The 101,683-nt window shown below is 32.2% G+C and overlaps 8 protein-coding genes and 2 long non-coding RNA genes across 14 annotated transcripts; 3 read left to right on the top strand and 7 right to left on the bottom strand.

Annotated features, from left to right (window-relative positions):
* Positions 1 to 15,387: 15,387 nt before the first annotated feature.
* Positions 15,388 to 18,113, top strand: LOC132757045 (uncharacterized). Its single transcript, XR_009629398.1, has 4 exons — positions 15,388 to 15,709; positions 16,326 to 16,458; positions 17,151 to 17,263; positions 17,984 to 18,113. It is a non-coding gene; the product is annotated as an uncharacterized LOC132757045 (long non-coding RNA).
* Positions 15,609 to 18,224, bottom strand: LOC132757043 (E3 SUMO-protein ligase ZBED1-like). The gene is made up of 2 exons (XM_060748225.1): positions 16,843 to 18,224; positions 15,609 to 16,545 (listed from the first exon to the last, which is right to left on the bottom strand). Exons 1-2 carry the CDS (start codon positions 18,222 to 18,224, stop codon positions 15,969 to 15,971), a joined length of 1,959 nt encoding a protein of 652 aa, XP_060604208.1. The 3' UTR covers positions 15,609 to 15,968.
* A 3,261-nt stretch (positions 18,225 to 21,485) lies between these two features.
* On the bottom strand, positions 21,486 to 22,846 carry LOC132757044 (uncharacterized). The gene is made up of 2 exons (XR_009629397.1): positions 22,349 to 22,846; positions 21,486 to 21,806 (listed from the first exon to the last, which is right to left on the bottom strand). It is a non-coding gene; the product is annotated as an uncharacterized LOC132757044 (long non-coding RNA).
* Positions 22,847 to 23,487: 641 nt separating this feature from the next.
* On the top strand, positions 23,488 to 29,514 carry LOC132757042 (protein 4.1-like). Its single transcript, XM_060748224.1, has 4 exons — positions 23,488 to 23,796; positions 25,809 to 25,901; positions 26,522 to 26,636; positions 27,445 to 29,514. Exons 1-3 carry the CDS (start codon positions 23,527 to 23,529, stop codon positions 26,621 to 26,623), a joined length of 465 nt encoding a protein of 154 aa, XP_060604207.1. The 5' UTR covers positions 23,488 to 23,526; the 3' UTR covers positions 26,624 to 26,636; positions 27,445 to 29,514.
* Positions 29,515 to 33,034: 3,520 nt separating this feature from the next.
* LOC132757039 (uncharacterized) lies at positions 33,035 to 43,430 on the bottom strand. Its single transcript, XM_060748218.1, has 5 exons — positions 41,743 to 43,430; positions 41,315 to 41,473; positions 39,519 to 39,770; positions 38,688 to 38,841; positions 33,035 to 38,158 (listed from the first exon to the last, which is right to left on the bottom strand). The coding sequence occupies exons 1-5, from the start codon at positions 42,283 to 42,285 to the stop codon at positions 35,361 to 35,363; spliced, it is 3,906 nt and encodes a 1,301-aa protein (XP_060604201.1). The 5' UTR covers positions 42,286 to 43,430; the 3' UTR covers positions 33,035 to 35,360.
* Positions 43,431 to 44,086: 656 nt separating this feature from the next.
* On the bottom strand, positions 44,087 to 66,542 carry LOC132757041 (uncharacterized). 4 transcript variants are annotated; one of them, XM_060748222.1, is made up of 3 exons: positions 66,518 to 66,540; positions 46,731 to 46,873; positions 44,087 to 45,858 (listed from the first exon to the last, which is right to left on the bottom strand). In XM_060748222.1, the coding sequence occupies exons 2-3, from the start codon at positions 46,836 to 46,838 to the stop codon at positions 45,004 to 45,006; spliced, it is 963 nt and encodes a 320-aa protein (XP_060604205.1). In that variant the 5' UTR covers positions 46,839 to 46,873; positions 66,518 to 66,540; the 3' UTR covers positions 44,087 to 45,003. The 4 variants fall into 4 exon arrangements, with proteins under 4 accessions (XP_060604205.1, XP_060604204.1, XP_060604203.1 ...); XM_060748221.1 differs by lacking the exon at positions 66,518 to 66,540 and adding an exon at positions 56,190 to 56,359; XM_060748220.1 differs by lacking the exons at positions 44,087 to 45,858; positions 46,731 to 46,873 and adding exons at positions 50,194 to 51,833; positions 52,613 to 52,763 and having other exon boundaries at positions 66,518 to 66,542.
* A 1,543-nt stretch (positions 66,543 to 68,085) lies between these two features.
* On the bottom strand, positions 68,086 to 72,447 carry LOC132757049 (uncharacterized). 2 transcript variants are annotated; one of them, XM_060748228.1, is made up of 3 exons: positions 72,383 to 72,447; positions 71,312 to 71,456; positions 68,086 to 69,700 (listed from the first exon to the last, which is right to left on the bottom strand). In XM_060748228.1, exons 2-3 carry the CDS (start codon positions 71,426 to 71,428, stop codon positions 68,690 to 68,692), a joined length of 1,128 nt encoding a protein of 375 aa, XP_060604211.1. In that variant the 5' UTR covers positions 71,429 to 71,456; positions 72,383 to 72,447; the 3' UTR covers positions 68,086 to 68,689. The 2 variants fall into 2 exon arrangements, with proteins under 2 accessions (XP_060604211.1, XP_060604212.1); XM_060748229.1 differs by having other exon boundaries at positions 72,317 to 72,415.
* Positions 72,448 to 75,346: 2,899 nt separating this feature from the next.
* On the bottom strand, positions 75,347 to 87,195 carry LOC132757038 (uncharacterized). The gene is made up of 3 exons (XM_060748217.1): positions 87,066 to 87,195; positions 80,447 to 80,749; positions 75,347 to 79,932 (listed from the first exon to the last, which is right to left on the bottom strand). The coding sequence occupies exons 2-3, from the start codon at positions 80,459 to 80,461 to the stop codon at positions 77,521 to 77,523; spliced, it is 2,427 nt and encodes an 808-aa protein (XP_060604200.1). The 5' UTR covers positions 80,462 to 80,749; positions 87,066 to 87,195; the 3' UTR covers positions 75,347 to 77,520.
* Positions 81,714 to 85,703, bottom strand: LOC132757046 (uncharacterized). Its single transcript, XM_060748226.1, has 3 exons — positions 85,206 to 85,703; positions 84,910 to 85,117; positions 81,714 to 82,591 (listed from the first exon to the last, which is right to left on the bottom strand). The coding sequence occupies exons 1-3, from the start codon at positions 85,701 to 85,703 to the stop codon at positions 81,714 to 81,716; spliced, it is 1,584 nt and encodes a 527-aa protein (XP_060604209.1).
* A 3,950-nt stretch (positions 87,196 to 91,145) lies between the features above and the next one.
* On the top strand, positions 91,146 to 97,580 carry LOC132757048 (CD5 antigen-like). The gene is made up of 2 exons (XM_060748227.1): positions 91,146 to 91,280; positions 95,355 to 97,580. Exon 2 carries the CDS (start codon positions 95,634 to 95,636, stop codon positions 96,405 to 96,407), a length of 774 nt encoding a protein of 257 aa, XP_060604210.1. The 5' UTR covers positions 91,146 to 91,280; positions 95,355 to 95,633; the 3' UTR covers positions 96,408 to 97,580.
* Positions 97,581 to 101,683: the final 4,103 nt, after the last annotated feature.

Raw genomic sequence — 101,683 nt, 5'->3', positions numbered from 1 at the left:
GTTAATGGATCGTGGAATATAAAATGAATTAACAGATGAAAAGTTTAAAGGCGAAAGAACGACGGATGGTGTTCGTCTAGGTGTACTGTGATTTCCAATCTGTAAAGAATTAGTAGACGTAGAATGTACCCGAAGAGGTGAAAGAAGTGTGTATTGTTTCTATTCAAGTTTATTCATAATTATATGTAGTAATAAAATGATTCCGTGTCCAGTGGGGCACCAATATTAAAGTAACGAGACTAGAGTATTAGTGCCACAGTGTACACAGAACCTGCAAAAGGGTAAGATTAAAGAAAAATTTGGGGTATAAAAATATAATAAAGTGGAAATAAATATAAACCATTAGTCTATGAAGGCTGGACATGGAGGGGGACACCGACACTGAACGCCGAACAATCCCTTGAGGATGAAAATATAACAACATTGATTGCATGTACGGGGAGACTTTTTACAGCCGCCACACGGCACAAACAACACGGTTGTGATGCATAGGTCACGTTCGAATTTTGTCATGTTTCAATGAATTTTGGAAAGTTATTGCCACTTTAAATTAAAAAAATAAAAAAAACTTTTAGTTTCCGTTCATTATATACCAACCAGTTGTACACATCCAACTCCAATTGAATAAATGTATATGTCATTGGTATTTGCAAATAAAAGTTGAATTTTGTCATGGTTCATTTTTTTTTATGCCTTTTAGTTTTGAAAAAAAAAATATTTTTTGAGTTTCTTTTCATTATCTCACAGGGAGTTGTACACAATCAACTAAAATTTGACATATGGATATATTCATAAGAATGCGCAGGTCATGTTTGAATTTGGGCGTGGTTCAATGATATTTTGCTTTTCTGAGTTATGCCTTTTTGACTTGGATGCTTACATAAGAAACAATTTTAGTTTCCGTTCATTATCTCCCAATAGTTGTATACATTCAACTCAAATTTAACTTTTCGGTTCGTCAAAAAAAATTGGCCATGCTTCAATAATTTAAAGCAGAATTATGTCCCTTAAACTTTGAAATAACGAGGAAATTTTTCCGCTTGCATTCATTTTTCTCCAAACAGTTGTACACATTCAACTTTTTTTTTAATATGTTAACGTCATAGGAATATGTAGTTCAAATTCAAATTTAGTCAAGGTTTGATAAATTTTGCAGAGGTATGTCCCTTTAATTTTGAAAGAGATAAGAAATTTCCGGTTTTCGTTTATTATCTCCCCGCCCCCCCCCCCCCAACAGTCGTTCACATTCAACTATGGAGTCAACATATAGATACGATTATGGATTGCGCAGCTCAAGTTTGAATATGATAATGATTAAAAAATATGCACAGTTATACCTTTTTAACTTTAAACTAAAAAAGACAACTGTTCAGTCCACATCCAATTTCTTCCCCACAATTGTACATATTCAACCCTTATTTAATATATTTTTAAATTACTTATTCCTCTTTTACTTTGATTTTTTTTGGGGGGGGGGGGAGTTCTGTTCATTTTCTCCTAAACATTGTACACATTCAACTAAAATGTGACATATACGTAGATACATCAAAGGTAAAAGCAGGCCAAGTTAAAATTTGCTCATGGTTCGATGCTTTATTCAGTTCCCGAACACTCATTTTTAATTAATTAAAATATATGTATAAGGTTGGAATCGCCTGTGCAGGTATTCATCTATAAAATCTATGTCAAGTACGATATTGGTTTCAGTGCGATGCTTTTTGACAATGTAATCCGTCTTGATCATAGAAAAAAAGTAGAAATTTTCAGTTTCTGCTCTAACATTTGTAGGAATTAATTGCATGTGCATGTATTTTACAAAGAAATACATGTTCTAATTTGCTTTTGACTATATGTTTTTTTAACAGTTTTCACCCTTAACTTTAAAATATTTAAAAGTTCAGGATATCTAATCATTATCCCGGCTTCAAATATGCAAAATGCAATTTGAAAAAGGTTTATTCATTTTTCGTGCCGAGTGTCGACTTAACTTATAATGTCATACATTATTGGTATTTTATTTATCATGTTTCAATTTTTAATATGTTGTTCTTTCTTTAAATTCAAAATATAACAATTATCTGTCAAAAGCCTGACCAGGGTATTATTTATAAGAAAAAGTCCTAAATGTTTTAATAAAATGTAAAATTAAAAATATCTTTTCTATTCAAAGTTTTATCAGTTTAATACTTTAAAACAAGTAAGAGGTAACAATTATCATTGTCAACATTTTATTAATATATTTAGTAATAGATGACTTAAAAAGCTTAGGAGGTTCAAATAAAGTAGAAAAATATCAGACATGCACTTTTGTAACAAGGTATAAAAATTAAAACAATCGAAACTAAAATAAGACCCAAACATACATATCTCATCAAACATAGGAATGCACAGTAACGTAAATAGTGTACATAAATTTGTGAAAATGTTTGCCGCTAAAATAAATATAAGGCCAAATCTGTCAAAGTGTTTTCCGCTAAAATAAATCTAAGGCCGATGCCTCATTACCCAATAGATGAGTGATGTTCTCAAACCAGAAGGTGTCCTTGTGTTGAAAAAATATTGGAAGTCGCTTAACGTAAGTGTGCTAACAATTTAAACCTATGTTTAACGAACTGTTGTTTGATTTAAGTGTGTGATATGCATTTTAAAATTAAATGCTTCAGAAAACCAAAAAATATGTAAAAAAAATGAATATAAATAAAATTGTGTAGCAATCATTAGGAATAAAAAATACAGAAAAAGTTTTTTCTTTCTGAGCTGTTAACTAGGAAAAAGGTAGCATTCTTTTCAACTTATTCATTTGAAACAAATGCACCCATATCAACACGTATCGGTGTCAGTTTTACGGGAAAAAGTCACCAAAGTCTGAACAGAAGTACCACAACAAGATAATCCGAAGATGAACATGAATGTAGATTTATCATCAGATAAAAGAAATCAAAATATTTACAACTAAAAACAGACTAGGAATTGGAAGTGTATTAAAACATTGTTAAAGTTATGGCTGTTGTATTAGCTGAGGTTAATAGTTAACTAATTTCCAAAAGGTTGTTTTTTTTTTTCTTATCTTTCCTTCACTTTAAAAAGTTTAATGTATTGCATGTAACATGATTTGTTTATTAGTTCGTTAAACCAAAACAAAACAAACATGCAAGCATAAACAATCCTGATACTTGCAAACATTAAATAATAATTGATAGTATTGGAAGCAACTAACTACTCATGTAACCGAAAACTTCAATAGTTTATCAATGGGAAGAAAAACACCACAACCTGACCTAAATGTGTCATACAACGTCACTTACAATAAAGTTCAAAAGGTATGTTATGGTGTACAAAAGAATTTTCTATTATCTGCCCTTTAAAGAATGATCACATCACCGTAGTGAAGAGCTGATTCAAGTTCGAAGTATGAGCGTCACGACAACTGCAGTCTACATGTAGACAAGCAACTGATTCTTATTTCAATTTGAGATGAAGGTTATATCTAATTCAATCTTATCCCAATATAAGATTTTTTTATTTATCCTCGACTATACTTGATAGTAGGAAGAGTAGAAAAATGGGTTATCAAAGAAAAAACTAGGGCAAATAAGAAAAGAAGGAACTGTTTGACCTACTCTGAAACATGTATTTATATTTAAAAGCAACAACTAAATAGTTTGTTTTAAGTTTATTTCAATCAACACGACAATAACCGAGGTCTTTAAATCATATTTTGTTTTGTTGTTGTTATTTTTCTTTTCTTTGTTGTTTGCACTCATTCCGCTTTCTATCTCTTCTATCTTTTATCCATCGGGAAGTCATAAAATATCGATAACATTAAAGGAGTGATCAATTGACACATCACTTGTCAGGACAGGAGGCGTTCCAATAATACATACGTTTATCAATATATATGCTAGAGCATGTCATAAGTTTCAGAATTTGAACTATAAAAAATATATATTTATATATATAACAATATTAGAATTTAATTGTTTCACTTTTCCGACTTTCTTTATAACGTATACCATGTCCTATGTGCATGAAAGATGTTTTAATAACCTATATAGTTTCAAATGTCTAGATAAAAAACGAAGTGATCTTCTAAGTTTTAAATATACAGAAAAGAGTGTCTAGGTGACCCCCAATCTATAGCAACGTTCTGTCGTTAGTGTCCATAGTTAGGTGCGCCAAACAGTATCTACTATATAAAATGTCTGTATTATCGACTCTCTGTCTAGTCCGTACAACGATTATGATTTGGTGTCTCTTATAACGGTATATAGGCAGTGCGAAGCGACTTTTTCAAGGGGAGTAACTCGAATTAACCAATTGTATTGTATTGATTGAGTTATTTGTCCTTTGCGGATTGCATTGTGGTTTAAAATAGTGGCGAAAATAAAATTTCGTTCGTTAGAAATGAAATATAATGGCATAAAATTACTAGAAAATGGCATGCCGGCATATAAAATAGAGAAATACAGAAACCCTTAAGAAAGCCCAACACGGTAAAATTAAAATGTTACAGGCTCGGTTTGATTGAGCATGTTCATGGGCGGTATAGGAAAGTCCAAGTTATCGCCCACGCCGCCTAGCACCGGCTTAAGCAGAAATCAAAATTTAAACACGAGAATGGTGAAAGTTTGAATTTAGAAACTTCCGCAGATGTGTTCCTAAGGCGGCTATAATGAAACAGAAGTGCCATTCCATGAAAAGCGGCGTTTGTTCCCCAAATAACAAAAATGCATGTGCCCTAAACGAGAAAACAATTGGTGTAACTAAATAAAACAGACCTTTAAAAGGGGATCTGAGGTTATGAAGCCTGCATATCACAGATAAGACGTCAAAAGACAATTTGAAAAGCAGGCAACATATCCTAAGGGTGATTATATCATATTCGAATAGGCATACTGGAACCACCCAAGTTGAAAAGGGCCAAATAGAAGAAACTAAAAATACCACATAACATGTATAAACAACAATTATGTCGTGCTGAACGATCTTCTAGGATCGAAAATATAACCTCTTTAGTTAAATGTACGGGTAGACTTTCTATGGCCGCCGCACGACTCAAATAACACTGACGTGACCATGAAATAGGGAAATACAGAATCCCTTAAGAAAGCTTAACACGGAAAAATTGAAAATGTTGCAGGCTCTGTTTGATTGAGCTAAATAAATAATATTTGTTAAAGACCCCCTTTGCGAAATATTACATTTCAAGGATCGCATAACTGTAGCCCTGTTCAAGCATACTTCTGGAAAAACTGAAAGCATAAGTGATTTGTAAAGTTCGGAGCCAAAGATGTTTCGGAAGGATTGATCCTAAAATGTTGCCTGTTCTATACTACAACAACGAAAAAGCATGGATGAGGAGCTATATCTATAAAGATTTCCTTAAAACAATCAATAGAAAAAGGAAAAATGAAAATAAAGAACATTCTGTTGTTTGTGGACAATGCCTCTAGCCACCCAAATTTATCATTAATGATCCTGTAACAGATTTTTTGATGGTTTTTTATTAAAAAATATCATGCTCAAATTAAGATTTAACAATATTGTAAGTTCAAAAAGATATTGCCGAATTTAATATTTTATGTAAATAGAAGGAGGTAATAAGAAATTTGTTTTCTGTAAATTCTAAGTCAAATTTTCCAATAACAAAATTTTAATGAGTTCATATGATTTAATGATTACATTTAATATGTACAAATATTTGCAGTACATATTTTACATATTTTTCGATGATTGAAAATTGCTCTTTTAGCATATTGATGTACATATATAATTTCACTTCGGTTTGGTATACATCCTCAATTACAAAACATTCAGATCAACATAAAATTTGGGTTTTTTTTCACCTAATACAACCTCCCGAACCCAGTCGATGGATCGAGGAATCATCCAAACTACAAAACTTAAATTCAGATAACGTCAGGTAAAGTAAAGAAAAATCAAAATTTATTTTAAATAACTAGAAAGTACAAGTCATAAATCTGTATGTGATTTTAAAGGTGGATATAAGAATGTTTGTTAAAAATCATTACATACAGTGTGGCTAGTCGCTAACAATTAATTTACATTCATGACTGTGATTTGCTATTTTTGTTTTGCCAAAGATTTTCACACATCTGCTATTGTTATCGTTACAGCTATTTTCCCTTACCAAAGAAATGGACAGGTTTACAACAGCAGCACATACAGATCTCCTTAAACAGATTACCATCTTGGATGCCATTTATTGGTTAATAAATTCATGGAATTAAGTTGAGGGCTCCACAATTAAAAAAATGTTTTGAAAAGTGTGGCTTTGGGACAGCTGCTACACAGCTACTGGATGCAGGAGCTACCTACCTCATCAGACAGGACTGATCAAGAACCATCTGTTGATGATCAAGCCGGTGATTACAATGACGATGATGATGTGCCACAAGCATTATTAAAACTAGCATATGAGCTGTTCGACTGTTCTTACAAAGAACTGTCACCAATTGACAAGTGTGTTCACATATTTGATACCAATGCAATGGAATTGAGTTTGAATCCAAATGACATTCTCATAAATCTAAGAAATCATCCATCTCGAGTGATGAGGTAGAGACTCCTGATCTGCTACTTGCAATTTCAGGCATTTCACTCAGTGATGCTCATGATATGGTCACCAGACTAATTTTTTTTACTGACAAGTATGGAAATGCATCTCTTATGAACATAATTGGAGAGTTGAATGAACAATTGACAAACATGTATGTGATGAAATTAAAACAAAAAAATTGTGGTGTTTTTTTAAATAAGCAAAGAACAAATTGAACATCATTTTTTCCTAACAATTTTTAGTACATGTAAATCAAAAGAATTCTTAACCTTTATTTATTATTTATTCTTCTGTATGTGTTTTATTTTAGATAGTGTGTTTTATCAGTTAAATTAATTTTCAATAGTGTATTGTTTACAAACAGATTTATCAATATAAATTACATTTTCAATCTATATGTTACTTTTAAATACTAATGTTATTGTGTAATTCATATTCTTAACAAATTGTGCAAGTAATTTTAATATTGTCTTGTTTTTTTTATAAATGATATGTGGTATGATTAATATATTTTAATATCAATAAAAATATAAACAAACCCTATGTATGGTTCTATCCTGCTTTTCAACAAAATATTGTCAAAATACGTTCAAAAAACGTGTGTCAAATAAACTAAGACATAGTACGAAAGTCACCTTTTAAATAAGACACATCACACTGTCTTGACAGAAAGATAAGCTTAGACATATTGATATTTTTACTGTGTCATAATATTCATTAATAACATGATATCACTCAATTTAATATATTAATCATATTCATAAAGTTTGTGTATGTCAATTTTGAACTGCCTACGTTAGCCAAATTTACCGACGTAACTCATGATTGCAACAATATAGGGCTTAACATGTATTTACTTGTCTTTTGAGTGATTTTTACTCACACGAATATATGTGCGCACAAGAATCGCAACAAACAAACTCACCATTTGCTCTTACATTTATGCAATAATGGTGGTATATTCAACTATCACAGTCCGTTGCTGCCGAAACGCAAATGTTTCTTTCCGCTTTTTTATTCACACCGAGACTCATCACGTGGCCGTTTCTTTCAGACTGAACGTACAGAATTGCAAATTGAAAAGCGTTTCAATGTTTTTTCCCGCGAAATTGGAGAACACTTTTCAAACAAATTACCTGCCGAAGAACATATACCACTGGTACTGTTTAAATGTCCCTAACACGTATGCAACAAAAATATCAGTTCGTAAAAAAAATTTTTTTGTGACATTCGGTCTTACCTATGTGGATAACCTTCAATGACTACGATCGATTGTTTGTCGATATTAAAAACAACAATGATAAGGGCTATAACCAGTAAATTACTACGATCTGTAAATTGCTGATGTCTACGACGATAATGATAACAGCAACAGCTATTACGTCCCTTAGATTGAATAGGTATTGATGTTTACGAAGATGATTATAACGGCGACTGAAAGTTAATCACTGCGATTGACAACGTTTTGATAATCGGCAAACATATCTACAGTGAGAGCCAATTAATAACTTTGATTAATTAGTAATTTATGACGATAATGATAACGGCAACAGCAAGCTGATACCTAATATTGATTCTTTTATAAATTACGACGATACTTATAACACCGTCAGCCATTTAGTCCGAACAATTGATCAGGTGTTGATTATAACGGCGATAATGTTAACGGCGAAAGACAGTTTGTCTTTATGATTGATAAGATGTTGCTGTTTAAGACGGCGACAACCAGTTGTTTACTATGACAACTACCATTGATAAGGCGTTGATGATTACAACAATTATGATATCGGCGACAGGCAACTGCCATTGATTAAATGTTGATCACTACTCGGATTATGATATCGGCGGCAGACAACTACCATTGATTAAATGTTGATCACTACGACGATAATGATATCGGCGGCAAACAACCATCATTGAATAGATGTTGATCATTATGACGATACTGATATCGGCGGCAGACAACCATCATTGAATAGATGTTGATCATTATGACGATAATGATATCGGCGGCAGACAACCATCATTGAATAGATGTTGATCATTATGATGATAATGATATCGGCGGCAGACAACCATCATTGAATATATGTTGATCATTATGACGATAATGATATCGGCGGCAGACAACCATCATTGAATAGATGTTGATCATTATGAGATAATGATATCGGCGGCAGACAACCATCATTGAATAGATGTTGATCATTATGACGATAATGATATCGGCGGCAGACAACCATCATTGAATAGATGTTGATCATTATGACGATAATAATATCGGCGGCAGACAACCATCATTGAATAGATGTTGATCATTATGACGATAATAATATTGGCGGCATCATTGAATAGATGTTGATCATTATGACGATAATAATATCTGCGGTAGACAACCATCATTGAATAGATGTTGATCATTATGACGATAATGATATCGGCGGCAGACAACTATCATTGATAAGGTGTTGATCATTATGACGATAATGATATCGGCGGCAGACAACCAACATTGAATAGATGTTGATCATTATGACGATAATGATATCGGCGGCAACCATTGAATAGATGTTGATCATTATGAAGATAATGATATCGGCGGCAGACAACTATCATTGATAAGGTGTTGATCATTATGACGATAATGATATCGGCGGCAGACAACCATCATTGAATAGATGTTGATCATTATGACGATAATGATATCGGCGGCAGACAACCAACATTGAATAGATGTTGATCATTATGACGATAATGATATCGGCGGCAGACAACCATCATTGAATAGATGTTGATCATTATGACGATAATGATATCGGCGGCAGACAACCATCATTGAATAGATGTTGATCATTATGAGGATAATGATATCGGCGGCAGACAACCATCATTGAATAGATGTTGATCATTATGACGATAATGATATCGGCGGCAGACAACCATCATTGAATAGATGTTGATCATTATGAGGATAATGATATCGGCGGCAGACAACCATCATTGAATAGATGTTGATCATAATGACGATAATAATATCGGTGGCAGACAACCATCATCGAATAGATGTTGATCATTATGACGATAATGATATCGGCGGCAGAAAACCATCATTGAATTGATGTTGATCAATATGAGGATAATGATATCGACGGCAGACACCCATCATTGAATAGATGTTGATCATTATGACGATAATGATATCAGCGGCAGGAAACCATCATTGAATAGATGTTGATCATTATGACGATAATGATATCGGCGGCAGACAACCAATATTGAATAGATGTTGATCATTATGACGATAATGATATCGGCGGCAGACAACCACCATTGATAAGGTATTGATCATTATGACGATAATGATATCGGCGGCAGATAACTACACTTTATTGTGTGTTGATGATCACAACGATACTGATATCAGCTAGTTAAAAACTATCATTGATAAGGTGTTGATGATCACGACGATAATGTAACGGCCACAGCCATTTTATAACTACCGTAAAATAACTGTTGTGGATCACGTCGTCAGGGTTTCGACAGGCCCTTTTTTTATTCAACGTAAATTATAAACGTGCGTTTTATTATTATATAATGTTCAAAATTAACATCAAGACTGTAGACTGTTTCTTTTTGCGATAAACGCTGTCGTTAAAAGGGTGTCAATATAATGACTGTATTTATTATGTGTTAAGATAAACTGCCAATTATTTTGAAGTTTCAACGACAATGAAGTGTTCGCATCTCTTATTTAGCTTATGGCATTTTAAATGACTGTTACTTGAAAATAAAGTATCGCCTGAGTGGCCCCAAAAAGCAAAATCACTTTTGTTCTGATCTCCCATTTCTGCGTCGTGACAGTTTTATTATGGTGATATATTATCCCGTGTTTTATTTTGTGAAATTTTTAAAGAAAAATCTGAATTTTGCGTGAATATTTAAAAAAAAGAAAATTTTCGCTTTTATTTAATTGCATAATATTGCTTGGTTGATATATCTCGCCTGCGTTTTTGGGTTAAGTGTTTAATGGATATTTAACTAATCTTTTTAAAAAAATTTTTATAAAGTTTGTGCACCGGTTTGTTTTGCAGTACTCAATTTCGACACTTAAAAATGCTAATGACTGATGTGTGGCGATTCGTGTTCTGAATGATCCCGAAAAGAAAATAAACATACTGGAGTGAACTACAGGGCAGCTTCATTTTCGACTGCCACAGTGCTTACCAAAACACACTTCTGAGATTGTATAAATATCAGGAAAATGTTGACCCTCGAAAAGGCAAAAAAAACGCTTTATATTGGGCAACCAATTGTTATTAGAACTTTGTCTTAAATGATGAAGGTGTATGGTAATAAATGCTAAGTGTTCAATTTAATAAATAAATGTTATTCGTGATAAAAATAATACGAAACAGCCCTACAATATCCTCATTTAAAAACTGTCTTAAACAAGGACAAAAAAATATACACCAACATACTTTTTATACAGGTAGTCGTAAACTGCAGGTCCTTTTACACTCGCAGCGCATTAAATCACCACCTGTTTTTTTTTCTTTTTTTTTTTTTTACCCCTTTGTGTAATTGTGGGCAAATTGAAACTACCCAACATTTCTTTTTTCGAGTGCTGTGTATACGATGCCGTCCACAGAACATTCCTCATTAACTTGCAATACTCTAGCATAAACGTTCATAAACTCCTCTATGGTGAACAATCTCTTACATACAAGGACAACGTTACTATATTTACAAATGTACAAATTATATAGAAAAAAACGAAAAGATTTACTTTGATCCATTCTTATTGAGACTGTAATCCTCTCTCGCCCTCTTTCTTCCTTTCCCCACTATTTTGTGTTTCGTCTTTTATATATATTCATACATTTTAGACATCAGCTTGTGGTTAATCTATTATATATAAGTTTATATATAAAAATATAATTATATCTGTGTATAACTAATACTTGTTCCCTTGCCTAGTATATACATGTATTAACTAATGACTTATTAAAGACAAACCATATAGTTCCCCAAAGGAGAAAAAGTCTATAAGACTGGTCTTTCATTCTCATCCTTTTCCATTGTGTAAAAATATTTTGTTATGTATTTGTATGTACATTTTCGGACAATTTGATCTAGTTTTCCCAAAAATTGGCCATATTCAATTTCAGTCCAGGTATAAATGAAACAATTTATGAACAAGAAACACCTTACCCCTTTCCCTCCTTGACAAATTAAAAAAGATATATATTTACAAAATTTTAATTCTTTTAGAACCTAGCAGGTTCTTTCTAAATGTCTTACAAAAGATGCAAAATTATGCGAGTTTGTTCAACTTTACGCATATATTCTCAATAAAGTAAATATTGTCAAAATATTCAAATAATCGTAAACAGAAATAATAATTGTACGTTTATGATATTTACTAACTTTCAAAGCGCCTTATTTGTTAAGTATCAGGCAATTTTTGAAGAAAAAATGTCTAAAAAATAGAGCTGATGTTATTATTGACAGTAAAATTTGCATTTATATATGTAAGGTTTGCTTTCATCAAACTGTTCTAGTTTCTACGTATTCACGGCTATCATAAATATAGTGGTGTTAACAGCATAATAATCGGTATGTCAAAGTTATCTCGTGGAAACTATAAATTTTACTTTATTGCCTTTTTATTGACTGTAAACAAATATGTTAATTTTTAGACCTGTTTTTGTGTGATAATAGATTGAATAAACATTGAAATATCCAAAAAGGTGGGACAGACTAGAATGAAAATAAGTGTTTTTTTTTTTAAACTTCTGCGCCGTACTTTATGTGCACAAAAACGTTTATGTCATACCGCATAGCATTCCTAAGGCATTCAAGTGTGTTAAATCATTTTTATCGACGTTTTAGGTTTCTTTTGTGTTTAAAATTAATATATTTTAATAATTCGGTTTTGCATGCTCTAATAATTTGCTATTTGTCTCAGTTGTTGCATAATTTTAGTGATATTATGAGTTATTTTATATATTATTATCATCGACGGAACCCAAAATACACGTTCGATATTGGAACCATTGGGTCCTTCTCATGAATGATCTTGAACAGTAAACACTATCCTAGAAATGAGCTGTGTCAAAACTACAAAACAAACATAGTGCGTTTGCGATCAACATGGATCCAGAACAGCCTGCGCATCCGCACAGTCTTATCAGGATCCATGCTGTTTGCTTTCAAACTCTATAACAAGTAGAGAAACTGATAATCAGTATGGATCCTGATCAGACTGTGCGGATGCGCATGCTGGTCTGGATCCATGCTGGTCGCAAACGCACTATGTTGGTTTTGTCGTGACCCAGCTCATTTTTTTTTTTCAAATGAGAGTGCTGATATATTTAAAGATCTTTGCCATATATGTTGATATGGTATAAAGTAATTTTATATAATAAATGATACTGCAAATAGTCCTAGCGGTCTGTACCTTGTCTATATTACGTAATTTGAGGAAAATCCTGTTTATTGCATATCTTTCAAAGTAAAGAGTAAATTAAAGAGGCGACAACAACTGTCAGTTATATTTAAATGTGTTTGTTTAAGTACCATTGAGGTCATTTCCTTTTTGTGTGTGTGTTTACAATATTATTTGATTGAAATGTAGCTCTCATTGCTTAGAAAAGAATTGTTATTGTTTATCAAAATGTTATCATACACGTACTTACATACTGAAAAACAATGATAAATTAAATAAGGTAAGGAGCGTTATCAAGATCTTATTAAAATACTTCACGCTGAAAAAAATCACATGCAACACGATTATCTTATATAAGAGGGAATGTGGCGTGTTTTTGTATGGCGGGTGAAATATCTAATTTATCAGTTTCTGCGTGGCGGCTTTTATCTTGTTCATCCCGCCACGCGAAAAAGGTAGATTTAAGTGTCAGCCACCATACAAGGGACATTTAAAAGTGTAAATTGTTGTAATGTTCGTTTATTAATGAACAATAAGTAATAGAAATTAAATCAAGTGCATTGATACAATGAAGTGAAGTAAAACACGACGAGTGTTCAGCACAAGATATAAATTTATTCTGTAAACCCTTAACATGTGATCTTAGATGTGATCTTAGATTTACTAGAAATACGGAGCATGCGCAAACAAGCATTTTACATAGGTCAGCTCAAGTTCATTATGTACGATGATACTACATCTCCCTGTTTTTAAAATAAAAAATAAGCAACACATGTTAATAAAATTGTATATGATAATAAACAATTATGATGATTAAAAATGCATATACATACTGAAGAGAACAATTTAAATAGTGTTAAAGTCACAAAGTTTTGTTTTTTTATTATCATTACTATTATTTTATTTCTGTTCTCTCTCTCTCTCTCTTTCTCCCTCCCTCTCTCTCTCCTTTCTCTCTCTTTTTTTTCATTATAATGTCTATCAATTCCGGATGATTAATTAACAGTGCTCCATTCATCGGTATTGTAACGTTTATTTGGTTTTACTACTCGACCACTGCGCGTCTGATAACCTGTGCCTGACCTTGTTTCATGGCTAATATTCTGGGAAATACCTGTTTCATTTAAAGGTGCTTTGTTTGAGATTATATCATGAGGATCTTGACCTTGGTGAGAATATTAGGGAAGGACTCTGTATTGATAGGGAACTTTTCCCGCGTTTTGTTTATGAAGCGGCCATTACGACGGTAAATAGCGCCATCTTCAGTTTGCACTTTGTATGATCTCTCCCCTTCTTTTTTTAGAACTATGGCTGGTTTCCAAGTTTTCCTAAATTGCACCCTGCAAGAGTCATCTTTGTTTAGCGGGGGAGGTGACCTAGAAATTTTATCGTAATAGTTCTTTTGCGTAACCTTGTTTTCTTGCAGAGATTTTCTTACAGATTTGTGGTTAATGAAAGATGGTTTCAATTGCTCATTAGTTGAAGGCAAAATGGATTTTAACCGTCTGTCCATTAACAGTTGTGTGGGAGAATATCCGCAGTTTAAAGGTGTGTTACGATATTCCAAAAATGCTAAATATGGGTCTGTTTTAGTCTCCTGGCATTTTTTCATTTTTTTGGCTATTGAGACCATTTTTTCTATGAAACCATTGGATTAATTATACATCCAGGTGAAGATGTTACATGCTTAAAATTCCAGTCAGAAGCAAATTTTTGAAATTCTTCTGAGCTAAACTGCGGCCCGTTACCGCTTTTCAATGTCTCTATTTGACCATAGCGAGCCATATGCATTGTTAATTTTCTAATAACAGTTTTACTTTTTGTTTCTGGCAATGCATCGACTTCAAAGTAAATACTGTAGACGTCGGCAGTTATAAGGTAATCACGTCCGTCAAGCGTAAATAAGTCAGCGGCAATATCTTGCCAGGGTCTTTGGGGCACAATGTGGGGATTCAATGATTCCTTCACATTTGATGCTCTGTGTGTTAGACATAGGGCATGCTAACACGTGGTCTGTGACCTGTTTGACCATGCCTGGCCAGAACATAATATCCTTAGCCCTGTTCAGCGTTTAAGTCACTCCCATATGACCTACATGAACAGTGTTAATCATTTCAGTTCGTAATGAACTTTGAATGACCAATGTTTGACCGCGGAAAATTATGTCATTTACAGTCGAGAGTTCATCCCGATGATTCCAAAATTCTAATATGGAATTCGGGCACTCATGCCTAGATTCAGGCCAGCCGTCAATAATTGTTTGTTTCAGTGACTGAAACTAGGGTTGGATATCGTTACACACGAAACGGTCAGATACCGATATTGACGAAACGATACGGGTATTTTAACGATACTGATACTTTCAGTTTACCTCAATAAGCCATATCAAGATAAATTTCGTTCTTATAGGACTCTCATACATTAAACCTTTCTGCAATTCTAATCTGTTCAAGTATACCTTTAATTGTTATTACTTAATTAGTTATTATACTTAATAGTAATGTAGTATAGTTTTATTGTTTTGCTGTGTTAAATATTAGTATACATGCCCTTAATCACGTAAGTCTATATACATTTTTTAAAATTTTATTCAAGAAACATATCAACATTTTAACAGCTACTAAAAGCAAATAGGTACACCGTACATGTACAAGAAAGAATTCAACATTAACGGATAAACAGTAAGTAAAAACTGATAATTAACAAATGATAATTATGACTAGTTAATGATTTTTGACTAGAAATAACTGTTTAACACATCTTGTAAACACCTTTGACAAACAAGTGATTTCACTGGATTTGAAACAGTATAAAGTTTAGCTGATAATTGAACAGCTACCTTTTATATAGAATATTGGGAATGAAATGTTTAAAAAGAACCTTAACTACAGGAACTATAACTACAGGAACTATAATCTCTTCATCATTATAAATGTTCAACTAGTCAGCATTCTTGTGCAAAAAGATCAACATATCAGCTTTATCAGGATCAATTCGAACACGTTCCTGACTAATAGTATTCCCTGCAAGTGAAAACACTCTTTCTGAAGGTACACTACTTCCAGATATACAGAAATATCTGCAAGCTAAGTCTGCAATAATAGGAAACTTGTCTAAGTGGGCTTTGTAGAAATCCAATGGATTTTCATTTACTTTGATTTTAGGCATACTTCTATATTGTTGTATCTGAGAATGTGCAAGCATTTGTGGTGTTGGTATATCATCAACTCTGGTAACTGTTACATCATCCTCATCATCTGTAAATAACTCTTCAATTGCTGTTTTTTTACATTTCAGGACCGGTTTGACATCTTGACAAAGTTCAACTTGTGACTCTGACTGAGACTGTACAGGCTTATCACAAGGAGATTCTGATGTAACTGATGTACCACTTGCACTATCTAAATCACACTCCTGCTTGATTGTAACAGTAGGCTTTGTAGCTGTCTGTATCATATCTGCAACTTTTAACTCCAAGCGCGCCCATACTTCATTGCCCTGAAGTTTACTTTTAAACCTGTAAATGATAATTTATTTGTAAATGTCAACTTGTCAAGTTTAGTTCATATAGGACAGCATCGTTCAAAGTACAAAGTCCTGTTATATTCATCAGTGAATCTCAATTGTTTATAAAAAATATGTAAGTGGCTAAGTGCCTTTAAGACTTCAAAGAGGTAAGATCATTATAATATTAGAAATCTACTTCGATTGTTTACTTATTTATTATTTAATAACTTTTTTCTTAATATGTCAGCATGAATTTATTACAATTTAATAAACAGCATACTTTCATAAAAAAAATATATATATAAACCTTGGGTCAAGTGCAGCAGCCTCCTCAAGAAAATCAGCAACAGTTGGTTCCTGATAGCGTTTCTGCATGTCACGCCATACTGTTCTTTTGATCAGTTGTTTGAATTCGCTGTCACTCTCTTGGATATTAAATCCCTCTTTCAGTTTATTCCATGTTGGAAACACTTGCCCGACTGTTGGAAGCTTATCTGTTGAGATTGCTTTAGTGCTAGTGTAAAGAATTTTCATTGTCTGTATGAATTCCTCTCCTTTTTGTAGATCTGCATCTGTTATTTTTTCAACTTTCTCTTTTTCTGCTCGTGTTTTCAGTCTCGGATCTCTACATGCAGAACTTAAGCCAGGGTATATCTCTGCAAACCGCTCTACCATAAGGTACATGGAGTTCCATCTGGTTTTGACATCTAGAACAACATTATGGTTAGGTAACTCTAAATTTTGTAATTTTTCTTTCAAAACTACACCAGCCAGATGAACTCTTTTGAACCATAAAACTATTGACCTAATTCTTGCAAGCCATCTTGTAAACGTTGTTTCATTGTAGAGCTTACTTGCAGAAATGTTCATGCTATGGGCAAAACATGGGAGGTGTATGATATTGAGTTTTCTGGCACAAACCGCCATGTTAGCTGCATTGTCTACTGTGATACCTACTACTTTGTCTGCTATTCCAAACTTTATAAGAATATCTTTTATTTCACTTTCAATAGCCTCACCTGTTTGTGACTCATAAACTGCCTTAGTTTGCAACACTTTTGAGTAAAGTGACCAGTTCTTCACAAATTGAGCCGTCACTGTTAGGTAATGATCTCCATTGAGTGATGTCCAATGGTCTGCCGTTATTCCTATGTAAGATACTCCAGACAGCTCTTGTGTCAATTTCTGCACTTCCACGTCATACCAGGCTGGTATATATATTGATGATAAAGTTTCCTTGTTAGGAGGAATGAACTGTGGGTTAAGAGAAGCAAGTAATTGACGAAAAGGTTCACTAGCAATAGTACTAAATGGCAACATGTCTTTTACAATATACCTAGTAATTGCCCTTCCTATGGCTGTCTTTTCATTTTCTGAAAGTTTTTGTTTTTTTGGTTTATTCATTTCTAATAATGTAGCTTGAGCAATTCGCTTTTTTCCTTTTTCAGGATTTGGTGTTGGCAAGGGTGACTCACTTTTACGGTTAAGGTAAGGAACTGATGATTCACTGGGCAGCTCATGTGTACTGGTTTCTGTATCAAGTTGGGGCAGTGGTGGTTCCTCAGGCTGATTCACAGACGTGGATGTGGAGGCAGGGGTTTGCTGCTTGGAATGATGCATACTTTTGCCGGTTGCTGCCCCACTAGCTTCATCTGGAAAAAAAACAACAAAAGCAATTATATTTGACATGAAAATAAATAAAATTAGAATGTATCATTTTTATTTATACACCTTAAAAGAATGCTGACAGCTGACATATTATCACTTTGAAATAATATGATTTATATTCTGTTATAGAATTATAATTCAATAAACAGATTGAATAAAATAGTTAGTTTATTTTATATTTTGCCAGTTCTTAAACGAAAGCAAATTTTTTTCCTAACCAAAAACAAGCTTATATAATTTGGATGACGTAGTTTGAATATTATCCCATTATAGAATATGTATACATTTAGTTTCACTTTCAGTTTCAAACAGTTGAATCAGTTTACAAAAGATAAATCAACAAACAATAATGTGTCTGTACAAATTATGGTTCTGTAAAATATTTTTTGGTAAATCAGTTTCAAAACAAAAGTTAAAAAACAACATATGTATGCCTACCCTTTTGGTTCGCTGCATTTTGTGTTGGTTCAAAGTCAAAAAGTGTGCACCGATTTAAGTTGATATTGTGCTTTAGCCTGAGATGTTTGTTTAGGTTACTTGTGTTTCCACCCTTTCCTTTCACAGTTAGATGACAAATATTGCATGTACCCCCGTCGTCTTGCTTCGAAAAGTAAGCCCACACTTTAGAATTTTTTTGCTCTATTTCCTACTCCCACCATTTTGGTTGCGAAAATATATGACTTGTTTACAATGGTTACACAATAGTTTCGAATCAATTTATTAATGTGTAAATTATTAATCCATTTGTATCAGAAGTCAGTATTAAAGTATTCATAAATGTTGAATGTCAACATTTTTGTCAACCCTTTATTGGTAGGTATTTAACTTTTTTTTTAGAAATAGAATTCGCACTTTTCTGTGTCTAGCTCTGTATACCAAACGGTGCTACTATAACATGCTACCCTGGTATTTAGTTCACATGTTTATTTTCATTGTTTTTTGGCCTCTTTTAAACGAATTTGCTTATTTCTTCTTATTTCTTTCATTTGAATCATTTCTTTTTATTGATTTATTGAAAAAAAGTATCAAAAACAGCACCGGTATTTCACGAAACGGTATATACCGGTAATTTACGAAATTACTATTCGGTACTGGACCGATACCGGATACCGGTGTCCAACCCTAATTACCTCCTTTGAACTTAGATTTTTTAGGGGAAAAATGTTGTCTTTTTTAAATAACTTCTTTATTTCCTAAGGTATCTACTTCAAACTTCATATATGTTTCTTATTATCACTCGACATTTTTGAGAAGGTTAAATACTCTAGCAAGACTATTTCCAGAATTATGTCCCCCTTGAACTTAGATTTTTTTCGAGAAACTGGTATTTTCACTCCAACTTCTTCATTCCTTATAGGATTTACTTTAAAATCCCACATCGTAATAATATGACAAGGTTGTATAAACATAATTTCCTTACTAAGCATGGAAACTTAACACATTACTGTGATATAGACAAACTTAGAACTCAAAAGATTTAAGTTTATTCATGTCATTCATTCACTGGTAAAATTGAATGGCAAATGGCCCATCAGAATGTTGCTGGGGTTCTAACCGGTAGGGGACTTATGGATTGCTTGCAATACTATGATAATTGCTTGTTGTTTACATGATTTAACCTATTTGATATTTACATTATGTTCTACCAAATTCATATTTTTGATATAAAAAAGAATGTTTTATTTTGTCTTGCTTTCAATTCCAAATAATTTTGAAATTATTTTTTTGTATTTCTTCAATCTTGTTAATGTAAGGGTTTATGAGAACAGTAAGTTGTTAACACAGCGCATGTACAATTGAAGAAGAGGATGTCGTAATGAATTTGTGACCTTTCATGACAAAGTTCTTTGCCTGGAGCACAGTGTTTTCAATATAAGATTTAATTGCTTCAAATCTGGTTTGCTATTGCTAAAAACTGTAAAACAAAAAAAGTATTTACATAAATTGGGTTGGTTAAAATATTTCATCAGGCGACTTATCCGACTCTCAGAGTTTTAGTTGTTCTTAATCAGTGCATGCAGGAAGAATTGAACACAGGTACAAAAATGTCATTAACCACGCTGCCTTCTGTATAAACAAGAGATTACTATTGAACTGTTCACATATTTCTAAATTGATTGACTTAAATCCTTGTAGACGAGATGAACTGTATACAGAGAACACAGATATATGCAGATATTCATGAAATGTGTTTGGAAATGGTGGAAACATCCTTGTAGAACCCACTTTCACAAGTTTCATATTACAACGCCTAGCCAAAGCCTTTCATACATATATAGTTACAAATGGCAATTGACATTTAAAACGCTCAACACCAGAACGATTTTACCGCGTTTTCGACTTCAACTTTATATATATGCTCGATAGCAATGGAATAATTTGTGAATAACAATGCCATTAAAACTCTTATACGATCGTCAACATTTTCATGAACCTATCTACAATGGGCCCCATGTTTTTTAAATCAAAACATTGATATATTATCCTGGATTCCGTTTATATTTTTAAAATAGTAGAAATAAGATGTAAATCTGTGTTTAATGAACTGTCATTAAGTAATACATATAATGTTCTACGTTTGCGGAAATGGTCTCTAAATTGCTTATATTTGAATTAAATGAAGTTTTTTTTTTACTTCTACCTAGCTGCAAATCAGTGCCCCCATTACAAAACGCTACCTTAAGTCAGTCAGCTTTGGGAAATCGTACTGTTTGGTTCGATATATTTTTTTAAGTAAATAGATAGATTATGAAATGATATTACATAAAAAGCCATGTTGAGTGTTATATTAACGCTACAGGTTTTAATGCATCATTATTTGTACAACAATTAAATTGCGCTTTTATGCTCTCCGAAAAATTTCGGAGGAGCATATAGTCGTTGGGTTGTCCGTCCATATGTACGTACGTCCCGAATTCGTGTCCGGTCCATAACTTTGTTATTTGAAGTCGGATTTTATAACTATTTCACAGAAATGATCACCATATTGAGACGATGTGTCGCGCATAACATTTGACTCGCTACCTTTAAGGTCAAGGTCACAGCATGACCTTGCAGCAAAATCGTGTCCAGCCCATAACTTAGTTATTTGAAGTTGAATTGAAAAATATTTCACAGAAATGATCACCATATTGAGAAGATGTGTCGCGTGCAACATTTGGGTTGCTACCTTAAAGGTCAAGGTCACGGCATGACCTTGCAGCAAATTAGTGTCCGGCCCATAACTTTGTTATTTGAAGTCGGATTTTAAAACTATTTCACAGAAATGATCACCATATTGAGCTGACATCTCGCGCCAACATTTGGGTTATTTCCTTGAAGGTCAAGGTCACAGCATGACCTTGCAGCAAAATCGCGTCCAGCCCATAACTTTGTTATTTGAAGTCAGATTTAAAAATATTTCACAGAAATTATCAACATATTGAGATAATGTGTCGGCGCAACATTGGGTCGCTTACTTGAAGGTCACGGTCACAGCATGATCTTGCAGCAGAATCGTGTCCGGCCCATTACTTCGTTATTTGAAGTTGGATTTTAAAAATATTTCACAAAAATGATTTCCATATTGAGACGACGTGTCAAGCGCGTTATTTGGGTTGCTTTCTTGAACGTCAAGGTCACGGCATCACCTTGCAGCAAAATCGTGTCTGGCCCATAACTTCGTTATTTGAAATCAGATTTTAAAATATTTCACAGAAATGATCATCATATTGAGATGACGTGTTGCGAGCAACATTTGACTCGCTTCCTTGAAGGTCACGGTCATAGCATGACCATGCAGCAAAATCGTGCCCGGTCCATAACTTCGTTATTTGAAGTCAGATTTTAAAACTATTTCACAGAAATGATCACCATATTGAGATGACGTGTCACTTGCAACATTTGGGTTGCTACCTTGAAGGTCAAGGTCACAGCATACTCGTGCAGCAAAAATGGTGTCCAGCACATAACTTCATTATTTGAAGTCAAATTTTACAACTATTTCACAGATATGAGCACCATAATGAGACAATGTGTCGCGCGCAATATTTGGGTCGCTACCTTGAAGGTCAAGGTCACGGCATAATCTTGCAGCGAAATCGTGTCCAGCCCATAACTTTGTTACTTTAAGTCGGATTTAACAACTATTTCACAGAGATGATCACCATATTAAATTGACGTGCCGCATGCAGCATTTTGGTTGCTACCTTGAAGGTCAAGGTCACAGCATTACCTTGCAGCAAAATCATGTTCCGCCCATAATTTCGTTATTTTAAGTTGGATTTTACAACTATTTCACAAAAATGATCACCATATTGAGACAATGTGTGGTACACAACATTTGGGTTATTTTTACACTTTGAATATTCTCTGTGACATAACTCTGACACTACAAGAGGTATACCTTCCTGTGTCCAAAACCTATTTGGGGAGCATCACCCGGTTTGACCGGCTATTGTTTATATAGTATAGTTATGGTATTGTAGATGTATTGGATGTTATAATGTATTGGATGGAATAATGTATTGGATGTTATTATTATTGACTTGTTCCCCCAAGTTCTTTCTTACGGATTACCAAAATAGAAATATTGAATTTATATTTTTGTTCGTTATTCTTAAGGGTTTCGTAATAGCTAATAGGGAAATTTTGATATAAACACGTTTCCCATAGTGATGACTTAGTACTTGTGTACAGTGGTTCTCGTAACTATTGTTAAACACTTAAATAAATACACTAGTCACCTGAAGGAATAGAAAGTGCTTATTACTCAGATATTTTTTATGAAAGACATTGGCAATATATCAAAGGGTGCTCGAGAAGTTTTCAGTAGTATATAATTACCTGTCCTCTTATGGAGGGGTCGGAACTCATATATTTATATATAAACTGGTGTCCTTAAGGATTGGTATGACCTTACATATATATACTGGTCCCCTTAAGGATTGGTCTGAACTTACATATATATACTGGTCCCCTTAAGGATTGGTCTAAACTTATATATATATATTGGTCTCCTTAAGGATTGGTCTGTACTTACAAAACATTAAGGGGACCAATTTTTAAGTATATTTTTACTGGATGTTTAAATGAAAAAAATAAACGTCATACAGACTTTCATTATTCTGTAAATATTCAAATCATATTTTCTTCTTTGAAAAAAGTTAAATTTACAATATATACAAATTGTCCACTTTATGCCTAGATTAAAGGATGGTCCACCTAATGTGGAAAATAGTTTTATATATATATATATATATATATATATATATATATATATATATATATATATATATATATATATATATAATATAAAAGCATCATTTTTACCGAAATTGATTTCATGAGAAAAAAAAAGAAAGTTTTTTTGAGACACATATCAGAAAAAGCGTCACTAATTTATTCCCAGCCTGTAACTGTGAGGACGGAATCTTACAAGTACAGTCCAGACGTGAACGATGTGCCTCGATCCACGTCAAATATCCCTATTGTTGAAACAAAGACGCATAAGGTAACATACGAAAAAGACGGCATACCGTATGAAACAGAAGATAGTATATTAATCAGCGCTCATTCAGTGACCACTAAATCACAGACCATCGATACCACTACAGTAAGGGGTGTGGCTTGTTAAGACTGCAACAGTAACTCCCTCTAAGCCAATCAAAATCGAGTATGAGCAGAAAAAGAAATGTAGTAACGCTCTTTTTTGAGAGAATTGTTTTGATATTAAGTATTAAAGACAGTTTGTTTGCTAACATTTGATAGAAATATTGATAATGTTGGTATTAATAGGAATAGACTTAAATTTTCAATTAAATTACCATTTTGGACATTGCCTTTGAGATGATCAAATTTAAATATTAAAATTCAGAATATTTGTTTGCTTGATATTACTTAAAATTCAAACTACCTAAAAAATTTCTGTAGTTCACTATAAGCAATATTATGTTATTGAGTGACCAGTTTAATATTTATTTTTTTATGTGTAAGGTGGCATTCATTTTGAATGGATTAGCTTAAATGCGTGTGTGTCAAAGATTGTGTATTGTAAGTTATTAAGAATATTCAAAACAGTTGTACACATTTCAATTAGCAAATTTTTTTTGTAATTGTTGATAACTGAAAGCTAAGATGGGCAGTTAAACATTGTTGTTAATTTGATTGCGTTTAGAGGGATATTGTTGTGAAAGTTAGCATGGCGCTGGAAATGTCACTTTTTTGTTGTGCATGTTATTTCAAACGCTAGATTTAGTGTTGTCCCACAGTGGAACAGTATAACCAACATTTCGCATGTGTTCTGTCTTATAATGCACATTTTTGCTTATTTTTCTAGAATGAAAAAGAAAAAAAATACTGATTAAAATAACCCTTTTCCTTTCATTTACCACAAATAAGTAGATGTCTTTTTTTGTGTCAATATATGCACCCAGTGAAAACTAACATACCAAGTAGTTGCATAAAAAAAGCTGTATGATTTTGTTTTTAGCGTTAATTTTACAGTTAGGTAGAATTATATTTTGATTATTTGTTCTGCAATTTTGCTTTTGTTTTGAATAGTATACATTGTTATTTTCTGGGGGGTATTTTTTTCTTTGCTTTTGTTTATGTTATATAGGTATATGTATCAGTTTAAATGAATGGTAGGGTGGGAATATTTACATGCAAGTCCAGGGCTTAATGCAAAAAGGTAGTAACTCATATGACATAATAAAGATAGAGCTACAACCCTTTCGCATGAAGCAGTCGAAGTACAAGTTTTTGTATTTGCTTCATCCAAACAGTTATTTAAGAGGGGAAAAACAATTTCATTGTATCTAAAGCTTAACATTATTTAGCCTCAGTGTTAATTCAGTTCTGTCAAGGATTTGCTTGTTGTATTTTCTTTAAAAATGGTTATCCCTCTGTCTTTTTGCATCAGTAAAAATTTGCTATGAAAATCTGTAACGATATATATTTACCTCTGTCAAATGATTGTAACATTTCATTGCAAATTAATAGCACATGCTTTGTATGTTTTTACTTGTCTATAAAATGCCCTAATCTTGCCTGTAAAAAGTCTTCTTGTTTGAATGCAGTTATTATATTATTTGTGTTATTTTCGACCAAGTCAAGTCTGGTTTCTTTCTTAAAAATTGCTTTGTGAAAGACATTGTTATTGAATGGCAAGTTAGAATTTTAAGATGTAGACTTTTTGTTCAGAAAGTTTGATATGATACTAAAGTTGACTAGCAACTTCTTGTACAATAAATTGAAATTTAGATGAGAATGAATAATTATATATTTACTCTTACAGAAGAAAAGAAATACATGTATTTTAATTCATTCGACAATGATGTCTTTCTAAATTTAAATTTGAGATGCAAAAGGTCAAATCTATGAAAAATTTATATTATATCAAGTTTACAAGATTAGATTTCATTCTCTGAAATTTCCATAGAAAAAAATCTTTGTATATAACAGCAACATTGGTATTTCTAGTCATTAATACTGGCTAATTGTAATGATGAATACAAGAGCTCATTTATTTTTGAAGGCATTCTTACATTATAAAAGTGAACATGTGTGAACATACTGGTTTATATATCAAAGGTAAATAATTGTATAACATTAAACTATTTACAGTATAAAACAGAGAGGGACGGAGTTGTAGAAACACGTGTTGAGAGAAAGATTACAGTCACCAGTGATGGGGATGATGATTTGGACCATGATGCTGTAAGTTATTTACCCGAATCATTTTGTTATAAATTTAAATAACTATGCTAGCACTGTGAATGAAATGCCATAAGCCAAAATATAGTTTAACTTAAACATTTAAGCTCAAGGGGCTTTCGTGGCCGATTCGTTTATAAAGGCCTTTTATTTTAAACCACTTACTCCTCACTGCACTGGGTTCAAGTCCTGACAGGGTCTTTGGATTATTTCATATGAGGAAGCTATCCAGCTAGCTTAAGGAATGTCAGTGGTTCTACTCAGGTGCCCATTTGTAACTGAAATAATGCACGGAAGGGCACCTTAGGCTTTCCTCCAGCAATAAAGCTGGAAAAACGCCATATGTGTTGATGCTATGTTAAAAACTGCCTATATGAAAACATGTTCTTGAGGACTTAAGCTCTTTTATCGTTTTTTTTTGAATTCGGTTTTTCTCTTATTTTAAACAAATCAGAAGTTAGTCTGCTTCATGTGATTAATAAGCAGCACTTGTGTCATATCAGAAATCATAATTATTGTTCTGGATTTAACATGGCAATATGGTCTTAATGAAATCCCTGATTATATTAATTTTTTTGGTATGTTTCTTAAAATATAAAATGTAATCATGTATATTTTGACAGTTGTTGCGGGCAGCCATCGAGCAAGTGACAAACATGAATCCAGATTTGTCAGTAGAGAAGATAGAATGTATGAGACAAATAGAAGAAGTAAATGGCATATGAAAGGTTTAAATATGTAAGTATTGTGTTCAATGTGTGGGAATATTATGTCTCATTTTACATTTTAAGTGTTTAATGGCGACGTCAGTGGCCGAGTGGTAAAGGTCATTGACTGCCAACCACTTGCCCCTCACCACTGTAGGTTTGAATCCAGACAGGAACTTTGGATTCTTTCATGTGAGGTAACAATCAGGCTAGCTTACGGAATTTCAGTGGTTCTACTCGGGTGCCTGTTCATGCCTGATATACTGCATAAGGGCACCTGAGGTCTTCCTTCATCAGTAAAGCTAGAAAGCTGCCAAAGTTGACCTATACTGTGTTGTTGTGACATAAAACCCGAACAAAAAAAACTGTTAAAAATTGGACACTGCTTAAGCTGCTAAGACTGGTATTTAAGTGATATTGCATATTCTATTATCTTGTGAACAGACTCAAACTATAGATTGATTAAGATATTTGCTACGTAATCTGTCAGTCACTTTTACTCAGCAATACTTCTGTCACCTATGAGATGCCAAGGTCATGTTCTCTTAGCTTAAAAGTAGATTATCTTCACTTTTTCTCATGGTCTCCATTGAAATGTAACTTTAAGTTATTCTGTTACTTCTTAAATTAGTCCGTAGCACAATTGTATTGAAATTTACCATTTGTAGTGGATGGAATTAAATTCAGTGTATTTGAGGCGATAAATTATTTTTTTCTCCTGTTCTCATATTTTCAAAATATTTTTACTGAGATAATCCATTGTTGTTGTCATTACTCTTGTATTAATATTGTAAATATTTCTGGACATTATCATTGTTTAATATTTCTCTCTTTTTCAGACTGCAGCAAACCTTTGGTGATTCAGATGCAATAATTCAAGCTTTCATGTGCTTTCGAACAGTGACTAAAATAGCCACCAATGAGTGCCTATACATTTTTTCATATAAATATAGACAGCCAATCATAGTAATGCTTCACAATATTGTCATAAGTGATGTCAGAGGTGACATCAGTTGTGATGTCATGATATCATCCAATGATGTCATGTGTGATGTCATCCAATCGGTACATGATGTCATCCACACCATAGACAACTTGTAAATAGTGAAAAGGCAGTGTAGTGTTTGTGCATAATGAAATAAAATAAAAATCAAGGGTGTTACAGACAACAGAACTTTGAAATGTATATTGAGAGTAATGTTTGAAATGAAAATAACTGTGTAGATTTATTATATGTCTAATGTTCATGAAATGGATGGAATTGTATTTATATAGTGAATTTTGAAAAGGGTTATCATTATACCATGAAATTGAAAAGATTACTGTTAAATTAATGCCATTGTACAGGTTTTAAAAATAGGGAAAATACGATGGATAAATCAAACTGGTGTTGTTGTTTGTCATTTTGTTTTATTTTAAGATCAGATGTTGCTTCAGTCATTTGTTAATTTGTTTCGAGTTTTGATGTCAACTGGATTTCATTAGTCAGCTTTATGAAATGACTGTAATTGGGTTTGTGTGTATTTATCTACATTGCATGATTATTATCAAGATGTGCTGTTTTAATTGAGACAATGCAGAGAGGTCTCAGAAATTCTTCTTTTTGTAAAGATGTCTGAAAACTTTCGTTGAAGCAACATTTAATTATTTTTTTGGCACTACATCAAGTAAATTGTTGATTTTGAAGTTGTTACATTAGTTTGAATTTAACCATTTTATTTGTGTTGGAAAAACAAGGGTTTTTTTCAGGAAAGAAGTGTTTCACAGACTGTCTCAGTCCATTTGAATATAATTTTTACATCAACATATATTTATGTAGAAACATTCACATATGTGTGGTTTTCTAATATCTTATTCACAGTGATAGGTAATAATAAGTAAATGACTGTGAAAATGTAATGATTATTAAAAGGGCCCTTTAGTTTCAATGCTTTGATGTTCAATTCACAGACTAGTTTTTATGTTGATTATTTGTAAAAGAATGCAGGAAAATCACACAGATTATTCTTCAAATTTCCATTCATTGCCATTTTACATAACTATATTAAATTATGTTTTATTTTATACTATATTCCTAGGTTGTGAGAGATTTTCCTTCTATATTTGTTAACAGAAAATGCTTAAATTGCTATTTTATTCCATAGATAAGTTTACATAAGGCTTGATTTGGCATAGTATTGTATGTTTTAGACCTTCTTTCCCTGTTTTAGAAAATGGAATATCCCAGTTCCTTTGTTGGAAGAATCCATACAGTGTGGATTATTCCATTTCCTGTGTAAGAATAATCCATAAACAATAGAATATTCCATTTTTGGTGTGGAGGAATCCATGGAATCTGGAATATTTCATTTATTAGTGTTGGAAGAATCCATAAGTAAGAAGATTGTGGGGGTGTAACATTAGTAAAATGCAGAAAAAAGTGTGACTGAAAATCATATGGTGACCTTGAATGTGACCTTTTGTATGTTTTACTATGTTTATTTTTAGAATTTTAATTTTGTTATATTATTATTTACTTTTTATGCTGCTTTTATTTTTAATCATAAATATTATGTCCATTTTCCTGTTTTTTGCTTTTAACACCGTGTAAAACGAGTTGTATTTTTACAGACTAACTCCTTGAAGCACTAATATTGCGTAGCTAGAATGGACAGACAAATGCTGACTATTATTTCAAAGTTTTGACTCAGTAACTGGTCAAAAGACAATATTATACATTCATATAATGATTATTAAAATGGTTATTATAATTAATTATACAAGACTTTAAAATTGTAACAAGCAAAGTTTATTCAATTGTAAACAATACCTATAAGAACCTGTATGCCTTTTTATCTTACTGGATGTAGTATATTGAAATAAATTAATTAAAATTTTATGAAGAAATAGATTTGTACTTGTTTAAACTATCTTGTTCTGTTGTCAGTTTATGCATCCGTATTGTTTTTTCTCTCACAGTATAACTGTATCACTGTATAAAAAAACTATTATTTAAGAAAACAAATCAATTGTGTATTTTATATCATTTTTTAATTTTAAAAGTTACTTATACTTATTATATAGGTGATTTAGTTTATTTTCAACTGTATTATACAATATCGGGCTGAATAAAACATTTGAAAATGTACAAGGTATTGGTTAAGACTTGACATTTGTAATAAAAAAAAAATATTATACATCATGTGATTTAAAATTGACCAGTAACATTACACTTGTTATTGGTTAATTCAACTTGCTTCCAAAATTTTACACAATATTCAGACATAATTTAATTTAACCAGTAAAAATCGTACGCTGGTTATTGGTAAACGTTGCTAAAAGTATCAATAAGATCTTAGATCAAGAGTGGAAATCGACCATGAAAAATACATTTTTGTCATTGGTATCGACATAGCTTGCTAAAAATAACTTTATATAAATGTTGAACTTATTTGAAAAATGAGACTGTGTTGGCTAGTGCTTAGAAATGAATATTATCTGTATTTGCTTTCAATAAAGATGACACAAATTGTTATCTTTCATTGTACAAACAATCCTTCAAATAGGTTTCAAGTTGGCTGTACAGTGAAGTACTTAATAAAATCTCCTGTAAGATTCTTACTTTTGTTGATGCATTGAATACACTTCATTTCAACAGATTATTTAACCAATTTCCCCTGTTTTGTCATTTCTTCATATTCACATCTATTACGACTTTGGCCAGATTATATAATCTATATCAGCACAATATCTATTGTGACTATAATTTATATCTATACAACATAAGTGCGTTCCATTTGGGTAAATATTGTCTAAACTGACACGTGAGACAATGAAAACACATTAAAAACAAAATCTGACATTACGATTTGCCAGTGAGAATATTTTTCAAAGGTTGTCAACGTAAGCTGTTGACAGTTGTTCATACAGTTAATTAAAAGATGATTTATTTCCAATGCTTAGATATCACATAGCTATAAATTTAAATAAAACACTGAAAGAATGAATGATACTGTTCTCTTTATTAACAATATGCTAGTTTACAGAACGTGGCTGGTTTTATTCAGGTTCCAGTTCGTGCCTGAAATAAAAGTCACCTTTCTCTGTTGGTGCGACAGAAAATCCAACAAAAATCGATATGTATCAAGACTGCTTATTTTGTATATATGTAAGTAATAGCGTTCAACAATCTGAAAATCAACTTGATTATATTTAGGTTATACGAATTTATTTTTTTAGTTCTATTGTGTGTTGGAAGCTCTATGCGTATTGAAAAATTGAACTGGAACCAGCCAATACTAAGCATTGAGTGTTAAGTTTTTTGCTAACGGTAAAAACGTCTTGCTACTACCCAGGCGACCAGCAATATTTAGATTACATGTCTGGCGCGTTAATTACACAGCCATATCGCCTCTAACTTGATTTTTATTGACAGAGGAAACAAAGTGATCCCTCGGAAACATTAACAACAAAATTACATGAAAATTGCAGACTCGGTTTGATTGAGTCTGTAGCAACATCCCTCACGCACCTAGCACCGGCTTGAGCGGTACTCAACCATCAACATTTATTAGTGCTGGCATCAATGACCCCGAAGGACCAGAAAAATATAATAACACTGAAGTGAAGGACGGGGCGATGTCTCATTAATAATCTTATTACGCACATTCAATATGTTCGATGAGTTCAAGACCCAATAAAACAATAATTATAATTCGGGCATCTACGGTACACGTACGCTTGTGTGTGCGTGAGTGTGCGTTTGTGTATAATTGTGTTTGGTTTAGTTGCCTTTGTCACCAGCAAAAAGCATGAAATCACTTCCATTTTAATTTTGCAGACCTTATTTAGGATTTCATACTGAATAACGCAATAGAATATAACCTAAAACTCCGTGACCGTCTACATTTTTGCCCATGCTTGAACTCCAGCTATATACCTTTTAACCGAATGGCTTAAAATGATATTAATGTCAATCATTACAGATATTTGTGATTTATGGACTTTCTTTAATATGAAATATTTGATGAAGATTTGCTACATAACATACACTAGTTTATCTACGCCTGGCATAGATAAGTGACCTATCATTTTACCTACCACGCGACAAATTCAGGCCATACCAAAGTCTAGATATACCTTACTTAAATTCAGGCGATGCCTTGAGCTTTTTTGTCTAAAACACATTCAATCTTTAAGACTACTTATCGGCAAAGTCTTGCATTTATTTCAACGGCATCAAACTATCATAAATGGGATACATGATATAACTAGATGAGATTTTCTATCTACTTTAGAACCTTTTAGAACAAGTTTTTTGCATTGAATTGCTACTGGTATCCGTGCTAAAACCACCGAAAATGCGATGGAATTTGGTTGTGTTGACTGGTGAACGCGCAACAATTTCCAATTACATCGTTTGTTGCCATTTAAAACAAAGTAAGTAAAATCAAATAATATTATTTTTAACATGTAAGTGTCATCTTGTATTATCATCAGCCCGTCATGTTAGACTTCTGCCGTCCTCCTTCGCTTTTTTAGATGATTTTCAGATTTTGATGGAGACGTTCAAAAGCATTAAGTGGTCATGAGTATACTTTTTTACTGGCAATGAAAAAAGAAAGAAAGAAGAAATAAGCGAAAAAGTAATCAGGTTTGTTTGCATCAATGAAATTTATAAAACTAATTCAGTTGTGACATTATGATAATACCTAGATAGAATTATACCTATCAATCCTTTAAAACATGCTTGTTGATGAAAGGCCGACACGCAGTATAAAAATACTGATCTAAAATTAGATTTTAATTGAATATGTCTGGGACAATCCTCTAGCTTGAACCTGCAACATCTTGGCTGCTAAATGAAAAAAAATATAAATGCGTTTCATCACCTTTGGCATAAATAATGGTCGTCAATCGTTATTTATAATACCGACAAATATTACTTTATTTTCAACCCAGTATTTTAGACGTCGCAGTAAATCCTTTTCTATCTGAGACACAGCTGGTTCCAAGTTCATCTACATAATTAACTTAAATATTGACATAATACTAGTTTTTGTACTTGAATTTAGATATTGCGACATTTAACAGCGGTGTTGCAACACTTAACTGTAAGGAAAATCGTGCGACATTAAGCGTTACAACTGCGATATTTAACGGTAGAAGATTTTGCGACATTTAGCGGTGGTTGCGACATTTAGCGGCGTTGCGACATATAACGGCGCCACAACCTTAATTATCTACGTTATTATGTACCAGCTGTGGATTCGAGTCTCCCCCATGCATGGGACTTAGATTCTTTCTAATGAGGAAGCTGGCTTGCGGATGGTAAGTGGTTCTACTCAGGTGCCAAGTTGTGCCCGTTATATGCCATAAACAACAATGTCGATGTTACTTAACTCCGATCCCCCACCCCAAAAAATAAATAAATAAAAAACCAACAAAAAGTACATAATATCGTTGTATTGCTAAAAATTATCAGTTTCAATAAAAATAATCAGAAAGTTAAAAAATAACTTTATGCGACATAATCTTTACAAAAATGTAAAATTCAATACGTAGCACAACATAATGTAAACAAATGACAAAATATAACCTCCGACATAAAAATAGAATCAGTCGCACAAACTTAGGATAAGCATGAAAACAGAACGAATTCTAACCAAAAAATCTAAATATGTCAACATATTGTCAACCATGTAAATAACGGGACTTGTTGCGTTAGTTCATTATATCGTGTACAAGTCTACTTAAAATATATACATGTAAGAAAGTAAATTATTTACATACTAACTTTTAAGTTTTAAGAAACCGGAATACAAACTGTAACCCTTTTGGTGATTTATCGGATTTGATTATAATCGGTTGACAATGGTCATTCTTTAATTGATACTGATTGTCAAAAATATTTTTCAATCCAAATTTTACTGAAATTGTCTTTATTTTCCATCCGATGTGAAATAAATACATCTGTTAATCATTATATAAAGATAACATCTTCTGTTGTTGTTTACATCTGAAGTCACGCGGTAGAACTACTTCCAATACGTAATTAACTCCAAAATTATTATATGCATAATGATCGACGTGTTCCGATATCAGTTTAATATGAAATAATAAAGCCAACGTTTTTTTGTAAATGACAACAATAATCTGGTACGGAAATCGAAAAGTAAGCACGCAAAAAATAACAATAATAATAAAAATTAAACCATAACAAAAACCATATCCGTAGACCTTGCAAAGTAAAACTGTTTTTCAGAAATATAACACGTGACTGCATCGTTAATTACAGAATTTAGAATAATGTTTTCAGTTAAATTTCATTTGTATATATGACCTACACGATTGATATATTATAGGGTATGCAGTTTGTACTTCCGAAATCTAACAACAAAACAGTTACATTATACGGGACTTTTATGTTTTAATCAATACAAAATATGTCGTACATTAATATTGTGAATATGATATACAAAACAACTATACACAAAGAATATTTTAGAAACACATTGTGCCTAAAAGGTATAATTTGCAAAAAGAATAAAACAACATAAAACCCTAACAAACAAATAATTTAAACAAGTTCAACGTTGATGAAATGTTATGTATTCAAGCATTCCTTGAGTCCAATTTAAACACATACCGAACTTTATGATTTAAATATGCTGCGAATATATAGATGTTGAGGTTATTTTCTTTAAGTCTTATATTATGCATTCGTAAATAAATATCATCTGATAAATTTTGTGACCCTGAGTAAGAGTTGAGCTTTTTTGCTTGAACAAATATACATTATATAACGCTTTTGATAATTACTGAAGAAAAAAAACACCAAAAACAAAGAACAAAACATTTACACTAAAAACACAAACTCTCAACATTTAAATGATTAAATACAGTGTTTAAAGCGTTTAATATAAACACGTTATTGACGTTATTTACATCATAATAGATAATTATCTTAAGATTTTGTATCAAGATAAATCGTTTGAGAGATGATTACTTACAGTCCAGTAAACATAAAGAAATCTTACGTGAATCAGCAGTTTAACTCATTTTAAAGCCCTTAATGACGAAATATGTGAAATTCTAATCGAAAGAGATATCTGAAGAGTAAAAACAGAAACGACATAAAGAAAAATAATAAACAAGGAAAGAACAACAACAAAATAACAACAAACACAAAAATAAATCCAATTCTAAAAAGTGAACACAATTGAATAAATTGCATTTAGGCTTTGTTCGTTGATGCCATTTAAAACACCAAAAATGAAATGCAAAAGTAGTACGTTTACTTAGTAAAAGCAATGTAAAGCATTTAATGTATTCTGATATATATAATAATGACCAAAATAAACATCAAATGGGATTTATCGCAGGTCTTGAGAGAAGCAATGTATTCTTCAAAGATATGTCAAGCCAATATATGTGACAGATATTTGCAACAAAAGGCACATATGTGACGAACAGACAACGCAATGATTGGTTCATTCAATAGATCGTTTTCGTTTATTCCTCCAGAACTATATTCAAATAATGTGGACATAAGCCACAAAAACAAAGTCTTTGTCTAATGTCTTTGACCTTTACTGATCAGTATAAGTAAATTAAGGGTTTTATTTTTCAAACAAAAGGTCAAAAAACCAGTTTAATCTTTAAAAAAAATGGAGCTGCCGTCATTTTGAACGTGACACATAGTTCTCATGTGTGTAGGGTTAAATACAATACACTGATGTCTAGAACATTTCAACCAATAAAGAGCGTTTTTATCTTAGCTCCGTATATGCAACTCGTTTGACAATGTGTTCACTCCGGATACTTTTTTATGAAGTACTTGTTTGATTTTATTTAAGACACACGTGTCTTCATACTCGTCTTGGCATTGACATTTCACATCTTTCATGTGTACCTCTGTAAACTTTACAGCGCGTGTCAAAATTGAAAGTATCATCTCCATATGGATATGCGTCAGTTTGACGTCAATTAACTCAAATACCTTTACCTCGGGCAGTGGAGATACTGGCATTACGAGTTCAAAATCCAGTACGTCATCGTCTTTTAAGTCGGACAACAGACCGTCTACTTTACAAATGGACAACTTTTTCAGACTTGACGAGACTGCAATGTGTGACAATATCTCTTCCATTTGGGATGTAGACATTGCCAATGAATGAAGCTCCACTACCTCTGAAAATGAAAGGATTGAACACATGTCCCTGAGAGGCCCTCTGCCAATTTCCAAATTTCTGAAACATATTTGTTTTGATGCTGTACAAACTAAAGTTTCGAAATTTACCGCCTTGTACAAATGCAACGACATGCAGGAACAAACCAAATTACTTTTGATATTTTGTAATTGGATGTTTTTGAGTTGCTTTGAATACATCAATAGCACAGCAAAAAAATCAAGTATATCTCTCGGAAACTCATTGTCTTCTAGCTTTAACTGAGTTAACATCGGCATTTCCTGAACCGCTACACGATCTTTTGTCGTCTGCCATTGCCTTACACATGGCGATATACACCGTATACAGTGAAGGTCCAACATTCTAAGATCTGATGCTTTGAACACTACTGATAGGAGTTTAGTTAGCCAGACGCAACTCAGTTGAACGTTTGATATTACCAGTTCTCTGACTTTGGTATGTACTTTGTCAAACTGATAGTCTTCTAAGCTGTCATCATGACCTTTAACGTCATAAAAGTTGACATGATCGAGTTTCAAGGTCACAGTTTTCAGCATGACCTTTTCAAATTGACTTAATGTCAAAGAAATGTTCTTCAAAACAACGCAGCGTAGATTCGCGCATTGTTGCCGCAGAAACTTATTTAGAAAATTGTTTTCTATAGCTGATAGGTCATCATGAATACGAAGCGTGACTAAAGATGACATGTCCAGATCATCCAAGACAGTTCTAATCTTTGTATTAATGTTAATATCAAGATCGGACACGTGAAAGTTTAACTTGTTTTTACCACAAGCCTTTCCTTCTCTAATGCAATCATAAAGAACATCTTGATATTCAGTGACGGAAGGATCACATTGTGCAACGTAGTGCTCATTAAATTGAGGCTGGTCTTGCATGTGTTTGCGGTAGTAGCTAATATTCTGATCACCACCCATCGATTCTGCTATATACCTTGAAACCTTTACTGCTTTTTCAAGATTTATTCCACATAGAAACTTCAAAACAATGGCATTATGAATCAGCATGATTCTGGAACCAAAACCTTTCTTAATCTGTTCGTTTAGAGGATCAGTTTCTGATATGATATCAGATAGATGAACCGCTGACAGATATTCTTGTATACTTTTATGCGGAAAAGTAAAACACTGGAATCGATGTATGACCGAACGGCCAGGTACTTGTGACACCGAAAGTAACCCAATTTGCTTGCTAAACTCTATATCTTCATGTTGTAATCCTTCCTTGATTATTTCATCTTGTTTGAAAACAAGGGACGATGCACGATTTTCTGTAAAAAGTGCATTAAAAGCAAGTTTGCTTAACGAAGCAATAAGAGACGACATTTCAAGACAGGCTTCCTTGCCGTCAAAACATAGGGGCAAATGCTTTGCATGCGAAACTAAACTTGACTTGATTCTCTGAAACTTTTCATCGTGCATTGAACGTTCATTTGCATGCTTGATCATGACATTGATAACAGAGCTATAAATACCACAGTATGAATTACCTAATGACTGTTCATCAAACCAGATACAGACAAGAAGTTTTAAGAGAATTGGAGTTTTACACAACCCATTCAAATTCATTTTGTTAACCTCATCTTGAAATTTCCAAAAGAACATGCGTGACTGAAATTTTTTATTCAGTTCAGACACAGTAGACTTCGTTAATTGATCTACAGATTTTTTACCAATGCCTTCAAGGAGAATTCGCAAATCTGCTTGAGAATCTTGCTTGTATGGCCTACTGGTAGTAATTTTCACGTAATTGAACCTTGCCTTTGGAAAATCATTTCGTAGTGTAGGTCGAACACTACTTTTGCGCGGGTTCCATTCATCTAGGCCGTCAAGTATTACAATACATTTATTTGATTCGGTTACAAAGATTTCAGAGAGAAAATCTTTTTGATCAGTTTTAAGAAGCTGATTGTAAATCATATCCTCAATATATCGTTCGTCACATGTGTGCCTAAGAGAGACATAAAACAAAAACTCGAACCCCCTCATTGTTTCAGATTCATGAGACGCTTTTGACCCTTCACCCTTGATAATGGAAGGAAGAACTAAGCGTTGGTCATAATTGCCCTCAGAGTTTGCCTCACACCATTTACAAATCAAGGCCTTACAAAAAGTTGTCTTACCAGTACCTGCATCCCCTAAAACGAACACATTATGCATAAGCTTATCGTCTTTATAGATAACACTGTCAAATGAATCAATAGCTGTATATGTTGTCTTTCCATGGAATTTTGCATCATTTGCTCGCTTCATTTTAACAGGAACGAACACTTTACTCAGATGAACATCTTCTTCGGGTATAAACGGAGAAATGTCCGATGTCAAATAATCTTCATACTGTTCAATAAGATACCTTTTCAAATCTATAATTCAAAGATAAGATGACATTAATTTTTGGTTTCAATGTTTGTATAAATTTGTCGACAAAAACTTTAGATATCAGCTCTCAATATCGATATAGTTGAGGTGATAGTAATGCGCATTGATTTGATAATGAACTATTACGAAGACAATTTGTTTCTAAACACAATATACTGTATCAGATTATGCAGACATATATTAGGTACATATTTTTTTAGATGTATCATTGTTAAGTCAAGTTCAATAGCTATGACTTCAAACCAAACTTCAAAAGATTCAGATAAAAACAGGTGCATATTAAACTTTTAAGCATATAAATGACAGCACAATAACATTTGCCCATATAACAATTGCACTTCACTTGTTTAACATGTAGGATATCATTTTGGACACTTTGTTTTAAAAATAATTGGACCAAACACATTAATGAAAATCCTGTATATAACTTTGTCCCAAGATTGTTATAATTATTAATTTTTACATTATCAAAGTAAAATTAAATTAATAAGATTAATTGACTCAGTCTAGTACCTTGTTTTTTCTGAAGATATGCAAGTCGTTTTTCTTGTTTTGTTTTTCTGTTGTCTAGCTCAGTAACACATGTTCTTAGCTTTGTTATGTCTAATTTCAAATCAGCAGCATAGTTTCTTAATGTGTCAATGGCGTTTTCTGTCTTAGTCACCCGCTATATCGTATTTAAATATTAAATATGTCAATTTAGTTATACATTTTACACATGCTCCATAACATAACTTTTAACAATTTTTTGTATTCGTTCAAATCTTTAACTCGTACTCCTGCTGAGTTTCTCTAAAGACTTTAAAAGTTTATCTATTTAGTGGATATAGTGAACAAAAATTAAAGTAAGTCAACCAACTGTATAGCGCCTGGTGAGACTTTATGGCTTTTTGTCACAACAGGGTAAAGATAAGAATTCCTTTTATTAGATTTTCTTTAATATGAACACATGTAACGACCCAGCAAGCTCAGCATGTTATACACATGTCGTCCATAAGTATCACTTTTAGATATGTTATAGGGAAAGTAAATTATTAAATGTCGTAATTCATATTACTTTTGTTATAAAACAATTAAAAAGTCATTGTCATATACCTTAATATAAAGACATTTTCTTTAAAACATGTACTGCTGAATAAAATCGATCAATTCATTTTAACGTAAACGGGCAAAATACAAAGTATCTTGTTTTAATTTCAATGTCTGTTCCACTGAATATTAACTGTTTATATATCAACTTAATCCTACAGTTAAAAAACCAACAACAAGCAAACAAATATTTATTCGATACATAAATGATGAACGATAAATGATTTGAAGTAAAGATAATTAATACAAACTTACATCTTTAATGTTATGAATGCCGGTATTCAACTTTGCCATGTCTTGATGGATTTGGTCAATTTCTGGTTGCAATGTGTTATTTATATCGGCAACCGCAATATCTTTTTCGGACTGAATGGCTACCAGTGATTCTTCTTCTTTTTGTTTAAGCTCTTGCATGCATTCTGTTTTCTTTAATTCTATCGCTGACAATGCCACTTCTATAGCTTTAGTTTCACTCTCAGTGGTAATAATCAGCTTGTCGTTCTGGATCTTTGAAAAAACATATTGCATTTACTCATACAGACGTTCCATTTTAAGTTCTGCGCAAAATAATATGCGAATCATGGAGAGTTGTTTATTATATAGCATTCGTTCTGTGTGTTTTAATACCGCTTAAATATAAAAGTAATGTCTAATTATATACACAATATAATTTGTTTAGGAAGTTGGTGTCAGGAGAAATGTCTGCCTTGTTGTTATTTAATCTACGGAAAGATTTAGTTATAAATACTAGAACCAATTTCCAAGATATGGGGGCTGGGCAGCCTGACATAAAATTGAAATATTCTCAGTTGGTAATTGTTTAGTTAACACTATTTGTTTCAGGTTTTTAGGTATTTTATCTTTTTTCTATCTCAAATCCATATATATATTTAAACAACAAACTCTGATCATTATTTACACCCAAAACAAGTACACGTCATTTATCAACCACTTATATTTTATACGAAATATCTTTTCACGTATACGTCTGTTAAACGAAACAAAACAAGACACCTGGCGAGCCAAATCTCTAAACAACTTTTGACCAAACAACACAATAAAACACAATCTAATCAGCATCAGAAAACAATTTAAACTAAAGCACCCAATATTTACATATATCCTCAAAACAAAACATCAACTAATAAAATCTTGACCAGACCAACATTCAACCAATATCAACCAATTATATCTTCACAAACAGATAGAACTCAACAACCAAAACAACTAATTACAACCATTTAACCCTGATCAATTAAGATCACCACAATAACATTCAACCAACTTCAACAAATCAACAAAACTCCCTTCAAAACATCTCAGCAAAAAAAATAAACGCTACACACTATCAGCGTGTCTAAATCTCTCAAAACCTCACATATTCACATATTTGCTAGCTTAAACGATTTGACCTTTACATGTAGATATATTTTATACTCTATAAATGAAACTGTACATTGAAATCTGATACACTTCAGTGTATCGCTGACTCGTTGTAAAAAATAAACTATCTACAGTGAAACTGTATGATTATTCTTACAGTTGGTTTAGATTAAAGTTTGAAGAATCTTTTTGTACATAAATATTTAGTGAGAGATTTATGTAAATATCGACTTTTTTCGGAGTAACCACTAACTTCTACAACAATGGAAGATACTAAACCAGTTGTCCTATATATTCTATTTTGGTGTGTTATTATTTTTAAATCACCACACATCCAGTTCATCTAAAAACAGGAATCGTAAATTACAATTGATATTTGCCCAAAATGCTAGAACACTTTCGACTACTATTTGAAGAAGTTTCACATTTAAGAAATGATACATTTATAAAAATGATAAATTTTGTGGTGTTTCATTTAAGTTTATATAAATTTGAATATTTAACATATTAAAAAGGCAAAATGTCGTAAATAACAGTTACTGTCATTACCTTAAAGTATCTATTTCATTAACCCGATTCATTTTATGAATCACGATTCATGTAATGAATATTGTAAATACTTTTTTATTTTCATAAAAGATCACCATACAGAAAGGTAATTTGCTCACGTTCTTTATTTTCTCGACTGCAGCTTTCGCAGCGGGATCATGCGCCAATGTTTTTGCATCTTCAAGAACTGTGATCATTTTTTGCAGGTGATTTGCCACCTCTATATCAGTCAGTCGTAGATTTGAGCTGTGAAGAATCTCATTTCTTGAAAGACGTGCCTGTGACCATTAAAACATCTATTGATAATATGTGGACCATGGGTATTTCATGACACATAACTAAAGAATCTACTGATAATACATGTATATGCTTTATGGGAATTTCATGAAATATATATTTGTTTTAGAAAGTAATGCGTGTATATATTATATGAGCAAAATGCATAGCACGCAATTCACCTTTAGCATGTCAATATATAATTGCGACATTTAATGACTGATTCTTAAACAGATTTTAAAATCATATTAAGAAGCGTAAAACAGCCTACCTCACAAAAGTCGTCATAAGGTGCATTAATAACGCAGGCTATTTCATTTTGAACAAATTTAGTGTTGATGATGATACTAAGTAGCCCTGCGGCATCGGTCAGAAGTGCAGAATTTTCTCCATTTTTGCTTGTTGTGTTAAGGAAACATTTTGCAAATTGCCAATGATCTGTGGACCACAAGCTTGCCTCTGTTTCCCAATTAGGAGAGGCAAAACGATGTTGCTGAATTATTTCATCATACATGTAACTACAAAATGAGCAGTGTCTGTTAGCTCTACGCCTACAGTTGCAATGTCTGCCATTTTTCTGTATACACGTTCCGCTTGTTGCATGTGCAGGTAAAATATTGCTTACACAACACCCTGAACATTGAGCGGCTGGGTTATCAACTAGTTGGCGAACACTTTGCAACGCATTTGAATGATGCTTTTTAACAATTCTGTCAACAAAGTCTCGCAATCCTTCTTGAAGAAAGAATAATCCCAAGACGCCCCTTACCCAATTTCGATAATAACCGTCTTGTATCTTTTCGGCAGTCGGCATTTTGTCTCTGATGGGTTTCCATTAATCAATTAACGTTCTTACACGATGTAATTTCATATCTGTAGGAATACATTTTAGTTCAATTGCAAATAATACAATTTCCTTCTTTTGTTTAGTGAAAAAGAACAGCTTTCGTTTTTCTTTCACGTTTAATGAAAAAGAACAACTTTCGTTTTTCACTATCAGTTATGTAGATTGACTGGGCAATGTCAATTATTCCGATTATATACGTGTGTTTAATTGATACACTATATACATGTATAAACAACTCATAAGCCTATATGTTTTCAAATGCCATACCCTACAGCGTTTAATAGATCACATTATCTCCACAAATGTTCTTTAAAACAGAAAGATGTTTTCCTCCAAAAGAAAGCAAATTTAGCTGGTTTTTCCGATACTAAATAAAGTATCATTTTTAGTATTTTCCATTTCTATTTTTATACCTGTTTATCAAGTTATCGTACCGACAAGTTCATATGTTTGTAATCTGTAATCCAGATTCACGTGTGGTTGATATGCTGTCTATATACAAATGGACTTTAATAATTCCTTTTAAATTAAAGCTAGCAATAATGCGGGACATTAAGCATGCTATACATGCTATATACTGGTTTATATAAAAGTTTGTATGCTTTATTGTGTCAATATATATATTACCCTCGCTTATCAACTCGGGTTTATTAAGGTTACAATTTTGTGCCTAGTGATATGCTATGTGCATATTTTGTAGCGCTTACGAAGTTATCATGACTGCAAACTTTACTCATATTTCCTAGCTATATTATATTTAATGAATATTTGTTTAATTTCACGCGAGGCGAGGAACAAAGATGAATTAAAGGAACAGTGGCTGTTATTAAAAGTGGTCTTACAACGGCCACCCGGTCAATGGTATTACTAATGAAATTCAAGGACAAGAAGCGCCGTTACTAAATAAGTTCATATTTCTTGTTGTCGCGGAGAAAACTAGATGTTATGTATCACATTTTCCCATATACTGTACATTAATAAACATTGAAAAAAGGGTCAAAACCAAAAATGAATAACTAGAAGAGTACACCACGAGTTACAGTTCTTTCTCAACCGAAATCTTCAGAAATTTCGTCGCGCATTTTTATATACGTATCTTTATTTGAAATAATTCTTATGGCTCCTAAAATAATAACTACAATATATCAATTTAACTCGTTATAGAAATGACATTTTAATTTCTATTTGTGCTTTATAATTAAGCTGTTGTTTATTGTACAGATACTTTTTCTCGTTTTTTATTATAATAAACGTCATTGTAATCGTCGGCATTGTCGTTGATATCATCATCATGTCATCATCATCACCACCACCATCATCATTATCATAACCATCAACTTTATCATCATCATCATCATCATCATCATTTTAATCATCATCAACTTTATCATAATCATCATCATGATTTTCGATATCATGTCTTTGATATCATACATTTGTTCATGTATTTTTCAATGCTTTAAACATGTTAAAACTAACTTCACTTCTTGTGTTACTGAACGTAGTTAAGTGCAAAAACCTGTATATCTATTTCCTGAAGTTTTTTAACTGATATAAAAGTTCCAAAAATACACATATGAAATAAATATGTTTGTATATTTCTTAAGGGGAGAATGCCGCATCATTTCTAAACGGTCTAAACACAACGGTGAGGACAGCAGCAAAATATTTTGGTCCGTCATATTTAATTTTTCATATTGTGTAAATTAGTTTATAATATAAACATCGTGAAAACAATAGCATAAGGAATAATTGAAAACCACAAACACTTAGTTAAATACTTTATTTACAAAAATAACAAAATAAGTGTTATTAGCATTGCAAGTTTTCTATACTCTACCTCGAATCCATTACAGCTACCGGCTTTTAAATATGGTACTGAACTTTTAACTTGTTACAAAAGAAATGATCCTGTTATAAAATGTGATGTTTGCATCAATTGTCCTGACTTTAATGTGTCTATTTCACAATGTATTTGCGTAGATTTTCCTGTGATATATCTTGTACAACGTACGTATCATAAACATCTTGCAACATGAATAACAGTTACGGCATTGTTGTTTGAAAAAAAAATCAGGCGATTACATGATTTATGTACAATGGTTTTTATAAGCATCATCGATATTTAAAAGTAACAAAATGAGATTAATTGTATATTGTATCATAGTTTTAGGACATTTCTGTTGAAAATGTGTCGTATACATAAACATGCACAGTGCGTTAACTGGAGTGTAGGTATTAGTTACCCCATTGATTGGCTCATTTTTGCCGGGATTTACTAATTGTGACGGCAGAGAAAGGGAAAGCGATACAAATATCATATTTAGATGCTCGTTCATTGGTTACTTTTTTCTGGGGTTTCATATTGTGACAACAGGGAACGTGCTTTTATGTTTGACTATAATACTAAAGAGAAAGAACATCAAAACACTTGGCAACCTGATTTACCATTCGGGGGCTATGCCCCCTCGCACAAATCATATGTGCCTCATGTTTCGATGCTATTACTATTTACATAGTAGGAGTCAATCTACAAGGACTCAAATGATTTGCATATACGTATTCTCGAAGAGTTACTCGCAGAAATTCAACTCATTTTCAATAAAAAAAGACTACGCTTGCTTGAAGAATAGATTTTCTGTCACGAGACCATTGAAATATGTTCATAGTTCGGATCTTCATCATTTAAGGCAACCAAAAACATCTAACAACTGCGTCCAGGGAATGGGGGCAACTATTGCCACCAATAGGAAATTCTCTGTCACAAACAAATAAGTCTGATTCGGTTCCTTTGCAATATAGATTTGACAACCAGATTTGACCAGATCCTGGAAGTTGTTCGTCTGCATATACACCACTTGCAAATCCTGCCGCTTTACATGCTACGTTCCCATCCTCATGACTGAACGAGTATCTGCATACTGTACCCCAGATATTGTTATACCTAACTTCAATGCGACCAACGACATCGATATCCGAAACTACCGCGTCCACAATACGGCTATTTTTATTGTCGCAATGGACACTTACCCTACTGTGTTTGATGGCACTGATATTGAAACATTTATTGTCATTATCATCATCTTCATCCGGTTTGTTTGTATTAACTAAGGTGAAACAGCCAGCTTTGACCTTCTTTTCAAAATCTGATTGAGGTAATGCTGACAGTCGTTCGGTTATATTGGATTGATGTTTTAGAACTTCCGTCAAATCTGATTCAACCTTCATTAAAGTATCCCTATACTCAGTTGATGATATTCCCGCCGTTGCACCGTTTTGGTCATTTTCTGCGCATGAAGATAGTTTTTCCATTTTAAGTTTCAAATCATCACTAAGCTCACATTTCACTTGAGACATATCTCCGCTGGTACCATGTTTAGGTTTTGTCGTAGAATCATTGGCATGCTTTACAGTCGATAACGTTTTGTGAATAAGGTCAGACATACTTTTGAACTGTTCTTTTATATTCTGGATGCCTCCGTTAACAGCTCTAATACCTTCGGCATTATCCCTTATGCCTTCTTTCATCATAAGCATATCCTGAAAAACATGAACACAAAATGCCTCTGTCCTGAATTTGCTATATATATTTTGACATTAGATAAATGATCCACCATACATCATTACACAACAAATTTATAAGCCTTAATTATTGGATTTTCAGAGAGGTAGAATTTCCTATGGGTTTCCTATGTCAAACAATGTCAAATCAATCACCCTGGGCGGGATCAATTTTGATTCAGGGGTTATAATTTGAACAAACTTTGTAAAGTAGCGAAAGGAGATAATACACACTAAATTCTAAAGTCTAAGGTCATGAGCTGTTGGAGACGATTTTAATAGATTGCAATTCTAAATTCATTGTTTTTCATTTGAACAAAGTTTGTGGATCTTCACGCAAGAAATATTTCTATCATGATTCATCAAGATTGAATTTTTTTGTTTCAATGGAAATGTCATTTGAGTGAACTGTGGACGGAGAGACAGAGATGACGAACAAACAAATAACATAAAAAGCTCACGTTACCACTCCGTGACAAGTGAGCTTAATGAGCAATAAACGCAACAGATACCCAGCTGCAAGTCTTGCACAAATTCTTTTGCACAATCAGAAAATGAGGTTTAACCAGCACATCACAATATACTTTTGATAATTAAGTTTGAGATAATTTCTGTTTAGATACAAGTATTTCTTCTTGCTTCTTCTGTAAAGCTTTGTATCCACAGTTTCGATATAATGCTCCTTTTATGATTAAAATATACGTGAATATTTAAAATAACTAAAAAAGACATTTAATATGCAATATGTTATTACACATTTAAACCGCATAGATTTAAAATAAACAATCAGCATTTCCTTGAATATTTATAATAGGGGTCTAAGACATAAGAGCTAAGCTAAAATGTTTTACCTGTACTGTCATTGCTTGTTGCTGCTGTTTAAGATCCCCAGGACTTATCTTGGAACATGAAACAAATACAAAGCACAGCTTCAAGATGAGAATGTTTGAAAATTCCATTGTTGAGAACTCCTGTTAATTCTTGTGTACTTCAACTGTAACATAACATGAAGATTTAAATACGTTTTAATACTCACATTGTCATTGATAAATGATATTCTCTCTGGCGGTGCAAAGGCTTACTCACATGTCAATATGTAATGACATAATTATTCAACTTATGTAAAAATGTAAGTCAACACAAACCTATATAACTACATGTATACTAATTTGTTCTCGACCATAATTAGTTAAGAAGATAGAAATGTCTACAGACTGGCGATGTCAAATAATGGACAACATACATGCCCTTCCGTGATGGTTAGACTGTCGACAGTGTTTATTCACATTTATCATTTGCCTGCCTTCGTTTAACTTGAATAATATTGGAAAATGTTATGTTAAGTTTTACTCATTGCATGCTGAGATTAATGCTGATATTAATCTACTAAAATGTTTAAAATTCCATGGAAATTGGATTAAATTTAAAATGCCTAGTAGCTGACATAACGTTAATTCTTTCGCCGTCTTGTGAAGTACCAAGCTATTTGGAACTACTCTCAGCAGACTAAAGGTTTTAAACGATTAATCATGTAATAATTAGTACATAAATCAGGATCACTGCTAAGTGGGATATGGGCATACTTCTGGGAAAACAACTGGTGTCTAACCGCAATCATAAAGCATTCAATTTTCAATCTGTGCTCTTACTAGATAGAATTCATGTTTTAAGGGCAATGGATTTGAATCAAATGCCTTATTCAGTCTGCGACACCATCTAGTCTTACAATATAAGGTTGAATTGTAATTAAAGAAAGCAAAAACTACTTTTAATACATTCCAAAAATACTGTTGATTTTGAGTGTTTTCGTCAAACAGATGTTGTAGTACATTATTTAGTGCATTACTGGACTTGTTTGGGGTCAGTACATAGCTTACCTGTGTATTGTACTCAACAATGTAAATTTACCTGATGATAATGGATAACGTACACAATTTAAATAACTTTTAACACATTTTAATGGGGACTTTTCTACCCCATATTTAGTTGTTTTCGTACGACGAAGTAATAATACTATGAAAATAAGTTTAAAATAAAAAGGTTTTTATGTAGTTCATTCTATCCATTCTATTCATTGGAATTATCGTTCAATAAAATTCTTTTTGTAAAATTATTTTCTTTCAAAAACGACCTTCAAATGTCTTTGGATTGTAGGTTGTTATGATCATATATAGTATCAAGTTATAATCTAAAACGACGGCGCAATATATTTTATTATGCTTACAAATTGTGTGCAGATCTGACAGATCATCCATTAAGATCCTAGTTATTTTGAATAGAGTCTGTATGGCGTAATCTAAAATGATTCAGCGGGTATCAATTTTGAATAAGTTGATCTCATTTCAGAATTTGTTTTGCAAACATGCATCAAATATTGGGTAACAATTTGTATGTGTTTATCGACCGACATATTGATTGAAATTATTCACAGAACGAGGTTAATATTCTGATTTAACGTAACACTAATAAATGCCAAGTTTATGTCGATCAAAACAATTAATTGAACCTCTTATGAACCTTTAATTAGAAACCGTTTATTTTGATTAAGTACAAACAACATTTGACCCCTCACCTCCACCACAAAACACCGAACGAATTTTTAAATACGGCAAAATAAGCATAAATTCAAATGACAATTTATAAAAATGATGATTATCATTGCAAATCGTTCCGAAAAAAATACATAATTACTTGATCAAAAATTACAAAAAGAATTTTTTTTCAAAACCGATCATCAACATTACATAGTCTATTGATTCAATGTGGCAAAACGTTTTCCACACCAATTACAACACTATAACCTTCCATTAGAAAAGAGAAAATAGTGTTCCCTGGAGAAAATCCGAAACGGAAACATTGAAAATGTTGCAGGATTAGTTTGATTAAGGCTGTTTATGGACGGTACTGTCAAGTGCAAATTGCCACGTCCCCTAGCACCGGCTTATAAGCAGAATTCAACATTGAAACATGAAAATGGTTAAATTTTGAATTTAGAAATCCGCAAAAATAATCATCTGGCGGTTATCATATATCACTTAACCGGTAACTATTCATTCTAGAACAAACAAAACAAGTTGTCCATGTCATTAAGTTGTTTACTGATATTTTTGTTTTCAAACCACAAATCGTATCAGATATTTTTTTATCCAAAAAAAATGTTTGAAAGCCTTCAGTGGACAGTAATTTCTTAGATTATTCGTGACAGAAGTTATACATAGGTGTGCCAATCTTATCTCGTTAACAATTTTGTCATTAATATTTGTATATATCAAAAAGAGTTTTATCTACTTTCCTTTTAATCTGATATTTTATTATTCTCTTTAATCTTTGGTATAAAAGATACACTTGTTGATACGTGAAATACATTGTCTTTTAACCGAAAAAATATTTCGTAATTACGAATTAATATTTCGTAAAAATGAATTAGTAATTCGTAATTACGAATTAATATTTTGTAATTACGAATTAAGTTCGAGAAAAAGTGTGGAAAATGTCACCTTAGGGGCTCCGTAGAAAAGAAATAATATTGCACTTTGTACAGCATATGGTTATTGAAATTAGAATGTAAACCTAACTGTTGCAGTACATGGTTTGAGCTGCTTTTGTCAAGTTTGGTGAGTTAATATTGTTTTGAACAACATGATATAGATGCACATTGATGAACAGTTGCAATACTCATGCATTCAATATTGAAGTAAACAAAGAGGGAAGTCTTTCTACCTGTCTATCTTAACTCTCATCTTAATATCTCTTTCAAAGCCTTGCAGACAGGACAGTAAAGACGTTACATTTATATTGTGTTGAAACTTGTTTATGTGTGCATTTTTCGTTGTTGAATTGTATTGCAGTGAACAATTGTTTGAATTATAGCACGATGTAATTAATTTGAAAGTTTACATAGCTTCTCTATAGCATGGCTAGAACAGGAAATTGTGAAATGTGGTAATTTAAAGAATGCTATTGTACTTTTCATCCCACAACCCAAGTCATGCCTCACTGTTTTTATAAAGGCGATTCTGAATGATCTAGAGTGGAAATGCCCTCGACTAAAACATATTATATTGACGATGATAATGACGATATAAGAGAATAGTAAATATGGAAAATAACGTTATACAAAACGAACTCAAAAGCAAACAACTGAAATGCACCGCCATCCTGCCACTCTTTCATATATAGCTGACATGAACTTTAAATTTTAAAATTAATGATACTAATACTAGCTGGATAGGAAAAAGTGAAAAATCTTAAACTTGCAGAAAAGGGAAACTTTTCTTTAAATTAAGGAAAGGGAAAATACTCAAAACAAGTATATAACACGGTAATAACACGGTAATTTATTGTAAAATATCACAAATTGTTATTTTGGAAACATACATAAAACTAAATATTTTAAATGTATACACATAGGTTAATATTTTATATAGAGTACCAAGTAATTCTATGATTATTCTTTTCTTTTCACAAACATTTTCCTGAAATTTCCATGTCTCAACATAAGTTTTCCAATTGTTCATATTAAAATCGACTTTCTACTACATCTTTAACATTGAATAAAATTTTGTCTTAGTAATTTTCAAGTATGATAAAACTGAATGGAGTTATGTTTTTATTTATTTACAACAGACAATACATGATAATAACATATGTCAACATATCATAGGAGATAGACACTGCACTCTACTTGACTCCAATACAACTAACGGCTTCTTAAAAGGATATTTAACATTGAATAGTCTGCAAAAGAAACAAACATTTCATATCAAAGGAGATTCAACCTGCAACAATTGTTCTTCCAGTTGCTAAGTTTGTTTATCTGTGCATTTGTACGGGTTGTCCTGTTTTGTTCATACGCTGCACTATTTACATCTAGCAGGAAATATTTACTTACAAAACATACAATGTGTGAGCTAAAATCGTTAGCATCAAGCATTTAATAAAAACATTTATGTGTGAAACGTCTACGGGCAGACATGTTTTTAATTCACTTTTAAAATAAACAACTACATTTGTTTCAAGAAAAGCTTCCTTAATTAAAAGTCTTTTGCAATCATTTCACTGTTCATTTCAGATTTTCACGACACATTCATTCCATTGTCTTAAATTATTTAAGGCAACCAAAAACATGTAACAACAGAGTCCATTGAATGGGTGCAACTATGACCGCCAATAGGGAACTCCCTTTCACAATCAAATAAATCTGATTCGGTACCCTTGCAATGAAGATTTGACAGCCAAATCTGACCAGATCCAGGAAGAGTTATGTATGCTCGTACACCTCTAGCAAATCCAGCTGATCTGCATGCTACGTTTCCGTCCTCATGGGAAAATGTCATGTAACATACAGTTCCCCAGAAGTTGTTATATCTAACTTCGATGCGACCAGTGACACCGATTTCCGAAACTACTGCGTCTGCTATACGGCTATTTCTATTGCCGCAATGGAAAGTAACTCTCTTGTCTGGGCGGGCGCTGATATTAAAGCATTTATTGTCATTATCATCTTCTACGTCCGGTTCATTGGTATCCACCAGCTTGAAACAGCCACCCCCGACTTTGTTTTCAGGATCCTTTTGAGGTTTGGGAAATGCTAACAGTTTTTCTGATATTATGGATTGGCCTTTCAGAACTTCATTTAAAACTGATTCAGTCTTCGTTAGAATATCCATATCCCCTACTGACGGTATTTTGTTTGTATCATTTTGGTTATTTTCTGCACAAGAGGCAAGTTTTTCTATGTTTGATTTCAAATCTTCACTTAGCTCACATTTCTTGTGTGGCTCATCTGAACTTGTAACCTCTTTAGATATTGTAGTAGACTCACTGGCTGATAATGTTTCATGAATAAGGTCAGACAGACTTTTGAACTGTTCTTCAATATTCTGAATGCCCTTGGTTATAACTTTGATACCTTCAGCATTATTTCTTATACCTTCTTTCATCATTTCGATATCCTGAAAAACAGATATCGAACACATAATGGCTTTGTCTCAAATTTGTAAGTAAACATCAAAGATAAAATATTTGTGAATTTGCCTATGTTTTTCCAAATTGGACCTCAAATTTTGTTTAAAGTTCAACGTCAATTGTCCATCTGTCTGGGTGAAAGCTAGGCATTTAGGCAATGTTGTGCATTAAGGCTTTAGATTATAGAATGAAGGCATAATTTACAAATTAAAACACAATCCACTCCCTTATTATACTCCGCAGTATCATTCAATATTTCCAACAAACAAAAACAAATAAAAACAACAAAGCATTAAAAAAAATGATAACGATCAGTTATATTATTTTTTTCGACAAGGGAAACCAAAACAAGGAAACTTTTAACTTACAATTATTATTGTAATTATTTATTATTATATTATGATCCTCAATCTCTTAAAGCTATAATTTGTTGTAGAGCAAATGGAAGAATCACCCGGAGCTAAACCAGATTCTTAGCTTTCAGTTAGAAATAAGTCTTGCACAATGACGAAGATTTAACCATTAAATCAATGTCTACTTGGCCTTTGTGTTATGCATCGTTAAAGGTTTAGGTTATTGTTCTTAGTTCGTTACCACGATTCAATTAGAACTTCGACATATTATAAATGTAAAGCGTAAATTAAATATATTAGAAATGTACAAGGTTTAAGAACAAATACGTAACCATTTTGGAATACTGGGATAATAACTTTTTATCTTTAAAAGATTAAATCAGTGATCTAAATTTACATAAGCTTCTTTTTACCTGCTCTGTCACTGTTGGCATTTCCTGTAACTGCTGTTTTAGCTCCAATGGACTAAGCCTGTCACATGACACAAATACAATGCACAGCTGCAGGATGACGATGTTTGCAATGTTCATGGTTGAAACACCTTACAGTTTGTTTGTACTTCAACTGTAACGATGACGTAGATTCTTAAACAATATTCAAAATCATTTACACTCTGCTTACACTATTCAGGATTTTTTGTCAACATAGCAGTGTACGAGGGCTGTCCTAAAAGGCATTTTATTAGTAACAGTGTCTGGCTTAACGAATGGATTCAGAGAAAACATAAATGTTTTGCAATTGGTGGCAATCATTTGAAGAAGATGAATCCTTCACATACACCATGAGCGGGTAAAGAGTTGTTTGACGTCAAGGAACTAAATCCAATTCCGCGAACTTCAAGGAAAACTATAATTTCTTTTCTCGGTCACGATTAGCTTAGACGAGAGGCAATAAATTTTATTAACATAAATCGCATGATTACAAGTGCTTTCAAGTACACATGCCTTTTTGTTATAGCTTAGATGATAAAACTATATGCTTTATGCTATTCGACACCCGCAGCTGTTTCATTTTAATAATGTGAAAAAAACAACAACAAACGTTGGCTTATGTTTATCATTAAGAGTTTTATAGAATATTTGATTTATTAAAATGTGTTCTGCCTATTTCTTTTACTTTATCATTTTTGTTTTTCAGAATTTAATGAAACAACTTCCAGACGGCGTAAAACCCGATATAACGCTCAGACTTTCGGCGTCATTTGTATTACCAAACTGTTTGCAAAAGAGGTGATCGATCTGTTCAAAATAATTAGCCTGGTGGCAAGGATACTGAATGCAGGGACACTGGCATCTGAAATATGATGATACAAATAATACTTTGTAACATCTGGAGTTTAACCGGAAATCATAAATCATTCAAACTTATTGTTTGTACTTATCATATTACTTGGATAATATTTTCCAAGCTCTCAAGTTGGAATTTAAGTAAGTAAATAAAAGTTAGATAATAATGTATTTTACGGATACTGTTGTAAATGTGATAAAGGTGAACATACTCGTATGATAAGCAGGAGGAGAATACAAGGAATCATGCGTCTAAAAATGTCACGTAACCAGCACCACTCGAGGAGTTTGTGGAAATATATCGAATATTGATTATATAGATTAAAATCAAATGAATAGATTATATTTATAACAACTATGATCCATGTCAGTATTTATATATCATATTGTTTGAAATTGTTGATTGACCAAAATATTTTCAGTGCTGTATATGAAATATAATCACCTTCAAAATTTAAAGATATTCTATGCTCAAATTTGATATTATGAAATATTAGTAATTACTACACAGTCTCTTTGTAATTATAAAATAAACATGTTTTACTTCGCACAAAGTAGATATGTTATGTTTAAAATTCTACACAATATAGGTGGTCACAATATGAATATTGGTGTCATTAAAAAACTGGCAATAATGTGTCAATAGCATGTGAACATAAAAGGGTTAATTTACCTAATAAAAGTATGATTAATCAACCTTGATTAATTAAAATGCCACCAAGTACATCAACAAAACAAGTTAAACTTGCTGTGTGTCATCAAGAACACCGAGAAATAGATAATAGTTTGCTAACCCGAACGGTTATAAGTTTTAGATATACATACCTATATTTAGGTATATTTTACACGTTATTAAATGCAACCAAAGAACATCCAGCATTTGCGCGATGAGACATTGCATTTCTTACAAGCTATAAAGTTCGTATCAAAATGATGTAAATGCATCAGAAAAATCTGCTGCTGCTGCGATTTGATTTCTCGTGACTACCCGTTTACAAACCAAGTAACAATGAATAGGCAAGTAATAAGGTAGGTGCTCACTTAACCGTAACACACACCGTCTTCAGGAAATCCTCCTTTATGATGACCGTATGACCTATTTTCACATCGAAAACCTATCGGTAATAAATCAGAAACCATTTAGGCCTAAATCAGAAACTATTTCGGTTTTAAGCGCTAATTATCTCGACCGAGCTCCGATCTCGCAATTCATAAAAAAGATGCATGTGTTAACAATGCCTGTTTCGGATAAGTTCTTATGAACTTACTTGTTCCATGTTTATATCTATTTATCTATTTCAATTGTGCTGATAATTCAACATTCCCTTCTGTCGTTGCCAACTTATACAGAGTATAAGCGCAAATAAATGATAAATTGAGAACGGACTATTTTTGTACAAGTTAAATAATAAAACAATAACCTGCCAGACGAAACTACACCGATAAATATTAATTACAGTAGAACCCCTCACCTTGTATAATAAAAAGTGAGTAGCCTTTTGCCAACAGAATAGAGACTGGTTAGCCTATTCATCTGTACATCTAACTTTAAACTCTTATCTTAATATCCTTAAGTTGATATCACAAATTTCTAGAATTAAAGCTGGACATTGAAGACAGTCAGCAAGTTAAAGTGAAATAACACGACAAAGTCACAGCAAATCGCACGGACTTGTAAACAGATAGGATAAACTACCCCGAGCCTAGCTCTCCTTTGTCTGAAGTCAACTTGCCCTTCAAATTGTCTATAGAGAAAAATAATATGAAAGATATGCTCAATCCTTACATAACACAAAATGTGTGTTCCTTTGTCATGAAAAACGTCTTTGACCCTAAACAGTGAGATAAAATTTCGAGCACAATTTAGTGATGCATTTAAATCTTTGACACATAGAAAGAATAGTCCCCAGGGAATATTCTTACTATAATGTAGAAGGAAACTGGCATTAACGACAAAATTACGTAAGAACGCCTGATTTTTGCATGTTTTTGTTGTTTTTTCCCCCAAATATGCATGACTGTGGGCGTCATGTCAAATATTTAACAATAAAGACAATTTGATCCATCTTTACATCGTTATCATAAGGATCAACACAATATACATATTTTTTCTGATTTCTGATAAATGGCATGTGCTTTTACAATGTGCTTTACTTTTTATAATACATATACATGTTAATGTTTACAGCTGTTCAAGCCCTCCCACCAAACTTCTATTAAGGTTGAAAAAATATGTTTTGCAATGGTTATACATATAGAATAAACTTTCTTTTCCCCAGCTTTTCAACAAAAAATTACATAGAGATATTGAGCAAAATGTAAGCTTTTATAGAGATCAAATGGTCTCTAATTTTCATTACAGAAACATAATTGATAAACAAAGAATTCGAACCAGCAAATAAAGACATATGACACAATTTTCTCCTTATTGAAATAAGTCTACAAATAAATAAATAAATAAATAGAAAAAAAAAGAATCAGATAATGTAACTCGGAATAACTCGTCCTGTACACATGGGATTTAAGTGCGTCTTTATGCTTTTGCAGGAAAAAAGCTGCACTAACCCTCAATTAAAAGAACCATTAAATACGATTGAAAATGAATTCTTTTTTAAACAAAAGTATCTCTATAACGTACTATTTACCTGGTAAATATTAATTTTAATATAAGGTAAAAAATATATTCCATTATATAAATAAATACCTGTTTAATATATATCTGCAAAATACAAATTGTTTACTCCTAAACGTTCCGTAACGCTATTACCTGCTTCAGAAAATAAATTGTTCTCCTTAAATGCGCATGCGTCAATCAGTTTAAGAGATGTTTTTCACAACAAACCTTGAACTAAAGCATTCAAGTTTGAAATAGTCGATGTGTTATTTTGGTCTAATAATTTTAGCGAACACTTCCGTTCTTGCAAAGAATAGCAAAAGCAACTAAATCGTATCATGTGGTCGATATTATTTAATTTTACCTGGCCATTGGTTTTATATTTTATGCTTTTGAAATATCTTATTGTGCATATTAATTATATGAAAAAAATCTGGAAGGGTAATAAATATCGTCATTCGAACGTTTCAAAAACATGTACTGACATAGTTACACGAACTTTTATAAGCTTTAGGAATTAATGATAAATGCGTAATGTAAGCGTGAAATATCAAGGTAACCACGCTAAACGTACATTATTTATGCAAATCATGCTAAGTGCGCAACATTTCAGTATACTTGTACAATTCTTCATACACAACGATAGTACTTAATCTATAGGCAAACTCACTAGATATTTATTTTTTAAATTTACATGCTAAGCGTTTAATATGAGGCTATACATGCAAAGCAAACACTATTTAGGTACATCATGCAAAGTGTACACTTTTCAGATTTCAAGCAACTGCACTCGCTTATATACATGCTAAGTGCGCAATATCAAGCTATACATGTCAAGTGTACACTATTTAGGTTCACCATACTAAGCGTTCATTATTTAGGTAATTTTGCTAAATGTACACTATTTAGATATACATGATAAGCGTGCAATATTTAGCTATACAGGCTAAGCGTACAATATTTAGGTACATCATTCAAAGCGTATGATATTTAGCTATACATACGAAGCGTACACTATTAAGGTATACCATGCTTAGCGTTCATTTCTTTCGTATACTTGCCTGGTGAACACTATTAAGATATATGCTTAATGTATAATTCATTTATCCACAAGAAATTATGACTGCCCAAATTATAAAGAACCGGGATGGTAATCTCGTGACAATTGTTTACGTCATCACTTGTATCTTTTAATATTTGAATAATAAACAATTAGCTAGCTCCCGGTGCTATTTACTGAATTCAGTGGTATATGATCTTGGCCTTGTCCCGATAATCTTGCAGAAACTTTCCAATGCGGCAATATTTTGATGAAAATATGTTTCACAATTTCTGCAGGCATATCGGGAAAACTACAAGAGCTAATATGGAAAATATTTTCCATTGGAATAGGAATGCATTTTTTCTGAACACGGATTATGTATAAAATATTAAAAGATACGACGCAGTAATTAACAAAAGCCATTCGCGGGACCCAAATGTTGCTCTAAACAAAGGTAATATGATCACCCTACCTGAAAGAAGTAGATCATATTTTGAACTACCTTCAGCGGATATCAAGGGGGGTTTCCCGAATAATTTACAAGTACGCATTGCTTATTCAGCGGGTATGGAAGGGGGTTTCCTGGATCATTAACAATTAGGTCGTGTTTCAAAACTTGCATTCGTAAGCAGTCACTTTCATGAATAGCTTTACTCGGATGTTTTGATAAAGTATGAGAAACATTTGTTAAATCGTTCTTCTAGATATATATTTGTTTACATGTATTTACATACGCTTCGTTTGCAGCAATAGAAACACATGACATTTTATTATGAATTAAGCAAAAACAAATTGCTAGTTTTGATAGAAAAGAAAATATAGAACATGTTTGCACTATTTACTTTGCAGAAACATAGGACTGTTTGCCACAAAATCAAGAAAACAAAGTTTCAAAACAACGTTTAATGTGCAACAGAACGGTTTAAATGCAATATGGTGACAATGCAAAACGATGACAATTTAAGTTGAAGGTAACGTTACATGAATGCAATTCAACATGATGTAGGCAATACGCGAAGCATAAACTGAAGGAAACGCAGACGAAGTTAATGCAAGATGAAGGGAATACTTTCGCAATGCAACATGAAACTAAATTACCATATTGGTCAGTCAAGTAACATGATGATTATGTTAGATAGCCGTAACGACAGACAATGGTCATTTAACAAGGAGATAAATGCAATATCATTATAATGCTAAGAGGATCAGATGAAAACGGTGCCCTTAAATATTATAAATGTAAAGCAACAATATCATAATTATATTCTCCCGGCACAAATTAGTATAAAAAAACAACATATGATCATTTAATATCCCAATACTTAGTACGGGTACATGAACGATGATTTTAAGCTATTATCAAAACTTTACAATATGTAAAACACATGTATACAATGTACAATAATATTATCTGGTGCTGAATTTTATCAAACTGAGCAATGCACATTAGCTGGGGAAGGATTTGTCATGAAAATCATACAAGAAAAAATATTTCTTAAAAAATATCAACTCACATTGTGAACATGTGCTTGCAAAAAATCTTAAATTCCTTGCAAATGCTTAATAAATGTCTATTAAGACATAAACGTTTCATTTATTAGCATAAAAATTTATTTTTACTAGAAATCTGTCAAAGAGAATTAAAGTATACATGGTATCATGAGGATTCAATTTGTAGGCATATGTAAAATGTGATTAAAGTACGAAAACTGTGATTTGTGGTAAATTATCTTCATGAAAGTGTTAAGCCAAAGGTAAATTTGTTTAACGTTCAGAAGTATAGCTGTTTTGTTTAAGTATATATGTGTAATGTACATTGTAAATATCATACTTTGTATGCTTGACTAGGATATTTCATCCCTTAACAAGCCGACGTATAAGTGACCCAGGGTAAGATCAAAAGTGTATAATTTTTCGGTTGTCTTGTTTATTGTTACATGTCAATTGTGATGACACTGTTTGTGTCCCTGCTTTTTATTTGTAGTTAACGGAAAGTATCCTCTTTCCAATCGTTTTTCTAGTTTTGCCTTCTCTTTTTCATCCTTTCCCTTGTTCTTCAAATTTTGCCTACCTTCCTGCATTTTTATGTCGCAAGGAGATCCATATTGTTTTTCAATTTATGTACGTTCACCTGAATTCAGCAGTTCTTAGCACAACTATCTACAAAATTTCTTTATTCATCATCATCACCATCACCACCACCACCATCACCATCAGAATTATTAATCTTATTATGTAATCATTAATGACCTTGATTGTACTATATTTTTGAAGGCCATCTAAAATGATCTCAGAGGCTCATCTTTTACAAACATCATTGTAACTATTCAAATATGCATGTTTATTGACTCTAACCAACACTTGCAAGACAGAAACCATAGAGTGCCATATTCAAGAATTCCATCAGTCCATTGTATGGTCCATTAAGAGCTTTTCAATTCATAAACAAATGTTTCCTCAAGAAGAATAAAAGAAATTGATTTCTGAGGCGTATACGCATATATACTAATTTAAAGCTTTATTGTTAAACACGTTAGATCATTTTAGTCACTTGAGGGTCTGCTCGTTAGAAATAAGAAGTACTTATGTACAAGGTAGTACGAGGAATCATTACTTTGACACGGCTATGCTTCTTATGTGTCTATTTTACCAGCATTCGTTTTTCCAAGGGGAAAAATAAGCTTAAAAACAATTATCAATTACTATACTAATATAGGTCGGAATTGAATAAAAACATAAATTATTCCTAAACAATACTTGTTTCATGTGAAAAAAAACTCAACTAGATATGTCATGGTTATTCAAATTTGGCAAACATGCAAAGAGTGTGCGCAACATTAAATGTTAAATTTTAAAGTATATACGAGGAGTGTTCAAATATGAATGCAACTGGGTCAATTTTCAGAAGTGCTTAACAAATAGTGCCAAAATATTTACGTCAATCCTTCAAAATATTCACCACCATGTGATATACAAAGCTTTTGTCTTTTAATCCATTTTTAAATGCGTTTTTATAATCTTTTCGATGTATACTGTTCAGACACTGGAAAATAGCCAAACCGAGATTTTTTTCGCGTTTGATGTTTTCTTCCAGCAAGGTGTTTTTGGAGCCTAGGCAATAGGAAAAAGTCACAAGGGACACTTTCTGGCTAATAAGGACGGTGAGGAAGCTTTAAAAGCTTTTCCTGTTTCAGATATTCTCGTACAATGACCGCTTTGTGTGACGAAGCATTGTCATGCAAAAACCCGACACTAAGGAGACCAGGTGCTGGTCGACGGTTTTTGAAATATTTCTTTAATTTATGAAGGACCTTGCCTTTGTAAAACTTGGCATTTACAGATTAACCCCTATTGTACGGTAATTTGAATAGCAGGACCCTGACTGTTAAAGACAATTACATACATGCCATTTTTGACGCTCATTGTGCGTTTTGATATGCAAGGTCTTGACTTTCTTTGGTTGCCCATATTTTGTGATGTATCTTTCGCTTTGGCTCATAGAAGGGAACCCACGTCTCATCGCCAGTGATTATGTTTGCGACAGATCGAATGTCGTGTTTAGGGAACTGTTTAATCAATTGTTCGAGTAAGCTTTTGCTCTTTTGTAAGGAGATGGGATATCCATCTGGCACTTATCCTTCTGATATTCTATTACACGTCTGAAAATTGCAAGAGCGGCTCCTACAGATATACCAACGCATTTAGCTTCATATCTAATTGTAAATCTTGCATCAGTAGCAATATAAAATCGTTCACTCTTCCAAACATTTTTGGCGAATATGCATTTTTCAGAATGCATGCATTAGATGCATCCTTTTACTGAATCCACACCACTTTTAGATTTCTTACACCATCGTATGACAGATAAAAAAGAGCTCATTGTTCCCATAAACACGACATATTTTATTAAATATGTATTTCGCCTGTATACCAAGAATACAGCGGTTCTTGATATAGGACTATATTTGGTTAGTGAAAGGAGACCTTTTCCAAACCATTTTAGCTTTACTTTTTACGAGTAGAAAACGTTTATCGAGCTACTGTTAAAGCTAGACTGAACTGAATTACACTTATATCAATCGAGAGCTTACACAACCATTTACAAAAACAAGTTTTTAAGTTTTTGACAGTTTAAGTCAGTTCTCAAATGTTTACCATTTTTATTTTTGACAAACAAATCTGTTACTGTCTCTGAAATTGAATTGAATTAGTTTGCCAGTTTGGTAAATTTTTATTCATATCCAGGTTAGAGAAAACAATCACACATATAAAACTAAAGATAAAATGGATGAAATAGCAGTATACATTTGACATTGCAGTCTAATTAAGAAGGGTCACATTTTACGCTACAGTATCATATTATTTACAGGTTGGTAAAAAACAGACTCATTCAGGCATTTAATGTACGAGTATAAATGTTTTATGTTATCAAAAAAAATAATAAAAAAATAAAAAATGAATCAATAAAATAATTTTTTTTTAAAAAAAATTGGGAAACCTGAAACTCATGGCAATTTTGCTTTCATATATACAATTTAAAAACAATACGCCAAAACTTCACAATATTTAAAATAAACGGTTGACACATATCAGAAAGACCATGTGCACTTAACTATTTACGGACAAACACTGATTGCAATTGAAAACTCTATTGTCTGGGTGGGCGCCTTTTGTAAGCATTTATTTCATAATCACACTCCATATCAGTGTCATTAGTGTTAAAGGGTATTAAGTCGTAGAGTTATATAGCACATTTTCCCATACAATTAAGAAACGGTACAATTCTGTTGTTTCAAAACTAGTATGTCAAATTTTGAAAGTATTGTAATGGCTTTGTTATTAAGCACATGTAAATAATGCATGTAAACAGAATAAACTATTAAGTAACAAAATTTTGTGCCACTATTTATGTAGTGTTTCAACAGACAATCAATGGTTTTGTGTATGTACCATTCTCTCTGAAGGAAATGCATAAACCTGTTTTATTCAAACAAATTTTGTGAAATTGTTATTTACCGGAATTCAAACAATAATTTGTAAAATATTGGCAACAGATATATAACTTTAACTATGGTGAAACAGCCAGCTGCGGACTTGACGGACTCGCTTTCTTGTTGGGTCAATGCTGATATTCTTCCAGATATCATGGATTGGTCTTTGACAACATTTTTCAAAAGCAATTGAATCTTATTAAGCATATGCCTGTATTCAACTGACGGTATTCCCGTCGTATCACCTTCGCGACCATCTGCACAGGAAATTATTTTGTCTATGTTTACTTTTAACTCTTCACTAAGCTGATATTCCACAGGATGTTCATTTGGGATGGTATCAGCTCCAGGTATTTGATTAGGCCTATAGGCATTTTTGAAAGTTAATAATGTTTTGTGCACAAGGTCAGACATACTTTGTAACTCTTCCTCAATAGTCTTAACGTCTTCGATAATGTTTTTCATGCTTTCAGCATTATTCCTTATATCTTCTTTCATAGTTTTCATATCCTAAAAAATTATATTAAAACAAACGCCGTTGTTAGTAAACAAAAAAGTTGCAATAATTGAGAAATTACCAAATTTTCAAAATTCAACATTGACACTAAGAAGGTACATTTAAATAACATTGTGCAATTAGTCAATTTTAGTACCCGGCTTTGATTTACGTTTTTTTCTAAGTATTAAATTTCTATGTTATTTGTAGAACGAAGATATAATGTCGTAGTTTCAATACATTTGCCATTGCTCTTATGCAATTATTAAATGTACGGAATATAAAAGACAGTCTTTAAAGCTGCCATACATCAATATTTACCAGTTGAAACAGTTGTAGTCTTATTTTCTCGAGATAAAGCGAAACAGAGCAAGTGATATGAATTAATTGCTTCTCATCATCACCAACGTCATCATCATCATCATCATCATTTATTATACTCGTATAATGATTATTTTTTTTTAATCATTGTTTTTTGTTTATTATTATTATTATTATCATTGTTATCATTATTACTGCTATTATTATTATTATTAATATCATTATATTATCATTATTATTATTGTTATTATTATAATAATAATAATTATTATTATCATAATTACTATTATTACTACTATTATTATTATTATTATTATTGTTATTATTTACTGATCTAAGGCTTCTTTAGTTAAAATGTTTACCTCAACTGTCAATGTCGCATTTCCTCCTGTTTTGTAAACTCTATCTGAGAGACCTTGACACATGACACAAATAAAAAGCAAAGCTGCAGGATGAGAATATGTGTAGAGTTCATCGCTGAATACACCTTTCAATTGTTTAGTTGTTTTCTACTAAAAAGATGAAGATTCTTATACTACATGTATTTAAAACCATTTACACTCTATCTCGGTCGGTACATTAACTTTATAACTTCATTAGTAAAGCCAAAGACTTAATAGTGCAATAACTTATAACTTCATGAGTAAAGCCTTTTTCAAATTATATATAATTCAAGTTGTTTTTTTTGTCAACAAGGGACTCTATAAATGTTTTATTTCTTTTTTGTCGACCGCAATTAGCAATGCTGAGAGTGAAAAAATAATTATCAATCTGAGATTCATGCTGTTGAGTCTTGTAAAACAAACATGCCATTTTGTGATGTTTTGATTGACAAAAGTATTTATTTTTATGCCATTCATCCTCCATCTTCCTTTTAAATGATTAATGTAAGTTTCCCCAAGATAGCTCTTCTAAATTCATAAATTCCGTCAACTTGTTTAGAAATAAGAAAGAAAATTGCTAAGGCACAATATCTGACATAAAGCTTAGGCATACGGAGTTTGGTGTAGTGTTCGATTGTTTGCAAAATCTATCGTGAACTGATAAATTTTGTTGTAATAAATACAGAAAAGAGGGTCACCTCCAACTGTGATATGAGCATACTTGTAAAACTTATCACTTATTGTACAAAATAGGTGGCATTGTCCAAGCTTTATGATGAAATTGGGATAAATGAATAAATATATAGTAAATATAAAAAAGGTAAACAAAATTATAAAAATACTCATTCCTTTTTAAGGTAATAACTAAGTAAATTATAACCAAAATATATTTTCAAGGTGCAAATTCTGATAGTACCCAATAAAAAAACCAATAAAAAAACACAAAAAAACCCATGACTCTACCCAGTAAAGAGGTCTAAATTCACTTCAAAATAATATTGTACAACAATTCGTCCATATATTTATTTTCAATTATTTTCTTATAGAACCCCGCAAAGACATATGATACAATGCAGCACTGCATGTTTTTGAGGAAATTGACGTCAATGGTATAACATAAAGGTTTATTTATTTTGATCTGCTTAGCGATTGATTTTGAATAGTTGACTTGATTTGAATAGTATTTACATTGCGTGATTTAAATAATTCAGCTGAAATGGAAGGGAATTTTCCAAAATATAAACAAGTAGATCCTATTTCAGAGCTCGTTTTGCAAACATATTATTGCGGCTGGGATAAAGCTTTTATGTCAGCCTGTTATGAATAAATAAATCTGTTCGTCGCGGTCTACTGTGCTTATATAATTATGCAGCGCAAGTATAAGTTGATATAACTGAAAAGTGTATCATATTAAGTTGTCATTGAACAAATCAATTAAATCTAGCAAATGTTTTTGAAAAACTGAAAGATCGCACTGGAAAAATATATAAGTTAAATCACAAATGGCACTTTTTTAAATTTCAGATGTCGTCCTATTTAACGTAGTTTAAAAAGCAATATTTCGAAAAGAACAACCGGTTCTTCCTTTCCTAAATATTTTTTCCATATACGACAAATGAAAAATAAGATAAAAAATGACATTTTATTTTAAAAAAAATAGTAAAAATTTCACTAAAAGGAATATAAAGAACGTTTTGTTGTTAATTGTTTTGCAAAAGCATTGCCTTTCCCGTCGGTCTGTTAAATTTGTTGCTGCCTGACTGCGCTATGATTTCTGAAATAATGTGCGCTATTATATTTTTCATAAGACCGCACTTTACTAAAATATAATGGTAAAAAATTCAACAAGGAATTAAATCATTGTTTGAATACTTAGTAACTAAAATACCCAGTAAAATGCTCTCAAAAGACGGCCTGTATAATGAGCATTTAATAAAAATGTCAATTACATTCACACGCAGAAACACTGTAGTGTCCAACAAAAACTTATTATAAGTGTGCTTTAATATTTGTTAGACCGGTGACGTCATTGAAAACAGCATATGAGCCGCGCCACGACAAAACCAAAGTAATGCGTTTGCGACCAGCATGGATCCAGACCAGTCTGTGTATCCGCGCAGTCTGATCAGGATCCATGCTGTTCGTTTACAAGTAGAGAAACTGATAGCGAACAGCATGGATCCTGATCAGACTGCGCGGATTAAGTTGGTTTTCTCGTGACGCGGCTCATATTATTTAAATGCACTTGACACTTACATTAATGAAGAAGGAACACATTTATTAAAGGTATAAATAAAATTAATTTATCTTACGTTGATTAATACGAAGCAGAATAATTCAACTCATATTCGGAGAGGAATGTTTCAAAATGCAATGTATATGTCCGAAACTGGTTACACAACACTTGTTTTCTTACGTTTTATCCCCTATCATTTAGTCGTAGCAACCATTTAGTCCGAAACCTCAGCTTGGTATATATTCAAATAAACTCAGATAAGCCCTTGCCCAAGATGTACATCAAGTACTGTAACGTAACTTTCAAGCAAAAATTCATTTAATGTAAGGTCATCGATACCTTAAACGGGAGGCAAAATGTCTCATTGTATTTAGCAATGAAAATTATTGCACATATATTTTTACATTAAATGACAAGTCACGTTACGAGGTATACATTAATAGAAAAGAAACAGTAACATTAACTGAAAGATTCTGAGTTGTTGCTGTGGTTGTTGCACGTTTTTGAAAATGCGTGACCCAGGGCGCGACATTATATTTGCAAAAGCGGTTCCAGGGAGTTATGTAACATGTATTATCAACAAGTTATGACAAACGACGTCTAACTCGAACTAGTCAATAGTAACTTTCTACACAATACAGATAACGGAATGCGGCGGAATAGCCGGTTTAGATGTATTATTTGATGAAAGGATAGCAACCGTGCAACTTACTTTCTTGCCTTTACATCACCAGATGCCCTCGAACTTATTAGATTATTCGGACGTGCTTAAATGCGTTGAAATGCATCCTTAAATCATGTAAATAGTGCATTAACCCTCTTTTTATCGGAGTTACAAAATATGGTTGAACACAAGTACGTTAAATCAATAAATTACCTTCTATTATATGCATGAACGTATTCAATATAAAATAAAATAATGAATAAAGTTGTTTTATGAGATAAATACCTGTTAAAATATATATCGACATCGTATAAACTGTTTACTCCTTAACTTCTCGTAATAATATGACAGCGACGGTAAATAAACTGCTACCATAAAATGCGCATGCGTCAATCTATTTTTAGAGATAAAAGCTCATATTCTAGTCAAGTGTCTCTGGGTGGCGGAAGGTTCCCTTTTTGGCGGGTTTTACCTCCAAGTTTGGTTATTTCGATACAAGTGTGTTCATGCCATGTTTGTTATTATGTAACATTTGTCATTTATGGCATTTATTAAATGCCCTATTTCATTCAACCTAAGTGTTGTGTTTTATCTCATACCAAACAAGTAAGTCTTGCAAGTTATATTTGCTTGACCTGGACAATACAAAAAATGGTATTCCACAACCACTTTGAAATTATATGACAGCTTAGCTATGTTTCTTTTTTAATAATGGAAGTAAATCTTTTATTATTAAATAACATTAACATATTTTATTATGATAAGGATGTTATAGATGTTGAATTAAACAGGGAAGTTATTTTCATATGAACAATTTACAAAAGAGTGTTTAGAAATTGATAAGGTCATATGCAGTTACGATTACATGTTTATAAACAGATTGTTTTTCTAAACTTCTTGGGCGATTGATCAGGCAGCCATCTATCCAGAGTGATCAATGTGCATACAATTTAGCTAATTAGTGCTCACCGATTTTTTTAAGCCAATCGCCGACGAGGTTTTTTCAAATTTTCAGGTTTCAAATCTTAATAGAACAGATTTTAATATATAAACTGGACGTTTTTTATTATAAAACGCAAGTGGGTGGAGCACTAAGCCGGTTAGAGTGCATATTGGATGTTCTTCGTAAATAAGAAAGCTACAGTCGCTTCGCAAGCTCCGCTCCTTTTTAGCTTTCTTATTTACGAAGAACACCCAATATGCACTCTAACCTATACATAAATTTGAAATAATCCAGATTTGAATAGTGAGAAATATGGTGATCTGAAAATAGTGTACTCTTTTACTAACCAACTCTTACAGTAAAGAGAAAGAATGTCATTGGTTGAAATATTTGAGCCGCGTCATGACAAAACAAACATAATGCATTTGCGACCAGCATGATTCGCTATCAGTTTTTCTACTTGTTATAGCTAGGGTTTGTAAGCGAACAGCATGGATGCGCAGGCTGGTCTGGATCCATCCTTGTCGCAAACGCATTACGTTGGTTTTGTCGTGACGGGGCTCATATATCATTGTAGAGTATACTACTAAGATATATTCAGATGGCAAATAACACGACAAAGTGTTTGGTAATAAAAAAAACCGCACCAAAAGCACTGTCATTCAGCTACCGGTTACTTTATGGCTGTCATTATTGAATTTGAATAAAGTGATAAAATGATTTGGCATTAAATATCGACGAGGTACTCTTTCAATTTACTCACTGCAAAGGTGATTTATAATAAACCTGCACGACACTCTCAGTTCATAAAAGGGAGAATACTCTAGAAATTAAACTACTTAACACTGTATTTTATTTACAGAGTAATAACCTTCTATTTGTCAAGAATAAATGTCAGTATTTTGCCAAATAGGTAAACCGTTTTTTATTGTAAAAAGAAATATTAATAAATTTGCTCACATAGGTTATTAAACAATTCAATAGTAGGTATTTGCTTTACAAATATTTCACGGATATCTCAGCATGAATTTACAAAACTTTATTTTTAATAATGTGATTTCTTTTTTAAAAACACTTTATAACACATAAATTACCTTTAAGTCACTTTCAATTAACCGGAAAAAAATTATTTTTGGGAGAATACATTTTGACAGATCCTTGCAATACTCCATTACAAATTCTAGTTTGACTCAAATTAAACAAATCTTCATACGAAATCATTGAAGAATGCATAGAGCTCCACAGAAATGTTGAGTAGTCTATAAATGTAAAAAATGTGGATAATGGTGTTTCTCGGAAGCATTAAGGACAACACAATTACTTGACAATTGCATACTCAGTTTGATTAAGTCTGTACATGGTGATTTGTAGTAACAAACATTGAACAAGAATATATACATTTCTGAAGGGTTTCATAAATGGATTACACGACTACGCTTGATTGCAGAAGAACATCCTATCACAAAGGTCACTTATTTATAGTCAAGTTTGTTACAGCCGCATTCTTAAATCACTTAAGGCAACCAAAAACATCTAACACCAGCGTCTTCGGAATGAGAACATTGATGATGTCCAATACCATGGTTTCTGCTACAATCAAATATATCGAACTCCTCACCATTGCAACCAAGATACGAAAGCCAAATTTGTCCAGACCCTGCAGGGACTCTATTTTCGACTACACCTCTTGCAAATCCGGCCGACCTACATGCGGTTATAGCATCTTGCTCATCAAAACCATCATCACATACAGTGCCCCAATGATTATTATATCTGACTTCAATACGTCCCTCAACGGCAACGTCCGTAATTATTGCATCACCTAGTCGAATATTTTTATTGTTGCAATGAAAAGTCACTTTCTTCCTTGGCTGTGCACTAATATTATAGCATTTATGGTCATGTACACCTTCAAAATCAGGTTTCTGTGCATAAACTACGTTGAAACAGCTAGCTGCGATCTTGTTCTCTGAATTCGTTTGATGGGTATTCAATGACGAGAGACGATCTGATATCATTGATTGTCCTTTAATCACTTCTTCCAAAACTGATTCAACCTTCTTTATAATTTGACTGTATGCAGCCAATGGTGGTTCTGTTATACCTCCTTGAACTTTTTCGGTACAGGAAGCAAATTTTTGTAAATTGGATATCAAAGTTTCACTCAGTTCAGTGTTCGATTTGGACACCATATTTGCAAGATATATAGAAATATTTTTCATAAACAGTTCTTGTTTTTCAATGAGTGCAATTTCCAACTGATTAAATGTGTTAACCTGCAATGCCAATGAATGCATTTTGAGTTCTTTAAATGCTTGCTGCAATCTTTTGATATCTGACTGGTTGATTTGTGGCTTAGGGTCGTATTGTAATTCTCCGATTGGTCGTTTCGCATTAGGTGTCTTAGTATTCCTAGGAATTGATAAGGTCTCTTGAAGGGAATCAAAATGTTTCTTCATGCTATCAGCTAACGTTTTGATACCTTCAGCATTGTTACGGATCCCTTCTTTCATGATTTGCGCATCCTGAAAAAACATATGCAGAAAGATTTATTTATCTAAGCGCTAAAATGTGTTGAAAAAATAACTTTTAAAAAAACATGTTGTTACCAAATACAACATGAAACACAAACAGAATGACTGAATCATAAAATAAACTGATCGATACAGGGACATTTAGCATCATGAATAACGCACGTTGCAGTACTATGCAGTAAATTATCAAAACACATATGTACACGTTTAAATAAAAAACGAAACCATTTACCATAAAATACCTTAAGATATCTAGTTCTGTAATACATTAATTCGCTTGATAACACACTTGATACAAAACACGCAGATAATGAAAATTGCAGATTCCGTTTGACTGCTTCTTTTTACTGCATAAAACATTCAAATTCAAGAAAATATCAACTATTAATTCATTATTTTAAAAGTAAAAAATCATAATGATGAAAAAGTGTTCATCATTCATAACCAACCTATATTCATATATATCCATTTTACTTTCATAAAGTAAACATTGATCCAATTTTTGAAGAAGACACTTATTTCAAACGTCAATTAAATGCATCAATTTTGAATTTGGGAGACATTTAAAAACATGAGCAAAAACATTCAGTTTTAGTTTGAAATAACTTGTGCAAGAGATGAACCAATCTGTATATCGAGGTCCACATCGACTTCTTTATCCTGAACAGTATTCATTGTTTAAAAAATAGATTTAGAATATCAACTCAAAGATGAATAAAGAGTTTATAGTCACCACAAATCAATCTTTATCTTTCATATTGTCACTGTAATGTTTTCTTGAGAGCAATATAAATAAAATAATGACTGAATCGTTTATCATTAAAAGATGTTTTCCGTTTGTAGAATTACAATATTCTGCTTGGCAGTTGGGGATTCTTGCGAATAACCATCTGAGTCCCCTAGTCGATTTATTGCGAAGGGGGTATAACCATATAATAGAAAAGACATATCTCGTTATAAAACCGTAATATTTGTTTCAGAAAAATACTTTCTGTTTTCAGAGGAATATAATGCAATATCCGAATTACCAACTGTCTTCTAGTAGGTAGTTGGTATTCAAGCAAATAACCAACTGAGTCCCCAGGTCGACATACATGACATATTTAGTACATATCCATATAACAGTACATTTTATTTTGAAGGGAAACATGTTAAGCTTAAATTATGAACTACCTGCTGGTAAATTAGCTGGGGATTCGCGCGAATAATCAATTAGGTTCCAATCTATGATGTGTCCGAACATCGAGATCTAGAAATAGTGAATTGAATAATTACTACCAGCTGTAAAATAGTTGAGAATAACGAATAACCTACCACAAGATAGTAGGTAGTTGGTTATTCGAATATCCAACTAGCTACCAACTTCCTACTAAATTGACGCTAATTATTAAAACGGAACATTTGAAAAAGAGGCTTAAACTAAGTATTAAGCTTGTTATTGTTTTTGTAAAATCTTAAAGATAACGCAAAATACATGTTATGGTAAAACCACAACTTTTATTTCTAAAAATGTGAAGTTGTATGCATCATAAGACAAAGTAATTAAACATAATATATTAGTTTGAAATTTTATTTCATAAGTTATAGCAGGAAAGTTTTTACCTGAAATATCAGTGTCTGCATTGCCTGTAGTCGTTGTTCTAGCTGCTTACGAGACAGTTTGGCACATAGTACAAAAATAAAACATAATTGTAGGATAATTATATGTCTACATTTCATTGTTGAAACACCTTCTAAATCGTTTTACCTGTAAAAAATATGTACACTCATTATTTGCTAGTATTTATAATAATATTTCCTCGGTTTATAAATGTAAATATAAATATAAATGCTGAGCCAAACAAGGTACTAAAAATTGACCATAGCTTGAGACAGCAACTAAAGCTATCAACAGACAGTAGGATTTAGTTGTTCAACTATAATTAAATATAGGATGTACACTTTTCAATGCAATACAACACTTGCATTCAAACCGTAATTCTATATGTAATGAATCATCAGGTTTCCCTACAAAACAATTCAATCCGAATGGTTTATTTAGGAAAGATTTAGGAAATAACTATGTTCTGGGATGAATAAAATAACTAAGCGCCAAAAGACTGTTCTGTATTTTGGTCTCACGATGACAAAATATATTTCCTTCAGGAGTGATGATGAAAATAACTCCATTGTTTTTTTTAAATACCATTTAAGTCAGTTATCACTTTTTGTGTAATTTGAGATTCGAACATCCCTCAATTTGAGAGTTCCCCAAGATTTTGTCAACATCCTTACTCCATCTTTCTAATATGCTTATATTTTAGCCCTAATTGTCCTGCATTTTCATTCATTAAACACATTAAGAGGGGATAATTGGGAAATCTTTCACATGTCATCGTAAGAGGTCTATAAAACAAAAATTAAGAGATAGTCTAAGAACATGTCCTATTCTGTCAATCTAGTATTCAGCTGTAGCATTCACACATCTTAGTTTTAATTGGTGCTGTGCTTCAAAATCCTACTGTCTGTTTTCATTACAAATTCCAAATAATGGAATGTTTGTTGTCAGATGACTACATACATGTATAATATGTAAATAAATATATTACTGTTCAGTATAACACTTACAATTAACTAAACATAGCATAACTATCCAAATGTCCATTTACTGCAAACATTCACATAATAACTTACATTAAAAGATTCCTTCAATGTATAAATCTATCATTGCATAGCCTTGTACAGATGTAAATATAAGAAAATAATACAAAGACGTTTAAGTCGACAAAATTTCATGTCAAGAGCACCACTTGAGAAAAAAGGCAAAACATTTTATATTATGTTATATAATGTTTCCGAGTTTAAATTTCCTACCAACGTTTTATATGTCAATCTACAACTTCATGTATGCCCTTGACAAACTTACAACATTGTTTTGTACCTTTTATTTCATTTTACTAACTAGTTCTGATCATCACGTGTCCTTTGCGGGAGTTAAACGGAACCAGTTATCGCTGTTAACATGTTTATAAATCACAGACGTAAAAAGTCTTTTACAGTATATCATTTCAAAGTCTTGAACAAGGCCTTCAAATAATCAAAGAATGTTCTGAATTATACACTTTTGACATTTTAATTATTTGTCAATTAGTAGGGTTCTTGTTAATTTCACATTTTGACATATTTAACGTAATGAGTTGTTACCTAAATGGTGTAAAGGTATACTTTTTGAACAATTTTTTATAAGATTTATAGTAAAATTATATTTGTTCCTTTATCATATGGTCGATTCTAGAAAGAGTTGTAAAATAGAATGCCATTTAAAAGAACCAAGCACTCGCAGATTTAATTAAACAGAGGATTTAAGACTAAATTAATATTTACCTGAACTGGCACTGACGACATTACATGTGACTGCTATTTTAGTTCTTTAGTTCCACAGGATTCATCATGGTACAGGACAGAAATATTATTAAGGGAAAATGTGTGCAGATTTCATTGTTGTATACATCTATTAATTCGTTGTACAAAAATCTATGACATTCATGGTTTAAGATGTTTAAGCAAACCAGGAAAAAAATTTGTATTTATACTTTTTCTCATCCCTCTTTTAGGCCTTACATTTGTGATGTCGAGTCATGGGCAATAGACATGCTTTTTCTTCTGATTTGCCTGACGACAGGACAGAAGGACTGTAACATGAATCATTCAAAATTTCAAGATTGTGTCCATTTTATATTTATGAATGAATATGCAAATTATGTTTTGATCAACACTTTTTCACATGAACTACAATGCAAAATTAGAAGTTTAATTTACATGTTTAATGAAATAAAAAATACCCGATTTTGTTATAACAATGCAGATAAGGAAACGTGTCATTTAATATAACGTACAATGTATTCATACGCCCTATCAACAAAATAAAACAAAATTAACAAATATGAGGGCAACGTGTCTTTCTCTTCGGATATATAGTACGACATATCATCAGTGAAAACACTCAAGTTGAGCTTTCCTTTCTACTCAAATCAGGATAAATGAATTCCAGAAAATATCTCAATAGCGGATCACCCTTTTGTTTGTCTTGTCGATATTGCCATGTAAATATAAATCATAATAATATTTTCAACAGTAGATTTACATGTACATTATGCATTGCTTCAGTGATGATGTCACTAAATGTTATTTTATATTATAAAAATCGGGTAACTGTTCGCGGCATTAACAAGACTTTGTCAATTTTCAGCTGAACAGTTATCCGAAGGCTTGTCACGGCAGCCGGTGTTTGATTCTTCTTTTTGCAAATAGCATAAAAATTATAAATCGGAAAATAATTGCAAAAAGTAATATTTTTATTTAATACTTTGTTCTTATGGTAGCGTATGAAATTGTAACTTCATTCATAACCATTACGGTAAAATGAGCATACTAAGCACGAAATTCCTTGCATAAAAGACACAAGGGAATGACGCTATTTAAATCATGTGACTTATCTTCCTAAAAGGATGTATAAAAATTTTCTAGCATCGGTGTTAACACTAAACAGTTGAAAAAAACTGTCTGATATGCAAGAAAAGTGTACATATAATATTGTCAACTGATATATCAGTCATTATATGGTAATATTTTGAGAAATATAGATTTAAGTCCAAGAACAAATAAATAAACAAGAAATCAAAAAGCTTAAATACATCAAGTTGCACTATTTTGTGTGCTTACTTGTTTTAAGTAACAGTTATTCACTGTGAAAGTGGACACGAAAGTGGACATGCCACTTTTTGAAAGTTTTATATCAAACCACCTCCATTTGAATAAGGTATTAGGGATCTCATAGGCAGATAAAAAACATATAATTACTTCCAAAAAATATTACAAACTAAACGTACCGAACAAGCACACGAAGAAGATTATTTAGTGCATGTTTTTAAAATGCTTTTGATGGTTTTTGTGGCACAATATTTAAGCGGTCCCATAATAAAACATTGTGTCAATATACATTTTGTTGAACCGCTTACGTTAACCTGAATATTAAACTATATAGAGGACTATTGAAACTTACATAACTTACATGTTTGCAATGTATAAATATACATCATACTTTATTGTTGAAAAAACAAATTATAAATAAAATTTCAATTGAATGACATAAAGTTATATTTTGAATTCATTTTTGTCAATAAATATGTGTCTTATGCATGTGTTATAATGCATTAATTTATAATGAAAATGTTTTAAACATTGTAGATAAGTATTAAAGATTTCTTCAGTGATCTCTATCAATGTTAATACAGCGGATGCATTAATTAATCTCTATTAGCACTGATAAAAATTATTAAAATTTGTCCAGGAAGTTTAATTTGTAGACTTCGTTTTTTATGAACAGTTTAAGATGTGTAAACCAAGTTAACATGAATTGAATAAAAATTGTTGATAGTTTTAATTTACTTAATGGTTTTATTTTTTGTTCATGTGAAATAAAATACATATTTAAGAGGAAAACACAAATGGCCAGTAAATCATAATCAAATGCATTTCATAACTGAAAGTAATTGTTTCACTATCATATTTGCTTTGTAAGGGTATATTTTCGACATTGAGGTTAATTAAAAAGGAAAACTATTTATTCTCAGCAACGATTTATTACTGCTATTCCATGTCACTGGGTCAACTAATCGTCGTTTACCCATCACTGTAGAGCCATTACATTAATTCCAACTATAACGTCATAGAGTTATGCAATACCAACAAGCAAATTCGTTGAATTTATATTCCCCACCGAGTACTGGTTATTACTAACACAACAACTGAAGACATAAGGCTTTATTTATTTATTTATAATGGCATAAACAGTAATATTCTTTGTACTTGATAAATATTCATGGCAATAACAGAGCCATAACTTTGTGTTAAATAGTAATATCTGGACATGTCAATGAGATGTAAATTGCCTTTGTGTATCCATGGTTGCCATAAAGTTATGTTGAAATCAATACATCAGTTGCAAAGAAATAACAATATTGCTCTATATGCATAATACATAAGTAATCAAGGGCAATAATTCTGTAATGAAGGGTCTGGTCTGAACAACTTCAACAAGGCATCAATATGCACATCTCCTCTTGGTATTAATGGTTCCCATAAAGTTTAATTGAATTCCAGCCAGTAGTTGCAGACAAGTCGCGCGGAAACAATTATTACTCTATATGCATACTACATAACTAATGAAGGGCCATGACTATGAGTTAAAGTGTCTGACAGGAACACGGCGATGATATGCGCATCTCCTCTTTGTATTGCAGGTCGCCATAAAGTTCGCTCTATATGCACACTGCATAACTAATCAAGGGCCATAACTCTTAGTTAAAGTGTCTGACTCTGACCAGAACAAGCCAACTATATGCGCATCTCCTCTTGATATTAATTTTTCCCATAAACTTTTGTTGAATTCCAGCCAGTAGTTGCAGAGAAGTAGCGCAGGAACGAATTTCGTTCTATATGCATACTGCATAACTAATCTAGGGTCATCACTCTGAGTTTAAGTGTCTGACCGGAACAAGGCGACGATATGCGCATTCTCTCTAGGTATTGAATGTTCCCATAAAGTTTCATCGAATTCAAGCCAGTAGTTGCAGAGAAGTAGCGTGGAAACGAATATTGTTCTATATCCATACTTCGCAATTAATCAAGGACCAAAACTCTGAGTTAAAGTGTCTGACCGGAACAAGGCGACGATATGCACATCTCCTCTTTGAATTGAAGGTTCTCATAAAAATTAGTTGAATTCCAGCCAGTAGTTACAGAGAAGTAGCACGTAAACAATTATTGCTCTGGTTGCATACTGCAAAACACATCAAGGGCCATAACTCTAAGTTTAAGTGTCTACTGGGACAAGGCGACGATATGCGCATCTCCTTTTGGTATTGAAGGTTCCCATAAAGTTTTGTTGAATTCCAGCCTGTAGTTGCAGAGAAGTAGAGCGGAAACGAATATTGTTCTATATGCATACTGCATAACTAATCAAGGGCCATAACTCTGAGTTAAATTATCTGACCGGAACAAACTGACGATATGCGCATCTCCTCTTGGTATTGAAGGTTCCCATAAAGTTTTGTTGAATTCCAGCCAGTAGTTGAAGAGAAGTAGCGCGGAAATGAATATTGTTCTATATTTATACTGAATAACATATCAAGGGCAATAACTCTGAGTTAAAGTGTCTGACCTGAACAAGGCGATGATATGCGCATCTCCTCTTAGTATTGAAGGTTCCAATTAAGTTTCGTTGAATTCCAGCCAGTAGTAGCAGAGAAATAGCGCGAAAACGATCTGTACCCTATATGCATACTGCATAACAAATCAAGGGCCATAACACTGAGTAGAAGGGTCTGACCGAAACAAGCTGACGATATGATATTGATGATTCCCATAAAGTTTCGTTGAATTCCAGCCAGTAGTTGCAAAGAACAAGTCCGGAAACGAAATTCGGACGGACGGATGGACGGAAGGACGGACGGACAACGCCAAAACAATATCCCGCTCCCGATTTCATCGACGGGGGATAACAATCACCGATAAGGGTGTATATATGTCTAAATAAGTTGATAAGATGATCATATACTATCCGATATTCCAAAACTTAATACAATAATACAGTCATACTAAATTTACAAACAGTTTTCATAATTGTCACAAGAGTGACAAAACGATATTTTTATAAGAGGTTGAATTAAAATTGTTATCTTACACAACAAGCAGTGACAATGCTTACATAATAAATAATTCTCCCGAATAAGCACGTTTTCATGTAAGTATAAAATATACCATCATCGTTGTCATTGTCTTTCAATATTCCCTGGTTGCAAATCTAAGCCAATCATTCGTAAGATAGGACACAGAACCCAAGAATTTAAAAACATTTTAAATTTTCCAGGTTTTCTTAAACGTTGAACCAACCATTCGTGCAGTTTCTCCTTCTTTTCTGACTCCGTTCGTAAGTTATTTACCGTGTCAGTCCAATCAAGCACGTGGAATTGAGTCAACGGTCTAGCGTCTCGTGGACAAGTATCCATTTTAAGTATTAAAACGTTGTCTCTAGATATTTTCGATGCTCCAATAAGAGATAACAAAGTATATTCATATTCCAGCTGCATACATATCTCGTTTTTTAAATATTCGGCAGAAAGAAGTATAACCAGCAATTTACTTTTGGTTATGTTTTCCTCAAATGCTATACGTCTGTGTTGGCCGGGCTTTACATTTTCACAATCACAAACTTTGTACCCTTTGGATTTTATTAGGTAATGTTTAATTGTATCTTCGGCGAAGCTTTTATCATTTGGAAATTCATCACTGTAGGATAGATAAATGTCAAATTCAAACGGCTTAGTTGACAACAAATGCATATTACTTATAAGATTTCTAACTTGTGTATGAAATATATGAAATAATAATTTATCTAGAATGCAATGACAAATCATAAACCACAAACAGTGGACCATTAGAAGACAGAAGAGGACTGAAGATTCCTTTAGTTGCATTATATCGTATTGTTTTAAAATTACATTCCGAAAATGTTTTTTGTGAAAATGAAATGTATCAATGCATTTGTAAAATGTCTTTAAGCTGTAGTTCATACGTTCACACCATATATAATCGTCAAGAAATTCTTGATAAAAAAGATCAGTCAGTAGCGGTTCAAAAGAAATTTTATGATGCATGGGAATTTCATTCAGCCAGTACAAAAATATATCATTTTTGTTCCTGTATATGATAGGACAGGCGCAAAATGACATGTGCAGTTTTATTACAAGCCATTGCTCCGTAATATCACTTAATTGCATTGACTGACCTGTTTTGAATATTGAATTTGCCAAAGCACCGCATTGGCATTTTTCAATCCGTTGCCAAAAGGAATCACTTAGAAATTCATAGAAGCCATCTTTATTTTCCATAACTACGGTTATATTATCCAGTTTTATAAATTCTCCTAAAGAAGCATGGATGATTAAATTACTATCCTGTTCAAAGAGATGAGTACATGCTATGGCTCTTATCGATATAATCTCACTTTGTACGAGATGTTTGTACGGCCTGTAAAAAGGCGTATTTTCACAATTTCTTAGATTGATACGCCTTTGTTTTACAAGTGTATATGTTCCAAAGTCATAAGTATTCACTTTTCTTATAATCAAATAAAAATCTGGTGGTTTTTTCACTTGAACATATTTAAATTCACTGATTTTAGAAACGGGTATATCGTTAAAAGTCCAAACATACAAACTACTCCTATCCCAATTGATATCCTTAACGGATAATAATACATGTTCGTTTAATATGGCTTTCTTCATGTCACATATTCTTAAATAGCTTTCTTCTGTTTTGTAAGATATTGCTGTTGTGCAGGTGTTTTGGATGCACTTTTCAAATCTATAAAGCAATGGATGGGAATAGTTGTTCATGCTAGTGGATCTATAATCAAACAAACTTTCATTTGAAAAATCTATCGTCTGTTGCCAACCGTATTCTCTGAACATAACGGAAATCTGTTGGTTCATTTTGATTATTCCTATTGGAAACATCAACATAGAACATATTTTCAGTACAAAAATTAGAAAATAACAGCAGACTTTCCTTCTGCCATACTTTTTCAAAAATCTTTGCCGTAGAACAATATACGATTGTAAACTCAAATATGCCTCCTTAATAGCATGTTCTAATTGCTTACAGACAGGTAATACAAAGCTCAAGTGACAATATTGGTGGAAAACAGTGAATATAAACGCAATTAAACTATAATAGCCAAACATGTACTTGCTTGTAAGATAAGCTATGATGGTGCATATATCATGATAATTGTTAAAAATATGGCTTTGATTTGATCCATTAATGAAAGGATAAGCACAACTGTCTCCAAAACATTCAACGCAGCTGAGAATTATATATAAGGAAATGGATGTTAAATTAGGACCCTCGTAACCAAAGCACAAAGGCCAGTATACTGCTATTAGTACGATGTAAACTATTTGTCTAAATATATCAATCCAGCTCGTTGTATTAAACGTTCCATAATACGGCATTTCATGTACTTTAAATGATATGATGAACAGACATACAATTATATCCGAATTAAGGTCTAAAACAATATGAAACAATACAACAAAGTGGCAAACAAACTTTCCAAATTCTAGTATACATTTCCCTGCTAAATTCTTCAATTGCAGCCCAACTGCGAAGTGTAATATACTCTGAAATATAACAGAAATTTATTTAGCGTTGAAATTACGTTGAAAAGTATGCCATCAATTTTCTTAAACAGTTATTATTATTATTTTGTTCAAAGGTACAATATTTAAAAAAAGAAACTCACACAAAACCTGTCATAGGAAAAATAGATGTTCGTATTCTTATTTTACTTGAAGGAAAGCATGTCTCAAATATTTTGTAGAAATATGTCAATGATTTTATTCTTGAAATACATGTAGATTTTAAGAAAAGAGTTTACACCGAATTTTTCAACAATCTGATTTGGTTTAGTAGTTTAAACACCAAGTTATGTTTCCAGCAATGTAGTATTAAATAGGAATACAGTTTCAATTTTATTCTTGAAATACATGTAGATTTTAAGAAAAGATTTATCACCGAATTTTTCAACAATCTGGTTGGTTTAGTAGTTTAAACACCAGGTTATGTTTCCAGCAATGTAGTATTAAATAGGAATACAGTTTCAGACAAACGTATTTTATAGTAAAATATATTTACCAGAAAGTGATGCATCCTTATCTTATAGCGTTGTCAGGTAAAAATCAATGCTTCATTACACAACACAACATCAGGTGTCAAGTTTTGTGTGACAGCCGTAAAAAGTTGACTCGTATTTCAATTCAGTGTTGTTATATTTTTTGGTCCTTTGGGATCATAAAATCCAGCATTTTTAAGTGTTGAGAATTGAGTACCGCTAAAGCCGGTGCTAGGGTGCGTGAGGGATGTTGCACTTGTTATTTTGCTGTTTTAATTCTTCCGAGGGATCACTCTTTTCCCAGATATTTCAACACATTTTATGACCTAAAATTAAAAGTTTAATGAACAATGATATTTTACTACTACAGAAAATCACATTCCAAACTTTCGAATGTTTCATTTCGGACAGTCGTTAAGAAAGTTGGTAAAAATTTTATTTTATATTTTCATTACATTTGTAGACATAGCTAAAATGGTCTTTAAACATGTTCTAATGTGTTAGTCACTTCATTCGTTTATTTGTCGTCGAATTTCTGTTTTGTCTTAGATTTAACATTTTACAAATGACGACTCTTCTGTGTATTAACCAAGTATGATATCATGACCGACATTTTATTTGTGTTTCAATAGTTTACTTGAATGATATTAATTGTTTTAAATCCCTAAAAAATGTCAACGAAAAAATCGAATCGTCGTACATGATGTAAAACAGAATACATGAACATGTGTATATTGAATATGAAATGTAAAATGTAGATCTGCTACTCGACACCCGTGAACCTTGTAATGTAAATAAAAAAGTAGATTGTTTAATTGAAATGTTTAGGTTACGAATTAAGTTTTACATCTGTGGGATAATTTTTGCAACATAAAGCGTGACTCTACTTTGCTAACATTTTATTTTAATAATTTATCAAGCGACTTTACTTGTTTTAATTTATTGAAATTAATTTTTAATTTCACTCATAAAAACGGTTTCACATTTTATGTTATAAACAACCAATATCATATAAGTGAATTAGTAAAAAGAATGAAAAAAAAATCAGTTGCCGAGCACTGACAGATCTTGTAGCATACATCTGGTCTAGCGAATCTGTTGGACCATACATTCAGGTAAACCACAACAAAACTTTTCAAGGATGCTAGAAATATGTCAAATGCAAGTATAATATTTCCTTTATACCATTCCTTCCCTTACATAAGAGTATGACTATACCTCAAACTGTTTTAATATAAAACAACAACTAGTTGCAATACAAATTCTGTATTTGAGTAAGCGTCTAGACAGTCAGATGACACTCGCTGCTCCTGAACGTAGTGAATGCAAACAATAATTACTAACATTATCAACATGAGGTTTTAACACTTCAATAAAAATATCTCGTAGATTAGAATACGACATTGGCTTATTTATTTTCCTTCTTCTGTATCCAGTTTTTGTTGCACTTATATTACAGAATAGAAAATAATCATCCAGAAATTCTCCCCACAATATTAATTTCTGAACATTTGCAACTGGGCATAACTTTGTACCCGTTTTTGCGATCAATACCCAAGCCCCATCTCTGTATTTATCTGTCTTGCTACTTTCAATGAAAACAGACATATAAGTAGAATTAAACACTATGTCTCTAACACGAATTTTTAAAAGTTCAGAACTTCTTAAAAAACCTGCGTATGCAATCAAAATAGCGCAGATAATTCGTTGACTTTTTATATTATACTCTACATACAATCTGTCATAAATACTATTAATAATTTCTACATTAATAGGTTCTTTCCTTTTAACTGGCTTTGACAGAAGTCGTTTACTAGCTTCAAGAACATTTAAAACCAATTTTGATTCTGTAGGCGAAATTAATCCATACATATCGTGAAACCATTTAATAGAATAAAAAGCTGAAACGATGGGGCTTGGCGAATTTACAGTCTGAACAAGAGATGCTAGATAAATTGCAACTGTCAGTATTTTAGCAGGCAAAGTATCCCTACTCCCCAACCCATTACACAGAGCCCATTTTTGAAAACGTAAAAATGCACCAGTATACTTTTTGTCCGTTCCTCGTGCTCTTGAATTACGCAACAGGTCCGGGAGCAAGTCCACTTTTCCCGCCAAAACATCCGGCAGTTCTTCAATATCTTCAGCGTATATCTGCAGAAATAAATGTAAAAAAGAAAAATGACAATAATATAAATCAGCGCAAACTCAAATTTATGCATTGTTATTATTATCTCTTGTTATTGTTGTAATTTTATATAACAAAAAATGCTATACAGCATTATGTTCTTGTAACAAGCAATACAAAAGGCGATCCCGCCGTATAAAGCAATACTGCTATGTGCGATACCGCAATTTTTCTTTTGCAAGGGAGACCATCCGGTTATTACTTAATAGAAATACAAACTTAATTATTTCCCTTATACTGCTATGTGCGATACCGCAATTTTTCTTTTGCAAGGGAGACCATCCGGTTATTACTTAATAGAAATACAAACTTAATTATTTCCCTTGAGTAAACTGTAATTTTAAAGCTAACATTCTAAATTTTAAATCGGTATTTCCAAAGATACCTTTTCCATTTTTACACTTAATATAAAAATGTCTTTCCGTAGGTAAATCAAACCAATCTACAACTTCTTTTATGAAACACCCATTCGGGCATATAAACGGCCAAAATAAGGCGGACTTCCAACAAGGAATAACTAATACTCCATGTGCATGATCACAAGCCAATTTCATAATTACTCTATGAATAACAGATATAGGAGGTACAAATAACCCAAACTGCCCTTCCCAGCTTTCCGAAAAAGCGTCGATCCCAAAACAATCTGGGTTCCAAAATCTTGAATAAAACTTAGTCAGTTTAGCATTGTAATATGACGCAAACCAATCAACATCTAATTGACCGAAACGATCAGTTATCATTTGTAATATATCAAACGAAATTCCCCAGTCATCAAAATCAGACAACCTCGATAAAAAATCTGCCTTTTCATTTTGTGTTCTGGGGACCCACTCTACTTCTAAGGAAATAGCATTCTTCATGCAATACTGAAAAATTGCATAAGCAATTTCTTGCAGTTCTTGCTTCATAGAACCCTTTAAAACAATAGCCTTAACCCCTTGATTATCAGTAAACCACTTAACACATTGACTTTTAAGGAAATGTCCTAGAGCCAACAATACTCTGTAGACAGCAACCAATTCCCTCCAAGTGGAAGATTTGGTGCGTTCTGTTTCTGACCAGACGCCATGGGATACCCCCATTTAAGGTATTAACCTAATACCCAGCGTAAACTGTGTCACTTGCATCAGAATACACTACTTTAGTACAGATATGAGATCGTTCAAGATCTTTCTTGTCTATACACGACAAGTAACCTTTCCAGAATAAAAGCTGTTCATAACTTTCTGCACTGAGTGAAATGCGCTCATCCCAATACCGTGCATTTAATACATCTAAAGTTAAATATCTAGTCATAATTTGAGATATATGGCCAATGACTGTCGCCATAGAAATAAACTGACCAACTGCACTAGCAACTTTTCTTACTTGAACTTAAACCTTCTTGTTAATGAGGCCAATCAAAAAATCAATAGTTTCTTGTGCTTTTAACAATCTACGATCGGGAATGGAAATAGTACCATTGATTGTATTCAAATCACACACAAGATACTCTAATATCTGTACAGGTTCCCATATACATTTGGTAGCATTAGGTACGAAACCCGAATTAAGTAAATCTGTTTTTATAATATGACTTAACCTCACAGTATTATCAAATGAATACGCGCACCCTAATCCATCATCTAAAAACATTGTAACAAGCAATCCTTCTCCACGCCACTTATTTATCAGAGGCCTACACAATTTCGTGAACAAATAACAGGCAGACGATAAACCAAAAGGAAGTACTAAAAACTTATAATATATGACATTGTCATCTTGGTCTTTCCAACTAAAACCCAAATACTCTGTATGCGGTTCAAATATTTGAACAAAATGATATGCACTTGTTAAATCAAATTTTATCATAAAACACCCTTTTTTAATTAAGGAAAGAGCAATTTTTATATCTTCATATTTAACACTTTGCTTCCACAGGTGCTTGTTAACCTCTCTCAGGTCAAGTATAAGACGTTTTTTACCTGAATTTTGAACTGATACGGTAAGAGGGTTAACTACATAGGGAATTTTCGAACATTTTTTTTATCAAATGTCTATCAAGTAAATCATTTATCGCCTCAGAGACAAAATCTTGCTCTAATAATGCTGATTTATTATTTTTGCAAATAACATTAACTGGTTGAGAATACAATGGAATCTTATATCCTTTGTCAATAATATCTAATATGAAATCATTACAACCAATTTTCTTCCAAAAATCAATATGACTTTTTAATCTGCCCTTAACAATAATATTCTTTTGACCTTGTTCATATTCATGATATTTATGTGTAAACCGTGAACAATCATACTCATCTTTCATAGAAATGTCTGTATCTTGACAACTACTTCCTTGCTGTGGCTTGTCCGAAACCGGAAGTTGCTGATGACTGCGCTCGTGGACAATCTCTTCGGAAGTGGGTGTTCTCTCCGCAATGAAAACATGGCCCTGGGGTGACAGGGCCGCCGTGGAAGCCGCTTCCGGTACCATAAGCGAAGTTGGAGCCGTATCCGTATGGCAAGACTGGAGCAAATGAGGGACGAAAATTACGTCCCCGGCCCGACATCCCGCTTTGTACTGAAGAATATGGCTGCTGAAAACTAGGACCAACAGGACGCACAATGTCACGTGCGCCACGCCCTTTAGTGGAAGAACGTTTACGTTTAAGTGCACGATTTTCCGCTTTATTGATCTTGGCTTCATCGTCGCTATCGCTAGCTACAGGATTGCACTTATACTGACGCACCGTATCCCACCCAGCAGGGGAACTATCTGCTATCCTTATGTCTTTATTTCTAACGTGCAACTTCTCAGCCAACTCTTTCAGCTGGTCACCACAATATTCAAATTTGCCGTGTTCAATAGCCCACGAGGCCTGCTTAACAATGTCCGCAAGTTCACTGTTGAAACAATACTGCTGCTTATTACCTTCGAACTTCCACTTTATCTCCTGTTCAGCTTTTAAATGTTTTACTTCTGAAGAAACAGAAACGTTGTTATTGTGTACTTCTTTCTTCAAACTGGAAAGCTCCGACAATATCACATTTAATTGTTCATGTATACCTGTATTATTCATACTGGAACTGTTAGTTTCATCGCCCGAAGCCATAACACGTTGTAAACAAAACCGGTTTTAAAATAAGTGTACAGGTCAGTCTGACTGTCCAAAGCTGAATAATTTATCAAGCGACTTTACTTGTTTTAATTTATTGAAATTAATTTTTAATTTCACTCATAAAAACGGTTTCACATTTTATGTTATAAACAACCAATATCATATAAGTGAATTAGTAAAAAGAATGAAAAAAAATCAGTTGCCGAGCACTGACAGATCTTGTAGCATACATCTGGTCTAGCGAATCTGTTGGACCATACATTCAGGTAAACCACAACAAAACTTTTCAAGGATGCTAGAAATATGTCAAATGCAAGTATAATATTTCTCACTACATGTCTTCTTCTTGGAAAGGAAAGGAAATACTTACTGTATACTTATAAGTTATCGAATCATTGACTAGGCATATTGATTTTGTCCGAAAAGTCATGATGATAGAGAATAGAATCAACTACATAGAGTTCAAACTATTCTTGAAAACCTAAACATAGTGAATATACTAACGTTACAAAAGAAGGTACGCGATAGTGAAACATTCGTCATTTTACTATAGTTATTGGTATGTTATCATGATATGCTACCTATGATGATGTCATTTAAAAGGCAGATATAGTCATGTAGTAGTGATATTTAAATAAGGGAGATAAATCTCTGGCGCATGCACTCTATGGTAATATGTACTGCGGAGTAACCCTTCTAGTAAAATCTAGTAATTGTATAAACAATGGCCAAACGATGCTTGTTTTATGGTCTTTTAATCTTTGTTTTATATGTATTTAAGACCAAAACAATGTTGTGTTAAAAATATTTAGATAATTTTGATTTAAAAGCATTATTTAGAAGATTCCTAATTTTAAAGCGGTTCTGTAATTAAGCTTTTAAAACAGTACTTTTATGCATTAATTTGCAAATAGGTATTCATTCTACTAAGTACTCAGGACGAGAGTAAACTGTGTTAACTTACGACATGTTAAATGAGTACTTCGATAACTTTTTTAAAATATGTAGAATAGTTTTGATTATGTCAAGCCGAAACTGTTAATAAAGTTATATAGTCAAAGAGTAATTATTGAATAGTCAATTGATGTTTACATTCAGTATGCATTATCTTTGAAATTTAGCATTCCTTAAGGTTTATGATGAAACATTTACCCCATGGTAAGTTTGTTATATTTAATTTAACAGAGTGTAATTTCAGTACATTTCGCAAACGTAGGTAGGCGCCATTTCAATTGCCGGTAGTGTATTTGCTATAGAGATAATTGCGATACAAACAAACATTAGTCGATTCAATAAAAGCAAACAAATACATAAGAAACGTGATAATAAGAGAGAGAGCACAGAGCAATATCTTACCTGAAATTGTCAAAACCATTTTCGTTGCTCCAATATATTTATTTCTATTATCTAAAACTCCGAAAAGATGAAAACACAGGTTTAAAAATCTATTTTTGTGTTATGCTACAAGCTACCGTATGCCAGTATACTGCTCAACATAAACTACGATGTAACACTGGTAACATGACAGCCGTGTGTAAAATAATTATTTACTGCTTGCAAGCATAGTAAAACAAAACATAAATGATAAAACATCGGACAGAAAAAAAAAATATATAAAATACCCGCAGATGTAACTAGTAGGGTTGATGCGTAGGTGATTACAATAACTGGGTACCTTAAAGAACATTAATAAATGTATTCGTAAAAACATTGTTATGAGACTTTAAAAAATAATTCGTTGTATTTACAAGTATAACTAAGTTCCATATTGAGAGGCAAACATGATATTAAACTTTCCAAAATTTTGAATTTATACATTATTTTAAGCTTTTGAAAGAGAAATGCTGATTTTCGGATATAGGTTGTTTCTTTTCACCGTATCTTCGTGTAAGTTTTCGGGCATTATCAGCATCTCTTACCTGGTGTTTGTTGGACTTGATATCTGTGTGATGCTTCACTTAAAATCAATAATTTACAATTTTTTTTTACATCTTTATGTGTTAAACCAATTACTTATTTCGTAACACTCATTGTATCTTTATTTTTTTTCATTCTTTATTCTGTTAATGTCCTCAAAATAAATACAGCAGGTAGTCACAGGAACAAAACTTTTCTCCTTATAAGAAATAAACTGGTGGTTTCCGATTTTTTAGAGCGTTTCGATTACACAATAGGTGTCACAGTGTTCTCTGGAAACGTAAAAGAATATCTGAAATGAATGACCTAGACTTCTTGTTTCGATCATACAATATAAACAATATCTGTAATTGTATATTGCAGGGTTTGTTCAAATCACATGATTTCTTTTAAACATACCTAGTAATTTTGACGGCGTATAAATTTCGTTCAATATAATATAGATGTATTTCCGCTACAAACCAAAAATATATAGAATGTATAAAGAAATTCATTCATACTGGGACTTATCGTGTACAAAATATCATTATAATATTTTTGACATTAATTTGCCAAAATATCTCTTTAAAGCGCCTAACAACATAAATAATAAATAATAATTGCTCTGACACATACGCACGCACGCACGCGCGCACGTACACACGTCACACACAAAATGAAACGGATGCCAAACACCCATATATAAAAAGAAAACAAAGTTTAACGCGACGTATGCGCAATTAGAAAGAAAATCTAAATTGGCTTTGTCATCTTTAAGTGTTGGGTACTTAACCACGGATGGTTATATATTTCAAAGAAACTTTGTTGAGGTTCAGGAGAATGGAAATGGACCATCATGAGAAAATATTTTATCGATGGCACACTGTCGGTAACAATATTTAATGAACACGTATTAACTTCCGGTACATCGTTTTGAACAACAGCAACAATTTTCAAGCATTAAACACCGCGAGTATTAACAAACATATACTGATTAATGTGCTATTATTTTGAATAGGATAAGATAATATAGAATAACACACATTTAGATTTAAACTATTTACTGAGTTTGGGATGTTGCACTTATTCATTATCCCTTATGTACAGACTCGATCAAACCGTGTATGCAATTTACACGTAATTTTGTTGTGATTAAAGCTTCCGAGGGATCACTTTGTTTCCAGATTTTTAGATTTCTTTTGGCAGTATTTTGTCCAATGGCTGAATAAAACATTTAATACAATGTATTCCGGATAATCCTAAATAATATACATTTACTATAAGATTTCAAAATGTCTAAAGCCCATAAGGCTGATTACATTCCGAGCAGTCGAAAGAGTATTTCTTTTATCAAAAATCGTGACTTAAGCTCGGAAGTAAAGTATGTTTCATAAGATATAATCAATGAAAATTATATTTTGAAAAAGAGACAAAATGCAGATCAGTTAACATATCTTTTAATTTAATAACTGATTGATACATAAACATCTGGCAACAAAGTGATTCCCCGAAGCATTAAAAACAGAAAAAATACATGAAAATTGCAGACTCATGTATGTGATAGATAATGAAAAGTGCAACATCCCTCATGGCACCCTAGCACCGGATTGAACGGTTCTCAAATATCATTCATCACATGGTTGAATTCTCTCCGGACAATCAGAAGAGAAATCAACTAACAGGAACTTATTGACATTACTGAATAACAATTACTATAAGCACTTGTCTCTGAAACAAAGTAAACAGTCACAAATGTGAATCCAGCGAAGATGTCTTGTTTCCATGATGCAATTTGTTCTTAGATACAGCTGAAAATAAAAATTAAGAAAGCACAACAGAAGCAGAAAATCATTTCAGGAGGGAAAGGGAGTGTTTTAAGCGTTTATTTTGTAATGTACGAGTACATTACGATGTAGACTTGACACACGTGGCTTCTAAGGGAGAAAACGAGGAGAACTTATGACATTACAAGATGACATGATTATCTCTCATCTAATATAAAAACATGAATACATTTTAATGTCAATGTTAAACAAAAATACTTTATACGTTAATGTGCAACATAAATATTGTGACGATAAATTGCCCACTTATCATATGAATATGTTACATGTTGATAAGCTGATTTTGGTTCAGCCCTTACTTTGTTCAATGAGCCAATGTCGGATGTAAAAAATAAGATCATCTTTAAAGTTATTAACGTACTCACATATTTGGGATGATAGATTTAAGTGTTTTAGGCCTAAACAGAAAATATTAAATTTCTTTGTTTTAACAAAATAATATTTATATTCAGTCGCATATAGTATTGGTAATAAAAGAGTTGTTTTGAAGCCTTTGTTATATGTAGTTCAAGGTTGCAGAAATTCCACTTGCTAGAAAATTGAAATAATCGAAGACTCTAATGACGTCAATATGTTCACATAAACTTCGTTGTTTTAAATTATTTATTTTGAAACGAGCATTTTATATCTATGTTGGAAAGAGCTTTTTTTACTATTTGAAAAACGTATTGTGTGACAAAATATAATTGAGTCGAACAATGATTTAAATAAACTGCTTTCAATTTATTTTTATTATAATTATTTCAATAATTATCGTGGCAAGTAATGATGATGACTATCATAATGAAGATGATGAAGATGATAATGATGATGATAATTATGATGAATATGACGCAGATAATTAAAACATCAATTCATCTACACACATATAACATCATGAATACACTACCGTTTCTTCGAACGATACATGGAGTGAAACATTCCACCGGTGCGGTGCACAAGTAAGTAAACTTCATCTCTAAAATTTACTCACTATCAAAGTAACTTTCAAAATGAAAAGACACGAGGACAAATCTCTGAAGTAAAACATAAACTTAAAAAAATGCAAAGACATATCAATAAAAGTAGAGATTTTCAATGACAGAAACATGTACATGCTTGAAAAAAGGTTAGAAAATACGTATACATACTTGATCAAACTTAAAAATGTCTAAGAAACTCAAAACATTTTTAGCCTTAACTTTTCTCAAGTAGTGCTATTAACTTGACCCGTCGACTCGAAAATTTTTTTGTATGTATTACTTTGATATTGTGATAACCACTGTTAGATCAAGTCCAGATTCGCTTTACTATAACTAGAAGGTAAAACATAAGTTTATATTTCATCGTTATTTATATTTTCACTAATTTTATTTTTTGTTACATTTATAATATTTTTGAAACTCTCGTGTATTTTAGATCTGAACTCTAAATCCGAAAAGGAGCCATTAATACTTAATGATAAATATAATGATATTTTTAAAAGATTTTAATAGTTTAATGCCAGATCTTTAGAAGATATTAAATCATTACTTGATTATATAATAAAGTATCTTCTTCATTTTGGCAAAATCTTTATTAACTCTGTAGAAATATAGGCAACGTAAGACGTAAAATATATATGTATATTATTCATTCTCAAAATGGCTCGATTATTTAGCCAATTTGAGAATAAATTATACCACATATTATGAGATTTAAATATTTTTACAGTTGAAAAAAGGCATATCCAACTATGAAATGTGCACACATAGTAATCCTGCAGCTTTGCTTTATTGCTGCACCATGTGCAAAACTGTCTCATAAGCAGCTAGAGCAACGTCTACAGGCAATGCAGACACTAATATTTCAGGTAAATATGTAATCTCCTACGCAGTGATCTCCCCTTACAGGATTAGATACTGACCGTAGCGTAACCAGTGCGCGGAGTTTGGTAAATATGTACCTGGTATAACTTAGTAAATTTGATACTTAAATATTCATGTCAAGAGAAGCATTTAATAAATTTCTGTTATTTTATGTTCGAATCACAAACAAGAGAAAATGGAAGAAAAACAAGAAAATAAAGAAAGACATAGAAAGGGGTAAGAACACTGTAATAAATCTTTCTAATAAACAGCTTCGAATCACAAACAAGAGAAAATGGAAGAAAAACAAGAAAATAAAGAAAGACATAGAAAGGGGTAAGAATACTGTAATAAATCTTTCTAATAAACAGCTTCGAATCACAAACAAGAGCAAATGGAAGAAAAACAAGAAAATAAAGAAAGACATAGAAAGGGGTAAGGACACTGTAATAAATCTTTCTAATAAACAGCTCAATAACACTGAATCTTGTTACTTGTTAAAGGTTTAAAATTTTGCCCAACACCAAAACCTCATAATAAACTTCAACTTAAACAAGATGTTTTTGAATTTACAAGAAATCCTGATTGAATGAATATTTTGCAGCAAAACAGGAAAATAGTGAGGAAAATGAAAACAATACCACCAATAATTATGACAATAACAGTAAGAGGAGAAACAAATCTACTTTTATTCCCCCTTCTAGTAGAGATTCCAATCTTGATTTTTATATTGAAGCGATAACAAATGAAATTCTGTCAAACAGCAAACACAATAGATATAAAACAAATTTATCACCAGAAGAGTTGAGGGCCTTGCAAACCTTACAAAAAGACAAAAATATCATTACAAAAAAAGCTGATAAACGTTCTGTAATTGTTGTTATGAACCGTACTGAATACATGAGTTAAATTTACAGACAGCTTGAAAACTTGAAAATAATCCAACTGAACAATTTAAAAAAGAAATCTATGAGGAAATTTATCAAATGGACAATATAAGTTACTCTATTAAAGAATCTTTGGTTCCTGATAGTAGCAATAGAGTTCCAGCTTTTTATATTCTACCTAAAATCCATAAACAATTCAATTCTGATCTACCACTCGGTTACCCTGGAAGACCAATAGTATCTGGATGCGGTTCATTAACTGAAAAGATATCATCGTATGTCGATAATATACTCAAACCACACATGGAATCATTACCCTCATATGTCAAGGATACTACAGATTTTATCAGAAAAATACAAAATATAACAAATATTTCAACAGAATCATTCTTAGTTACAATGGATGTATCATCTTTATACAGTAATATACCTCATAATGATGGAATCAAAGCATGTCAGTACTACCTTAACCAGAGAACAGGACAACAACATTCAGTTAAAGATATTTTACATCTTATCGAAATAGTGCTTACAAAAAACAACTTCCAGTTTGGTGATGATAACTATATACAAAATTTAGGAACAGCTATGGGAACTAAAATGGCACCATCTTATGCTTCATTATTTATGGGAAAATTTGAAATGGACTTTTTAAATACATGTGAAAGAAAACCCTCAATATGGCTGCGATTTCTTGATGATGTTTTTTTCATTTGGGACCACAGTGAAGAGGAGCTTATTACATTTTTTAATGAAATTAACAAGTATCACAACACTATTAAATTTACTTATAACTACTCAAAAACAAATGCAACATTTTTAGACGTAAATTTGGAAAAGAAAGATAACTGTGAAATTGAAACTAGTGTCCATGAAAAAATAATCAATGCCCATCAATATATTGAATTTCCTTCATGCCATCCTTTGTCATGTAAAAAAGGTATTCCATTTAGCCTGGCTAAATTACATCAAATAACAACATATATGAAAAAGACTGTGACAAACTACGAGGTTATTTCCGTGCCAGAAACTATCCAGAAAATATCATTACAGACACAATTACCAGAGCATCAACTTTATCGAGGGAGGATACATTAAAATTAAAAGACAAATCAGAAGAACGTGAAAATATTATCCCCTTTGTGTGTACATATAATCCATCTTTACCTAATATAGGTAAAATAATTAACCAATATTGGAACCTATTGAAATTTTCTCCAAATGAAAGTGTACGTAAATTATACAAATACAAACCAATTGTTGCTTATAAGAGACCGAGAAATTTACAAGACAATTTAGTTCATACTCATTTAAATGCCAAACCCATGGTTGGTTCAGTATCTAAATGCTGTCGACCTCGTTGTACTCATTGTAATAATATTGTTGAAACTGATAATTTTTCAAGTACTACTATACCTAAAGAATTTGCTACAAAACGTGATTTTTCATGTATATCTTCAGATGTCATTTATCTTATAACTTGTAAAAAATGTAAAAAACAGTATGTTGGTCAAACTCAGCAAAAATGTAGTCTAAGAATGAATAGCCACAAATTTGATATTAAACACTTTCCTGACACTATTACCAATGTATCTGAACATTTTAATTCTGAAGGGCATTCTATCAAGGATTTTTCATTTATGCCAATTGATAAAGTAAAGAATAATTGGCAAAGATTATTAAAAGAATCTTCATGGATGTATAAGCTAGGTACAATTATTCCTGATGGCATGAATTCCAAAATACTTTATTAACTTTGAGGATTATAATTCTTCATTTTAATATATTTTTTTTATAAAAAATTGTATTTCTATTTTTTGCTTAATATGACTTAAAACTAATTTCATGTCATTATGTAGTTTATGCTGGTTTTCTTATTTTACATTGCTTTTTACTGCATCTCCACCAGTGTTTTGTATCTTTTATAAAGATCCTACATATAACATTTATACGCCAAATTATGTATTACATTTTGACGTCGTTGTCCTTGACGTCATATGACGTTGACGTCATTTCCTGTAAACAAAGTATACCTGATGAAGACTTTTGAGTCGAAACGTTGTATATTTTTCAAATAAAATAATTACATTTTTAAATTGAAACTGGAGTTGATTTCTATATTCAAACTTACTTTATGTTATTTAACAAAAAATACATACCTTGTAAGAATACATAAAATACATACCTTGTAAGAATACATAAAATACATACCTTGTAAGAATTTATTTAATGGTTGTAATGACCTTAATACAAAGACCTTTTTATATCGTCTCATTACTTTAAGCCCTTACATGTTATATGAATATTTGGATAAAAACATTGATATATACATCTTTTGCAATTATAGCTCTATTGACAATCGTTATAACTTTAGGGCATTTGTATTTCATAGGGAATCAAAATTGCATTTTGCATGTGTGACATTTCTAAAGAATGAAAAAAAAAATGATTTTGAGGATAAATGTGTCTTCAAATTTGCCGTGTTGGGCTTTCTTTAGGGATTCTGTATTTATCTATTTTAAACAATTCGTTTGAATGAAATGAGCATTGCTGTGTGGCGTTTGTTTGTTTTCGTTATTCTGTAAAGATCTACAAATGTTCTTCTTTAGTTTATTTTCATATTTACAATAATTGAACTTCTACGTTGCATTCATTTTTATATTAAACAAATGTATTTAAGCTCAAATGCGAAACACGTTTTTGCAACATATAAAAATCACGTTCGAGAACTAACAAGTACTGATATCATATGAAAAAAATATGGTCGGGACCCAAGACGGGCTCGAACCCATGATCCCTGGGTTGAGAGGCAGATATTTAACTCCTAGGTCACCACTTACTTCCCGCCAGTAAGAAGAAGCACACAAGCCGAATCATTTCATTTAGTAGACTTTGCAATATTAATGCTGTCAAAAGTTCTGTTCTTGAGAGCATGAGTCTTTAAAGAATAGTTTGAGTGCTCTGTAAAAGTTGCCAATCGTTGAAAATATACCCCTTACTTAACATTTTCATACTAGAACAACTGAAGACTATCATTTTGATAAATATAGATATGAGCTTTAATTCGAAGAAACCGTCAAGTTAATAATTTTTCTTTTTTACTGTTTTGCTTTAGAATTGGGGAATTTTCATAACACGTTGATGTTTTTGGGTGTTAAATTGTAAACTGTATAACTTGGAATTTTTTTTCAGGATACGCAAATAATGAAAGAAGGGATAAACAAAAATGCCGAAGGTATAAAAGAATTAGTTGAAGGCATACAGAAAAATGAAGGAATAATAAATAATATTGAATCAAAAATAAACGGGCATTCTGATTTGCTTCACGAAACCCTATCAATTCTAAAGAATACTAATGTACCGACTACGAAATAGAAAGATGTGAATATCTCGGATCTACATAAGGACCCAAAGACACATATCACTCAGTCAGATATCAAAAGATTGCAGAATGCATTTAAAGAGCTGAAAATGCATTCATTGTTTTTGCAAGTTAACACCTTTAATAAGTTGGAATCATTTATTGAAAAGCAAAACTTATTCATGAACAATATATCTTTGTATTTCGAAAAGTGTGGGTCCAAAACAAAATCTTGTATTTGTGAAAATTTGGAAACGCTCATAGACACATTGAATCCCCGTGCAAAAGGTTATGATGAAAGTGAAAATAAAACAACGTCAGCCGAGTATAGTGAAATTCTAATGAAGGCTAAAACAATATTGAAAGAAGTTATCAAGGGTCATTCCATGAAAACAGATAGTTTGTCAGCTATAACATCTCGCCAAACGGATTCGGAGGATACAATTCCAGCAAGCTGTTTCAAAGTTGTTTATGAAAAAGAACTTGATGTAGCAAATGATCATGGAAATAATAGTTGTTTCAATATCAATGCACAACCAGGCAAAAAGGTAACCTTCCATTGTGGCAATAAGAATATTCGTATTGCAGACGCAGTAGTTACGGAAATTGCGGTCGAAGGACGCGTTGAAGTCAGATATAACAACCACTGGGGCACAGTATGCTCGGCTTATAATTACTTTGGCGAGAAAAACGCCAATGTAGCATGCAGAGCAGCTGGATTTACAAGGGGCGTTGGAGGATATAATGTCCCAACAGGATCGGGTCCAATTTGGCTTTCGCGTCTTTATTGCAATGGTCAAGAACTTGATTTATTTGATTGTGATAGACAATATGGTATTAGCGGATATAATTGTGATCATTCCCAGGACGCATTAAGCACATGAATACACATTCGGCAAACATATATAAACATGTATAGATCTCTGTCAACTCAAGCTATCATATATAGCTATCATATATGAAATACATTAGTCGATAAATAAAAGTTCTGCAAACACAAGCGTAAAATTATAAAATATTTTATATAATATTTAAGGCAACTGTGACCTTGCCAAAATAAGGAAACCACCCAAAGTATCAACCTTCAAAATGTGAAAAACAATTATCAGGTTATAAAGTCTACATGAGCAAAACTAAAACTTAAGAAATATTTTTTGTTAGCGCTGGAAACTTTAAAATTGAAACTAGTAGCCCTTACCAGAATATCAACTAAAGTATCTGCCTACTGAATATGGAAGACATTGATAAAAAAATGAAGGTTGCAGTAGCAAAGTTAATAAAAATATTTTTAGCACCTGCAATCTTGACCTTGACCAAAGTAGAATGGCTTAAACCGCTCCTTACATATCGTCACCTATCTACAAAGATGAAAGATGTCCGTCAATTATGGCTATTACTTAAAAGTGTAAATAAATCTATTTTAAGCACTGGAGAGAATTATTTTGAATTTTTGTAACCTCTTTCTGACTAGGATGTGACTAGTATTCTAAATGGCCGTTTTTTTCATATTCTATATGCATGGATGGATTTGAATATAACTTAGCATAAATGTTTTGCCGCGTTTAGTTGACTTGGCCCGCGCAAAATGAAGGTCAATGTTTAGATCACAAGAGATCAAAAGTTAAAAAGAAAAATTAAAATTTGTTTGTTGGCACTGTATTTTGCTTATGCTTTGAAGTTTTATGCTTAGTGGTCGGTAGATATTTATTGAGGCCGAACTAGTTGTAAAAATGGCTTTTTGTTGTTTGGGTGCGCCTGCGTTGAACATGCATCTGAACTTGTCTATGCCATAACTTCTTTGTGCATGTAAAATTTTCAAAAATCATGCATTGAGTTTTTAAGGCACATATATTCGTCACGAGAGTGCGTTGCATATTAACCAGGTCACTTAGTCATAGTCATGGTCACCTTAGATGATACAATGTCAATATCTTGCCTTGGGTATAAGCAGAAGTGTTGCAAACAATATATTAATCTCACTTATGTATACTGTAAACGAGTTATGTACATCTTAAGCTTATAGGTTCAATTTGATTAAAGACCAGCGAGCTTGACATTCTGCCATTGGGCGTGCCTTGTTTTAGATATAGCAGTTGCTTGTATAATTTTAAACGAACTACGTATTATATTGTAAATGAAAGGAATTGAGTCAACTATGTTTGGGAAGCACAAGAAGTAGAAAATTAAAATAAAAAAGAAATGTTTGTTCAGATCTGTTTTAAGGTTAAAATACCAATAACTACACATTTGGAGACAAAACGTAAAAAATTTATAACTGAACTCATTTTATACTTATGCTTAGCAGGTCTTTTGGAGAAGAAACTTATATTGATTGTATAACTATTAGTACATTTCGTAGTGAAGTTGTTCTACTTACAACCTCGTTATTGAAATTGGTAGACATTTAAATATGCCTTGTAACTCACTTGCAACTGGGCTCCTTGCCGCTGGTTCTTGTTGCTGGGTCGTGTGGGTGTTGCGTTCATTGAACGCCACCTTTCCTTGTTGATCTTTTTTTATCATATTTTGTAAAAATTGTACATATACTGAAAATGAGACTAATTTTGTAATTACATATCCTTTGTACATCAGAGAAGTTTAATATTCCATCAAAATATTAAAGTAAGCATTCTTTGCATATATTTTATATGTTGATTTCTACTAAAAAACGTAGATGTAATAAAAACGATTGCAATGTATGTTTACCAAAGTCAGTCAAAAATTTAACTAATCACAACTGTAAGCATCAGTATTAGAACTTTATTGTATACATGTACGAGGGGTTATCCAAAAATTCGTGGACTTTTTAAATATCTTTTTAACAGCAACGTGTATTGTAATGAAATTTTATCAGCATACATTGTAGAATATTATCAACACATTTTGAAAGAAACAGTCAGTTGTGTCCATTAATAATGATTTCATGTTGCTTTTAAATAAGCACATACACGGCACCCGGCGCACGGTAGAAAAACATAGTAAGTCATCGTATATTTTTGCTAAAAACACTTAAAAAAATAACGTAGAAAACCCGCTGAACATCGCATGTTTTTTCTATGATGATCATTTAAGTAATTCTTTAAAATAATGGACGTCATTTACGTTTTTTTTGTTGATATCGCTAGGAAACGCCAGACCGCCTTTATTGTTTACAACTGTAAATGACGGACACGCCGGTAATTAGAAAATCGCAAGATCATATAACGATCATAAATTTTGTTGTAATTTGGGGGCTTACACCTTTAAAAACATTTCATAAATTCAGCAGACGGGGAACAGAGAAAAGAAAATTTCCAAATCATTTAGTGTGTTAAAAAATGGCAAAATAAATTTAGTGATTTGACATTACTTTGAGAAGCAGTTAACCGTCATTACTGCCGTAACGTTGAAGCACAAGTTGTACGTTAATATTATGACGTTGACGTCAATAACTTTTTGGAGTCGCCGCTGTCGCCGCATGTGTTTATGTAAAATTAAATATTGTTGGAATGTAAAAAAGCTACTCACATGAATTTTCGTGTTAAAATTTTTATTAATTCTTCTAGGCCAGTGTAAGAATTTCAAATTAATATCTCAAATATATTTTACGCAACAAAGAAAGTCCACGAATTTTTGGATAACCCCTCGTATGTTCGACATTATTTAAATCTTCCTGTCAACACATACATGTTATTGTTATATACTGCAAAATGTTGTATATGGGACGAAGGCCTTAGAACGAAATAAACTTTGAAACATTTGACAACTTAAAAGCACCTTTCCAATATATTTTGCCTGCCATAGTTTAAAGACATCAATCTATTTAAAGATACATTAGCAAGTAAAATGAGGTTGAATTAGCAAAGAAATTAATTACGCAATTTCTTTATGTACCTGTGACCGTTATCTTGACAAAAAATTCTTTGAGCTCAGCCCTTATGTATCTTTATGTTGGTATCTTATATGAAGATGTCGATCAAAACATAAAGGATCAAAACATGAAGCCAAAAACGTTGAAAACTATTTTAATACTGGTGACCCCTTTTTGATCACCCTAATAGGGAGAAAGTGTCAAAATATATTTTACGTTAGAGGACAACGCAAAGTATCCACCTCCAAAATATAGAAGATTTCTGTAGATAAATGAATTTGCTCTGGCAAACTGTAGAAAAGTGCAGCGAAACCAAGGAAGAATACGGAGGCACGGACTTATCAGCAACTGTATCTCACCGAATTTTCCAGTGGAGCATAAAATAGCTATTCGCTTTAAGATAAATAGATAACTAGTTAGATAAAACCCCAGTAACTTTTTAAATTTTTATGCTCTTTTTCCAAATTTTGGTAACCTGGAAGGAATAAACCCGTTTGCAGACACCCTTTTTATTAATTTTTTTATCAAATTTTGGTTAAATTTTTGTCCAGCGCGCGCCCCTTTTAAAATTTTTCCTTTTTCTCCATTAGGACAAAGTGTAACCAAGGGACATTTAAAAGCGGGTTTAATTAGGGATTTAAAATTTAAAAGAAAAATTTTTTTGAACCAAAAGACTATACATTTTGCCCTCCATTCCGGGCCTAACACTGGTTTGGGGAAAAATTTAATCTTTTTTTATTTTTTAAAGAAAAAAAAAGGGACTTTTTCATTAACAAAGGGGGTAAAAAACAAAAAAATAAAAAAAAAGTTATTCATTTAACAAAAAAAGTATAACAATGTTTTATTTTTCCTTTTGCTAAAATGCGGGAATGCCGATGCTTTTATCTTTTTTCTTTTTCCCCATGGGGAAAGTTTTATCCAGTGGGTTTCCCCTTTCCCAATGCAAAAGGACACAATTCATTTTAACGTCTTAACGTGATAAAAACCCCAAAGTTTTTGGTGTGTTTTCCCACCCTTCTGTAAATTGAAAGGGGCTCGGGTTTCTTTCCCTATTATACTAGGCCCTGATAAAAAATTGGGGGCTTTGTTTTATCCTCCAAAAAAACCCAAACTTTCCTTATACAATTCCAATAAAAACTCGAAAAAGAGGGTTTAAACCAAAATTTTTTGCCAATAACAATCCCTTTTTGGGAAACCCATTTATCCCTTTGTCTTTCCCCAAGGTTTTAAAATAAAATTTACACGAATCACGAATACATGACTTTATATAACTAAACTAAGATCTTAGTCACTTTCGGTAAAAACACTTGTAACTCTAGGTTGTGTAGATAGTGACATATATAGAGGATATTTTTTTGTTTGTGTGTAAGATAAAATTTTATTTCATCGAGTGAGCTAGAAAAACAATATTTACTGTTTTTAAAGTTCACTACTAATGTTTTTTAAAGTTACTTCTAAAACAGTTGAAAATTTTTTTAGATTTTGTCTTTTTTAAAAATCTTTTCCATGTACATGAATGTTAAAATTAACTTTCTATTGAATCCAAAAAAAATTTTCTTTCTGAAAGCCCTTGTTTATAAATTTAAAAGAAATATAAAAAAACCATATAGGGGAAAACCATAATACGGGTAAAATTTTAATTTGTTTTTTTTTTTTAAAAGAAAACTGCCAGTTTGTTAAATGACACTATAGACCAATGTGTCACCTTTTAATGTATTTGTTTTTAAAAAAAAGGGACATACCCTATTTTGTGGGGAAGTGGGTACATTTTATTTAATATTTAAAAAAGACACTTTGTTAGCAATTTTAAAATTTTTCTAATTTTCAAATGGAGTTTTTAGTGTATTTTTAAAGTTTTTAATAAATTGGGGGCATTTTTATAATTTTTTTTTAAAGTTTTAAACGGAGAAACCCCCTTTTTTTAGGTTTTGGGGGAGTTTTTGTCCCTTTAAAAGATTGAATTTTTCTCAAATTCCAAACCTGACAAAAAGTTTTGGGAGATATCATATTTGAAACCTCATGCCTTGACTTTGCATGTTTTCTCTTTTAGGGGCAAAAACATTGTCCATAAAACCAGGGGATTCTCTTTAAATATAAATTTAAGAGTTTGTTTCCCAAGTTTTTATTCCTTATTTTACAAAGGGGATAATTTTAAATTAAAAACAATTTAAAAATTTAAAATTGAATCCCGATTTTTTGAAATTTTACTTTTATAAATATACTTTAAATGAAATAACCATTGAGTAACGTTAAATTAAATTTCGGGAATTTAATTTTACTTTTAAAAGGATAAGTCCTTTTGATTTACAC

Source organism: Ruditapes philippinarum, unplaced genomic scaffold (genome assembly GCF_026571515.1).
Source record: "Ruditapes philippinarum isolate M1 unplaced genomic scaffold, ASM2657151v2 ctg8019_1_1_1_1, whole genome shotgun sequence".
NCBI classification, from domain to species: Eukaryota; Metazoa; Mollusca; class Bivalvia; order Venerida; family Veneridae; genus Ruditapes; species Ruditapes philippinarum.
This window is presented reverse-complemented; position numbering and strand designations above follow the sequence as displayed.

Bases quoted from the DNA above. Each gene is read 5' to 3' on its own strand.
- LOC132757048 (XM_060748227.1), top strand. From the start codon at position 95,634: ATGCATTCATTGTTTTTGCAAGTTAACACCTTTAATAAGTTGGAATCA.
- LOC132757043 (XM_060748225.1), bottom strand. From the start codon at position 18,224: ATGTCAAATATAATTGCTTTTGTTGTTTTTTTTCCAGATGAAGCTAGT. The intron at 16,546-16,842 runs GTTTATATATAT...TATCATTTACAG, and splicing joins GCTGCTGCACTTGACCCAAG to GTTTAAAAGTAAACTTCAGG.
- LOC132757049 (XM_060748228.1), bottom strand. From the start codon at position 71,428: ATGAAATGTAGACATATAATTATCCTACAATTATGTTTTATTTTTGTA. The intron at 69,701-71,311 runs GTAAAAACTTTC...ATGTTTTTTCAG, and splicing joins TGCAGACACTGATATTTCAG to GATGCGCAAATCATGAAAGA.
- LOC132757041 (XM_060748220.1), bottom strand. From the start codon at position 52,729: ATGAACATTGCAAACATCGTCATCCTGCAGCTGTGCATTGTATTTGTG. The intron at 51,834-52,612 runs GTAAAAAGAAGC...TCTGTTTTTCAG, and splicing joins TGCCAACAGTGACAGAGCAG to GATATCGAAATGATGAAAGA.
- LOC132757046 (XM_060748226.1), bottom strand. From the start codon at position 85,703: ATGGCTTCGGGCGATGAAACTAACAGTTCCAGTATGAATAATACAGGT. The intron at 85,118-85,205 runs GTTGGTCCTAGT...CATTTGCTCCAG, and splicing joins CACGTGACATTGTGCGTCCT to TCTTGCCATACGGATACGGC. The intron at 82,592-84,909 runs ATGAGTATGATT...TTTCTTTTTTAC, and splicing joins TACAGACATTTCTATGAAAG to ATTTATTTCTGCAGATATAC.
- LOC132757042 (XM_060748224.1), top strand. From the start codon at position 23,527: ATGAGAAAAAAAAAGAAAGTTTTTTTGAGACACATATCAGAAAAAGCG. The intron at 23,797-25,808 runs GTAAGGGGTGTG...AACTATTTACAG, and splicing joins AGACCATCGATACCACTACA to TATAAAACAGAGAGGGACGG. The intron at 25,902-26,521 runs GTAAGTTATTTA...ATATTTTGACAG, and splicing joins ATGATTTGGACCATGATGCT to TTGTTGCGGGCAGCCATCGA.
- LOC132757039 (XM_060748218.1), bottom strand. From the start codon at position 42,285: ATGCCGACTGCCGAAAAGATACAAGACGGTTATTATCGAAATTGGGTA. The intron at 39,771-41,314 runs GTGAGCAAATTA...GTTTTTTCAAAG, and splicing joins CAGTCGAGAAAATAAAGAAC to ATCCAGAACGACAAGCTGAT. The intron at 38,159-38,687 runs GTACTAGACTGA...TTTGAATTATAG, and splicing joins ATATCTTCAGAAAAAACAAG to ATTTGAAAAGGTATCTTATT.